We start from the raw sequence: 144179 nt of genomic DNA on the forward strand, positions 1-144179 counted from the left end.
CTTCGTACACTGCCGATCGCCTGAACGTCTCCCTGACCTTGCCCCGGAGCCACTTCCCGTGCCGGACCCACATACTCTTTCATCTCTTTCACACGAGCAGCCCCTTTGATAACCCCTTCCCCTGCACCTGATTGTTCGATCCGATCCTAGGCCATCACCCAACCCTGCGGATACTGATAATAATAAACTTTATTGCGTGATTAATAAAAATCTTTGCAATGACTCTTTTTAAAAAACATTGGAGTAGATACATAATCAAAAGTTTTACCAAAAAAGTTAAAACAGTAAAAGAGGGTAAAAGATATGGACGAAAGGTCCGTGCAAACTGATGCAATACATTGTGTTTGTAAAAGAGAAAAGCATTTTGAGATTTACTGAGTCTTTGTTAATCAAAAGAGAGTTTCTTGAGATGCAGAAGCGAGTCTTATTGAGTCACGTTCAATCGCTGACCTCTGGGTTTTGGATTGTGTTAACTGTTTTCATGAAGCGCACTAGGCTGCAGGCTAATTGAGTATCTTCTCCCTTGAAGCTGATCAGCAAGGCTTGCCTGCGAGTTCGCACACCTTTTTGATTCCAGAGCTGTGTTAATTTGCCGCTTCGAGCACTGTCTAGAGCTTTGCAGCTACATAACAAGTGCAGAACGTCCTCCTTTGGATATTCGCAAAGCCTGCAATTGGAATTCAGTTCCAAGCGTTTCCATGGGGGAAGATGCACTTTTGACAGAATTACCCCCATCCTCAGCCGCAGGAAATCTTCCTTCACCTTCCTTGAGAAGCTGGTGTTGAGGTATGGCTGAGGTAGGGCGCTAGTGTAACCTTGGATCACAAACCACCCATGTGATCTCCTGGTTAGGGCGGCTTTGTCTTCTTCCATGGAAAGAATTTTTACTGACTTGTTGACAAGGCGCTTGAAGCACTTGTGTGAACAGCTCGAGTGCCACAGGTCTTCCAGTGCAAGGGATTTTATAGCTGCTTGAAGGTACACTGTTGCAGGGGATCCCTTGTTTGTCTCCTGCTCTTTCCAAAGGTGGGCGTTCAAGGAGTCTGGTTCAGCATTCTTTATTTTGTGCCAGCATTTAGCATATGCACCTTTACGTGCTATTCGCTGCTTCTGTAAACCAAACTCCAACCTTAACTGTGCTGGGGAGGTGTAGGGGGGGAGTGAGAAGAGTATTCGGAGTGTTTTATTGACCACATTGTCTAGAGTGACCTCATCTCTCCCTCTCATGCATTCACTGCCGTATGTTATTGATGGTAGTAGTTTTGCGCGAAGTATATCCAGCAAGGGGATTAAGCTTGGGCCCGCTATTTTGTTCTTAATGTTTTTTAAAGCGATGGCCAGTGAAGTCCCTCTGTTTTTTATTGTTGTTGCGTGTCGCTGGAATGAGCCGTTGGAATCAAAAGTTATCCCCAGATATTTGTATTCCTTAACTGTTTCCATTTTTAGGTCGTGCAGAGACCATTGAAATGTTTGCTTTTTTGATTTTTGATTGAAAACCATCACCTTCGATTTTTCCATGTTTATGGTCAGGCCGTTTTTATCCGAGAATGTACTTGTTGTATTAATAAGATGTTGCAGGCCTACTGGGGTGTGGCTGATTAGTATCAGGTCGTCTGCATATAATAAGTTCAACAGTGTAAGCCCCCCTGCGGATACAGTTTATTGCCCCATACTGTAGGATCTCGCCTCTCATCAAAGGAGCCGGGATTAATCAGTGTCATCACCCCATGAGATCTAACCGATTGCACACATTCCGGTTCCTGACGGAATGCCCAGCTGCGCGATAGTCATCACCTGCTGAGATTGGGGCGGGGGACCTCCACTGTGAATACGTGTGGGAACGAGCCAGAAGCGGGAATTCCAGAAATGTTTTACTGTACTTCAAAGTAATGTCAGGAATGTGCTATCTTGTAATAAAGTAATAAACCACTGTATAAAAGGCCAGGCCACAGAGATGCAGTTAGAGAGCACCTCGATACGATACCCTGTTTGTCCGATCTGATGTGCTTTGCTCCGGAGAAATTAAAAACCTGTTTCCTGCTTTCCAGTTTCCAGCGCTCGCCTCTTTATTTGATAATTATTCAGTGGTTAAGAGGCGACTTACGCCAAGCAGTGCTTGAGGATATCTAGAGAAAAACTGCTTTTCCACAATGTGGCTGCGGCGGGGGACGTTGACGATCAGTCAGGCGGAGGTGTTTGGATGCTTTATAATCATCGTAGGTGTTAGGCTGGAATTCCTGCGTAGAGTGTGTTACCGTAGTCGAGTCTGCTGCTGACGAGGGCCTGTGTCACCGTTTTTCTTGTTTCGGTCGGGATCCACTTGTAGATCCTGTGGAGCATGCAGAGGGTGTTGTAGCAGGAGGAGGAGATGGAGTTGACCTGTTTAGACATGGAGATTGAGGAGTCGAGGATGAATCCTAGGTTGCATGCATGGTCGGTGGGTGTCGGTGCTGCTCCCAGTGTGGTCGGTCACCAGGAGTTGTCTCAGGCTGAGGGGGTGGGTTCGAGGATGAGTACCTCCGTCTTGTCCGAGATCAGCTTCTGACGGCTGTTCCTCATCCAGTCAGCGACAGCCTTCATTCCCTCGTGGAGGTTGGTTTTGGCGGTGTGCGGGTCCTTTATGAGGGAGAGGATGAGCTGGGTGTCATCAGCGTAGGAGATGATATTGAGGTCGTGTTGGCGGGCCACTTGTGTGAGGGTGGCCATGTAGACGTTGAACAGCATCAGGCTGAGGGATGAGCCCTGGGGGACGCCGCAGATGATGTTGGTTGCTTCGGATCGGAAGGGCGGGAGGCGGATGCTCTGGGTTTTGCCGGAGAGGAAGGACCTTGTCCAGTCAAGGGCCTTCTCTTGGACTCCGGCTTCTAGGAGGCATGTCTTTAGAGTGCGAGGCAGACCGTGTCGAAGGCATCTGACAGGTCCAAGAGGATGAGGGCTGATGTTTTGTCAATGTCTAGTTGGCGCCTGATGTCATCTGTGGCGGTGAAGAGGACTGTCTCGGTGCTGTGGTTTCATCTGAACCCGGACTGGGACGGGTCCAAGATGTTGTTGTTTTCCAGGTGGTGGGCCAGTTGCATGTTGACAATTTTCTTGATGACCTTCGCCGGGAACGGGAGCAGGGAGATGAGCCGGAAGTTCTTAAGGTCCTTGGGGTCCGCCTTGGGCTTCTTGAGGAGGGCATTGATTTTGGCGTGTTTCCAGCTTTCCGGGAATGTCGCTGTTTCAAAGGAGATGTTGATGACCTTCCGTAGTTGGGGTGCGATGGCAGCGTCTGCTTTGTTGAATACGTGGTGTGGGCACGGGTCTGACGGAGATCCTGAATGGATGGAGTTCATGACCTTGCGTGTCTCGTCGGCGTTAACATTGGACCAGTAGGTCAGGCAGTTGGCGCTGGTGGTGTTCACAGAGGAGGTGGGGTCTGGCGTAGTTGGGCGGTCATGATGTTGAAGCTGTCATGGATGTCAGTGATCTTGCGGTGGAACAGATGGTCAGTGAGTTGCACAGTTCTTGTGAGGGCGGTATGTTGTTGGCGTTGGCGCTCGGGTTGGAGAGTTCCTTTACGATGCTGAAAAGCTCTTTGCTGTTGTGTGCGTTGTTATCCAGGTGGTCTTTGAAGGAAGATCTCTTGGCTAATCTGATGAGGTGGTGATGTCTGCGGGTGGCTTCCTTGTGGACTGTGTGGTTGTCCGGAGTGCGTTCGTGGAACCATATCTTCTCCAGTTTCCGGCATGCACGTTTGGAGGTCTGCAGCTCGTCGGTGAACCAGGTGGCTCTCTTGCTGGTGTGGTTGTTGGAGGGTTTCTTGAGTGGGGCAAGGGTGTTGGCGCATTCGTCGATCCACTGTCTGAGGTTGCGGGCTGGGGTGTCTGGGTTGGGGGGGTTGGTGGGTGAGTTTTGGGCGAAGTTCGTGATCAGCTGGTCTTCGGTGACTTTGCTCCAGCAGCGGCGAGGTAGCTGTTGGGTGCGGTGGTGCGTGGTTGGTTTATTGAAGGTGAAATGGGTGCAGCGGTGGTCGGTCCATTGGAATTCGGTGGTGTGTTCGAAGGTGACGTGGGTGCCTGTGGAGAAGACGGGATTCAGCACGTAGCCAGCGGCGTGGGTGGGTGCGGTGACAAGTTGTCTGAGGCCGAGGTTGGCGAGGTTAATCACAGGAGCAAACCTAAATACTTTTGTAAGGGACTATACTCGGATAATGAAGGTCTGGGCACATCTCCCTTTAACAATCTTTGGGAGGGGGACCTGGTAAAATGTAAATTTTGCTAAAAATCACTTATTTGCACTTTGAAAAGTCTCTGATTGATAGATTCCAGCAGGCCATTAATGCATTCATCTGGGCCTTTAAAGGCATAAGAATTTCATGGAAGAAATTACGTCGGAAAAGGGAGAAGTGGTGTTATCCCTCCCAGACATTCAATACTATGGGCCTTCCAGCTGACACACTCAAGAATGTTAAATTAAATCAGTGAAAACTACAGCAAAAAATTCAATAGAAGCAGAGACCACTTTAATTTTAAGACACTGGGTTAGGGTTCCAAGCACTTGTAAGAGCTGTTTTGTTTGTAGAACATGCCACCCTCACCTCAAAACAGTAAGGCGCCCATATCTAGCTCACTCTCTGAGCTGTGTGGTATTTCATTAAAACTCAGAGGGTGACTTCAAACGTGTTTTCGGCTGACTATGCTTTCACATTTGAGGGGTGCTAGTTGTTGTGCCATACACCATCCTTTTGAGTCATAGGACCAGGAAGGGGAGGACAAGGGAATTGGCGCAGGGAGGAGCGACAGAGAACTACTTTAGTGTCTACACCGTGGCCAGCACGGAGTGGATCCTGAGCCGGTTAAAAAGTGAAAACATCACTTCCACTTCAGTATGCTGGCCCTTGGTGCACTTGCGACTCTTCTCAGTGCGTGAAGCCATATCACGGAAGAAGTTGACAGAAGGGAGGGCGGTTGGCATTGGCAACAGTGGTCATTGAGTTCCAACGGGCACCAAGTTTGTCACTACTTTCAGAGGCCGGGTGAAAAGCCGGCATGAGTTGCAGCTGGAGGGGGAGGGACAGAGCTGAGGCGCAAGCCAAAAGGGGATGGTGTGAGCTCCACGGATATACCAGCGTGGTGAGAGCAAGGAAGAGGGTCAGAGCGCTGGAGCAAACTGAGTGAAAGCCCTGCCAACCTGACGTGCAGGATTTGTCCATCCTCCTCATTACCGGAGTAGCCCCGGAGCAGCCCCGAGGCCCGTGGATTCTGCCCAAGCTGGACGCCAAGATCCATGCATGGAAAGCGGAGTCACAGCTGCAAGTGGAGTCAATGTGGGGCAGAATATGCTGAATTGAGAGGTAACTATTGATAGTGTTTAGCTAAGAAACACATTTGGCAGTAAACTGGAACCACCAGATGAGCCCTCCTTGCTCCATAACATATCTGTGAACATGGAGCTGGTAACTCCGCCTGCAGAGAGAAACTATGTGACCTCCACACAGGCCTGGTTAATTCACCTACTTCTAACTGAAAGTCAAGGGTCTAACATCCAATAAGGGCAGCACTCTAAATGAATACACCTGCTACGGAAACTGAAAAGCTTGGCTTAAAAAATCTCAGGATGATAACTAATGCTGCCTGGGTGTATGTAACCGTCTGGTCACAAGTTTAAAATAATTTACTAATAATTATAATACCAATAAATACTAGTAATATGTACACTCCTGGATGACTGAAAGTTTCCTTTGTATCTATGGAAATTGAAAGAAAAATGTTTTGCATCTTTGAGAGTAGGCCTAACACTAATTCCTCCTAACCTTCCATATAGCCTGTTGAGCTGGGACAAGCACCATCGGCAGGAATCAAGGTGAAGAAAAAACATGGAATAGTCTTAGAGAGTGAAAAGTCCTGTGTTTCGTAGGCAAATGTCATTGCCAAAAACAACCACCCTCCAACTGTCCATGCTGATGGTCAGCCTTCTACATATGACCATCTTGTCCTGTTAAGATTGGGTTACTGCAATATAGACGAAAGTGGTCTCCCAACAGTGCAAATTCAGAAATAACAAATAATACAGAATCGGAAACCTCAGAAAGGAGGAGCCCATTTCACCTGCCCTGAATTGACTGTATTGGCTTCCTCTACAGTGAAGGATCATATTCAAGATTTTATGGCTCATGCACAAGGCACTCCTTGGAAAAGGCCCACTTTAGAATCTGGCTACACAATTTTACCCCGCTAGTAACTTGAGATCTTCTCCTGCATCCAATCACTCCCTCCTAGGAACTGTGCGACAACCTCACAGACTTCTTCCACAACAAGATATTGGCCATCTATTAAACCTTCGAACACCAACCCTCCAAAGAAGACAGCATCAACCAGCTCACACTCACAAACACAAGCCCCAAACACCTTCTCACCCACTGGAAACTCCTCACAGCGCAAGACACTATCTCCATCATGAACTCTGTGCACTCAGGAGCCCCCACCACATCTTCGGCCTCGGAAGCAAGACAATCAGCAACAAGCTCACGAAGGCCCTGAACACCTCCATCACAGCAGCCCCCATCCCTGAGGACTAGAAGCATGCTGAAGTGAGGCCCCTCATGAAAAAAACATCTGCCTTCCAAGCCAAAATGAAGAACTACTGACCCATCTCTCCACACCCCTATCCAGCAAAAGTCCTTATGAAAGTGACTGACCAGCAACTCACCCAACAACTAGAAGACCACAACCTCCTGGACCCCTCCTAATCCAGATTTTGAGCTAACCACAGCACCAAGACAGCCCTGATGACAGCCACAGACAACATCAGGGCCCTCCTGGACAGCGAGGAAACAGCAGCCCTCATCCTCCTGGATCTGTCTGCCGCATTTGATACCATCTCCCACCATATCCTGATCAACAGACGCCACCACATCGGGATTCAAGAACACCCTAAAAATTGATTGCTTCGTGCCTCACTGGCAGAACCCAAAGGATCTGCTTCACAACATTCACTTCAAAGCCCAAACAGATTGTCTGTGGACTGCCCCAAGTATTGTCCCTGAGCCCGACCCTCTTCAACACCTACATGACTCCCCGGCCACCACTGTCAGCTTACACAGATTCAACATCATCTCCTATGCTAACGACACGCAGCTTATGCTTTCATTGTTCAAAGATCCTTCCACCACTAAAGCTAACTCCCAGAGAAGCATGATGAAGGCTGCAGACTGGATGGAGGACAAATGTCTCAAACTCAACACCAAAAAAGCGTTAGCCCTCATCTGTGGGAACACACCTGGCCATGGACCAACGCATGGTGGGCCACAGAACATCGCACCCCTGCCCCAACAGACCATGCCCATATTCTCTGCATCGTCCTGGATAGCAAGCTATCCATGGAGAAGCAAGTCAACGCAGTCTCATCCGCTTGTTTCCTCACCCTTCGGATGCTCTGCAAGATCTTCAGGTGGCTACCAGCAGACCCCAAAAGAACCGTCAAGTTGGCCCTCATCACCAGCAGACTGGACTACAGAAACACGCTCTACATAGGAATCACTTCATGCCTCCTGAGGAGACTCCAGACAATACAAAACTCAGCTGCAAAACGCATACTCGACCTTCCTAGAAGGACCAACATCACACCACATCTCAAGAAACTACAATGGATCCCAGTTCAGAAGAGATGCCAGTTCAAGATACTGAAAACGCCTAAAAGGCCCTGCACAATGAAGGACCAGAATACATCCACAAATGCCTGACCCTCTACCAACCGACCAGACATCTTTGATCAGCTTCCTTCCCCTCGCAGGCACCCCACGGATGTCAAGCCAACTGCGGAGGACGCTCCTTTTCGCACCTGGCAGCCAAGGTTTTGAACAACCACCCCCTGCACCTCAGGACCACACCTTCCCTCCAGCAATTCAGAAGAGAACGGAAGATTCGGATGTTTGAATGATCGAACCTCCAAGCAGCAGCAAACTGCTCTAGCGCCTTGAGACCCTTACGGGAGATTTGCTCTATACATGTTTGATTTATTGATCCATTGATCATTAGAATTACAGCGGAAAATCTGAACTAAACCAAGGTAAGTAGTTCATAAATTTGGCCTGAGATTCTTCAAATGCTCTTAAGCCAGCTAAGACAGTCTTTGCACTGACTTAAGTGAGGACAAAGACATCATGAAAGGAGAGGGATGTAATATGAGCTTTGGAGCCACTGCTTTGGAATACCCAACCACTAGGCTTGTCCAATATTGTACTTTCCAAATGACCCTAGAAAGGTTTTGTCAGTGGTCCTAGTTTTCTGGTCTGGGTGTGTTTCTTCAGTTCTTTTTATAGTTCCTAGTGCTAAGTCACCATTGGTCTGCGCCTGTACCTTCGCAAAGAAAGTGCAAAACTTTAATTATGGCAACATGCTTATGGGCCTTGGTTGACCTTGGTTGGGCTTGCCCGCCAGGTTATAAAATCCACCACCAACCCAGGTCAAATGGGAGAGGGGCGGGGTTAGAGTTATTTATAGGGACACCTGGAAGATTGGGACCATTGACATTGATGTGGTTACTGGTCTGGAATTATTCGGCATGACAATAAAAAATGACTCGGTCTCATCTGTACAGGGATTATCTGCTATAGACCTCCTGGGACTTTTAGCGCTCAGCAGCAATAATCACTGTTAGATACCCTCACTAATATGGCAGCTTCTCACCATAAATCGGTAATTTTGGGGGACTTTAATTTGTGGTTAAACGGTTCTCTCGACTCGGGCTTCCACAACCTACTCCACTCTTGTGAAGGTCTTGGCCTTTTTCAGCAGGTCTCCAAGGCCACTCACAAGGCTGGCCACCTCCTTGACCTAATTTTTTCCGAATTCCATATTCTGCATATTGGTGACATTTTAGCTATAAAATGGACGGATCACTTTTTGATAAAATTTTGTGTTAAATTTAAGACCCCTCAGATCCAGGTCCCGCGTCCTACGACCGAATACATTAGCAGAGATTGGAAGGCTCTCACATGCTTAAGGAGCTATGGCTCTGTGTTTAAAGTTGTTGACTGTTTCTCCTCAGACAAGCAAGTTGAGGAGAACTATGCCTTATTGTGTCTAAGGATCTCCTTGATATTGGACTCCTGTGCCCCTTTTAAAAAACACAGATGCAAGGGTAGAATTTCTGCCCCTTGGTTTAATGCTACACTAAAGGACCTGAAACTCGTGAGTAAACAGGCTGAGAGGAGATGGAGGCGTGGTTACAAGGAGGCAGACAGGTTGCTGTGGAAACTAAAAATTGCAGAGTATAAGAATGAGATTAGAAGGTCTAAAGCCGACTATTTCTCCTCTGTAATCTGTAATGCCTCTAATAGTTCTAGAAGCATTTTTAATATTCTGAATAGTCTCACCAGCCCTGACTGCTCTAGGAATGTAATAGCTCCCTCAAAAGAACTCTGTGAGAACCAGGCTAGGTTCTCCAGGAAAAGATCCAGCTGATTATCGATGATCTCGAGGGTGGCCAGCTAGCAGCTGGGAACATGGTCTCTGAAGCTAGGAGCAATGTTGCTCCTGCGATGGATGAGTCGGAGTGTGTGGATAACGACCTGGTTTGTCAGGTTCCTGAACATCTATCTGAGTTTATGCCTTTAACGGCGGAGGACTTCAACAAATTGGCACAGGGTATCTCCTCCGGCTCACCCTTGGACCCAGTACCACATAAGCTCTGGAAGGAGTATGAGGATGAACTGCTCCCCACTCTTCGACTGATCTGTAATCAGTCACTAGTAAGTGGTGTAGTTCCCTCACAGTGGAAACAAGCCTTAGTGTCCCCTTTAATGAAGAAACCATCTCTTGACCCGGATTGTTCAAAAAATTACAGGCCCATTTCCTTGTTGCTGTTCCCAGCTAAAATTGTGGAACCTGCTGTTAGTATCACACTCTCTAAGCACCTGGAACAACACATTCTGTTGGAGGAGGCTCAGTTTGGATTTTGGCTGGCTCATGGGACTGAGACGGCCCTGGTGACCGTTATGGATGAGCTTCAGAGGCGGGCAGACAGGGGTCAGGCAGATAGCATTGATCCTGCTCGACCTGTCTGCCGCCTTTGATACGGTCAACCATGAAATCCTGCTGAGAAGATTGAGTGAGGTCGGGGTGAGAGGCTGTGCCTTACGATGGTTTCGGTCTTTCTTGCCGGATAGACAGCAGGCGGTATCCCTCCCCCCTTTTCAATCTGCCTTCTCTTGCGTGCTGCATGGTGTACCCCAGGGATCGGCAATTAGCCCCATTTTATTTAACATTTACTTAAAGCCTTTGATTGCGGTCATCAAGACTCACAACATCGATCTTATAAACTATGCAGATGACACACAGCTGATCCTCTCCTTTGAGGGAGCGGACTCAACACCTGTGGAGGTGTTTCACAACTGCCTGCAGGACACGGCCCGCTGGCTCCAGGCTAACTCTTTACAATTTAACGCAGGCAAGACTGAGGTGATCGTTTGTGCTGTGAATAGAATCCCTCATCTCCTTCCTGGAAACTTCTGGCACCCTGGAACTTCGACCACAGTTCGGCCGGTAAAAACTGTCCATAACCTGGGCATTATGTTTGACAACAAGCTTACCTTGGAAGCTCAGGTTACAAAAACGACAGTCTCCTGTTTCGAGATCATTAGGTCCCTTCACAAGATTTTCCTGTTATTACCTTCTCAGGCACGTGCCCAAGTGGCAAGGTGTACGATTCTCAAAAGGCTTGACTACTGTAATGCCCTTTTGCTTGATTCCCCAAACTTCCTATTGGACAGACTACAAAGGATCCAGTCAGCAGCTGCCAGGTTAGTTTTAGGGCTGCCTAGAAGATCTTCCGCAACTGCAGCTTTGGCAAAACTTCACTGGCTCCCATTGAGACAGAGAGTGCAATTTAAATCTCTCTGCCTTGTCTTTAAAGCCCTTCATGGGATAGGGCCTGTGCTTTTGCGTAAGAAATTTGACTGGTACACCCCTACAAGACTGCTCCGCTCGTCATCGGCAAACTTGTGAAGGTACCAAGATTTAGGAAAGTCAGGTCAGGGGATAGATCTTTTGGGGTGGCAGCGGCGAGACTGTGGAATAGACTCCCTTAGGAGATCAGGCAAATCAGGGATTTCCTTCCCTTCAGGAAAAGTGTAAAAACCTGGCTGTTCCCTAAGAATTAGTTGGCCTGACCCTGTCTATGAGCCACCTCTGCCTTTGAGTTGCTTAGCGCCAGGATGCCTGTAAGGTGATAGTGCGCTCTATAAATTGAATAAATAAATAAATAATACATAAATGAATAAAAAAATGCAAAAGAAACTTAAACAGACATAACAGTATAAGATTATTCCATGTCCGAAATAGCTCACATGGTGCACTATGGGACTCAGAGTCATAGACAAAAACAGTGTAGTCAGTGTCAGACAGTTGTAGAATACATTTGTACAATCAATGAGAATGTGTTCCACACATAACTTTTTTAATGGTATCTCCATTATCCATTTAGATGCACCTCGGGAAGACACTTAAGGTCCAATAGATGAGGGTGAAGCGAAGGCACAGATGGTGGAAAATGAAGCATAAGTGCTGGAGAGTCTGACCACCGCACCTCTTGGCTAATCCAGCAGGGTGTCTTTCTATCCACAGCCACCGTCAGTAGAGGGTGAGGATGCCATACAGCTGCCCACTCCATCCCTGCAGCCCGTCGACAGGTCCCCACAGTAGCGCTCCATTGTGCATGCCCGTAAGTGTCATCACACGTCGCAGACTTCTGGATCTCAGGCGACTGCCGATCAACACGCGGTGTATGGTGGGCTGGGGGCGTCGATGCTGCAGGTTCAGCACCTTAAGCAAAAACAGATGAGAATGGTCAACAGAAAATTACAGTCAATGCAACAGTCCAATACAGTGTGAGCACAAGGGCCAATCAGTTGGCAGACAATCAGGTCCGTATGGACACAAAAATAGGCAATCTTACAAGTGCCCTTGAAAAACTCTGCACTGAATTGTCATAGGACAGGAGCACTGAAAGGCCCGTGGAGAGGAGCAGTGCTGTGCACATGGATGCCATGACCAGGACCATTGGAAGACTCGCACAGACCACCACTAAAATATTGAAGCTTACTTTGATGCTACAGGTGGAGATGGGCCACTTCAGCTGGGATGTCTTGAGGTGCCTCTGCCAGATAACTGCTGTAGTGGATGCCATGCAAACTGCACATATTGCAAGGTGTGTGAGTGCAGAGGCTCCTGACAGCGAGTTGTCCAGTGTCAGCAGCATCTCTGCTACAGATACATGTGGGCTGCGACGCCTTAGCAGCCGCACTCCTGCCCCTCAACATGGTGGCACTTCACATACCGTGCGCACTCCAAAGAAATAATTGAGGGCGTCAATCAGGGAGTGGCTACATTTGTTTTCTCTTTTGTTGCTGGTGCTGTAACTGACCTACATGTTGATTTCATGGTGTCAGAATTATTGGGAATGACAGCTTCTCAGTCAACTGTTTGGTAACACCTGCCACTGAAGGTAGCTTTTCTTTGAGCAATCATTCCAGTGTGGTGGCATTTTGTTACAGTATTGTGGCTATGAGAATGTCTTACCATGTGAAGTAATGTGTAGCAATGTGGTCCCTGCACCTTCTCTTGTCTTCTTCACTGCTCTGCTCTCCTCTCCTCTGTTGGCTGCTGAACAGGTAGACCAGGATCCTCCTCCTCTGATTCAGATTTGGACACCGCAATGTGTAGGCCTCTTCTGCAGGTAATATTGTGTAGGATGGCACACATTTCAACAATCATACAAGTGGTTTCTGGTATATATTGCAAGCGCCCCACCACTCTTATGGAGGCCGCAAAAACGAGTTTGAGTAACCCAAATTTCCATTCAATCACAGTTTTGGTGCAATGATGTGCAGTGTTGTGTCACCTTTCATTTTTGATGGAAGAAAGGTAGGTTGTGAGGATCCAGGGATATAGGGCATACGCACTGCCACCTGAAAGACATTTATAAATTAAGGGTTGCAGTAAACTCTGCTCCGCCGGCTGAGTTTACAGAGTTCTTGTCACTCCACCCTCAGCAAAACTCTGCCACCTGCCACAAAACAGAGTTTACCGGCACATGGGAGTCACCTGTGCAATTCACAAATGTATTTATGTCCCTTGTTGCACACTCCTGGGTCGTATAACAACAACAACCAATCCTGAAGCAGAACATATTCAGTCTGACCTATCTGAAGGCCGGCTGAGCATGTAAGGTGATTGGAGCATTGGGGCATCTCAGGCTATCGTAGTGTGCCACCCAATTTCTGACGTGTTGCTGAATGACAATAATGATGATACAGGCATACTGGGAGCATTACTAGGAGAACAGTGACGTGAGCGAGGTAAACACACAATACATGACTCTAAAAAAGTGGCAGCTGCAGGGGGAGGAGAGCATAAAGGAAGGTGCTGCGGATTGTTATACATGGTGTTTTTGGTCTGCCCGGTGCCTGCCTCTTCGAGGTCTATGAGCTCAACGGCAGCCTCTAATCCAGTGACCTTGCCTCTGCTCCACCCTATCTGGCTAGTGGGGACTGAAGGCACAGATTATCAAGCTGGTCCTGCTGCCACTAGTTGTCTGGACTGTGAAGCCAGGCTGGTCGGTGGGGGCAGAGAGTACAACACAGCAGCCCGGACTGAGACCCTACAGAATGAAGTGCAGAGCAGCCACTGGAGGGGGCACAGTAAGGTGGATCCTGATTCAGGGGAAAGCTGTTGAACAGTTGTTTGTTCCTATTGTTGTGCATCACTTTTAAGTGTAGTAATACTTTATGTTTTCTGTGTTGTCAAACTTTGAGAAGGAATCACAAATTTGCTAGCATTCGCGACAAGAATTTGCAATTCTATTAAGGACACGGAGGCGAGGATTATGCTTCTCAATCTTTACTAGAAGCTCACAGCTGCCAATGAAAGTGCTTGCTTTTCATTCAAAAATAACGTTAAACTACATATCCCATCATGTCTCACACATAGACACGCCCCCCTAGTCCATAAGAGGCCTCAGCCTGCCGCCATCTTCCTCTTTCTTTCGGCGAACAGCTCCAACGAAAACTTGGAAAACTTCAAACTCTTCCAACGGGAAGAAACCACAACTTCAGGCGAAATATCCTGGCATTCTTTGAGTCTCAGTCGCTCTTTTTATCAGAACCTGATAGAAAGGATATGAGACCGTAACCACCGTAATCATCTGGGTGGGCAAGCATTTATAAATACATATACAATGCCGGGTGGGATAATCCTCGCCTCCGTGTCCTTAATAGAATTGTAAATTCTTGTCGCGAATGCTAGCAAATTTGTGATTCTATGTCAGGACCGGAGGCTTCTGATTATGCTAGTTTAACGCTTATTGAAAACAACAGAGGTAATATCCCCCACCGGCTTATAATAAAACATTTTGAAGGTCGATTCTGACGACCAATCTGCACAATGCATGATATCATGAATGCTGGAACCCAACATGAACGACTTTGATGCCATGGCACCCATGACAGAATGCGCACCAAACATGGTGATGTCAATGCCTGCTTCTTTCATAACATAGTAAAGCCATCTGGCAATGGTGGCAGCAGCCACCGCTTTGAAAGGCTTTTGTAGGGCTATCAAGAGCTGCGAACAGCCCTGAGGCCTAACAGCCGCAGTACATTCCTCATAAGTCTTTAGACATTGTACAACACATAATTTTTCATTTTCCTGAAATGCATTATAAGAAACATGTGTAGATAATGTTTTAGTGCGTCTAACAATCTGAAAAGAAACTCCTTCCGGAGTAAATACTCTACCTGTTATGTCCAACGCTCGTACATCCGAAGACCTCCTACAAGCCGACAGGCAAAGTAACATGGCCAGCTTGGCCGACAATTGCTTTCTGGATAGAAGCGGGTTCGCTGGCCATTTGTCAAATAGGTCCAAAACCCGAGTAACGTCCCACAAACCGGAATATTTCGGTTTAGGGGGATTTTCCACTCTAATGCCCTTCAACAATTTGCACACTACAGGGTGCATACCAATGGGCCTACCATCCAGCTGAACATGGCCTGCTGAGATAGCAGATCTGAAGTTGTTGACCGACCGATAGGCTAAACCCTGTGAAGCCTTATCTGTCAGGAAATTCAGCACATGGGGTAAGTCGGCCCCCACGGGATCCAGATGTCGTTCCACGCACCAATCCACCCAACCTTTCCAGGCCGAGGAATAGCGTTTCCTCGTGGAAGGAGCCCAGGCCTGCTTGATGAAATCTGCAGCCCTGCTCGAAATGCCTGGCACTTGCCACTGTTGCCTGAAAGCCTCCAGGCCAGCAGCCGTAGTCTGCCCTCCATTATCATCGGATGCCTCTCTTGATGAGGGCCCAGCAACAGCATCGTCGATTCCGGGAGGAATCTGGGTAGGTCGTAGCTCTACTGCATCAGTTTGGGGAACCAAGATTGCGACGTCCACCAAGGCGTCACCATGACCGCTTCCGCTTTCTGCCTGATCACCTGCGACATCGCTCTGGGGATCAGCAAGAAGGGGGGGAACGCATATTGCACCCCCTGTGACCAGTCTTGGAGAAAAGCGTCCGTCGCTTGAGCCAACGGATCCGGCCTCCAACTAAAGAAGCAAGGGATTTGGAAGGTCAGTCTCGACGCAAAAAGATCCGTCTCGAACGGACCCCAAATCTCCTCCAACCACTCGAACATCCTCGGGAGCAACTTAAAGTCGCTGAAGTCCCTGAGGTACCTTGAGTTCCAGTCCGCTACCTGATTGGACTGACCCGGGAGATATTCCGCAATGATCGATATCTGGTTGTGAAGGTAGTAATGCCAAAAGTCCTTGGCGATCTGCACAAGCATGGACGACCTCGTGCCTCCCAACTTGTTGATGTACCTCACTGCCGAAATATTGTCTAGTCGCAGGAGGATACAACAGGATGTCTGCTTCGGGGACAACGTTCTCACAGCGAACGACCCCGCAAGCAGCTCCAGACAGTTGATATGAAGTGAAAGCTCTTCCGGGGACCATCTTCCTCCTGTGGAGATGTTTCCACAACGCGCGCCCCAGCCCCAACAGCTGGCGTCGGATTCTATTGTGATCTCTGGAAGGCAACCGAAGATCGCTCGACCGTTCCAAGCGTCGACGTGTCCCAACCACCATTGCAATTCTGTCCTCACATCTTGCGTGAGGGGAATGCTGTCCGAATACGAAAGACCTTTCTGAAGATGCCTGATCTTCAATTGCTGCAGGGCCCTGTAATGCAATGGGCCTGGGAAAATCGCCTGAACGCTAGAATCCCTACCATTCTTGCCAGAGCCCTGAGAGAGACAGTCTGACTGTTAAGTAACTTCCTGATCTCCCTTTTCAGATCCTTCAGTTTCTCTTTCGGAAGAGACAACTGAGCTAACACCGAGTCCACCGTGAACCCTAGGAAATCTATGACCTGAGAGGGGGACATGACCGACTTCTTGGAGTTTATCACAAAACCAGATCCTGCAAAATAGTCATGGTCAGCTGGAGGTGCAGCAAAAGAGTTTGCTGGCACTGGTCCACTATCAGAATATCGTCTAGGTAAATGATGAGCCGAATACCCCTCTCTCTGAGGTACGCCACTACCGGCTTCATCACCTTGGTGAAGCACCAAGGAGCTGAGGAGAGCCCGAAAGGCAGAACCAAATATTCGTACCAACGGTCTCTCCACCTGAACCGCAGAAACCTGCGATGCGGGGGAAAAATCGGTATAGAGAGGTACGCATCCTTCAGGTCCAGCCGGACCATCCAGTCCCCTACCTGCAGGAGATCCGTTAAGAGATGGATGCCCTCCATCTTGAAATGGTTGTACGTCAGAAACTGATTGAAGTCCCTGAGATTCAAAACTAGTCTGTTTCCTCCCCCTTTTTTCTGAATAACAAAGATATTGCTGCAGAAACCGTGAGGGCTTTGAACACTTGGCGCTATCGCGTGTTTCTGCAGCAAGGCCGCAATCTCTTCGTCTATAAAACTGGCCTCTAGTTGGGAAAAACGGAGAGTCGACGGTATGTTCGACTGAACAGGACGTGAGTAAAACTCCAAATGAAAACCCTGAACCGTCTGCAAGACCCAGGCGTCTTGTGTAAGTTCTCTCCACCTCCCCAGACAATGCTGAGTTCGACCCCCCAACGGAAGCAGGGAAATATTCGAAAGTCTCACCTGAGCTTTGCTGGTGCTTGAAGTTCCCCCTTCCATTGCCAGATTGGTATTTGTTCTTGCTGAACCTTCTGCGGGAGGGGTAGAAGGTCCCCCCACGGGTGGAGTCGAAGTCATTTCTGCCCCTTCCGAAGTCGCCTCGATGGGGGCCTGGAGGACCTCAGCGGCCTGACGAGCGACCCCCGCCTCGTCCGGCCCTGTGAAAAACACCTTGATTCAGTGCGCGTTTGATGCCCGATTGGGCTTTGTCCAACGCCGTAAAGGTACCCACGTACTTGGACACATCCTTGACGAACTTGTCGCCAAACAAAAGGCCCTCCGCAAGAGGCCCTGGTTCCGCATCCGCGAGTTCCGTGAGATTGGAGTCCATTTTCATGAGCAACGACTTCCTCCTTTCCGCCGAAACGGCACAATTAGCGTTGCCCAAGAAACAGATGGCCCGCTGGGCCCATCCGGCCAGAACGTCGGGATCGACGGGGACAGAAGTCTCCTTGGCCGTCCAGGCCATCTCTAAGATCTTAGCCAAGGGGCCGATGGCGTCCAGCATCTTATCCTGACACCCCTTCCAAGCCCTGTCTAGTCCTCTCTTGAGATCCTTCGAGAATTTCTTTAGAAATGTTAGAAGGTTGGGGTCAATCTCTGGAGTTTCCGCCACCTGGTCCGGAATGTCGGGTCTAGGGCATTCTGACCGCAACCGATTCCTCACATCCCTGGGGAAACCCTTACGCAAATTCTCATGAATGTAGGCAGTGACCGCCAGAGGAGGCATCCAGTCTTGTGATCTGGGGTGGACAATGTCCGTCGGATCAAAGGTGAAAGGGGTCTGAGCAGGCGCAAGGCTCTTGGGTTGCGCCGATTTCGCCTTCTTCGGAGGGTTGTGCTCTTCAGAGATGTCCGTATTCGTATCCGTGTCGGTACCTGTGTTTGTGTCTGTATCGGTGTCATGGACCCTACGCTTGGCCGAGGCCTTGCCTCCCGCGTGAGAATGGCCCGCCATATCCGGAAGGGTAGCTAAGGCCTGAGAGTGAGGCCACGTGGCAGAGTCGGCAGAAGGCTGACTCGAGGCCGCAGCCCCGGATTTCTTTTTCTGAGGTTTAGTGAAACCATGTCGCTTGGCGAAACCTTCAATTTGACGTTGTATGGGACGAAGGGCTTCCGCAAGGACTTGTTGCACCGTCTGCGGGACCGTAGTCTCCATCGCCCTATTGACGGAGGACTGGACCGAAGCGTCCAAGGCGCTAACCAGGTTGTCCTCCAAGGCAGCCGTCTGCCTGGTCTCAAAGCTCTCCTCCTCATTGTACTCTTCGGTATACTGATCTTCCGCCATCTCGAATGGTCTCACAAGAGTATTAGTCGCAAGGAGGGTCAAGGGGGGGGGTCAGCCCTCACAGCACACTCGAGCACTATCACCTTCAACCCCCTCAGCAAAGCTGTAGTCAGTAGGGGTCAGAGACCCAGGCCAGCACCAATTCCCTGAGCGTGTGCACACTCCAACAGGCCTACTAAGTATTGTACAGCCTCACCAGGCGATCAAGAGGTAGAGGGACGCCTTCCTAACCACTCCGATGAGAAAATGCAAGTGAAACTACTTCGAGGGTCGTGCCGCGACGTGCAGCCCAAACGCGACTGAATTCTACCAAAAGGGAGCCCAAATTCAGCGCAGTTGGGCGCCGGCCGCGGCCAAGAGCCACCCGGCTTGAGAATTTGCGCCAGCAGCTACTAGGGATGCTCGCTGCGCATGCGCAAGGCGCGCATTCGAGGAAGGGAAATCACCGGGAAAAACCCACGGGCTCAAATCAAACCAGGTGTCCGTCTACCTCCGGTCAACGACCGAAGTTACCCCCGCGCAACCAGCGCGTTCACTGCCACAATGAGGAAGAAAAAAATACGGCGGGCGCCGAAGCACACCGCCAAAGCACCACTACTCCCACAACACTAGAATCCTGTAAGGCATACAACCCTGTAACAGTGATCTACAACAAAACAGCAAAAGCTTGCGCTAACAACAGTCATAACCAGTATAACACATCAGAGGGAGTAAACGAAGGTGCACTTAGCTCTGTGAGCAGAAAAGAAAGAGGAAGATGGCGGCAGGCTGAGGCCTCTTATGGACTAGGGGGGCGTGTCTATTTGTGAGACATGATGGGATATGTAGTTTAACGTTATTTTTGAATGAAAAGCAAGCATTTTCATTGGCTGCTGTGAGCTTCTAGTAAAGATTGAGAAGCATAATCAGAAGCCTCCGGTCCTGACATAGAATTGTTTGGAGACCCATTACGGTAAGCTTTTCTTGAATATCTGTGGTACAGAAGCTTAAACTAGTTTATATTCTGGTACATTAACTTGGTTAGATACCATGCAGTTGATCAGTATTGGGGCCAATTGATATCTTCAGCAGCTCCTTCCCCACTGAAGGTCTAAACAGGATCCCAGGTCATGAAATCAGGAACACCTAAATCAAGTAAAATCATCAACAACAAAATTCCCTCCCGAGCTCCGGAAAACAGTTCGACAAAGTTGCCTTTGATAAGCCAGCCGCCCGGGCGCAGCAAAGGAGGCTGAGCCGAACACTTGCAGGTGCTGCAGTTTAATCAGTTTAATCAGGACCGAATGGTGGAACCGGCATTGAGCCGTGTGCGGAACTAAGTGGAATTTCACAGAGTTTTTAGATAACTAAGCGGAATTCCACGAAGTGATACCAGTGAACTCCTTCCCGTCCTGATATAAATGTGGGATAACATACAGCTTGTGAGGAATGGGCAATATCATATCAGCATTTACTTTAATTGTCAGTACCTAATAAGTATCCATCATCAAACCCCCCACGTTCCATTGATCCTAACATGAAGAAGTAATGGGTGCTCCCTGGATATTGTGATACGATGTCAGTTATGTTGTGGGCATTACTATCCACTTGCATAATAAGGCAATGCGTGCGTTTCCAGTTCCTAAAAAATTATTCAAAATGGGATGGGGTACTTATGGGCACATGTGTCCCCTCAATACACCCTATGACCTGGGGACATTTTCCGATCTTGTAAAATTGCAATTTGGTAACACACATTTCCTCATCATTCCTGGGCATGTATATGTGGTGGTGGATGCTGAGAAGCATGACATCGAGGATTGAGAGGAAAAACGAGAAAGCAGTCTCTGAGACACCCAACTTGCAACAGCAACAACATCCTCATAACTGCTCGTGGCTAATAGGTGTAATGAGCACAACACCTGGACATGGGTGGGAATTGAATTGCTGTGCAGAGTACTGATTTCAGGGTGTGCATTTAAGAGGCCAATTAACTCCAAAATGACTGTGCTACTTAGCCTGCATTTGTCATATATCTCTTACTCCAATGGGTCAAAAATGGTCAGCCTGACCCTAAATATCCCTTCTTGTCTCCGCCTCCTCCTCTGCTGAGCAGTCAGTATGTGCATTCTCCTTGCTATCATGAATAGGGCAGCCATTAAGGGCAGCTGTGGTGCACTCTGGGCCAGCTTTTATACTTTGCATGCAGTTACCATCTGGTTTGAATTGGTGGTAAATTGCAAGTAAATATAGGCCAAATTGAGACTAATCATTACATGCGACTACCACGAACATCTTGTTTGGCAGTTGCTATTAGCAATTTCTTATTTCTGATTTGCCATCTCCGTTCGCAAAAAATCACAACCAGTCGCATCGCTATTTTTGGTTTGAGAATGGCCTTTGTACATGGCGAACAGCCGTTTTTCCATTCGCAAACCACTGTGCTACCGTTTTGTGAGCCGCTATTCTTTTGTACATCTGGCCCTAAATTTCTAAAAGTGATTTACTTCATTAAAATGGCCATCAGCTGAATAGATATGTTCAAACAACCTCCTGTGAAACCGGGGAACTACGCAAACCATGAACTTGTTTATCCAGATCTAATGACAGAAACAACAGCACCTCAGACCAAAGCAGCCTACCTCAATATGTCCCTGTGCCCTTGGGACCACATCCCTGACGGCCACCAGGAGCTACTTAGCTCAATGCCTCTGTACACGCATACCAGCCAGTGCACACTTTCAGATCTCAAGACAGCATCCCGCCTCTCTGCAATGGCTCAGAGCCAGAAAATGTGAAATAAAACAATGCTCATGCATCATTTTATTTTACATTTGCCTGCTCTGAGCCAGTGATGTTTGGAGGGGCGGGGCTTATGCATGGGAGGGGAAAGAAGAGGAGGAGTGCTACTTGCACTCCACTCCCTAAGTGGGCATACAGGTTTTGGCCGGCAGTCTCAGGCCAACCAAAACACACATAGGATTTCTCCACCCCAGCTGCAATGAGCAGCCGGGCTGGAGTGGAGAAACCCCACTGACTCCCTGGTCTGAGCAAGGCGTCATTCCTGCCTGCTCAGACCAAACCCCGTGCTGCTATGCAGCATGGTGATTGGACAGGGAGTCTGTCCTAGGGACTACTGAAATTAGCAGGACGGAAAAGGAGAGGTGATGGGAGGAGACGTGACCATAGAGGCGGACAGCGACAAAAGGTACTTTTTAAAAAATATTGTTCTCCACTGGACGACCCCACCTGCCCCACCACCCTTTGTTTATGGCGGCCACAGGGTTTCTAATCGCAAAGGCTCCTTTTTAACCGCATCGCGGCGGCGGTTATTTTTCCCCTAAGCGGCTTTTTTCTAAAAGCTGCGTAAGATGACGAGCTGAGCTCGTCATCAGCATCGAAGGGGTTAAAATGCTTTCAGTCCAGACCTATACACTACGGTGGTGTGTGTATGTATGTATAGGCATTTATATAGCGCACTACTTACCCGGAGGGTCCCAAGGCGCTTCGACCGCTGCGAAACCCTTCCTGGCTTCCCTAAGAGATGGTCCCTTAATGGGTATCTCCAGGGTGAGACCAGGCATCCCCGGCGGTCTGGTGGGGTCGTTAGTGAAGATGAGGCAAGCTGATGCCCAGAGTTGTCGAGTGTGATCGCTGATCAGAGTGGGCACCGAGGCGAGAGAATTATCGAGTGGTCATGGCACCATTGATTGGAACCTGTTGTAAACATGAATGTGTTATACCTGTGGCAGGGACACAAATTGATGATGTGTTTTTGATTTTTTTTTCTGACAAGTGAGATCGCGAAACATGTGTTGACTGAAGTGTTGGGTGAACTGTTTGAATTACACTAAAAATAAGTTAAACTATTTGAAACGTTCGGACAACTAAATTTAATATTGGAATATGAATTAAATTATTTGAACATTAAATGCGGTGCCTCAACATCCTGTTTAGACTTAGGCAATTATTAACTTTGTCGACTATAAAATAGCATAGAAAAGCATACCAGATGTTACAAAACAGCATAGCTGGGTGCCCCTCTAGCACCTTTATTCCTTCTTGTTAGCACAGTGATTTAGAGCCTCAGCTGAAAAAAGCGCTATATGGTTATAGAAAGAGAACTTTCCTCAAATGCCAACTTGGGAAAGAACAAAAAATACAATTAAAAAGCAAAATTGACTACTCACCTGCTGTTATCCCTTAAGAATCCTGTATCTATAATATCTCCTGCGAGCAGTTTTAGAGGAAAAGGCAGGCAGGGTATTAACAATAATGAATGAGAATAATAGCATGGCAGCCAGTTTACATGTAGGGGCCACATGGGAGTGTCAGAAGCAAACACAAAGCGTTCTTTGGCCCCATGTCTTTTTCACTGAAAGCAGATGGTGAACACTATGGTAGATATTGCGCCAAACTAACATATTAGTATATTAGTATAGTTGCAAATCTGTTTCCTGGCCTTCCTTGGGGGCAGTGCTTGTCCTACATCTGTCATGAATCTGACTCGAATGATCAGAGATCCCCATAGGAGCAGAGATGCAACTTACATTAGTTTATGAAAAGCCTCAAAGAATGGCACAGAGTTCTCTCCTTGGAGATCCTATAGGCTACCTTATTCTTTAGGTGGTGGTGGCATGCAATACCAAGACTGCACAGACAACCAAACAGTGGAGCTAATACATTGGGGAATAACCTCAGGTAGAGTTTAGCAAAAATAGGAGCACACCAACCCAGATGTGATAACCACAGGAATCTCTGGTGATCCTTCCCGATGGAAACTGTGAGGACTGTGGGTAGGAAGCTTGCACTACAGAACAAAAAACAGTCATTGCCATGCTTGCTTTCTCCATTCAAACACAGATGAACGAAAAAGAGGTGAATAACTCGTTGAACTGGGATTCGAAGGCTTGGAGTCCTGCAGAGGGCGAAAGATAGAGGGGGCACACAAAAGAGAATAATCAGTTCTCTCAGCTGCCACCCACCCCCCAAGCTTGTAGTTCATCTGCTTCATTTAGACGTGGGGGAGAGTACAGATTAACCATCGGTGTGACATCTGATGGCCTTCAATCGAAGGTGGCAGCCCGTCAGACAGCTTTCATACATCAGGAGGCCTGACCACCACATGCTTGCCCGTTAGATCACAAGCTGAAGTTGGATACATCGTGGGGAAAAAGCTATGGAAAATAGGATTCTACAGATACTACCATTCCTGCATAATCAAGCCCTTTAGCGGCTTGTACGTGGAGAAGGACAATGGGAAAGTCCCATGATCAAAGACGCTTCCTCCATAGAGGCCAAAGGTGCCACTGGAATCAAATTTTGGAAGTTTATCATCATAACAGTCATAAGTAGGGGGGTATGGCTTTGCCAACAATGGAGGCAGATGTACCGGGGTAGAGCTTCGCCAAGGGCTCTCCGCCCTGACCCCCTTTCTCCGTCAATACACATCCAGAACATATGGAGGCTGGAGACGAAGCGGCTAAACACCCTAAGCGCCTTCGAGATGAGCCTTGCCAGAATTGGAGATGGAGCGGTGAGCTGAAGCCCTCGGCCATATGGCAAGCTGAGTGGAGTAACTGCGGGCCGGGAAAGTGCCTCAGGAAAGACCGAGGCTGAGTTCTGGCTACAGGGCCCGACCAGTGTGGCACAGTAAGCTCGCGAGGAGGACGCTGCTCACAATCGGGCCCCTCTGCGATGCGGTAAGCGTGCGGGGCGCCGACCCTGTGCACAGTCCTGCCTGGTTGCCGCGACACTGAAATCCGTTTTTTGCACGGCCGATGACGCTTGAGACCACACTAAGCTGCAGTGGCTCTGAGACCGCTTGACATAAAAGACGTGCCCTAGAAGCTGCCGCAGCACGCTAGCGGACCGCATTCGCAGATTTACATGCGGAGGGCACTGGCGGAGTATTCTGCACCACTGGAGTGAGTTCTTGCCTGATGCCCTCCCACGTCTGACCCGGACCCCTGCCACAAGGGTCGGTAGTGGAAGTGTGGAGATGCAAATGCGGGAGCTGGAGGCCTTGTTGGGGGTGGCAGCTGCAGGACTGGGATACCGAGGGAGACGCGATTCACATGCCCTGATGCTGACTGAATAGTGGAGTTAATTCCCTGGCCTGTGATCTCCCCTGTTGTGTTGGAACTTCGACTGAGCACCGGCGGCCATATTGTCAGGATTCCACCTCCTGTGTACGACCCAGCCACCCCCTGGTTGTATAGCAACGGCACCAACAGTGGATTTCAGTGACTTCTAATTGAGCCAAGAACAGGGAGACAACTGAAGACTGGCACTGCAGTTGGTCAGAGATATGAGATTAGGCTGAGACCGCTGTAATTGTAAGACCCTATGAGCTATTGGGATCCCTTGGCAGCCCTGTATTAAACTTGTAGAAGGATATGCCCTGAGATGATTGCGAAGTGGGTACTTGTGTGTGCGGCAGGACTTTGGGATGATTGCGCGCCTGGAGCAGCCCGCACAGCCTATAAGACAGCTGTAGTAGAGAAACCCTCATGTACCTGCCTGCCTGACGTGCCTGAACCTATGCTGCTATTGGAGGGGCGCCCGTGATCTGGCTCAGCTAAATGGCCTTGTTTGGAGGAGAGCCATCCCTGCGGTTTGGTCTTGTCAGTGCACTGGCTTTTCTGTTCTGTCTCGCTTCCTAGGAGTGCTGTGAGCGTGGGGACCCTGAAGAAACAGTGACTCATGTCTCGTAGAGAAGTGATCTCTGTGTAGTGGTGAGAGGACCACTCTATGGACCATAAACCAAGCTGGATATCGGACGGTGAGATATCAGCTCCAGAGTAACATCACCTCTAGATCGATGTCGCAGGGCAGGCGGCCCACCACAAACGTGCCCGACGCATCGGCTCCACCACCGCAAACACGAGCCAAGACGGGACAGATGGCAGGTGTGGAATCGCAAGCCAATATGGCTGGCAAACTAGATGCAGTTTTGGCCGCAGTGGAGAAACTGGGGGAAACCCTGAATCACACTTGCGCCGCCCTGGAAAGCAAAATTGACAAAGCAGTCATAGATCTGACGCTACTGCACGCGCCCCACTGCAAACTGGCGGACAATACGGATGCGCTCGAGGTCACAATGGCGGAGGCGACACCTCGTGTGATGGAAGCAGAAAAACACATTCAACAACTCCTCAATAGAGTGGATTTTTGTGAAGACAGGGCGGAAGACGTAGAAGGGCGGGCCCGACGCAATAATGTGTGAGTGGAGGGCCTGCCAGAAGGAAAAGAAGGGAGGAACCCTGATGAATAAGTGGAGTCCTTGCTGCACAACCTCCTGCTGGAGGGTACACTATCCCAGCATTTCATAGTGGAGAGGGCACACCTGGTGCCAGTTCATCCTCTGTCGACAGGATCTAACCCCAGACCTCTACTGATCCAGCTTTTGAACTATAGGGACAGAAACACAATTTTGCAGGAGACTAGGAAGCTACAGGACGTCCAAGTAGACAACCATAAATTGATGTTTTTCCCTGACTATACCTTTCAAGTGCAAAATCAGATGTTTTCATACATGGTAGTGAAGTGACGCCTCAGGCAAAATTATTTGAAGTACTCCTTATTATTTCCAGCGCGTCTCAGAAAAGTGGCGAATGGGAAAACACACTTCTTCTCCACTCCCACAAGAGGCTGAGGATTGGCTTGTCAGAAACTTTTCATCTGAAACAATGTCAGTAACCAACCAGTAACGCGATAAGCCAACCAGTGAACTGCCACGTCGCCACCGCCCCAAGGTAAGGAGACAGAGGAACCCAGCGCCTTCTCTGAAGATCAGCCCGGATTTGGAGCAGGTACTTCAGGAACAGCAGGGCGCACTACAGGCGATAGCAAGCATCAGCGGAACGCAGTTAGAAGACAATGTGTCCGTCACCAGCCTACAAGAGCAAGCCAGCGAAGCAGATCCTGATGAGTTGTCAGATGATACTCTCACCGCGCAGGACGCATACGAGCTTCCGGATGTCACTCCTCAGATGCCTAACAATATTGTCTGATGAACACTATTGCCTCCAGCTGATTAGACTCATAAATGTCTCATATCTATACACGCAAGTACATATTTGTCTGCTTTATATGGTCATGCATTATTAGATGTGAAAAGTTTATATTATTTGCTGCCCTCAGTAGCTGTTAATTATTAACTCCTTAAGTGCGCCCGTCGGCCAACGGTTGTCGCGAGCACTACCTCGGTAGTGCTGCGCACGTCCAATGGCCGACGCGGCCCCGCCCATGCAATAGAACGCCCGCACCGCAGCGGAATTGCTGCTGCGGTAAACGGGTTAAGCTGATGTTCTCGTGATTTCAGGTAAAAGCGACCCACACATGCTATACAGTGCTTCTAAGATTCTTCATTCAATTGTTTGTAGAAAGTCTTAGCTGAGATTTCTTTTTGGGTATGGCTGGGAACCCCCCCATTGGGAGTTGCTCCCTTAGCTGATGGATTTAGGGCAGCATACTCCATGATTGGTCAGTGACAGAGGAGCCCCGGGGAGCCTCTCTTCTTCCTTTGCTATATTCAGATAAAAAGGCACAGCACACCCCCATCGACTTAGGCAGTATGCAGCTTTCACATAGGGTTTGGGCAATTGCCTGTTGCACACTCGCCCTTTTGGTATTTTTTTTCTATTTGTGTACATGTCAGTTATTTGCTGCCTTGGATGGAATGTTCATTTTTTTATTCATTGTTGTTGGTTTTTATGTGTTCATTTTGGCTTGTCATGGCATATTTTGCGGGTTGGGTCGCGATAGATGTGCTGCTATTAAGTACGGAGGGACACTCCTTAGGGCTGACAAGTTGTCCACACCACTTCCCCCCTCCATGGTTGGGACTGCCACGCATGCATACACGACTACCCCACCAGCGATATGGCACACATCACAATTATGAACTGGAATGTTAGGAGAATTCATAATCTGTCACCCGATACCTCATCTATTCATATTTAAAGTGTCACCATGTCCAGATAGCATTACTACAGAAAACACATTTACATGAGTCAGAACCGCAAATGCTGCGTAGGCGCTGGACGGGTCGACTGTATGCAACGAAATACTCTGCATTTGCACGAGGAGTGTTGGTGTGGGTAAGGGCAGGTACCCCTTTTCGGGCGTTGGACTCTCGCATTTGATACAGAGGGAAGATAAGTTATAGATAAGGGAGGTTTAGATAAGAGGCAAATAATATTGGCCTCCGTATATGGCCCAACACAGAACAAGCCGCCTTCCTCGACCGGATCTCCCTTAAATTAGCAGGATGGCATGACACTCCCTTGATACTAGGTGGCGACAACAATAGTGTACTAGACGTATCATTAGATAGATCTTTCCCCCCTCTGCCAGGCACATCCACACACACTGCTGCAAGGGCATTAAATCACTGGGCCACAAATTGGCGACTGACTGATGCGTGGCGACACCATAACCCACACAACAGGGTATACTCTTATTATTTGGGGGCACACAGACGTCATGTCCGTCTCGACCGCTTTATGGTATCCACTGATCTTCTACCAGTTACCTTAAGAACATCTTATATGGGGCAGACACACTCTGATCATAATCCGCATATAGCTGAGATAGGTTGGGAGAACGAGACACCGCCAATCCCTATGTGGAGGTGACAGCCAGATGTCCTACTAGATGGGCTTTTCTGAGATTCCTTGGCCACTAATGTGGCTCAATATTTTGATGACAAAGCGAGCACCGCTTCGTCACTGCTGGTGGAGTGGGACGCCTTCAAGGTAGTGGTCAGGGGTCATTGTTGGGCGCGCAGGCGACCATCAGAGTGCAGTTGGAAAAAGATCTTACTGTATTAGAAAAGCAACTGGCAAAGCGCGAAAAAGAGGCGATTGTTGGGACCCAGGGACAGTTGGACACTTGGAGAGAGAAGCATGCACAATTACTAGAGAGGCTGCGGTGCCTCAATTATGCGGCACACTCCGCGCGGATACATCATATGGGGGACAAAGCGGGTAAACTGTTAACATGGCTCGTCCGCCAAGAAGACTCGCTATCCCCTATAACATCTGTGCAAACGGCGGTGGGAAACACAGTATATACGCAGCGCAATATCCATGCTGCATTTGTGGCGCAATCGCGGGCTCGAGTCACGCCCCTGGAGCTGCAGTCTTATCTAGAGCATATAGTGTTGCCACATCCCACTCCTAAGCAGATAGAAGATCTGAATGCTGCACTCCCTGGGGAAGAAACACAAGAAAGTATATTCTCATTGTCTAATGGGAAGTCACCGGGCCAGGACGGCTTACCAACTGAATTTTATACAGCATATAAGCATATCTTGGTGCCACAGCTGCTGAAGATGTATGAGACTGCCCTCGATATGTCTACTCTCACAACTACGCAGAATGAGGCATTATTGGCCTCTCTCCTGAAACCTGACAAAAACCCTGAGTCCCTAGGATCCTATCGGCCACTGGCGCTACTTAACACCGATTATAAAATCTTTGCGTCATTAATAGCTAGACGGCTCTAACCGTTGGTGAAAATGTTGGCGCATCCAGATCAGAGCTGTTTTGTTCCAACTAGGAACACCTCACTGAACCTCCGTCGATTTTTTCGGGTGCAGCAGTATGCGCTTCATAGATGGCCACGTTTCGGCTGCCGAGTGCTTGATTTGGGAAAGGCTTTTGACTCTCTGGAGTGGCCCTACCTGGCGGCGGTGGTCGATAAGTATAAACTCGGAGACCTTTATCTCAGTATGATCCAGTTGTTGTATCAACGCCCTACTGTCCAGATACGTACTGGCAAGCTCCTATCAGACCCTGTTAGAGTGAGGAGAGGTACGCCAGGGTTGCCCGATGTCCCCGCTGCTCTTTGCCCTAGCCATGGAACCGCTGACGGTGCTGCTTCATAGCAGTGGTGAAAACTGGGGCATATCGCTGGGGGATGGGACGCATGTTGAGTCCCTGTACGCCAATGATTTATTGTTGTATGTCCGCGATATTGCTGCCCCCCCTGAGTCCATAGAGGATGTGTAGAGGACCCTTTGAGGTAATGTCGGGACTCCGGGTTAACTGGGCTAAATCTGGAGTGTATCCCTTTGATGCGAGTATGGAGGAGATGGATGGGAGCAACAATGGATCACGCCTTCCGAGGTACCACACCACTTTCCGGTATTTAGGTTTATTAATTTATCGTTCACCTGTGGATTTGCTGGAAGGAAACTTAATGAGAGAGATCTGAGCAGTACGAGCCCAAGTGCAGTTTTGGAAAACACTCCTGCTGAATGTCATGAGCCGTATCACACTATTGAAGATGATAGTCCTCCCCAAGCTGTTATACTATTTCTTGAATCTCCCGGTTTACGTCCCAGCCAGAATTTTGCGAGACCTGGAGAGCATGTCCAGGGACTTTATATGGACTAAGGGCAGGCCTCGTGTAGCGCTATGGAAACTATACGCACCCACTTGTCAGGGAGGGTTAGCAGTTCCTAACATGAAGCTATACTATATAGCTGCCCAGTTGCAATTGGTAAAGAAATGGCTAAGTGCCAATGGTCTGGAAGACACAGCAACCTTGCAGCACCCGTGGACTCAAACGCAAATATGTCATCTGTTTCACCCTGCGGCAAAGGCCTCAAGACCGTCTCAGCTGCATTTAGGGGTAGCATACAGATGCTACAGAAGAAGCCTATATCTCACCCGTGCTACCATTCCATATGCCCCTATTATACCACTCCTAGGGACACCAAGAGGGAGGACGGGTACTTTGGAGGAGGAACTCACACACTGGCGCACGGCAGGGGTAGATACTTTAGGAGAGCTCCATAGGGATGGTGTATTATTGACGTTCGAGACTCTATCGGATGATGCAGATTTTGCTGTAGGACAATTTTTATTACACACCTCTTTAGTGAGAGCCCTGTTGACTCTTTGGGGAGATATAACATCAGAGCCCCCAATGCATTTATTAATACAGTATCTGTATGTTATGGGGGTAGGATCACACAGAGCACATTGGCTGGTGACGGCTCTACTTGTGCACACATTGAAGCCAATGACATCCCTCCGTGCTCGCTGGGAGACGGACCGTGGTCGACCCTGTCCGACAAGGAATGGGACAATATCTCGGCCTACCCCAGATATATACAGAGAAACTCTAAATTCAAGTTAATACAAACCTACATCTTACATAGGGCGTATTTATCCCCTAATAAAATTAACAGATATTTCAATATCACTACATCTATGTGCCCGCGTTGTAGGCAGTCAGACGCGGACCTATTGCAAATGCTGTGGTTCTGCGGCCTCATCCGCGATTATTGGCGCGAGGTCACCGCATGCCTACCACTTTGCACAGATACAGCATTGCCACTGTCCTGGGAGGTCTGCATACTGGGGGGTTTACTCGAGAATCAAGAATAATAAAGTTATGTCACGGTTTAAGGATTTGGGTTTGATAGTTGCGAAGCGGCTGCTTACGAAGCGATGGAAGCATTCAGACCCTCCTGCGCTGATCAGCTGGAAATGATCTCTCACAAACTGAGCCCAAGCAGAGAGCACATCACTACATAGGGAAGAAACAGCAGGACTGTGCAAATTTCCCACTGCGCAACATTGGGATATCATACTTTCCACACTTAACGGTGATAGAACTGATGACGTGGTTGACACATACCTAGTAACCACATAGCATGCATGCCAGCGGCCACAGATCGTGGGAGCTGCGATATTAGTGGGAGCGACTTACCACCAGCCGAGAGCTGTGGTGTGGTCGTCCTCTGTTGCGGTGGATCACATGCCCTCCTTACCTGTCAGAGCACACACCAGTACTCTACTGTCCCTCAGATATCTCCACAAGCTTGAATCTAGCTCTGGGGAACTCCCCCACGGCAGAGACAGTAGCGTGCAGTCCTATACGCAGCACAGCGAAGAATATCACAATTCTAATTCAATGACAGCCCTTTTCTTTCTTTATTTTAAGTAAGTTGTTAGGAGATGTTTAATGGAAAACAAATGTCATATTGGTTTAACCCCACAATCTTTCCTTCCTTATTATTGTGGAGTATTATTGGAGAGGGCCTAACCGACTATACAAGAATTTCCACTATATCTCCTGACGGCGTGAAGGATGTATATATAGATTCACTGTATATGATCAACAATGCTGATACACGATGCTAGCGACCACTACTGCTTGTTAGTCATAATATTGTAGCATATTGAACAGGAGAACATGACATAACATAATTTGTATTTAGGACGTGAGTGTAGCGACATGCAATACCTAAGCCTTTACAATGCGAAGTAATACTTTACATAAGGAGACCACATGTTTGTAATATGTAGAATTTCTTGCTGTTTATTATGATAATTATTGTGACTTATCATGCATATTGTAAAGTGAAGGAGAGCAATTATTGTAAGGAACAATAAAAAACCAAAAAAACAATAAAGATATATAAAAAAACAAAAAATAACAGTCATATGGAGACTTAGCAGCTAACGCATCTGACACTGCGACTGGAGAAGCTGCTCCAGGTTTGAAAGCATGGCCATCACCCTTTTCTTTTAGGGCCTATACCAGTTTTCACATTATTTTTCCTAGCATTTATTCAGAGAAATCCTGCAGAGGCAGGTGGGGATTGGCTGGGTTGTGCTTTTCCCATTCCTTTGATGTCCCTAAACAGGAAGTGCCTCCCTTTGCTCCCTCCAGTGACAAAGAATGGGCCCACCAAGAGCTGAGTTTATGCAACACCACAAAAACACTTCCGCCTTCTGACACACAGCCGTTAGAGTGCACACAACCCTGATAATATTTACAATCAAACATGGCCCCTACAGAAAATATAAGGTGCAAACATCCCTCCTAATTGAAGATACAGCCATACTTTTCCACAGTAAGGCACCAGCTCCAGGAAATGCCTCATAGGCACAGCCCTCATGATGGATGCTCTGCAATAAAATAATGGTCTCAAGCCAAAATTGCTGACTGCAACCACTATAGAGTCATACAAACATGATATATGTTCCCTGCTCTTCCATGCGTTGTCCAGAAATCTCCACTTGGGATTAGGGCTCTACCTGCTTGTGCCCAATGCCCTGTGCCCCTAGCACTTCTCACCATCCAACTTCACCAAGTCTTGGGGGACTCCTCCTCCTTGACGAGCTGCAGAGGTGCTCATGGGGGAAATAAATACCTAAACCTTCTCTTGTCTCATAATAGTACTGAGAACTCTCAAAGCTTGACTGCGGCTTGATGATATGGGGATTAAAGAAAATAAAACAACATCAGATCTCCTGTCTTGGGAGCTGTGCTCCCCTCAATAATGTTAGAAAAGGAATGAGGAAGAAGATGACAAACTAATGTGCCTGGTTCAATCATTCGCAGGTTAATGTTCTTGCTGAAGCTTAGTTATTATGTGAATAGAATGGTAACTAGATGATCTATGATGGCTTTGTGTTCTCTGCATCTTTGGGATTCCTAAGTTCTGTGTTTTGAATCTTGCAAGTTAAGAGCTGATTGGGGAGCTGCCAAGAAGGGTTAGTGGTCTGTTTCAGTGCACCTGAATATATCCTCTTGGAATTACACATTAAAGTGTCTTCATTTATTTGGATCTTAACGTTGGGGTTGAGAGCCTGCTGAGGATGGTTTTAGAAAGACCATCAACCTCCTCAGGAAATCCATGCATTATACTTTATTGGGAAGTGCTTCTAGTAGTGACTCCGGCTTACCTCACTACTTTATGGATGCAATACTGTAAATCTTGCTGGTGGCTGTGCTTGCGGGGCAGCGTTCTGATGTGTTCAAGGAAGGACTAACGCACCGGTATAGGGAGCGGTGGAGCTGTATTCAATGGGAGCCCCACTTTCCGAATAATCACATCAAGGTCACCAGTGAATCTTGCGGTACACAGTTGCACTGAAGAAGAACGGTCACACAGAAGCATACAGAGTTGACATCCGCAGTGATGTTGTGTCACGATGCCCTGCGACGATCAGACGATGCGCCATAGCCATTTTGAGTTGGGAGGCGCATTATGGTCATTTTCCGTGGGAATTAGAGCCAAGAATGGAATGGCCACTGATGCGTCAGATGGAGCTGATGGTATTGGAGGTCAAGCGAGGCTGCTTGCCAAGACAACACCCTTTCTTCCATGCCTTCTACTATGGTTACTGTATCCTTCAAGTCAGGATTCTTTGTGAGAAGTTTCTCTTACATTTTGATGTTATTAGTGCATCTAACAATCTGGGCTCAGACCAACGAGTTTGTTACAAAAACACATATGCACACTAATGTCGTCAAGGATGCAACATAACTGCCAATTTTTTCTGTTTGCCCTGCACTCATGTAACTTGTGCTTTTCAAAAACCACGTTGATTTGTGAGCAAAAATGTTTCTCCAACATCATCACTGACATTCCATAAACATTATTAGGCTCTCCTTTCCCTGGTCCCAAAAACATTTCATCCAGATCTCATATACATTTCTGCCTTCAATTCCAGGATTATGTAACAAAGTGGTGTGTTTGTGTACTGCCAAAAACGCTCTCCCCCCCCCCCAATAGCAAGCAAATAGGAAAAAAATATCTGTCTCCATCGCTTCCAAGGTAAGATAGGCTCACCCTTATCAGAAAAGAACTGCGTAGACTGGGACATACTTTTTAAAAAAAAATTCTTCTCCTTTAATCAAAACAAGCTTCAGAAATAGGCATTTCAAGGATATACATACAAAGCATTGGCCAGACATTGCCATACCACGCCTTATAGAACACAGTGTACAAGAATATTGTAGGAAATGCCACACGCAACCCACTGGAATACGTCTCTAAGCCCTCCCGTGAAACCCGTTCAGAACCCCTCAGACTGGGACATACTTAGACAAGGCTCTTTTTATTTGGCCGATACCAAAGGATTTACCTCTTAGAAGCTGGAAGTGAGGGGGGCATGGCCTGACACCCAAAGAAGAAGGCAGCTTATGCGCAGCTCTCCAGAGGGCGGCATGGCCTTTAATCTCACATCTGTGGCTACTCCTTTTGCCGCTCGCCACATCCTCTCTGGATGGCGATGTGAACCATTGGAGTATGGTTCTACATCGTTTTACAGTAAAGCGGAGCCCACGTTATACCTTTACACACGCTGTGCATTTCCTCTTCACAGCAGTCGCCATCTTTCTCTGCAGCAACGTTGGAGCGCTGAGGCAGATGGAGCGGGCCATTTAGAAAGTTCCCATTGGCAGCTTATCTTTGTACCAGTTTACCCAGCATGTGAGTTTCACGCCAAGCACCGTTTCCTAAGCATTTGTAGTACTATGGGGGCGGAGTAGTCTTTCTGCACATTCAGCTTGCTTATTTCTGTCACACATCAAGAAGATATAGTCTCTTCTTTAGTCTTCTCCAAAAAACGTCATCACATGCAGCTTTGTGTGCATTTTCTTCCAGATAATACCAGTGCAATTATTTTTGTTGTATGGGCAGATTGACGAATCTATCTAAAGCACATTTCAAGTATACCTCTGGCTCTACGCATAAGTCTGTTTTCTGTATTCTTTGCCATTCACTGATATTGGAGAAGCCCTGTTCTTCTGGGTCTCGCAGTTCACATTCCTCCTCTGCGGCCATCATCCCAGCATCTAGCTGGAAAGCCCTCCACTAAGAGACTGTGACTGTGCCATCCTTTGTTTACACATGTTCTCCAAGTCTCCTCTCCGTGGAGCCCGACAATGTTATCTTTTCCAATGTGCCCTCACCATCCCCATTCTCCTTTGATATTATCTTTAGGTATGTTTCCTTCCCTATGCTTTTTACATTATGTCTTTATTTCTCACTGTCTCTGATATCCTTTTCCTTTATTTCCTTTTTCTGCTATTGTTCTTTTATCATTGAGTCTTTTCTATCTTCCTTTCTCTCCTTTTCCCCAATCATCTCTCCATACTTGGTCTACGTTACTTGTTTATTTCATGTCATTGGATATTTTTCCCAGTATTGCCTCCCTATGTCTCTAAGAGTTGTATCTTGGAAGTTAAGGGTTTAGGTTCACCAATTAAACATCAACATGTTTTAACTCATCTTTCACAACCTAATACTGATGTTGCTCATCTACAAGAACCTCATCTTACTGAATCAGAATCCTTGAAACTGAAAAAGAGAGTGGGTTTTAGTAAAAGGAATGGTGTTGTAATTTATGCGAGAAGTCTCTCAATGTTCATTTCATTTCTCAGGAAACAGATACTGAAGGGCGTTGGTTGCTCACCAATTTTTTGATAGATAATAATATTTTTAACTTATATGGCCGACTAATACTAATTCTCAATCTTGGTCAGCTGTTTCCCAAAAAGTATCACAATGTTCAGAAGATCATTTCTTTCTTGCAGGGGATTGTAGTCAGATTGTTGACCCATTTATTGACAGAAATTCTGCTTATGTGCCTAATAAGTCTCGAAAATTGTTTGTTCTTGCTCTCAAACAAAGCGTACTGATTGATGCATGGAAAATTTCTAACATGAACATACTTATTTTTATGTGAATATACTTATTTTTCCCCAGTCCATCATACTCAATCACAAATTGACTATATTTTATTTTGCATACATTATTGCAAACCCTACATTCTGCTAACTTAGGTTATATTTTAATATTTGACCATGCTCCTGTTATAATTCAATTGGACATTTTGCCTAATACTTTTAAACCTACTAGAGATTTAATAATTCACTCTTATTAGATACTTCACTCATATCTGCCTTTACTTCTTTCTTCCATTAATTTTTCCAGCTTAATCACACTGACAAACTTACGTTTCACACCATATGGGACACCTAGAGCGCATCAATTTATGATTTTGTTATAAGGTCTGTCTCCAATAAAAAAGAAAGCTTCTGCCATTAAAACCAAATACATTTTTGCACAAATCAAAAACTGGAGCACACATAATACACCTCCAAATCTAAGGACTGTCTACAACAACTTCTCAATGCCAAACCTCAGTTAAAGAAATTGTTCACAAATAGTGCATCATTGTTCCTTTTCAAATCCAGTGTCAAATACTATGGTGGCCAAAACAAATCAGGAAAAATGTTAGTGTATTATCTTAAAATTAATAAGAACAGAAATAAAATAAAATCTATCACAGATATTCACTCAAATTTATTACACAAAGAAGCGGATATATTAGAAGAATTTACCCGATTTTATAAAACATTGTATACCCCTGAACACGCCCCTTATGACTCTACAATCTTGAACTACCTTTCATCAACACAAAAATCCTTTAACACTCACTTAAACGTTCAAGATTTAGAGACGGGTATTCATTTAGAAGTACTTTAGAATGCTTTGTTCTGTCTTAAATTAAGCTCCTGGCCCTGATGGCTTTAGTACCAAATTTGTATGCACCTTTTCAAATTGCTCCTTTCCAAACTATCTCTTCTCCTTGCTCATTTTTCCAACACAGGTAATTTAGCTGGATATTTAATAGAGGCACATATGTCTTATTCTCGTATATGTTTTATTCGAAAAGATGGGATAAATCCACAACTTTGCAAAAATATAGACCTACTTTTCTTGGCAACGTTGACTATAAGATTGTTTTGAAAGCTCTAGCCCTCCATTTAGAACCCTTTTTACCAAAGCTTCTTGGAAAGGAGCAATCTGGTTTTGTTAAATGGAAGGTATATATATATCTGACAGCACTCATCTAATGTTCGATGTTATCTCTAAATCCATGCATTTGCCTGACCCTTTACTAGCAACTACGTTAGACGTTGAGAAGGCTTTCGGACGGAAAGATTGGTCCTTTATTTTCCATACTCTTCACTGGTTTGTTTTTGCACCAAAAATCATTAAACTAATCTCCCTTCTATGTGCTGCTCCTCAGGCAGCTATTTTTGCCAATGGACTTACTTACCCCTATTTCACTTTGGGCAGAGGAGTTTGTCAAGGTTGTCCTCTTTCCCCCTTTCTCTTTTTTATCTAGCTTTACAGCCCTTCATTTTCAGAATAAGAAAATATCAAGATATTCAAGGCATCTCATGGAAAACTCATCAGATTAAAACGTCAGTTTACACCAACGACATTCTTTCATTTATATCACGCCCCCAAGTTTTGATCCCAGTCTTTCTCCACAAAGTAGCTTCTTGCTCTTGTTCCTGGCTATAAATTAAACAATGATAAAAGTGAAATCTTACTATTCAACAAATTTACTTTTGAAAGACAGATTTTTCAATTACCAAGTTTTCCTGGAACAAACCAAAATCAAATAACTAGGGTTATGGTTCTCGCTCGTAATCAAAACTTCTATTTCATTAAACCTAGATAATGGCATGAACAAATTAACATCCTTTACACCTCTCCTGGTGCGGTCGCATCAATACTATAAAGATGATGTTGGCGCCTATTGTTTTATTCACTATTTACAACATTTTATTATCTATCCCCTCTGAAATTTTTCAACAAATCAACTCCATACTTTCTTAATTTTTGTGGAATGAAAAAAGAATCCTTTATATCTTTTACTGAAACTGAAACTTCAAAAATCAGACGGTGGTGTTAATTTTCCTGACTTTCTTAAATACCACTCAGCTTTCCTTTTAGAAACATACATTCATTGACTTTCAGCATCCTCAGAATTTTCTCCTTTATGGACAGATTTGGAGAAATGTTTTCTCTTTCCTTTCACTTTTTGTGAATACTTGGCTTTTTCTAGAAAACCTTGGATACTCTCCAAAACTCTCCACACTTTTTAAACTTTTCTGTAAATTACTAGAACCTTCATTGTCATGTAGACCCAAAGATACTGTTTCTTTCCTCAATTCTACGATTGAATAACACTTATTTAGTACACAATAGCAAACCTCTTTATTGGAAATTTTATCAGTAACTCCTTTCTTACTTTCCCACAAGCTCAAAATCTTTTTTAATTTTCCATTCTTGTTTTATAGTAAATTTAAATTACTAAAGAACATTATAATTCCTGCTTACAATTGTTTATAATCGTGAATCAGCCAACTCACATCATCCTCTTCCACGTTAGGTACTCTTCCTCTCACAAATCCAAAAGCCTCAACTATTTACAGATTCTTATAACAGTCCTCCTTGGACAGACCTAAAACTAACACCAAATTAACCTGGGAACATGATTTAGAAGTAACTTGGCGTGTTTCAACATGGAGACATATTTGAACAAAAATACAGAAAACCTTCCAAGCTGCTAACACTACACAAACTTTATTTTACATTTATAACAGACTCTTCTATTCTGCTACACTTCATCGCACATACCCAGATATACCTGACAGTTGTTGGCCCTGCCATTTACACCATACAGACATCAACCATTTCATATTCACTTGCCCCTTAGTACATATGTTTTGGATGCAAGTCTGGAGGCAAATTAACTCAATGTTTAACTCCACAATATCCTTTTCCATAATTAATGTTTTCTTGGGAAGTCTGGCTGACTGTTGGACTGCTGCTTATTGCTAGGAGTGGTATTCTAACAAATAACGAAGAATTGGAAAGATTTCTCTAAATTATCCTTTCAAGCTTGTTGGTATGTAGTTTGTCATAACCTTAGACTTGAGACATCATACTGTCATCCCCTCTCGCTGGTTCTTAAATATTCTGTTTTGTGGTCTCCAATCACAACTTTTTGGACAAATAAGAGCAATCCTCATCTCAACGACTCCTTAACCCTTTCGATGCTGATGACGAGCTCAGCTCGTCATGATGCACAGTTGAGCTGTGCTGATGACGAGCTGAGCTCGTCATGAATGCAGCCTAAGTGCAGTTTCCAGCACAGGGGGGGAAAACACCTAGCAGCCAAGGTGTTAATACGGAGGGAGTTCAAAAACCTCCTTGATGTTCCTTTCTGTTCTAATATTATTGCATAGTAATATTCTATTTTATCCTAAAATTGTTGTTAAATTGACCATGAATGTTTATCTTGCTATATTATCCCCCTTTTCTCCCTCCCTTTTTTCCCTATCTTTTGTTATTGGTTTGAATGCCTTATTATGCTGTACTTTGCTAACTTCTACTAAACCAACTTTTTAAACCAAACTAGTTGGAAGTGAGTTCAACTTTGTCTGAGAGGCTGATGGATGTGTTGTTTTAAAGACATTATGTAGAAGAGGGGGAACGGAGGCAAGCATGCGTTGACCAATGACTATGCTTCTTCTGACTAGATTTAGTTCTGACATTTCTGCAGATACTTCTTTACACTTTCTTTGGGACTAGAGTTAGCATAGCCTCGGTGTGAGTAATTATGATGCTCTTACTTAAGATGACCGCCCATCTCTGGTGTACCAATCAGGCATGCCAACAGGAGGCGTAATATGCGTGAGGATCGTAAATCTGAAAATGAGCAAAAGACCCTCCCAAGATGGAGCAGATCAACAACTTGAGTTCGAGGTAACTTGCGTGCTTTCTTGTACACCACAGGGGAACTTTGTAATATCTGTGAGGAACGCAATACCAAAAATGAGTGAAAGTCCCTCCCAAACTGGCACAGCTCAACAACTAGAGCGAGAGGTAAGTAGGTGCTTAATGATGCACCACGGGAGAACTTCACTCGGACCAAATTACCAGCACCTCTATAAAAAATATAGAGTAAGGCACCAAATGACTTCCATACTCAATGTGCTGGCAACTCATGCAGAGGTGACCACTCAGATGTTTCATCCAAACGGGAAACTGATGACAAGTTTTGAACCTGAGCAGCACACTTTCACTAGAAACCTGACCGCTGTCACCAGCAAGCTGTAGATCTCACGAACCAGGAAACTGAGCTGTAGAGCCCTGGATACTCAAGAGACAGGATACCAAACTGCAGAGACATGAGCAGCAGGACAACTGCATGCGATGAAGGGTCCCACCGTGTAGCACAGATCGTCGCTGTCAATTTTGTAGTAATCAAGCAGGAGACATGAGGTATGATAAGGTAAATGTAATAGTACAGATGAGCTACCCGGTAACGGAGGGTGAACATGCAGGAACCCCTCCGCTGTCACCAACAGTTTAACTGCCAATAGATCAACACCACATTCCATGAGCGCCATCATCATTACATTCCGTTTCAGAATACAGAGAACAAAGGGTTCACTAGGACTGAACTCTCAACACTAACAGAGAAGGTATTACATGTGCCAAAAAGATGAGCCTTCCCAAAGAGGCATTACGAAGGGAAATAATGTATTTTTTCCTCTTTACTTGCCCTTTCTATGTATGCTGCATTTTGCAGCACACATAGAAAGATCTGCAGCACACATAGAAAGAGGAATTTGCCTCTCAGGGTTTCTTTTGCGCAGGAAGGTGCATCATGGTACGAGGGTGCCTGCGTTGGCACTAGGCAGCCAAAAGGGCTCCAGCGCAGGGGAAATGGCAGGAATGCACTGTAGTGCCTTAAATATGGAGCATTCCTGCCCTTTCCCTGTCACCCAGTGCAGCGCAGCCAGGTGACTTTCTGCGCTGCGTGACATTTTCATAAATCTGCCCCTTAGTGTATCTATTTATCTGTCCTCCCACATGTCTCAGATGAACTGATCAATATTTTCTTGAATTCAGAAGCCGAATTTGGGAATGTTTCTGCTGTCTATGTGAGGCATCTGTTAATTATTTGTTTGCATAAAGCGCTTCATGCTGCACTGCTGTATTGCAGCATTTGAGATGAGGGCCTGCAGCCCTCCGTTTTCCATTCGTTCCTGGATACACTTCCAGAACTGTGTGTTTGGAAGTATGTCCTATGTGGGAGATGTCAGGGGAGATAGCACCGTTCAAAAACATGCTTCATACATGGTGAGAATGTGTTACAGCTCAAACATATGAACTGTTGCAGAGGGTGAGAGTAGGCGTATCTAAGCCGGCCTACTTCCCAGTTCGTACAGATCATCAAAGACCGCGCCTTGTGTTTCTTATGCCATTTCTAAGCCCTGGAAAGACCAAGCGTTACAATTACCCAATTTAATAGTGCTCACAAATTTCCTTCTGAACTGGCCAATTTCGCAGCCACAAGCAGACACGACACAGCCCATTAGACCCGTTGCTTCCTCCAATGCCAGTGTCACTGACATGACAAAAAGGCTCTCTCAGTTTTGCTTAGTTTACCTTAGCAGAGCCATTTATCACATCCCCGTTGTTTTCCAATTGCTTTCTGGGAGGCGAGCGTCCCAGGGCTGACTAAGACAAGCGGCTTCAGCTTCCTCCAGATCAGTGCGCCTGAATTGAGAGCCAAGCGCCGCTACTGCTGGGTCAGGCTGGCAGTGGCCTGCGACCAGCAGCTACTGGCCTCAGATGCCGGGGTGACGGCCCTATTCCAGGTCTCCAGCTGCATTGCTTCTTGAATGAGCCGCACTCCGGGCTGGACATGGCCTAACTGGTCATGGATGCTCAGGGGTGTACGGTTGAAGAAGAGAATGCTTTGCTTGCCTCTTATTTCCACACTAAGCATTTGGGACTAAAGTGTTCACCGTGAGCTGTTGATGTGCTGTATGCCTTGTGATTTTTATATAAAACCAAGTGCCAGACGGAATGGGCATAGAAACGTCAGTGCCGTTTAAAACATAAAGCATCCTGCACTACATGTATTTTTAATTCCGAATTTTTAGTAAGCGCCACTTGTGGCCATTGCAAGGTGTTAGGGCGTAGAATGGGGATCTGAGAGCATCTAGCAGAGGATAGGGTAGTTAAAGGGCCAATCGAATGCGAGAAACGTATCCCTAGTTGGTATTCATCATCCACCATCCTTTTACAAGCATTGTCAACAATCTGACAACTTGAAGAGTTCACTTTCTCGATATTTCCTGAAGGGGCGGATATTAGGTGCTTCTCTCAAGGTGGGGTTCAGAGCAGTCCAGGGTGTGGTATCTGAATGTTCAATGATCTGCTTGCATGTTTCTAACGTCTAAAGGTAATTGGCAAATTTGGTAGGAGCTTGTGGACCACACGTTTCTTTCTGAAGTGCAGTGAGGAGTCATCTCTTGAAGTACCACAGAGCTTTGCTCTAGTAGGAAAGTATGAACCGATACCTTGAAGAACTCATTTTGCCATCTATTATAATTGTGGTTGGAACTTAAATAAGTAGGTAAAACAGTAGTACTGAAGTAAATACATGCCAGTGAGTGCGGATAAAGGTACAAGTTGATTACTGAGAACAAACCATGGCCATACGAGAGAAGGGCTGAATCTAGAAAGTGTGATAAATAAGACCAAAGGGGGATCTAATAGGGCTTAAGCGTGAGAGGAAACAAGACTGAAAGAAATAAAGAAAAGGGAGAAACTAAAATAAAGAATCATGAAAATCGGAAGAAAGGGCAGTGATCAGAAACACATTTAGATGGATCCACTTTGGCAATGTGTTTTCAACCTAAGACGTTTAAGAGGTTCTTCACCATTAGAAGGGGAGTGGTTGCATAACACAGCAGTAGCTTTCTCTTTTTGTATGTCGGAGGTCCCGACAGAAAATATTTAGCCCTGTGTAAAGACCACTGGCCCACCTCATATTCCAGCTTGTTTGTGAGGTAGAGTGCCTGAATGTCATGCTTTATGAGTGATGCAAGCCATCTTTAGCTTCAGTAGGAGAGTTGATATAATGAAGTCGAGGCAGAACAAAGAATTGAACTACAGACTTGAAGGTTTGTTCAGAAATGAAATGTGTGAAGCCATAGCAATCTCAATTGGAAATGTGTACTCTTTGTGTGTGACTGGACAGTCAGACTTCTGTTAAGAGTGAAGCCTCACAACTTTTGAGATACTGATGACAATAGCAGCAGAGCTTTATAATCACAATTTAAAGGTATGGTTGGAACACAAAGTAAAAATTGGTAGAAACTCAGGGCCTCTTTTATGAAATTGAAGCATCGCTGCGTGGAAACAGCGATGTGTCACTTTTCCCTGCACCCTCCTTGCGACACCAATGATGCGTCATATTTACAGTATGACGTATCATGTCGCAAGGAGTTACAGATACGTCAGTATTTCGGACGTCTCTGTAGGCGCAAAAATGAAACATTGCTGGAGTGTGTCACAAAAGTGACACAACTCCAGCAATGGGTCATTACACATGGGCAAGTCCCATGTGAAATGTGCCTGCGTCAGTCTTATGCCTGCTGTGAAGAAGGCGTAAGATATTGACGCGTTTGTATACTAGGAGTGGTGCAGTGAAATCTTATAGTTTTCACTGCATCCCTTCTATGACCCTTTCTTGCGTCGGAATGCTCCCCATGCATACATTATTCCTTGCGCAAGTATAATGTGGCGCAGGGGTTTACAAAGTGACACATCTACCTACATGCGTCACTTTGCAAATATGGTGCAACAATGCAAATTTTTTACGCCGCTGGTGCGTCACAAAAAGTGACGCAAGGGCTCATAAATAAGCCCCTCCGTTTTTAATGGACAAAGTTTTCAAGTAGTAGATGGTCGTCCAACATTGCGCCTTCTGCAGGATTTGGCCAAGGTATTAAATAACATTAGATAAGGTGACCTTGAGATGGAGCAGTGTAACATAAGTGTATCAGTACTTTGTTGTTGTTGAATAATACACGTATAGCACACAATATGCCATTAATGATGCCTGTTGAAGGTTCACAAGGGTTTGACCTGCTGATAGTATCCACAAAACCAAGGCTCCAACAATGGTGTTGCTTGGGTCACTAAAGGTGCAGTTTGGGCTAAGGATTCTTTTAATTGGAGCTAAAAAAAAAGAATGCAGAGGAATCTCACAAAAAAGAAAGAATGTGAAGTATGCGAGGGCTTTATATTCACGCACTAGATAACAAATAAAAAAGGTCTGACGTGTACTGTGTGCGTTTGCTGCTGACGTGGAAGTGGGAGTGCAAGAAGGCAGTCTGCTCATCTCCACCCCCTTCTTCGCTCCATGAGCCTGGGAAGAGACAACCTCTGCCCAACACCCCAGAGCAGCGATGGTTGAGGGCAGTTCCTAGTTTTTAAGGTTGACACATTTTTTTCTGTTTGTTTTGAACTCTGATACTGAGTGGTTAAAAACTTAAACTAGACTAATACATGTAAGATATTCTTTATTATTTCGGGGGTATGTTTAACAATTTGTGACGCCCCCACTCTTTCTTTTCTTCTGTAAGTCTGTTTTATATTTCGACAGGCTAAGGACATTTACCAAGAGCAGGGCTTAATACTTCCTGCCAAATCTGCTGTCTAATCTGACACTGGAGCATTTAAGCTCATTTATGACCAATGAGAGTGCTTTCTGTGAGAATAGTGTTTAAACCTATTGCATATTAGTTTACATCCCAGTTGGTACACCATTCTTCCAAATGTTCAACCAATGAAAATATATACAAATCTTGAAACGCTAGATGGCTAAGTAGCTTTCCAGCTCTGTGAACTTATGTCCACATTTGTTCATGTCAAATGCGGCTGGAAATGGGTGCCCAGGGATGTGGCACTGCCAAAGTAAGAACACTAAGCAGCTCCTCTGGGTATTTTACACCACAATTGACAGGACTGACATTTCCATAAGGTGAGGTAAAGCTGCTCTCGGTGTTAATGATGCGTGACACTGAGTTTACATGAAAAGGCCCAAAAGATCCCTTTGACAAGCTTAATGTGATAGCGCTTGCACTATTCTTGGCGAATACACTGTGGGCATATTATCAAGAAAGGCAAAAAAATTATTGCAGCTTTAGCAGCAGAAAACTGCAGCTAAAACGGTGATAATGGGCTTGATAATATGCCCTATGGAATTCCAATTGGAGCCCATGTTAGATGTGAAGGACATCTAACATGGGCTTCAATTGGAATTCCATAGAGCATATTATCAAGCCCATTATCGCCGTTTTAGCGGCAGTTTTCTGCCACGATAATTTTATCACCTGTCTTGATAATATGCCCCTGTATTCCATATATGCTCTATGGCGCTTTGGTCAGTGAAGTAACAAACGTAGAGGGGGCTCCCCTGCAAGGTACCTAGAGGGCCCCTCACTCTGGATTTAATCAGTAGCTCTCAGGCCATAGTACTGTGCTGAGGGGGCCCCCTGCAGCTCAGGGGTCCCCCGCACCGTGGGGGCCTGTGTTACGCTATTGGCTTTGGTTCAGCCTCCTTTGCCTATTGGCTTCTTTGGCTAAGTAACTTTGTGTCAATCACAGCTTGGTTCAGCCCACAGGAGTAGTTTAGTCTTGTTTTCTTTTAATTAGCTCTTGGGCGTTTTCCACATGAACTAAAAAGATACAATAATAATTTCCAATTGCTCTGTGGCCCTAGCCCTACGCTTGAGGACAGTTTCTAGTGGAATTGTTTGGACTCTCAGGCACTGGCCTGCTTTGCCTGATCGTTTTGTGAATTTCAAAAATGAGTACTTGCCCACAGATCATAAGCATACCCTTACATCACCACAGACTTTGTCCTTCTGTGAAATAAGTGACAACGTGAATATTGTTTTTTCGCCCCATAATGTAGTCATCAAGCAATGGAGCATAGATGTTTCCTTCAGGTACTGGAGAAGAACGATTTATTGCGAATATATATTTTGCCTATTTATAGATTAGCTGGACTCTTCAGAGAGTCACACATTTTTGGTTTGCTAATGTGTATCTGAGCTCACAATTCTCAGAGGCCATTTTCTCTAAACTTCAACTGTCGGTGCAGTAACTCTGGGCATATAGTCTAAGAAATTGGCATGCGTTGCCATCTTACCTCTCCTACCACACCTAGAAAGGTTTAACTAGCATGAAAGTGTCCCACTCAATACAATGTCAGTGTAGAAAATAGCTAATTACTGAAATGTGAATTTCCTTCCATTGGATGAGAATGAGCAATGGATATCCATTTACCTTTGGTGAGGAACTGCTTGCGTGAGCAGGGGTGACAGGGTCTCTCCTTTGATGACAGCACTGGATCTCAAGGCACGGCAAGGTAATGGACCACTGGATTGAAGCCATAAAGCAACAACCATATAAAAATAAGCAAATCTTGCCTCAAGATGCAAGAGTGGTGGTGGCTCTCTTCAGTAAGTTGGCCAAGGGTCTACCATGCTGATTATTCAATTATCAGGTTTGACTTTGGAGGCCTGTAGGACATGATGTTATGGTCACCATTTTAGACAAAGAAGGTCCATGTTCACTGAGATTTGGTGACATAACATCACAACACTTACAACATGTTAGCAACGTCATTGCTTCACAGCTGGGCCTGGCAGCTAGAGGAGTGGGCACTAGTCTATGGTGTTCGTCTGAGGCTTCCTGAATTCATCCTTAGCACGTTTCTGCCCTACCCAATATAGCGCTTCATACCCCTGATAAGAACATGAAGCTCTCGGATTTCCATTGGGTTCTTGCATTCAGAAATGTAAGTGGTGTACATTTCTGCAAGCAGAATTGTGGAGCAGAAGTTTATCTTCACTAGTAAACCTCATTTTTGTGGTTTTTCATTAAGAAAATATTTTTGTCTTCCGAAGAAACCTTTGCCCCTATACTGCCTATCGTTTTTATAAGAATACTTTATTATTCTCACCACAATGTTTGCAAACTTTACAGATGGCCCCACCCAATAATGCTGCAAAACCACCCAGAGTATTAGGGGGCATATTTACAAAGAAATGATGGTGCGTGGCACTGCAAGCAATTTAGCAGTGCAGCGCTGCATCATTTACAAAATGCCAGGATGCGTCATAGTCACAAGAATGTGGTGCACACCTTTGTTTGCCCATGAGCTAGCACTACAAAAGCTGTCTAGTGCCAACGCAGACACCCTTGAGCTATGGTGCAAGGGTACCTGCAATGCAGGGATGATTGTTTATGTGCAGGAAGAGACACTTTCCTGCACATAAACAATAATTAAAGATAATGTGCTCCTTCTATGTGTGTTGCAGAATGCATCACACGTAGAAAGAGCAAAAAATGAGGAGAAATAACAGTATTTCTCCTCGTTGCACCACTCTAATGCCTGCTTTTCAATGGCATTAGTTTTTGGCGCTGTCTCAGATTTACAGATCCTTGTATATCTGGTGCACTGGGTGTTACGGTGGAATGGCCACAGCAACACCCATTCCATGTCCCTTTCATGCAAAGTGATGTGTGCCAAGGGGCAGTATTTAACCCCTTTACTGCGGCGGCTATTCCGACGCAGTGCTAAGGGGGCGGGGGCCGCGCGGCGCACCCATGCTGGTGACGGAACCGCTCCGTCACCAGCCGTGATTGTGCTGTGCTCATGACGGAACAGTTCCGTCATGGCCCCGCCCGCTCAATAGAACACTCGGCGCAGGCGCGGAATCCGCACCGCGCAGGCGTGCCGAGCGGGCCGTGACGGAACCGCTCCATCATCAGCACAGCGCGACCGCTGCTGATGACGGAGTGGTTCCGTCACCAGCAGGGGAAGGGTTAAAAGCCCATGAAAATCGACTCAGGGTAACTTTGAGTGGCCTTGTAAATATGGACCACACACAGCACCGCCAGAGCGTCAAAAAATGTGAAGCTCCGGTGGCGCTAGGGGCTTCTAAATTTGCCCCTAGATTTCCTAACGTGGAAATCTGCCGCATTCCAACATACAGCCAGAATGTATTTGTGCGCATAATCCATTTGCAAAGATTCTGGGGATAATGAAATGGATTTTGATCTTGTGGCGCAAAAACTTTAAGAATGCGGATTGTACAGATTATCCAGGAAGATTGTAACAACAATAATTGTGAGCAGCAAATGAGAAACAATAGGAGTGGCTGCATTCGAGAAGTGAGCAGCAGCAGATCAGGCTGGGGTGTTGGTGTTCACAGTACTGGGTCATGAGAGATGCACAGATGGGTCAACTGATGTGAAGCAATCTCTTCCACAGAAGACACAGCACCCCTAAACCTGTCAGTTACATACACTAATATTTGAGGTTAAAGCAAGAAAGAGAGAGGGCGAATAAGTACTGGGTGGTAGAGAAAGAGTAGGGGGGTAAGAGACAAAGAAGAATATGGAAGATTGGGGAGACACGAAATAAAGAGAAGGATGGAGAAAGAGAGAGACCGAGAGAGAGAGAAGGAAACGTGGCACTGGCAAAGACACAGCAGGATCTTTAGAAGAGTGTTTTAAGTCTTTTATCTGATTCCATTTATAGCCGACTCCATTGAAGTTCGAGCTGTATTCCCGCATGCCTTACTGAATAGCTTTAGGAGTGAACCAAATATTATCTTTATTTTTCATGGATGACAAAATCAGAGTTTACCCAGTGTCAGTCTGATCTAAACGAACCCTTTTATCCATTAGTTTGAATGAAGTTAACTGCAGGGTCTTCAGAAATCCCCATGGGATTAGCTAGGTGACAACAATGCCAGGTCTGCCAAAAAGAGAGTTCAGGTCACCTCCCCGGGTCCCCGCCCTTTTGAGAAGGCAGGGAGAAGAGGACTTCCCATTGACAATCCTCCACCTGCACCGGCATCAGGAATGTTCCGTGGGTGGTGTAGATGCCACAGGGTGGGCAAAGTGTGAGGGATCTATAGGAAGGACCCTCCCAATCTTTCCTAATCTTAAAAAAACATTATTTATACTTTTTTGTTAGAAAGAGCCAATCTACAAGTATGTAATGCTGACCTTGAGGTGTCTTTCTCTGAAAGGAAGGGGGGTGTTCTCCTGTACTGTGAAGCCAAGGGAGAAGCAGGCAGTGAAAGAAGAAACAAGCCTTCTCTCCAGGGTGCTTGAAAGAAATGTAAATGTGTGCAAGTGGTTAATAGCAAACGTAAAGGCTGCTTGGGAGGCAGATTACAGCGTTAATTGATGAAGTCATTTGAAGCTTCATGGTGACAAATATCTATTCTTTTAGAGATGTAACGCAAGGGTGTTACCATAGTTTCATTTTAATGGAAACAAGATTTCACTATATACAATCTGATTGTGTATTATTAAAGTTATATATATTTTAAAGCACTTGTTTTATATTAAGCAGGTAGGCCCTGATTCTGAGTTTAAAATCAAGGTGCTTTTCATCACATCAGTTAATATCAATACCTTGGGAGAATCTATTTATCAGGTGCAATAAATAACCCTGCTATGAGCTTCTGAAGAGTTATATGGATGTTGGTGCTTAATGCAAAATCAGCATGGTACAGTAAACACCATACACATGTTATTGTTCAATTCTGGCAGGTTTGACCTGTCAAAATATAATGGAAGGTGATGGTGATTTAATATAACACACCCGATAATTACTAGGTGCTGTAAATGCCACCCAACTCATAATTCCAAACCCTGTGCAAACAGGGGTTTACGCAGGGGTTGAAAACATCGACCCACTCGCAATCAGGGCCCAAATCTTTTGCAGAATTTACACTGTGTGTAATACACTTTTGAAACAATGACTTACACATTCAAAAAAGCCTTCATTTCAGGATGGGACTTCGTAGCATTTTACATACACATACTATTCCTGACTGTGCCAACCAGGATTCAATTCTGTGACTGTATGGTTAAACACACAGACGTCTGGAGTGATCACATTAACCAGTTGAGCTGACAAAATGTAAAAGAGTGCATTTCCCACCAATTGCTTTAATATGCATTTATTTTCCATTTACAATGTGTGCACTATATTTTGCATGCATTTGTCTGAAGATGAAAGGCCAACAAAACTGCATAATATTCTTGTTTTTTAGCCATATGTGACCATGCCCCACACTCTCCGACCATGCCCCATTGCATTCAGGATCACAGTTCCCGTACTTTTTTTATGCACTTCAACCGCTGACACTAAAGACATAGATATTGAACCTAGTCACCCTGTTTTTGTTGGTTGGTCCGGCACCATTTTAGGTAGCACTAACCCTGTGCAAGACCACCAAGAAAACCACAGCAGTTTTGCACAGTATGCAAGAGTTTCTGACATGCAGAGCGAAGGCTATCTGATTTTCAGGGATCCATGTAGAGTGACTACTAATGTTCCCTTAATTAACCTAAATTAATTTCATGGGAAAATATCCAGTACTGACAATTGTTGCCGGCATAGGCACACTACAATTGTCATCCCTGAAGTTCCCCCGAAAACAGTTCCCACCATGCTGGAAGAAGCTGTCTCGGACATGTGAGGCAAGTCCTCCCTGCCTGTCCTTCTAAGAAGGGGGAGATATGCATCTGATCCTGAAGTGGACTGTTTGAGTTCTAAGTAACTCTCTCTCTCCTCTCCCACACTTCAAACCATTTGTTTTACAATCCTAGCATCGAACAGACCTTTTTATCTCGTTCAGTAGGAGTGTGGCGTCTACTGGCCCCGCCCATGTACATTTCTGCGGTGCACAGTCAAAATATTGAATCTTTAATTTCGACTTACACTTATATCGAGTTGCTAATATCGAAGGGACAGAATATCGATGTCCAGAATATCGATGGCTAGAATATCGACCCTAAGGTAAGTAATATCGAAATTACTTATATCGATAGCATATATATCGATGTAAGTAATATCGACATTACTTATATCGATAGCATATATATCGATGTAAGTAATTTCGATTTACTAATATGTGTTAGAAATTTTAGTGAAGTATTTAAATTAATTGTTATAATATGTGTTTAATATGTTTTTATAAATAAAAAATATATAAAAGTAAATAATATGTTTTACTACCAGAGCTAGTTGTGGGTATTTAGGGGAATAGGGTGGGAAGTAATTTATTTGTAATTAAATAATTATTTTTTAATGATTAATTTATTTTGCAATTAAATATTAATTGGCAATGAATTATTTTAATTGATTAATTGATTAATTAATTGATAATTTATGTATATTTTTAAGTAAATTATATGTTTTACTACTGGAGCGGGTTGTGGGTTTATAGGGGAATAGGGTGGGAAGTAATTTATTTGTAATTAAATAATTATTTTTTAATGATTAATTTATTTTGCAATTAAATATTAATTGGCAATGAATTATTTTAATTGATTAATTGATTAATTAATTGATCATTTATGTATATTTTTAAGTAAATTATATGTTTTACTACTGGAGCGGGTTGTGGGTTTATAGGGGAATAGGGTGGGAAGTAATTTAATTGTAATATTAATTAATTTTGGGTAAAGGAGTATTTTTAGGGTTCAGGGTCAGTTTTGGTTTTTTGGGTAAAGGGGTATTTTTAGGGTTCAGGGTCAGTTTTCAGTTTTTGGGTAAAGGGGTATTTTTAGGGTTCAGGGTCAGTTTTCAGTTTTTGGGTAAAGGGGTATTTTTAGGGTTCAGGGTCAGTTTTCAGTTTTTGGGTAAAGGGGTATTTTTAGGGTTCAGGGTCAGTTTTCAGTTTTTGAGTAAAGGGGTATTTTTAGAGTTCAGGGTCAGTTTTCAGTTCTTGGGTAAAGGGGTATTTTTTGGGTTCAGGGTCAGTTTTCAGTTTTTGGGTAAAGGGGTATTTTTAGGGTTCAGGGTCAGTTTTCAGTTTTTGGGTAAAAGGGTATTTTTAGGGTTCAGGGTCAGTTTTCAGTTTTTGGGTAAAGGGGTATTTTTAGGGTTCAGGGTCAGTTTTCAGTTCTTGGGTAAAGGGGTATTTTTTGGGTTCAGGGTCAGTTTTCAGTTTTTGGGTAAAGGGGTATTTTTAGGGTTCAGGGTCAGTTTTGGGTTTTTGGGTAAAGGGGTATTTTTAGGGTTCAGGGTCAGTTTTCAGTTCTTGGGTAAAGGGATATTTTTTAGGTTCAGGGTCAGTTTTCCCTACTGTTGCACCCACTGGAGTGGGAATAGTAATTATTGTTAAGTAAGTATATATTATATATGATTTGTAATTTTTTTTTATTAAATATGTATTATTATTTTTTTACCATTATTAAATATATTTAAATATGTTTAAGTAATTTATAAGTATTATTTACAGTATTTTTTATGTTATTTTAAACCCCCAAAAAAACGATATATTTGACAACGATATTTTTAACATCGATATTATTTTTCCGATATTTTGGTACTTACCATGTTGTACATAGGGTGTCGATATTTTTGCAATCGATATAATTACGCCGATATTTGTGTAGGTCGAAATTCTGTCTGTCGAAATTCTGTCATAGATCCCATTTCTGCTTATGAGACACTCGGACTCTTGACCTGACATCCTGTTTGTATTTCGAATGTTTGTTGAATAAAGCATGCATTTGATTGCCTCTGGTTTTATATGCCACTAGATACAGTTGTGTTGTGCAGCCTCCCCAGACAGTGGCAATCCATTGCCTATATTTCTGAGCTGGAGGGTGTTACCCTAGACACTGAGGTGTGGGAGGAAAGAGACAGAGCTGTCTTTACAAACTACACAGCAGCCTTTTAGCAGGAGATTCCCAATTAGTCCTACCTGGACACTGACTTTTGGGTAAATGGGGAATGAGGGTAGGTTATGTTGTTAGAGGGATGAAGGCTTCTAGACAGGGCCTGTCCCTTTACCTCTCCTTGACTGTTACTTCCAGGAGCAGAGATTTCACATGTCTTTTCATTCATGTTGTAGGCAAGTGGACCTCACCTGAAGGCTGTGCATCTTGCTGGAGAGCTTCTGATCTGCCTCTGACCTGGGTGCCTACTTGTCCTTCTGACAAAGGGGGAGATATGTGTCTGATCCCTCAGGATTTAATAGTTCGAGTTCTGAGTCTCTCTCTCTCCTTTCCCACACTTCCTTCCTGAGAAGCATGTAGCTGATTACCATTCCTACCCTGAGACACCTCACAAAGGCTTTATTCTGTCCAATTTGCACAGCCACAGTAGGACAGAGCTCAGGACAACAGAGACAGAAGACTTCCTTGCCCTGTGACCCCCAGCACAGAGCCTGGCAGGCACTATTAGAAGTATAAATATAGAAGTTCAAAGAGACATACACAAGCACCAACATAGCCCTATCAAGACACTTGCTGAATAACTAAATTGTAAAAAGAAATGTTAAAATCGAAAACTACGACTAAAATAGAATATAATATATTTTAGGAGTAGTTGTTGCAGAAAACATAGAGCCTAGAGGAGTTAGAAAATGCTTATCTATTCCAAAAGAATATTCACATAAATTTACAATGACATTTTCAAAGATACGCAACTCATCACAAAGTGACTGAAAATTGGGCAAATGTGAACACTGTTTCTTAGAGGCCTCTCTAATCACAGCCAGAGCTGGGAAATCAGTTCCGGCGATACACTTTAAGATTATGTGTGTACAACTACGGAAAATGGTATTTGATCCTATGCACACATAAAAAGACTTTTAAAAATACCAGTAACATTTCCCTATCGTTTCCCTAAGTGCTCCTGAAATAGTGCTTTGAAGCCAGAGGGCAGAAAGGTTGTAAGAATTATGAACTGACTTGAGGAAATACCTTTCTGCCACAACTAATAATCGTAGTTGCCAGTGGCGGCTGGCACAGGTAAGAGCAGTGCAGCCGGGGTGGAGTAGGGGGATTGAAAGTCAGCAGACGACGGGATTGGTAATATAAATAAAAATAAAGAAAACCACTTAGGCTAGCGCAAGGTAAGTGTTTTTTTTTATTTTTATTTAATATTACCTATTCCGTTGTCTGTCGACTTCCACCCCCTTCCACCCCCCACTTGACCCCACTGCTCTTACCTGTGTCCGCACCCACTGGTAGTTGCTCTTTCTGTCTGAAATATCTAGTCTTTTCAACTGCTGACCAAACATTTAATTTACTCAATACTGCTGAGAACGTTTTGGTACTTGTGGTAAGTGTAAAATCAGCTAATAATTTCCGCATATATTATCAAGGACGAGTTCAAATGGTCATTGGACTGAATGGGTATCCTTCAAGATTGTGGGCAGGCAGTTGGGTTGTGCCATGCTACTGGAAAGAGATAGGCTGCTTAATAGTGATAGGGGTGCACTATGGTTTTAGGGTGAGGAAGCATCATGTTGCTGTGAAAGGGCACCATGACACCAAGGCCATGTGGGCATCTTGTTACCAGAAGGGTATGCTTGAAATGACCGGAGGATCCCTCACCCTCTCTGGGAATACCCCCTCTCTCCATATGAGTTCAAATGCAGGAAAGCAAAAAGCAAAAATTAGAGCCCATCACTATTAGCGCCTCACCTCTACTGGATTAAATCAAACTGTGTAGACATGTCTTTCATGCATTCTTTGTAGGCCCACCTATTCAAAGCTCTCCAATGCGAATTTACTGCCTATACTTATGGCCAGCTTCAGTTAGAAACATGTTCACTTTATCAGGTCTTTGAAGAGCGCCTATTATTCTGGTACCTAGTTTAGCTCTACACAAATAAAGAAATACTTGGAAGTAAGGGGAACCATTGTGCTAGAATACTCAATTTATGAAAGCATCTCCACTTGGGTGGCATCCCTACTGCTATCGGCACCCATTTTCGAGGATCCTCATGCTGGTGAGAGCTGCACATGTTGCTGGGGAGCCTCCTCCTAGGAGGGCTGGTTCAAGGTTACCGCTGGATAGCAGGAAATGAACCACCGAAGGCACCCTGTTGTTGGGGATGAAGGAATCATGCCATGGAGTGGTGGTGGGGGAGTTAACATGCAGGGAGTTGCATCCCATTCTTAGTGATGGAGCTGAACCTCTTCAGAATGGGTGATACACAGCTGCTCCTTTTCTAGGAGTGTTGCCTGCTGCTGGCGTGTCCCTATGCTTTTAGGAGGATACTCATAGAAGATGAGGGTATTTTTCTTCATTGCACGAGGACCGGTGCAAATCCTGCTAGGCTGCCGATCCAATGGCTTTAAAAGGCAGAAACTTCCCATCTGATAAGGGGAAAGCATGAAAACTGGTCCAAAAACCCAGCTGGTATCCCAATGCAACAAACAGGCGTGAGGAGCTTCAGACCAAGAATACAAAAGAAAGATTTTCTAAGCTTGATAGGATTTGCTAAAAATAAAGTCTTGAAATATGATCAGTTCTGAGGAAATAAACAGATTAAAATTACATGTATAACCTTCTTGTGTGATTATACCGTACACAGCTTCCTTTCGCTGTAAAATATTAACATGGTTCCCTTGCAAATCCTTTTGTTTGGGTAGTATTGAGCTTCTTAGATATCGTATTTTGGTTTTGTAACAGTCACACTATTGGCATTGCTTTGAAAATGGCCCCTGTCACCACAAACTGATACTTTGGTTTAAAGTCAACGGGGTGGACTGCTCTGCGTGCACTGCCAGGGGCTCCCGCAGGCCGCTGCCCGCGGCGCGCCTCCACGCGCCATTCCGAAGACGCGCAACCCACTCTGTGGTCTTCACAGGGATCTCCCTGTCCTTTACCATGCCTGGCTTTAATTGAATTATAATAATAGATTGTTGTCTCTTGGAGCAGGACCCATGGGGTGTAATTTCCTATGTGCCGTGCTGGGCTCATTGTCAGCCCTCCATGAATAACACATAGGATCCTTATTATAAAGTCTTCGTGAGCACCGCTGCCACCTAGCATCAGGGCCCAGCCACCTCCCTCCCTTGTGAGCTCACGCTGGTCTGGCGCACTCTCTCCTGTAATATTAAAGCACCGTCTGATTTGTTTACTTCTCAGCTTCTTGAAGCAACAAAGACAATCAAATCAAGCAACAGCCTATGTCCAAGGCAGGCTACAAAGTCTGGCCAAGCCCGCCTTACCTGCTCTGTTAAATCTGCTCGTCTTTCTTCTCTGTCTATTGCGTTGACACCAATTATGCCGCCTCGTTACTGACCGTCAGGAAGATGCCAGTCCACCTTGTAGTCTCTGTATTTCTACCCTCGGGCTGTGGGGAGGCTGCACCCGGAGCCATTATCCCTGGCGTGCGCCCTGCGCGAGGCTTCAAGTCACCTGTCAATCCATCACTCTGCGTGAATATATTCTGAGGGATGGGCGGTCTGTGCAGTTCCTTACACTCTGAGAGGAATGAAATGCAAACTTATATACTGAAACGGTTATTGACGTTATCGTAACGTTTTGAGAATATTTCACATATTTCACAATGAGGAGGAAACATAAAGCTTTGGACTTCTCGCAGTTCAATGGAACAAGCTCTGGGAGCGTTAAGAATATAAGGTTTCATGGAGATGGTCCTCGTGGTCACAGAAGCTTGACGAACCCCCTTTTTTTAACGAGTTTGAACGGGACCACTTAATTTACTTTCCTTACTTGGATTACTTTTCTTCACAGATTAATTCATGAATAAATTGGCCACCTTATTCACGTGATTGCTTTCTCCACTTTTTAATCTTCGCCTGGTCCTCCTGTATGGTGTACTCCATATGCGCAGCCGTTCATCTACCCACATCACATCACCCACCTTAAAGTTCCAGAAACTGAATTCCTGTGGAACTAAATGGGACTGTGTGTTCTATTAATGCCCCGGTTACTTACGGGTAATCGCCACATGCTAAACAAAGTGAGCTTCAGCTCCACACCAGAACCCTCCAGGCCTGAAGATGTAGCCAATGCAACACCCCCACTGGGAGCCGGGGGACCCGTAAGGGATAAGGAAGATCCGGAATCGCCCAGCACTCATGAACAGCCAGCTCGTTCAGAAGAGGAAACCAAGGACGGCAAACCCATTCGGGAACCACCAATAGGACAAACGCCTTCTCCTGGTGAATCTTGAATAGGACGCGCGCGGGATCAAGGGAAATGGGGGAAATGCGTACAGAAGGGAGGACGGCCATCGGAACGACAATGCAGCCAACCGCCATGCCTCTGGGCATGGGGGGCGAGCACAGAAGTGAGGCAGGAGAGCACTGCACTAATCCGTGAACAAGTCGACCAGTGGATAGCCAAACCGGGCCAGAAGCTGCTGACTCTGCCCAGGAGAGAAGCTCCCGGGTCAGCAGTCAAAGGGAGCGAACCCTGCAACCCCCCTGATGATTTATGTACCCCATCACTACCTGATTGTCCGTCCGGATCAGAACATGCTGACCTCAGAGAGCTGGAGCAAACTCCAGGCATGCCAGGTGAACGGCCTTCAACTCCCAGAAGTTGGAGGAGCAACTCGCATGAAGCTGATCCCACTGACCCTGAACAGACTAGGAACCTAGGGTCGCCCCTCAGCCCAGGAGACTGGCATCAGTCCTCACATTACGTCACCCACCTTAAAGTTCCAGAACTGAATTCCTGTGGAACTACATGGGTCTATGTGTTCTGTTAATGTGTGCCCTCCCCCACCGGGGGTGTGTAGAACACGACCAGCCTCTATGCTCAAGAGTTTCAGAATAGTGGAAATCCCACGAAACTCATTTTTAAGGTATTAAAAGATCTGATGGCCAAGAGGACAACAACGGTGGAAATATGCTCAGATTCCCATTGTGAGGCTTTGGCCTCCTTCTTTCTCGAGAAAGTGCACGCTATCTACCGCACATTCTCGATGGGCTCCTTTCCTCCTGATCGGACCAGTTGTGTGTTAAGTGACAACGAGTGCCTCACTATCTTGCCCTCTCTATCAATGGAGGCTTTTGATTAGTTAAGCCTAAGAATTAAGTCAGGATCTCCGGCAGATCTGTTGAAACCGGCCCAGCTTAAGAATATGGTGCCACTATGCCGAACTCCGGTGCTCTCTTTGATCAATCTGTCACTTTCATCTGGGATTGTTCCAATTAGGTGGAAGCAGGCCGTAGTCACGCCTATTCTGAAGAAGGCCACCCTTGACCCCCTTAAACCCGAGAATTACCGCCCCATTTCCTTGCTTCCGTGGGCTACGAAAATCGCTGAGGCCCATGTGAACGGCATCCTTACAGACCATCTCACTAGGGCTAACATTCTTGACCGTACTCAGAATGGATTCCGTGCGGGTCATAGTACGGAGACGGCCCTACTTTCCATGGTCGAACATCTGCGGTCTGTGCTTGATGCGGGTCGGACGGCGGCACTACTGCTATTAGATCTTAGTGCCGCGTTCGACACGGTCTCGCACGGGATCCTGCTCCAACGAATTGAGGAAGTGGGTGTTATGGGGTCTGCTTTATGCTGGTTTAGATCTTTCCTGACGGAAAAGTCTTTCCAGGTGGCGATTTCACCTGGTAAGTCTAAATCTTACCCGTTGACCCCGGGGGTCCCACAGGGTTCATCGCTGAGTCCCACCCCTTTCAATCTCTTCGTGAGGCCGCTGGCTGCTGTCGTCAAGCAGTGGGGCTTGACGATGGTCTCCTATGCTGATGACACGCAGCTGGCTAAGACTTTTTTTATTTGTTTAGTTTTCTGATGTTCTTCTTGCCTCTACTGTGTCTTCTGGTGTTGTGTTGTGTTTACCTTGTCAAAGCGCCAGGACGCCCCTTCGCTGGGCCAGCTGTGCGCGGTGCAAATATAAATAACATAACATAACCAAAGTTGAATAACCTCCATCAGTATTATCTTACGTGGCAACTGATGCCGGTTTGCTTTTTTGTATCTTAAATTGGGCACAGTGGTGCCAAGATGTAAATGTGTAAATGTATTGGCATTTATATAGCACACTACTTACCCGTAGGGTCCCAAGGCGCTTCGACCGCTGCGAAACCCTTCCTGGCTTCCCTGAGAGATGGTCCCTTAATGGGTATCTCCAGGGTGAGACCAGGCATCCCCGGCGGTCTGGTGGGGCCGTTAGTGAAGATGAGGCAAGCTAATGCCCAGAGTTGCCGAGTGTGATCGCTGATCAGAGTGGGCACCGAGGCGAGAGAATTATCGAGTCCGCTGACCCTGGTCCAGAAACCTGCCGCGCCGGGAATCGAACCCTGGTCCCGGGCCCGGGCCGTCCTCTGCTAGGCTATGCTCTGGGTGTGCCTGCATTAAAAAGCAGTGGTCAGCTGGACAACCTGGAGGGCCCAGTGAAAGGTTCATCACTCCCTTGACAGACGGCTTCCTGGTAACCTATGGATCACTTCTCTAAAATCTCTCTGCTTTGCTCCATACTTAGTTTGCAGCAGCATGAATAGAGCCCCTTCTGAACGTGTGGTGAATCAAACTCTTCCCACTCTAGGTTAGTCCATAAACCCAAATATACGCAAATGGATCCGCCTGTTACGCGACCACTTAGAATAGTTTTGGCCCTTGTTAGTGGTATGAGGTGCTGTAAAATGCTACAGCACAATACTTCTCATCTTGATCCAGGTATAGTGGAGGACTTTGTGGTATAAGTGCAGTGCTTTACATGTGGGGAATAAACGTGAACTGAAGGGTATGTGTTTGTCTTGGGGCCCATTATGAGACGTGTAAATATATCCTTTCTGTTAGCAGCAGGCAGAAAATGTCTGCAGAAAAAGCCCCAAATTCACGAAACGCGTTTGGTGTTGGATTCAGTGAACCGGTGTCTAGAATTTTCCCCATTCTAGGGTCAAAAGCATAAGTAGGTGTGGTAGAGACCCTAGTGAGGACTCTGATGGAGAGCATTCGCTGGTAGGCATGGCAGGAGAAAGCAGAGTTTTATGCTACATATCTTTCAAATAGCCCACCTCCACAAGTGAAGGGCTTCTTCTGCTCCTTTCATGCCGGATACCATCCCATACTGCAGCCCTCTTAAGACTGGTACTAACACGGTCGGAGGCTCCGCAGATCCTAGGGCCATACCAGGACCACTCGTGAAATTATTGCTTTTCCTCAGTGGACCACTAGGCTTAAGTGAGGACTTCTGAGTCCCAGTCTGCTGAGATCATCAAAGTATCACAGTATACTTGATTCTTCAAAGCTGTGCTACATAAGCCTAGGTGTGATGCTTCACGCAACCTTTTCCGTGAATACAAACCAATATCATACATGTTTGCTATTGTGTGACCTCACCCCACTGAAATTTGATGCAAACTCCAGCTCTGCTGGGCGGGTGTCTGAGCCAGATATATGAACCTGAGCACTGTTAGATACTTAATTTCAGGAACTAAGGCAGCAATTCATGCTCCCCACACATAAACTACTCCCTTCAGTTGATGTATGAGGCATACAAAGTCTATGTATTCAAAGGACATTCTGCACTAGGTGTGCTTGAACGTTCCGGCAAAAACTATGAGTACTGCACTTAAATGGACTGCTTTTCACTACAAGTTCCAAGATGCACTTGAGAGGACTGGGGCAGGTTTAATAGTTGGTGTGCAAACCAGCCCCACTTAGATCCTACCTGTACTGTTCTTTACTTACTTTTGACTTGTATTTTCTGTAACCCTACAACAGTGTATCTGCATATGACCAGATCTAGTTGTACACTCGCGGAGAGGAATCGTCACCATGAACCTCAAAGAGGCCTCTTAGACAACACCATTGCCCTATTCATTCCAAAAGGGCGGACATTCCCATACCATTTAAACCCGAGAAGCACACCTTTGTGCATCCTCTTTTAGGAGCAGTGGGTGAAGCCCTCGCAGCACAGGAACCATAGAACTCTGCCCATTTAAATTATCAGTCACACACTCAATCATGCTTTTTAATCAGTTGTCTGTCTAGTTCCTAATAACGTTGCTAACATCAGGAACATCAGGAAATCAACTGAACCAGCACTGTTGTGGTGAGTGCCTCTGCCTCAATCTCACCAATTTGATGCTGTGCCACTCTGTTATGGAATGAAACTGTGTGCTTCTTTCACAGGACTGAAATCTGGATAGCGGCTTGATCCATGTACTGTTCTGCCTCAGCCACTATTTACGCTAACGACTATTTTGCTCATTCTGCTCCATCTTTGGGATAGCACTTGCCTAATTTTAGCAGCCTTTACAGAAGCCTAATATCCAGCCACAGTTCGACTTTTCACAGTTTTGCTAGTGGCCACCTAGATTCTGAAATCCTTCTGATGGTTCAAGGAAGAAAGTATTTAGGTGATTAGTCAGAGTAGGATTTCCAATTTGGACTGCTGGCTTGATGTTATTGGACTCACTGACATAGTCCGACTGAATTTGTCAGGAATTTGTCACTAATTGTGTCAGCTAGTATATGTACTCAAGGGAAACCCAAAGACCCTGAGGAACCAAGGGTACTTGAGTAATTCTAGAGACAACGGCCCCTTAACAAAAAAATGAAATACAGTTGTTCTGGAAAACTGAAACTGAACTTTTGTTTTGGGTGCAGTAGTGTTTTGCTTTTATTAAGAAGTGACCTAAAGGTGTTATATTGATGTTGATCACTGTTTGCTTGCCTGTATACGACTATATGTCTTTTATTTGTCAGTTTTTAACTCCTGGTTTTCTGTGCATTATTGTCTTTTTGCTCATTGTGTGTTTCAGTTCATTGTTTGTTTGCTCTCTTGATCTTTGGTTTTTGAAATGATTCCGGCTGGGGTAATTTAAATCTGATCAAATTGTGGTAATAAAATTGAAAACTCTGATCATTGAATATGTTTATGGAACAGATTTTTGTATCAAGAACAACTGTATTTCATTTTTTGTTAAGGGGCCGTTGTCTCTAGAATTACTAATTGTGTCAGCAGCACTGACCACTCTATCTTACAGAGCCATATTCAGCCTAGAGAATTAATTGGACCAATGCTCATTTTCTTGTGGGCTGGAATCATATAATGCCATCCCACCCTACACCTCAAATATTAAATACCTAAGTTGGTGAGTGATGTAAGGGGTCATTCCTGTCCCCAAGCCTGTTTGATGTCTGGTCACCTGGCCTACTTCTCCATAAGCTGCTAACAGCTTTAGTCATTGCATGCTGGAGATTGAGGTTTGGATGGGCCATTTAAATCCACAGGAAGGAGAACTGGTTTGGGTGGGTTCTGCTTCAATTGCATTTTGTGTTCTGTAGGCAAAGCCTTTGTGTGAGGAGATGATTCTTGAAGTAGGGTTGTTTCCAGCCAGGAGCACCCACAACAGAGGCACAGAGAGATGTGAACTACCTGCACCGAGCTGTGAACAGTCACAAAGACAGTGACCAGAAAGGAGAGAAAATGGTGGTTTTACCAAAAAGACTTCTCAGGCTAAACACCAGAGGACAACCCCCCCTAAACCTCCACCATCCAGCAAGTGGTAGTGCTACAAGAAGACTAATCAGGAGAAACGCTTAGCAAAAAGACCAAATTGAATTCCTACAGGAGCATTGTCTCCTTTGCCCTAACTCCACTGTCTAGGTCTCCTCCCTCTTGCACCACTCTAAATGCTCTTCCACTGTCTGGGAAAATAACATCACTGCCATCTTGTGCACAGGAACAGGCAAGGGGCTTTCATAATGGAACCCAGGGGGCTCCATCACTCCGCTTTGCTTATAAGACAATCCATACTATAATGGCCACAAACGCACACAGTATACTCTTGGATGGGATTAGATGTCAGGATATAAATCGGGCTGAGTATTGGCAAGATGCTCTCAGCCAGTGCCAAAGGACACATTTTTGTAAGCAAGTGGAAAAACCCTTTAATTACAGAATAGAGAGGGAAGATCTTTAAATGAGACCTTTTTTGTGGCGCTAACTACCCTTGTTCGGCATACAGACCCAGAACCAAGATTAGAATAATCCAGACCAGGTTCAAAAGGGCTGCCCTAGGCTCGGCATGCAGCAGACTTGAGCTCTTTATGTTTAAATGTGTACTCTTGGAATTGCATGTTTAAGCTGTCGTACCCATATATGGTACACATAGGGCCTGATTCTGATGCAGTTAGGAAGGCCTCCTAATGGCATTTGTTCCGTCCAAATCGGATCGGGGACATGTCTTTCCAACCGACTCGGAAAGGTTTCCAACCGACCGAGTATGATGCGAGTTAGGTGTTAGGAGTATCCCAATCCAAACCCGATGGCATTTGGAATGACTGAGCCGTACCGCGCAGAATCGCACGTCGCTACGGGCTGTGTGTTTTTTCAAACGACCGAGTACAATGCTGGGTTTGGACAGCATCTTTGTGAAACGTGTTGTCGGACTCAAATTGGCAGTTGGAATCAGACTTTGGTGGCCCGTAGTGGACCCCCCCTGCACCTGGAGCCTTCCCGACCAGGCCTGTGGGGGTACCCATGGGTCCTCCCTTTCCAGCTATGCACAGTGTGGCAGCACCAGGGGGTGCCCGCCACAGGTTGCCAGATTTTCCCCAGCAACCCCTTTCTTCAATGGAGCCTATACATTCGGTCGGAACAAAGGCTCCGATTGAAGTAAATGGGAGTCCAACCAAATCGTATCTGCAAGCGTCCGAATGCATTGTACTCGGTCGATTGGACTCTCCCGATCCAATTCGGTTGGAATTCGGGAAGCTTTCCAAACCGCATCAGAATCGATCCCTAAGTATTATATTGTTTCTTTATACGGCTTACATTCCCCATTGCTTGCTATCTCAGAAAGATCTGACGCATTACAATTACATGAAAAATTGACCTTGGCTCACTTCCACTTGATTACTCTCCTTTCTTTTTTGAGAGTGGCCATCTTACTTTTCACCCTCTGCATGCCTTTTATTTCTGTGAATAGCCTCCTCTCATCCTTGCCTGCCTTAATCTCTCTTATTGTAACTGTGCAATTGGCTGATGCCACATTTTGTAGATCACATCTTCTCCTCTTTACAAACTCTATCCCCTAATATTACCTTATCTCCACCAGACTCTTTATCTCACAATCATTCCCTTGAAACCACATAGCCCGAACTAATGAGCACACCTAACTAGTATTAATATGAGCTATCACAATGTAAGTGGAGTAAATGCATGCAATATTTTCTTGAGTAAACATTACTAATCATCTTAACCACTGGATTAACTGCTAACCTTGGATTCCGGAGTAGGATGCTACTCGCAGTAAAACACTTCATTGCTTCGTCAGGGGTAGAAAGCGCTATATAAATACAATACAATACTGTGTATGACCTGTGTTGGCTGCATTCACTCCATCCCATGCTGGGAACCAGCAGTATATAGACTTCATTAGGGATTTGCAAAGGCAAGTGAGAGGTCTCTCACAAGTGAAGACAGTATCAGTTACAACAATGCAGGGCAGAGGCTGTTGGACCTGCTTTTAAATTGAGCCAAATCTCTAGTATCAACAATCAAACTATTAATGAGATTATGGGGAATTGTCAAGTTCAGTTGTGGGGTGCTAGGGGAATTTTGTATCATAACTATTTATCTACAATTGCTCCACTAAAAAATATATATATAACACAAGTAAATTAGCTGAAAGTACAGCAACATTTGAAAGTCTGAGTTTATTAAATGCAACGTAAATCTTGATATATTACCGTCCTTGTACACATTTACCTTCAATGTACATATGTATCTATATATTTATTACTTTATTCCTACTGTTAAAAAATGTAAAAAGAAAAACAAATCAGCCTCTCCAATGCATTACTTTATATCAAACTCCATATATGCTCTACCTCCACTCTCTGACTCATCCCAAGCCTCGTTCTACTGATATGCTCCCCAAAATAACCCTTTCTAGACTCTTCCCTCCTATATCCCTCCTTGCATCATCTCAAATCTCTTTTACTATCAAACCTCCCAAACGCCCTTTCTAAACCCTTCCCCCATGTATCCCTCCTATACTCATCCGAAACTTCATTTTTATCTCTAATTCACTTGTAGAGACTCTCCCCCATTTCTCCTTTACTCATCCCAAACCTTCTCCTACTGCTGTGATCCCCAAATAAACACTTTCTCGACCCTTCCCCTCTTTATCCCTCCGTTATTCTTTTGAATCCAGCTAATAGAATAACATGTCCACCTCTCAAATGAATTCATTTTTCCCTACACTAAGTTACCACTAATCCTTTTTGGGTTCCGGAGTATCGTGCTACTCGCCAAAAAATGCTTCGATGCCTCATCAGGGGTAGAAGTTCTATATAAATGCAATTACAATTTTTTCCAATGGAATTCAGACAAATCAAATGTGATTATTATCAGGGGCAGTGACAGCCTGCTGTGCTCTTTATTTTGAAGACCTGGTCTTAGCAACTTACATAATCCTGGCAGGGTTGCACAGCACATTGGGCCCGATGTAGGTAATTCCGATTTACCGACTCTTAAATACCGAATCATACCGATTTGGTATTTAAGAGTAGGTAAATTGGAAGTAGGCAGATGTAGGTAATTTTCATTTTCCAATTACCGATTCTGTAAGATTCGGTATTTACCGAATCGGTAAATACCGAATCGGTATTTCCCATTGATTCCTATGGGCCTTGAATCCTGGCAGGGGGAACGGGGTGTCACTTTGACACCCTGTAGCACCCCAATTGCAGGCTTTTATGCCATGTGGCACACAGACATGCCCCAAGGGCATGTTTGTGTGCCACATGGCATAGGTGAACATGCACAGATGTGCATGTACACTGGAATTCGGTATTTTACCACCCAATAGGATTGGGTGGTAAAATAAGAATTCCTAAGGGCCTGTGGCACTGTAAACTGTGCCACCTACATCTGGAATTACCGATTTGGTAAATATACTGAGTCTGTGTTTTACCAATTCTGTAAATTTACCGATTCGGTAAATTTACAGAATCAGTAAAATTCGGGCCCCCTACATCTGAAAAACCAATTAGCGGTCGGTAACGGCCGAAATCGGCCGTTACCGACCGGTAATTGGAGACCTACATCTGGCCCCAAGTCTTGAAGGTGAATTCTAGACATTCATGGGCCCCCAAATTTCGACACCATAGTCATATAGTCTATTTTCAGCTTACAATATTTAAAAACTCTGTATGAAAATCTGCTGTGTGTCATTGTGCAAAATATATAAATGTGAGCAACAAAAGGATTTACAATGGCTCACGCCAAATGATGTCATCAACAGTTCATGCACAAAACATTATGTTTTGCACAGAGCTCGGACGGGGGCTGTGCTGCAAGGATGAGCCAGTGTGGTTGACCATATGATTAGTGCTTTCTGTGCATCCTCCAAAATGTATTCCAACGGCGATGTGATGCACCTGCCGAAAGGTAAGCTATGTAAGACATGTGTGGCTGGTTTCATTTGTTGTACGTATTTGACACTAAGCCAATCCAGGATATTTTATGGGAAGTAGAATTGCATTAAATCCAGAGAATATTTGAACCAGCCCTCCTCAGGCTGTCCCCTTTACTTAAATTGATAGGAGGTTGGCACTCTGTGGCGCACACCAATATTCATGCTGAGCGAGGGTCATCTTTTGCCACTAAAGAACTTTAGTAAAGAAAAGTTGATCAACACAAGGAGCTTTTGCGCTACTTTGTGAGCCTGGCGCAAGTTTCATTGCTGTGCTTCTAGTTGTCTCAGTGGTATCCCCCTTGATTTAATAAGTCAGCATTTTAGGATTCAGGGCCTCATGTCCTGGGAAGACTTGTTGTGCCTTTAGGTATATGCTGCACTGATTTTATTGCTCAAAATTGGAGGTGTAGAACATTATATGTCTGTTTCCCAATCTGCTTTATGGTGCTGGCATGAGATGATTGTTTTTTCACAAACAGAGGAGAAGTCACGCCGTGGCATTCTGCATGAGCTGAAGTATTGACAGATCCCTTAAAGATGAGCCAAGATAAATACTATTACCATAGTCTAGCTTTGTTTAAATTAAGGCATTTGCTAAAGTGACACGGTCGACTGAGGAAACAAAAAGAATATGCTTCATCAGCTGTAATTGGGAGAAACAGCTACGAAAGACTGCAAAAATCTGAGAGTCTACAAGAGTTCACATTTTCTCATGGTACGGAGATTTATCACCTCCTGGGGTTGTATGACTTTATAGCGGATTCCGTTGTAAAGCATTCCTTTACCACGCATGCGTTACAACGCGAATGCAATCACCACGCATATCCAGGGCACAAGTCTTGAAAAAAGAAGTGGGGGGACGCTGCCACCGGAAATGACGTCACGACAGGAAGTGACGTCACGAAAGGTGCCGAGCTCCTCGTCCCAGAGGGGCCAAAGAGTGAAGTCCAGCTGTTTGGCAGGTGGGATGGCTTCCCCCCGGTAAAATAAGTGGGGGGACGCCGTCCACCCGCGTGGTACCCCGACTCGTGCCCTGCACATATCCTTTACCACTAAAATTCCTTTTACATGCATTTTACATTTTACATGCATTTTTGCAATTTTTGTTGTAAAAGTATGTATGTAAATGGTATTTACATGTTAAAGGATTTTCACCCTAAAAAAGTGCCTTTTTGATTAACCTCTCCGCAACACCACCCGCTCAATTCTTCCTTTCCTCTCCTCTCCTTGATTTTCTGTGGTGACGTTGTACGTCATTAAGAGGAAGCAAAAGTGTTTTTCCGTTTCCTCTTATGACGCCGATTGCCTTCACATCTTTTTCTTTTTTTTCCAAAAACAGGTGCGTTGTTTTCTTTTTAAACCCACGCTTTTTTTTGTGGGGGAAGCCCCGCAAACTCCCCCTTTTTTTTTTAACTTTAGCGCACATGCCTTTACTAAGTATTTCGTAGTAAAGGTATGCGTGGTAAAGGCTTCTCGTAACCACGCATGCGTTCTAATGCATGCGTGGTTATGGTGTGCGTGGAAACGGCCGTGATGTAGTGGCCGTTTCCCCCTCTTGGGCAGATGTGGGAGCCCAGAGGGATGAACTTGAGCTACTTATTAGCCCCTCAAATCTTACTCAGATTCAGAATGAAAAAGCTTACAGGCCCTCAGTGTCTACTAATATAGCAGGGGCGTAACAAAACGTGTGGGGCCCCCCCTGCAAGATTTTCTGAAGGAGGCCCTCACACTAACATCAGTAAGGGACCCCTCCAACATGGGTAAGCCTGGGGGCCCCCCACACCGCGGAGGCTGCGGGGTCGTTTGTTACACCCCTGGAGTCCTACCATACTAGGGAAAGCCTAGGGGAGTCTTACGATACTAGGGTAAGCATGGTGGGAGTGTTACAATACTAGGGAAAGAGACCATTCTCCTACCACGGGGATACCAATCGAATAGGAAACTTAATTCCTATCACTGTAGAGCCATCTAGAGAAGCAAGAGCCTCTACTTGCCATTATAAGAGAGTTGCTTAGATGGGAAAGAAGTTCAGGATTCATGTCATCGGTGAAATACACCCACAGGGGAGTAGCCCAGTATCCGTAGCACAAGGGCCTCACACAAAGCAGGAAGGGTGCCTTCTATTAAGCAGACACTCCTCAAAGGTGACGAATGACAGCATTTCTATTAGTAATAAAGTACACCAATGGGAAAGAAAAGCTTTTAATTATGACGATTGCAAAGCAAGACCTGTAGAATGGGAGCCCTAATTTCCTATCAGTACTTAATTACACCAATGTGAAAGGTGAAGAGTCCTCCTTCCAATCTGCAGTGAGTTACACCAGTGGAAAAGAGCCCAACATTTCTACCGTTAGTGAGTTACATCAACATTTAAGGAGCCCAACATGTTTTCGATTAGAGGGTTACATCAATGTGGAAAGAGCTTAACAACCCTGCCATGAGTGAGTTAGTGCGGAAGGCGCTCAAAACTCCTACTATTAGTGAGTTGCATCAGCTCATAAAGAGCCCAACATGTTTACCGTTAGTGATTTGCCTTAGTGTGGAAGGAGACAAACATTCCTACCACTGGTGAGGTACATCAACTTAGAACATGTTTACCATTAGTGTGTTACAACAATGTGGAAAGAGCTCAACGTTACTACTATTAGTGAGTAATATTTTGTTTGGAAGCATCTCAACATTCTTACATTATTAGTGAGTTGCATAAACGTATATGGAGCCCCACCAAAATGTGTATCATTATTACAACAGTTTGGTAAGAGCTCACTACCCCTGCCATTAGTGTGTCACATCAGTGTGAAAGGACCCCAAAGCTTCGGCCATTTTAGTGACATCTCTGTTGAAGGAGCTCAACTTACCATTATAATTTATTTCAACGCATGAGGAGCCCACTTGTTTAACATAGTGAGTTACATTCATGTAGAATGGAGCCCACATTACTGCTGTTAGTGAGTAACACCTAAATGAAAGAACAAGCACTGCTTTTATTAATGAGTTACAGTGAGATGGAAGAAATTAGACTTTACCAACACTGCTGAGTGACGCCAATGAGAAAGGAGACCCTCGCTCCCATCATTAGTGAATTCCACAAATTGGTTGTGGAGTGCACCATTGCTACTCAGAGTGAATTAAAACAATGGAAGAGAAGTTCAGCCTTCCATCATTAGTTAGTTACATCAATGTGGAAGGAGACCAACATTCCTAACACTAGTGAGTTACACCAATTGAAAATTAGCCCTTTACTCCTTCACTGGGTGTTACACTCCTTTGGAAGGAACCTTACATTCTTATCGTTGCTAAGTCACACCATTGGATAAAGAGTCCCTCCCACCTTTATATTCTCTCTATATGGGTGGTTAATGTGTTATTGCTGTGTATAGTGGGTTTCACCAATTTAGAGGCAGCTTCTTACACCACTGCAGAACTGTATCTGTGGGGTATCCAAAAATGATGGACCGCATGATTATCTGTACCAAATAATTTACAAAGGAGAACAATGAAATAAAGAATAGGGGCTGAACACCCATACATATCCAAATACTCTATTAAGAGAAAAGGAGACATTGTTCCCAACACCCGCTGACAGACTACAATGGGATTTGAACACAGTCCTATAACTGCAGCCACAGACTTGGCTCACCTGGCTCGGACATGCTCGGACATGCTAACTGGATCGACTTGCTTCTCCTCCGGACCTCCTCTCCAGTCTCGATCCAAGGCTCCAAACGGATTAGTCCAAGCCTTCAATGAAATGTGGCCCTCTGTCCTATCTGGTTCTGACTCACTTGAAAAAGGGTCTCTCATCCAAGATGGCCTAGGATCTCTGGATGCCTGAGCGCTTGTTCGTGGTAGCCTCCTGTCTGCCTCAGCTACTGTCTGTCCAGACTCTGGACCGCTGGGGGCCTGGGTTGCTGCCCCACCAGGTTCTGGTGGGGAGTGAGGTTTGGCCTCCAAAGCTCTGGAAGGGATCCCTTTATTGGTTCCATCCAGCTGTGGAGGTGTCCTTGAAGAAATATAAAATCGATACTATATAATATTGTCATAATGTATCCAATATATATCTGCTACTTCGATAAAAGCCTCTTGTAAATACACTCGACCCATGTACATCTTAAGAATCGGGCCCGAATTGAACAAACGCCATCTTGGTTTCGTTTCCCGAGGCCTCTTTCATTAGTAAGGAAAACACGTGACATACTGCTAAGAGGAGAAGTCCGAAAGGTCGGCCTAGGCTATGAACAGGGCACAGATTCTAACTTAGGAAACTCAAGGTCACATCTGCTCTTTCTTGTAGGATGAGCACATTCCAGCAGACACCATGCCTGTACTCCCATGCACCAGAACGAAAGGGAGGCACCTTTACTGACTTATCCCCGGAATAACTTTAGCAGGGTTTCCAACCAATCTATTGTGCCTTATATGGATGTTCCTGTTGGTCTCTCTTGAACTGGTACTTTTCCATGTACGGAGTTTCTATGAGGTATGTCGAAAGTATATATGCACTGTTTTGAACGTGATCCAACAGTCTCCTCTGCACACCTTTGAGAGCTGTGACCAGAGGGAGGCTCCCCTGTACAGGGTGCTTTGCAAAATAAACAATTGAACCTTTTCCATTGCCGACTGATTTATGTATGGTAAATGAGGTATATGGGCTATTGGTAAGTATAGCTCTATGGTATATTTTTCTAGTACTTCAGCTGGCGACTCCGCCGGGACACCGTGATAGGGTTGTGCCCTCCCGTAAACGGAGAAGAGGGACGGGGAGGGGTTCTGTTCGAGGGGGTAGATTGAAAAAGGAACCTAATTGAGAAACCAGTTTGTGGTAGAAGCGCAAAATTCCACTCTTCGACCCTGAACCTTCCCAGCTGCTAAAAAACCCTTCGCCGGAGTCCTTCGGGCTTAACCCGGGAACAGCTGACAGTGTTGGTCTATAAAGGAAGTTGGTGGTGGAGAACATTCAATCAGACCTGCGTGCACCAGGTGAGTGAATTGAATGGTATGAAATAAGCACTTTTGAGAAGTGGCTCAGAAGAACAGTTAACTGCGTATGGTATGGTGGTTAGTGAACCACAAGGGAATCTGGTGGTCTTACGTGGCAGAGGTGTGACTGCACGGGCAGATGCTCCACAGACTTGTTTGGTGAATATTTGGGAGAACGTCGGACGCCTTTGTGTTGCACGGTGGGTGCTTACTCGGCCGGATCCTCTGCGGAAAGGCCCCCAGGAGCAACTGGGTAAGCGCAGGGTCTGGGGTGGTGCCCATAACGCCTGACCCAACCAGGACAGGACTGGGGAATAGTCTGTAAGAGGGTCCGTGGTTCGCCTGTCTGATGATCCCAGGGCAGTCTCCGGACTGTCTCTTTTGTGAAATCTTTTGGTGGTCTGAAATCCAGGGTGATCAATTCCCACAACAGGAGTCGACGGGCTCTGTTCGCCTATGGGACATGTCGTATGAAATCGTAAAGTCATGACCGGAGTATTTTCTCTCGATCGAAAATTATGCACTTTAAGTATATTATGTATATTGACTTGTCGTAAGTAGAAAAAGTGAAAGAGTGTATGGTGAGTAGACGCGTCTATGAGTGTGACTGCAGTTGGAATGATATGATCTGTTGAATATCTACCAAAATGTCTTGTTTTAGTAAATTATGTTTTGGGTGCTGCCGACGGAAAAGTGGGCGGCTGGAAGAAAGACGCCCGCTCCTCCGGAAGGCAGTCCTAGTTTTGATATGTATGTTAAACATAGTCTTACTCCTATTTTGTTTAATACATTGTGGAACAAATATACTAAAGACAATGCAGAATTACAGTGGCCTTTAACAGGGTCTTTTGATGAAAGGAAAATAAATTACTTACAAAACAAATTATTTTTAAGAAGGAGCCATCAGAGTATGTTTGACTCCTTGACCTTATGGTTCAAGGAGGCGAAGCGATGGCGAATACGAGGAAAGAAATTAGAAAAAATTAAAGTAGGACAGACTATCACCCAAAGGGCAGTGGCGTACGAAAAAGAAAAAGTAGAGAAGAATATCGAACAATTAGATAGACAGTTTAAATTACAGACTGATAAAAGTTATATGTGACCCGAACTGAAGCGGAAGATGAAATAGAGGAACTGTTGGAGACTCGCCCTCCGCCACCATATGCGCCCCAGGGTTTGTACCCAGCAGTTCCAGTGGACCGAAAGGGAGGGATGGGAGCAGCGGTTGCGACTGCTCCAGTAGCTGTGCACCCTCTTGCTCCGTTGTCTGTCCCTCCTACCCTCCGTCCCACTACTTCAGAATTAATCACCTTGTTACCCGGGACGGTGGCCGCTTCCCACGCCTCTCCAGTATTTTTGAATGTCTGACATATTATCGACAGACAGAATATCTACATACAAAAATATTGACACAAAAATATTGACAGCAAAAATATCGGAGTTATATCTCCATAAAGGTAAGTACAAAAATATCGGAAAAAAAATCGTAGTACAAAAATATCGAAATTAAATATATTGTTTTTTTAATGTATTAATAATAATGTAAAAATAATTAAAAAATACATATAATTTTACTATTATTACATTAAAACATTAAAACATATTTAAAAATTAATAACTAATACATATACATTTAAAATAAATTAAAAAGTGTACTTCTACATTTATATATATAGTTACTACACATATTGCAACAGTAGTAAAAGCGTTGGATAGCGTAGGGGTTTACATTACTATTCCCACTCCAGAGGGTGCAACAGTAGGGAAGAGGTTGGATAGCGTAGGGGTAAACATTACTATTCCCACTCCAGAGGGTGTAACAGTAGGGAAAGCGTTGGACAGCGTAGGGGTAAAAATTACTATTCCCACACCAGAGGGTGCAACAGTAGGGAAAGAGTTGGATAGCGTAGGGGTAAAAATTACTATTCCTACTCCAGAGGGTGCAACAGTAGGGAAAAGGTTGGATAGGTTAGGGGTAAAAATTACTATTCCTACTCCAGAGGGTGCAACAGTAGGGAAAAGGTTGGATAGCGTAGGGGTAAAAATTACTATTCCCACTCCAGAGGGTGGAACAGTAGAGAAAGCGTTGGATAGCGTAGGGGTAAAAATTACTATTCCCACACCAGAGGGTGCAACAGTAGGGAAAAGGTTGGATAGCGTAGGGGTAAGAATTACTATTCCCACTCCAGAGGGTGCAACAGTAGGGAAAGCGTTGGAGAGCGTAGGGGTAAAAATTACTATTCCCACACCAGAGGGTGCAACAGTAGGGAAACAGTAGGGAAAGCGTTGGATAGCGTAGGAATAAAAATTACTAATTAATTTAATTTACTAATTAATATTAATTAATTACCAATTAATTATTAATTACCAATAACAAATAATTCCATTTATTTGCACATTAACTCTAATTAATAGTTACCAATTAATTATTAATTAACTATAACAAAAATAAATTATATTAGCACATTAACTCTAATTAATTTAATTAACTAATTATTATTAATTAATTACCAATTATTTATTATTTAAAAATATTAATTAATTAATTAATTATTATTAAATTACTTCCCACCCTATTCTTCTATAAACCCACAACCTGCTCTGATACTAAAACGCAAAATGTAAACAAAATTACTAATTTTCAATCATACATTTAATAACATATTTAACAAACATATAAACAACATAATAAAATACAAAACACTAAACATAATTTCGATATTATTAAATTTCGATATTAGTTACATACATACCATAAAAACGATATTCTGTCTGTCGATATTCTGGACATCGATATTCTATACCATCGATATTTAAACATCGATCTTATTGTATATCGATATTTAAATTTCGATATTTTGTCTCCCTACCCTATTTTTAACACCCACATCTAGAGGAATGGCGGTTACCCCTTAAGGAATGACCGATGCATCTTCAGATGACACCGCACGACGCCCTATGGGAGGGATGGAAGGTCATCGAGTTTTTAGTCGATCATCCTTAGGTAATGAAGAAAGGCGGGCTGTAGTGATTTAGGCGTCCCAATGGATGCGGAATCCAATTTATACTCTAGAGGACATTTGGAGTACTATGAAAGATTTTGAACCAGTTACTCAACAACTAGCATTAGAACACTTGGCAATAAGACTGATTTCTTTATGGGAACAATGCTTTCACGAAGGTCTGGCCCCTCAGATATTGTGTGACATCAGAGATCGAGCATTTAGGTTCGAATTACAGGCCAACGAGGTGTTCCATAATGTTGAAACTCTGATAAATTATCTGTGTATCTGGGATCAAATTAAGGCATGGGACAAAGATCGAAAGCCTGGCAATAAACCTAAAGACGAGATTCTAGCTGTACTGGCTCGAATTATTACATTTATGCAAACCCTTATTCCCCCGCGGAAGGTAGACTGGGATAAGTTAACAGCCTGCATCCAAAAGAAGGATGAGAATGTGTCAGATTTCTTTATCCGGTTTGAGAAAGTATTTATTGACTTCAGTGGACAGGATTTGTCCACCGAAGGTGTCATACGGCTATTTGACAATAGATTTGTCACTAATTTGTTACCAGAAATAAAGACACGTTTACAGGCTGCTGAAAGTACTTGGACTACATCAACCCCTTCAGGTATCCTTAGCATGGCTCAGTATTATGAGCATCGAGAAAATGAGAGTAAGGATAAGTCGGATTAAAAGGTTAAGGACTTGAAAACTGGTGTGCTGCTGCAGCAAGTTAGCAGAGGGCAAAATGGAAGAAGAGCAAGCAGGGGCCCTTTCCCTAGGGGCGCAATGATGAGAGGAGGTGGAGGTCAGGGACCCCCTGTAAGGTATGATCAGTGCTCCAATTGCAGACAGGAGGGACACTGGCGAGCCCAGTGTCCATTATTGTATAAACGGGGTGGTTTCAATAGGGGACGAGGAAGAGGAGGTACTGATCGGAGTAGTATGAGACGTGGTGACCGGTCCGGCGATGAGTCAGGTAAAAATTATTTTGATGATTTTCAAGGAAGGCAGTACTACAATGAGGATTATCAAGAAGACAGCTACTGTGGAAACAATTATGCATGAGACAGCCACGGACAGAGCAGGGGCCATATATCAGTACCAGTTGACCAGCAGGGGCCTCATGTCCAGGGAAATTGATGGGGGCATCTGAGAAGTTTTTAGCGGATACTGGAGCTATGAATAGTTCTGTGGCTTATACATTGGTCCCAGGGGCTGCTCTGTCTGGGCAAAATAACGTATCGGTGGGATTTTCAGGAATCCCCGTGGTCAGCCCCGTTTCAAAACCACTTCCCTTTACCATTGGACCCGTTACTGTAGAATCACCGTTTTTGCTTACCTCTAGTTGCGGCGAAAATTTGCTACGCTTGGACATATTGAAAAAGTTGCATGCTCGTATTTGTTGTTCTCCTGATGGTGTGTACCTAACATTGCAGCCTCCCATTGAACGTGTATCTCAATGTTTAGTCAAAAATGCACCCCTCCCTCCTGAGTTCTCAGATATACCGCCAACTCTATGGGCAAAAGGGGACACGGATGTCGGATTATTGAAAATACCACCTGTATCCATAACCCTAAAACCAAATGCGCATTTACCACGTATTCCCCAATATCGAATTTCGCCTGAAGGTGAACAGGCTTTATTGCACGTTATTCGTGATTTGATTAAGAAAGGAGTTGTAGAGGAAACAGCATCAAATATTTGTAATAGTCCCATTTTACCGATTTTGAAAAAGGACCCGTTAGATGGTGACCCTGATTATAAAGATACTTATCGTTTTATAATTGACCTTAGAGAGGTTAATAAAATAGTGATTCCTCAATATATTGTGGTCCCTGATATCACTGCCATCTTGACTATGATTCCCCCTACCGCGCAGTTTTTTTCGGTGATCGATCTAAAGAACGCTTTCCTTAGTATCCCCATACATCCAGACAGCCGTCATATTTTTGGATACTCATTATCTGGTCGCAGTTTTAGATTTTGTCGCGCACCCCAAGGCTATACTGAAAGTCCTAGCATTTATAGCCAGGCTTTAAAAGCGGTACTGGATGAGTTAGTCCTCCCTTCTGGTAATGTCCTCATCCAATATGTGGATGATATTTTGGTGGCATCTGATATGGCGGATGGTTGTAAGGAGGCCACTGTTAAATTATTGCATCATCTGGCTACTAATGGTAATAAAGTATCCCTGTCCAAATTTCAGTATTATGAACCGGAAGTGACCTACCTTGGTCACTTACTGTCGAAAGCGGGGAGATGATTAACTCCTGAACGAATAACTGTTATTACTAACATGTATGTGCCTCATACTCAACGTGATGTTCGTGCTTTTCTAGGCATAACCTCTTACTGTCGCCAATGAATTCCTAATTTGTCTCTTCTGACTAAACCTCTGTGGCACTTGGTTACAAAAGATGTGCATGAACCCTTACCCTGGACGGATGAATGTCAAGATGCTTTTAATTCTTTGAAATCTGCTCTTTGCTCTGCACCTGTTCTGGGTACTCCTGACTACCGAAAACCTTTTGTACTTTATGTGCATGAAGTGGACGGTTGTTCTCTTTCAGTGTTAACCCAGGATTTTGGCGAAAAGCAACAACCCTGTGCATATTTCTCGGCAGTATTGGATAATGTTGCCCAAGCCCTTCTTAGCTGTCTAAGGGATACTGCTGCTGTGGCGGTGGCCATTCGACAGTCGGAGGGGATTGTTTTGAATACTGACCTCACAGTGATGGTACCCCACGCTGTGGACATATTATTGAACAGAACTAAAACTCAGCACCTCACAAGTGCACGATTGACTGGTTATGAATTAACTTTATTCGCACCCCACATTAAAATTAAACGATGTGCCACTCTGAACCCAGCCACGTTACTACCCCTCCCTTCGAGTGATCAAAAGGACGATGTCCATGATTGTATATTCACTGATTGACCCACAAGGGGAATTGTATGTGGATGGCTCTTGTTTCAAGTTACCAGATGGCACAACCGCAGCTGCTTATGCTATAACTACTCTTAGAACAGTAGTAGAGACCGCTCTGGTTTCTCAGCACTCAGCGCAAGCAGCTGAACTAATAGCATTATTGAGGGCCTGTGAGCTGAGTGAAGGGTTAAGAGTAAATATCTTTACTGACAGCCAATATACCTTTGGTGTGGCCCATAGTTTTGGGCGGCTGTGGAGGGAACGAGGATTTCTTACTTCTTCACCGTCAAAGAATACAACATGGCCAGTTGATTGAAAGACTGTTACATGCTTTAACTTTGACCGGAAAAGGTAGCTATCATCAAGTGTAGTGCCCATAAGAAAATCATTGACACTACAGAAGAAGGAAATGCTTTTGCTGATCAAGTAGCGAAAGAAACAGCACAAACTAAAACGTCCACGATGTTCCCCAGTGTAGCAACTCGATGGGTGGCGAAGACTACAGTATTTGATAACACTATTGAAAGTGTTAAGGAATTGCAGAAAGAGGCCACGTCAGATGAACTGTTAAGATGGGAACAGGAAATAGGGCGGTTAGACAAAAATGATTGTTGGATTGATTTGACGGACGGACAGAGATGGCTATTGCCTAATGCCCTGGTGTATGCAGTAGTAGCGATGGCCCATGGCACTGCTCACATTGGAGCAAAAGGTATTTGTTTATTATTGGACCCAGTGTGGAATAACCCGAATATTCCTAAAACTGCTGCCCATGTAGTTAAATATTGCATGGTTTGTTTGCAGCATAATCCTGGAGGAAGAGAGACAATCCTTAGTGGAAATTTTGCCCCCCCCTTCTTTGCCATTTGAGGTATTACAGATGGATTATATTCAATTTGACAGAGTGAATAATCTCAAGTATGTACTGGTGGTGGTTTGTGCATTTAGTAAATGGGTTGAAGACTACCCCACCAAGGAAAACACTGCCCTAGCTACTGCAAAATCCTTAATTAAAGAATTTTTGCCCCGATTCGGTTTACCCCGAATTATATGGACAGATAATAGGGTACATTTTAATCCTAAAATAATTAAGCATGTTTGTGCAGGGTTGCAAATAAAACACAAATTTCATGTAGCACGACACCCACAATCTGCAGGATTGGTCGAGAAATATAATGGCATATTGAAATTGAAAATGGCAAAGATACAGGAGATTATGGGTTAAGTTGGCCTGATGCGCTGCCCCTAGCATTAATGTCAATACGAGTAACCCCCCATTCTCGGGCTGGGCTGTCACCTTATGAGGTTGTTTTTGGACGACCAGCCAACGTGTGGGGTGTCCCAAGACCCAAATCCTTCCGTGATCTTGATTACCCTATGATGACAGACTGCCTGTACGCTTTAACTAAAGATCTGCGTTCTATTCATCAACAGGTCTCAGCAGTACTGCAGCCGCTGCCGAGGGTCCCGGACATCGCCTGGAACCAGGACAGTGGGTCCTTGTATGGAATTACCAACGAAAATCGAGTCTGGAACCGAGGTGGAGCCGCCCCTACCAGATTCTCTTGGCCACTCGGACAGCAGTGAAAGTGGATGGGAAGAAGAATTGGATCCATGCATCACATGTGAAGAAGCTACCCTTACCGCTTCCCTCTGATCAACAGAACTGAGGCGGGGTTCTAACACAAGAGGGAGAACAAAGGGTACGGTTTGTGCCTTTCTCGGATGCAGTTGAAATTGGGCAAGAGTAAGGATTGTCGATACCGCAAGGAGGTGAATCAGCCTTGGTGTCTGAAACTTGTGAAAAAGCTTATCCCCCTGAGGCTTCTGAAAATTGTGTTGCACCAAATGTCCCTGCTGCTATGTTGTTCCATGATCAGGAGCAACCTGGCCATCTGCGATACAATTTACGGCCCCGAAAATCACGCAATACCCCAGTTTAGGATTGTAGGAGAAAGGGAAAGACTTGAGTTGTAGGGTGAAAGATAAGCTTTTCTGGGGTATTGAGCGAGACACTGGACTGAACCCGTTGAGAGCTTAGAACTGACACATTGCTCTGTTCAGAAAGAAAGACGGTGTAATCCAAAGGGCCTAAATTGCAACAGTGAAATTACTGGAAAGATCATTTTGTGGATGGATAGCAAGAACATGCCTGTGAGGCTCTAAACGGACACAGGGAGAAGAAACCCTCTGGCAGTTGGCTTGCATCTTTTTCCCGAGTTTAGTTTGGACTTTTAGTTAGGATGTATCCCTTTGACCTTTCGCTCCTAGACCTTTTATTGAAAAGGTCCCCATGTTCTCCGGTTGGGCTACCAGAGTGAAGATAGCCTTTGTAATAACTATTGCAGTAATTATGATAATCTTAATGAGCGTGTTTATATATTTAGAATTTCAATATCCAATGCACCATGTTTTAGGTATGACTGCAACCGCACCTGAGCATTTCTTTTATACTTTGCCTCCCCATAAAGAGCGACATCGAGAAACCTATGTTAAAAATGCATTTATAGAAATGTTGCATGAGAATGAGGAAATATGAATTTTTATGGTCAATTATGTCCCCTATCGTAGACCCCAACGGCTCCATGTACGTGCTTCAAGTACATGTATGTTCCCTCCACTTTTAGCTATGAAGACGCAAATACATTTGCGTCCAACGTTAACATGTCCTCTTTCAGATCCACCATGAATGGGTCGGATATTCCATTCCTAAGTGTGCCTTGCCAACGTCTTTACATGGTGCACTCTTCACGTTTTCCCTGGCTCAGGCGAGTTAGGCCCTGATTTCTGTCATTGAGTCTTTTCCTGCCTCCTGTCTCTGGATACTGCAGCCTGGACTCGCATCTGTATCCCTGACCTTTGTCTTACTCCCTGCGCGGCTAGCGGTGCCAGGCTCGGCCTGCTTGCCTGCCAAGACTGTATTTTGCCTTCAAGTTATCTGCTCCGCTCCTCGAAAATACATTCCTGTCTAGTAGTTTAGGTAAACATCCTTCCCAGCTGCAGAGTAAAGGGCCTGGCCTTTCTGTCTCCATGCAAGTAATTCATTGCTCCCGTTACCATGGTAGGCCCATGGCCCCCACACTACATATAGACACGTAGACGCATATACACGCACTAATAGTCAGTATAGAATAGCCTCTGCCCAAGAGACCTTTTCCTCCAGATAATACAGTTCTCCAAACACCCGATATTAGATATGATTTGGGATTAGGTTGTTCTGACACCCCAGACTTCTGTCTCCTCATGTAAGGCTAAATGTCAAGTCCCCTTCACCCTCCAGTTCCACGTCAATTGCACGTCATGCTGCTGCGCGCGCATCTCTGCCATGTATTTCTGCTGACACTGCAGGATTCTCTTATGGATCCACCCAATTGTGACACCTTTATGTGACGTTTCTAGTACACACCCTTGTGCACACCTTCTGTTCCGCCTTTTTTCATTACGTATATGTTTTCTTATCTCTCCTCTCAGCTGCTACGCCTTCTGCATTCATCACCACTGTAATACATTGACTATATATATGATATTCTGTCAATAAAGTATTGTCTATCCCTTCCTGAACCTTCGTGGTGATGGAATGCGATTTGCCTGGTTCGAACCAATTCCTTTCTAAGGAATAAAACCCCTTTTAAAACCTCAGATGCCACGGATTCTGCCTCTTATTTTTTCTGAGTTATTCTTATTGAACTTTACCGCATAAATTAAGTATAGGTAATTTAAATTTACCACATAATTGGCGCCCGAACAGGGACCCCTCCCCCACCTTACGCGCCGGCGGTGCGTTGCAGGCCCGGTCCCCTGCCACAGCCGGACGGACAACTACGCGTACCCGCAGGATTTCCTGTATCTCCCTCAGGCCAACGGAGGTGACTGAGGCTGCGATCGACACCCAGACGAGGCGGTGAGGAGTGCGGAGGATCCCGACCAGAGCCTAGCTGAGAGAGCAAGATCCGAGGTATTCAGAGGCCCAACCTACGTCACGAGTCGAGTCCAGTCCGGTCCAGTCCAGTATCGAGTTTCCGAGGCCTTCCGTTCCGTGCTTCCCGGTGAGTACCGTTGCTGGGGACGCATCTAGACGAGCGCATTAATTTGTGCCGGTCAAGACGGGTTTGGGTACACAGACCCGGTATGCACTGTTTTAGCGGTGTATCTGTACTGTTTAGCAGTATATCCAGTATGCAGTTAGCTAGATTTATTCTAATCATTATGGTTCGTTTTAAAAAATGTTTCAGTGTGTTTTAAATGTCGTGGTATGAGTGATTGTTCGACCTTCATTACTGTGATTATCGTATTTACTGTGTTCAAGTTCGAGTAAGTATCAAGGTATCAAGTAGCAGGGTTCAAGATGCCTTTATTCTCCAAACTAAGACAAATAAAAACTAGAAAAGGGATACTCGAGGAAGCTGTTCCCATTCCACCCAGGGACACTCCCGGATATTTTATGTACCATAAGCACGGCCTAGATGCCGTATTATATCTTGACTTATGGGTGGACTATACCAAAGATTTAGAAGAGAACCAGAAATGGCCCGCTACGGGGACATGGGATGCCGACTGCATCATGAGAGTAGAAGAAGCATTATGGAAAAAGAAAGCCAGACAGTCACAAAAGGATGCCATTGAATTATGGCGTAAAGAATCGCATAGACGCACAGAGAAAGCACTCAGAAAGGCAGAAAAGAGTAGAGAAGATTCAGATAAAACCCGAGAAAACGTATTAGTGGAGGAAGGTATACGAGTTAAAGCAGAACAAGTAGACAGACAACGAAATACTCTTATGAATGGTATGTATCCACTTCTGACCGAGGGTTTACCTAAGGCCACCCAGGAAGTACCAAAAGACCTGCCACCTCCATTACTCCCGACTAAATTACACCACAAGACCGCAAAGGACATATTCCTTTCTTCCTATTTAGACGATGTAGCCCCCGAATATGTTAATATTCCGCCACCACACACACCACCTGCTGACGGCACCCCACCCCGAGATAATCTGCACCCACTTCCACAACAACGAACTCCTCCTCCCGGTCTACATCCTGCGCCCGTTCCTCCAGCCCCAGTCCTTCCTGCACCTGTTCTCCCTGGCATGAATCCACTAAATCCTTTTTTACCTGGCACCTCAGGAGGTGCGGCAGGAGGTTTCCAGACACCGCCACCAACACATCGAACGACTTATAGGGATTTAGCACAACAACGTACACCTCAAACAGCGAGTTACGACATATTTAAAGAGCCTCTTACAGACTGTAGATATGATCCAGTACCCGGTAAAGACGACAGAATGATGCTATCATCAGTACGTCTACGACGAGTTGCAAACTATTTAATGTTACTACCAGGAATGATTGAACATCTAGACAGAATATATCTCTTTGTCCAAACGGGGCAAGGCCCGGAAAGTATTGGCGAGGCTATGGCACACCAGAAAGTTGACACTCAAAAAATGATATTACGTTTCTTCATAAACTGCTTGATAAGAGACCGAGATAGGCCTGGTGTAGACCCGGAAGAAATGAAAGCACTTAACAAATGGGGCCAGAATATAGCAGATGGGAAGCATGATAAACAAAGTTGTATAGAAAATATGTATCGACGGATCCGAAAAGCAGTAGAGCAAATACACGAAAGAAGACAGCCTGAAAGGGAAATAGATACAGACAAGAATGATTCCTCGGAGGAGGAACAACCAGAAACAGCAACAGGAACAGTGCAGTTACCAGCTAGAGAAATGATAGCATATGTAGGTAAGGGAAGATACTTTAATAATAGTATGCGTCCAGTACGTCCAGAAAGTAAGAGAGTTTTTCAAGCAGCCATGTCAAATCCAAAGACCCCTGAACACCTATTTCAGGCTACCGATAAAATACTTCAAGAACGAATGGGGTACCATGTACTCGATTCCATGGATGAACAAGAATTGGCCAGGTCAGCAGTGCAATGGGCTGACAGTCCTGATAAATATGGGGATGACGCGTTAGCACAAACGTTTTTGAATCTTTCCCCAGGTGAACAGCGTCTAGCTGGTATGTATATGATACAACACCTCCTTATATTGTATAAAAGCCAACACTCTGATCCTGGTCCCCTACCTGATATATTAATAGAACTACTCATGAATAAATGGAGAGGCCTAGGTACCGATTTAATTAAAGTAATTCTAGAACATCGGCACAGATATAGTGCCTTCCTGTGTCCACAGTTTGATCCAGCTACACCCATAGAAAGAAAAGCATATTACATAGACAGACAGAATCCCTTACGAGAAGTGCACCCAGTCAGGAATGATGATAATACTTTTAGACGCATGTTTGTATACACACCCATAACTAAAATAGAACTATTGGAAATGAAGAAATTAGTGCCCAGTCATGACAAAGATCCAGCAGGTTTTCACCGTGAAATAAAAGACATGTTACTCATGGGTGATTATACCTATCCCGATATCATGAAAATATTGAAAGTATTATTGCCTGCCGGTATTTACGAGAAACTCAAAGAAAAAGAATGGGAGGTGGGAGAGCAAAAGATTGAGTGGGCTGCATTAGAAAACGAAGAAAACACTCGAACTCCAGGCCTAGGGCTTGGGGACAAAACTAAAGCATTACCAGGATTGTTAGTACAAGTATTGCCACGTTTATTGGCAACGAAAAAGGAAGACTGGGATGCAATCTCAGCCTGCAAACAGAAACCCGATGAAGACACTAGTGATTTTTATTCCCGATTTGAGAAATGTTTTATTATTAATAGTGGCCTGAAAGCAAGTAGCGAGTCATATCCACATCTTTTTGTATCCAAATTAGTCGAGAATCCCCTGCCGCAGGTTAAGAACCGAGTATTGAAAGTCGAGAGCACCTGGCAAGCTAATACCCCTTCACAAATGTTACAAATGTTACAGTACCACCAGAATAGAATTAGAGAAGAACATGAACACGAACAAAGACGTATGAAAGACACGAAAATGAAAATGCTAGTTGCTCAGTCAGTTCCAGCTGACGGTCAGAAAAAGGGTACGACACAGTCCAATAATTCAGCAGGTCCTGTTAAAGGGACATGTAACTACTGTAAACAGCCAGGTCACTATATAAACGATTGTGCAGTTTTGAAACATAATATCTCTACGGGTAAAACCAAAGAGAGACCACGTCCACCTAGACAAGATCAGGTCCAACAACAAGTACCCCAGAACGTACAGCCTATGCATGCTTCACAACAGACAGTACAGACCGTAGCAGTACCACAGTCACAGCCCATCACCGCAACACAAAACACGACACAACAGATGTACCAGTATGCACAAAATGATTATCCTGATTATCAGCGATACACATGAAACAGCCTAGAGAGGGAGGTTGGCTTGCCTCTTATTGAGGTTCCTGTAGATCAAGAGGGTCCTTATGTACATAGTCAAGTATTAGGGAAAGACAGAAAGTTTTTAATTGATACAGGGGCAAGAAGGACAACTATAAGTCACGACGAGGTTCCAGGGGCACCCCTCTCAGGCTCACAGAATGTTTCCCTTGGATTTTCAGGAAAGCCTATTGTTAATGAAGTATCGCAACCACTTCCCCTCGCAGTTGGTCCATTGACACGTACTACAGATTTACTACTTACAAGATCATGTCCAGAAAACTTGTTAGGTATAAAGACATTGAAAGCTCTAGGAGCTGTGATTTGCTGTTCTCCGGAAGGAGTAAGATTGTTCCTACGTGACTTTAAGGGTCACTATGTGTTGAGAGATATTGATCCCAGACTACAGAATGTTCCTGCACATTTATGGGCACAAGGCCCCACTGATGTAGGTTGTATGCACATTACACCATACCGAGTCACGCTCAAGCCAGGAGTGGTATTACCACGAATGCGACAATACAAGTTACCCCCAGATGCTGTAGTGGCTTTACTGAAAATCATTGACGAGCTCATTGCACAAGGAGTGGTTGTGGAAACCGACTCCAATCTCTGTAATTCCCCCATCATCCCGATTCTTAAACGTACTGATCCAAATGCACCCCCAGTTTATCGATTAGTTATCGATTTACGCGAATTGAATAAATGCATTGTGCCACAGTATCCTGTGGTCCCAGATATCTCTTCATTATTGACTGCTATTGATTCAGAAGCAACGTTCTTTACTGTAATTGACCTCAAGAACGCCTTCTTTAGTGTCCCAATTGATCCGGAAAGCCAATATCTTTTCGGATTCTGTTTAAATGGACGAAGCTTCAAATTTGCACGCGCACCTCAAGGATTCACAGAAAGCCCCAGCATCTATAGCCAAGCACTGAAAAGACAACTTGACAGTATTCACATGCCCGAAAACACTGCCCTGCTTCAGTATGTTGATGATCTATTGATCACTGCCCGAAGCGAACCCGAATGTGAACGAGCATCACTGACGGTTTTACATTTTCTGGCCGACAAGGGGCACAAGGTGTCCCCTTCAAAGCTTCAATTCTGTGTTCAGCAAGTTGTGTACCTTGGGCACTTGCTGTCCAAAGGGGGGAGACAGCTCACACCTGATCGCATCCAGTTAATTGTAAATATGTCACCACCGAAGACACAAAAGGAGGTGCGGGCCTTCATAGGCTTCACTTCTTACTGCAGACAATGGATTCCCCAGTATGCATTTCTAGCAAAGCCACTCATACAGTTGACAACTCAGGAGGCAGCGTCTTCGACTGTCCTCCCTTGGACTCAGGAACATACACAAGCTTTTGAAGACTTAAAGAAAGCTTTATGCCAAGCACCTGTTTTAGCAACACCATGTTACAGCAAGCCTTTTACACTTTTTGTTACAGAACGTGAAGGTACTGCATTGTCAGTACTCACTCAAGAACAAGCAGGTTCACATAAACCGTGTGCTTACTTTTCTAGCACATTGGATCCAGTAGCCCAGGCTCTGCCTGCGTGCTTGAAATCAGTAGCAGCGACAGCTTTAGCAATCAGACAAAGTGATTCCATAGTGTTAGGACACCAATTGACAGTGCAAGTTCTACATTCCGTGGAAGTTCTTTTAAACCGAACACAGACGCAGCACTTGACTATAGCACGACTGACAGGTTATGAATTGACATTGTTTCAGCCACACATAGAAATCAGACGCTGTAATACATTGAATCCCGCTACACTTTTGCCATTAAGTGTAACCGACCCATTGGCACATGATTGTATTGAAATTATTACTATTACGACGAAACCCAGACAAGACTTGACAGACACTCCATTACCAGATCCAGACCTGACACTTTATGTGGATGGTTCATGCATGAGAACAAGTACAGGAGAGTTAGTGGCCGCCTACGCAGTCACGACAGAAACTGAAGTCATAGAAACAAGTTGCATTGACACCCTGTCAGCTCAAGCGGCAGAGCTCATCGCTCTGACACAAGCCTGTATTCAAGCCAGAAATAAGAGAGTTAACATATATACAGATTCACGTTATGCATTCGGAGTCGTACACGACTTCGGTGTCCTCTGGCGAGAGAGAGGTTATTTGACCTCTCACGGTGCCAAAATTCAACACGGTCCCCTCATTCAAGCACTGTTAGATGCAATACATCTGCCTACAGCCATATCCATCATGAAGTGCAAGGCACATACGAAAGTCACTGATATCATTTCCCAGGGTAACGACCTGGCAGACCGAACAGCCAAGCAGACAGCTCAGAATCAGACTTACGCAACTGACTTGACAAAGACAATAGTCTCGACACCGACACACTGCATGACAGTTAGGGATCCCGCCCTTCATGTAATTGACATACAGACACATGCTACACCAGATGAAATAAAGAAATGGACTGAACTAGGAGGGATCCAAACAGATCAGGGATGGATGACGAAGGGAAAATCTACATGGTTTCTCCCCGACTCTATGGTTCAAGTTATCATTAACACAGTACATAGTCCTGCACATCTAGGAGAAAAAGCCATGTTAGACAGTATTCAAAACATCTGGTTCAATAAACATTTACGAACAGCAGCCAAACAGAAAGTCCGTATGTTATATCCTGCTCTTCCTCTCTCTTTGTGCTCTTCCTCTCTCTTTGTCCCTCCTTTGTGTTAGTGTCTGCTTGTCTATGTCATGTCTCTGTGATGTCATCCAGGATTCTACCTGTTGCTGTTCAAGGGATTTATCAGTTACCTGGAGCCTGAGCAGGAAGTTATCTGCTCCCAGTGGGGTTTCTTACCATATTACATTCCTACCTGAATGCTGTACCTTCTATCTAATCTCAAGAATAAATATACTACATGAACATTACAACAAGGACCATTCATCTTTATTTTACTGAATTTAACACTGGCGACGAGGTAAAAAAGGACCCATTTAAAAGAAAAAGGACTTCATTGAATTTAAAAAGGACATCATTGCAACCAAAGACAAGAAGAGAAACGTTTAAAATTACTTTCCTGCGTCTGGGTGCCCCACCGGTGTCTGGTTCCAACGGACAGTCTCAACCCAGAGCATTGGAATAACCTTTGCTGAAGTAATACTACTACTAAATCATCTGGCACTAGAGCAAACTTAAAGGCCTCCCTGTTTTCATCTAGTGAGTCAGCATTTTACGTGAGTATCGTGGCTGCTGCTGTCTGTCCTAGGTGTGCCTGTGCTACTTCTGCAAACTCCTGTTTAAATGAAAGTGTGCCTGTGCTATTTCTGAAATCTGCTGTTTAAAAGATTGTCAGCTCACTTTGTGACTTCGGTTTATTGCCTGCGCAACTTGTGCCAACCTGCTGTTTAAAGGTCTCCTGTTTAAAAAAGCGCTACTAACTGGGACCGTTACAACCTGCAATTAAAATTAAAGGCTGCCAGCATCAATCTGTGTGAACTCCATGTTTCGGTACCTTGGAGGTTGTGCACTAGCAGTTTGAGTGAAGAGACGGCTATTCTACTTTGTTATTTGGCTTGCTGTGTGGCCTACGCTGAGACCTGATGCCTATTTCTGCCAACCACGTCCTGAGCATACTCTGCAAACTGTGCTGGAATTCACATGCCAGCGCTTGGCTCTACACCATTTGGGAGTCTGTCTACATTCCTGACTTCGAGAAATGGAACTTGATCTGCACACCATTAATTTCTGACATTACACTACGTTTGGATCTGTAACCCGGGTGAGAGATCGCTCACCGGTGTTTGCTGTTTCATGATTTATTTATTTATTTATTTCCCTTGAAAAAAAAATAGTGTTCTCCACCAAGGTACTGTTTGATTTTCTTTACATTTTCCCATGGACATTTCTACAGAGCTGTTTGTGTCTCCCTTCATTCAAATGACAACGGTGACTACTTTTATTATTTTGATTTGTTATGTTTAAGATGTTGTGAACAATTTTGCATATTTCCTAATTTATGCAATGTGTAGTTTGCGCTGTAATTTACCCTTGAGTGCATTTCTTCTAAGTACTGTGGTGTGCTAAATATCTATTTATATGCTCAATGCTTAGAACTCTGTTTCTAGGTTATGTATGTATGCTGTTACATGTTCTTTTCTGTGTGGATTTGCAAGTGATACATTTTGAAATAATTTATTCTATTATTGCCTACTTTACTGGAGCCACGTTTGTGCTCAACCTTTGTTGAGGTGCTCATTTGCTTTCATTTTGGTGATGATTTGTAGGCGTTATGCTTATTGGAGTCATTTATGTGCTCAACTATGTTGAGGTGCTCCAATTTGTTTTCATTCCTAGTGATGATGAGCTAAAGTGATGCTCAATTTTGATGTTTATTTCTGTTATGAACCACTTTATAGTGCTCTATTGTTAGAGGTGTTCATGTGCTTGCTATTAGAAGCCATAGGGGCTCAATTTTATTGTCATTTCAGATGAACCACTTATAGTGCTCTATGGTTAGAGGAGTTCATCTATTTACTGTCAGGAGCCACAGGGCTCAGTTTTATTGGTGATTTTCTGTTACTTACTGTGAGGAGCTGCATGGGCTCAGTTTTATTCTATTGATAGAGAAGTTGTGCATTTTCTGTGAAGAGCCGTTTTGTCATGGACCACTTTTACTGTGCTCTATGTTTAGAGGAGTTCATGTGTTTACTTTGAGGAGTTGGGCTCATTTTTATTGTGCTTTATTTTAGAGGAATCGAAAATATTCGAATTTGAGGAGTTGATATTTCATTTTCTATCCACGGTACTGAGCCATACTGTACCTTTGCTCATTTGTATTGAGATGTTCAGTTTTCATTTCATTTAAGCTTACATTCTTTTGTTAGCTTATGGTGCTTGTACAAACTTTGTACCTGTGCCCCTTTGATATTACCTCTTCTTTCCATCTTGTTGAAGAGGGTGTTTATTTCCGGTGCATATATGTTCTTTCTTCTGCCTTTCTGCTTCTGCCATCTGTTTCATCTTATCCATTTTTTTTAATTGAAGGGGGGAGGTGTGTTATATCCTGCTCTTCCTCTCTCTTTGTGCTCTTCCTCTCTCTTTGTCCCTCCTTTGTGTTAGTGTCTGCTTGTCTATGTCATGTCTCTGTGATGTCATCCAGGATTCTACCTGTTGCTGTTCAAGGGATTTATCAGTTACCTGGAGCCTGAGCAGGAAGTTATCTGCTCCCAGTGGGGTTTCTTACCATATTACATTCCTACCTGAATGCTGTACCTTCTATCTAATCTCAAGAATAAATATACTACATGAACATTACAACAAGGACCATTCATCTTTATTTTACTGAATTTAACAGCGTACTTGCATGATTTGTTGTCAGTTCAACCCAGGTAAAAGCATTCCTGTAGAGCAAGGTGGATTTCATCCTCCCGACCACCCTTTTGAAGTCCTCCAGATGGATTATATCCAGATGGAACGTTGTCGAGGATTCAAATATGTCCTCGTAGTTGTATGTGCACTTTCCCGTTGGACAGAAGCATATCCAGTCCCAGATTACACTGCTCCGACCACTGCCAAGCAGCTGGTACGTGAATTTTTCCCCAGGTATGGTTTGCCCCGTATTGTATACTCAGATAACGGTCAGCCATTCTCGTCCGAGCTTGTGAAACAGGTTACACTCCTGCTCGGCTATCAGTGGAAGTTCCATTGTGTCCGACATCCCGAGGCAGCAGGTCTCGTGGAGCGTCATAATGAGGAAATATAAATTTTATGGTCAAGTTGTGTTCCCTAGCGTGTACCCCACCGTCTCCATGTACGAGTTAAAGTGCATGTAACTTCCCTCCTGTACCAGCTATGAAGACGCAAATACATTTGCATCCAACGTTAACATGTCCTCTTTCAGATCCACCCTGAATGGATTAAGTGGTCCATTCCTAAGTATGCCATGCCAACGTCTTTTTGTGGTGTACTTCTCCGTTTTTCAGCTCTATCTGAGTAGGCCCTGAATTTCTGCCACCGAGCCTCTTTTCTGGCTTCTGACTCCAAAGGCCTCTGCCCAGGCTGCCTCTGTACCCGTGAACTCTGACTTACTTTCAGCGCGGCCTCTCGCGCTCAGCTCAGCCTGCTGCCTGCCAAGATTGACTATAACCTTCGAGTTATCTGTTCCGCTCCTCAAAAATACATTCCTGCCTGCTAGCTTCAGTAAACATCCCCCTCAGCTACAGGGCCAAAGGGCCGACCTGTCTCCGTGCAAGTAATTCATAGCCTCTGTTACCATGCTCCCATGGAAGGCCCATGCCCCCACGCTCCTCATACAGACACTTAGGCGCTTATACATGCACTCACAGTTAGTATAGAATAGCTTCTGCCCTAGAGACCTTTCCGTCCAGATAGCTCAGTTCCTAAACATCAGATATCAGATATGATAGAAGTACAAGTTGATCTGACATGCCAGACTTCTGTCTCTTTCCGTCAGTGTAAATGTCAAGTCCCCTGCACCCTCCGGTTTCACGTCAATCACACGTCATTCAGCTGCGCGCGCATCCAAGCTTCCAATTTCTGCTGACATTGCAACATCTCTGTTAGTGCCACCCCTTTTGTGACACCTATCTGTGACGTTTCTAGTTCACGCCTAGTCCACGCCTTCTGATTACGTACTAGCAACACTTGGCTACTGTTATATTGTCTTCTCTCAGCTGTTACGCCTACTATAACTGTTTCCTATGACATGAATTAAGTATATAAGCTATGTAATGTAATAAAATGTAGCGCTCTATCCCTTCTGACACCCCTGTGGTGGTCAGAACATGATATCCTGGTCTTGACCATTCCTTTTTGAGGAATAAAACCCCTAAGAACTCTAACACCACGGACTCTGTTTTCTTTCTTTCCGATTGAGTTATTATTGATTAAGTACTTACCTGTATAGAAATTAAGAGAGTAAATTAATTATTTACGTCAATAATCAGACTCTGAAAATTCGTCTTGCCAAAATCTGTAGAGAGAAAGGAGTCGACTGGATAGTAGCTCTACCAGTCGCGCTCTTTTACATGAGGATGAACGCACACTCCAGAACAGGGCTATCCCCGTACGAGGTGGTCTTTGGTAGGCCACCAAATATGTGGGGGACGCCTCTTCCTCGAAAAATTACCGATGTTGACTGTAATATGCTGACAGATTACCTTGCCTCCTTGATGTCTGCACTACAATCATGTCGTTCACAGGTCGCTGCAGCTTTTCCCGACAACACCGAGGTGAAGCCCCATGAAGTTGTTCCAGGCGATTTTGTCTTCATAAGAAATTTCGATAGGAGGAGTCCGCTGGAGCCCCGTTGGCAGACGCCGAAGCTAGTACTTTTGACCACCAGGACCGCGATAAAAGTGGAGGGCCGCAAGGGCTGGCTGCATTCGAGTCACGTCAAAAAGTTTCATGGACTGCGGCCAGATTTGAACTCTCAGCCTTGCCCTCCTCCACAGACTGATACAAAACTCCCTCTGGTCGAGAAAACTTCTTCTCAGGAGTATAAATCTAAGTTGAGGTCTAGCAAGTCAGACAGTTTAATTGTTTAAGTCCTCCCCTAGGTGAATCGGTTAGATGAGTCTCTGACATGTATCCCCTAGACCCCGATAGAGAGAGAGATAGACAGAAACAGCTCAAGAAACGTGAATATTGTAAATCACTTCGCAGCCACTGTATCGTGACACTATTAATTATGTTTTTTCTGAGTCTTTTGATTATTGCTGCAAGTATACTGTTGCATATATACTACCCTATTTTCAAACGTGCACATTCTCTCTTCAATGTTACTGCAGAACATTCTTTCAGTGAATTACCCCCGCATGAATTGTCTTACCGACTTGCGCTGCGCAACAACACATTCATTAGTATGTTACATCATTCCCATCAGACCAGCAACGCTACAAATTGTTGGATATGTGGCCGACTCCCTCCCTATCAGAAATACAAGGGAGTTCTGCCTCTCTTCCCGTACCCGTTCACACACAATGGTTCCTGTGGTGCATGGTTTAGTTTGATTAATTCCTTAGATTCCAATTCCGTAGTTTACCAGGGCAACTGGGTATGGGGAAATCTGAACACCGTTTTGCATAAAGTATGTTTCCCTGACAAGGAGGGTCTCCCCAAAAGGACAGGGACTGATCTAGAAAATGAAGTATATGGATTAGGTAACTTTACACTTAACCTCATGATTCTGAATGTTGAATCTGAAACCGCACCAGTCTTGCCTGCTATGCCAGTATTACCAGTCAAAGGTGAATTATGTGTTAGAAAGAATGGTTCGGTACACCTGGGTCATAGTAAATGTACTACTGTGATCGAATTCAGTGATAAAGGCAAGTCTACGTTTAAAGCTTCCCGTCATTCCTATTTCATTTGTGGTCATACCGCATATATACGCTTACCTCCAGATTGGGATGGCACCTGTTACATTGCATTCCTTCTGCCACCTGTTTTCCTAGCCCCTCCTGATTATCATAGGAATACTCATCTTGTACACAATAGACCCCAGAGAGATCTCCCGATTGTCGACTACACTGAAACGGCATGGGAGCAATATACAGACTTCAATAAAGGTTTCTTTCCCTACTTAGGTGCTGTCTTTAATAGTAAACTGATACGTAGATTAACCAGAACCCTCGAAGCAGTAGTGAATGAGACTACTTCCGCCCTAGGCAACTTAACTGAGGAGCAGTCTGCTATGCGGATTGTTGTTCTTCAAAATCGTCTTGTCCTTGACGTCATCCTGGCAGATAGGGGCGGAGCCTGTAGGGTCATCGGATCGAGCTGCTGTGTTTTCATTCCAGAAAATGCGCCATCAGTATATAGAGCCATAACCCGTCTTCACAAGATTGCCAGTCAGATACACCAGAATCCAGGCACCTGGACTTGGTCCGGTTGGTTCTGGAGTGTGTTGTCAGCCTGGGGATGGAAGATCCTATCCTTCCTAGGTATTGCCCTTCTCATAGTATTCAGTTGTTGCCTATGTTTACAATGTGGGCCAGCGATTTGCGGCTTGTGCGCCACATCATGTATTCCTCATTCAAGTCCACGTTCAAAACACCGTAAGAAGAAAGAAGAGCAAATGATGTTACATGAACAGATTGATAGATTGATGAGGATTGATATATCATGAAGGGTCCGTAGGGGACAAGGAGGGAATGAGGAAATATGAATTTTTATGGTCAATTATGTCCCCTATCGTAGACCCCAACGGCTCCATGTACGTGCTTCAAGTACATGTATGTTCCCTCCACTTTTAGCTATGAAGACGCAAATACATTTGCGTCCAACGTTAACATGTCCTCTTTCAGATCCACCATGAATGGGTCGGATATTCCATTCCTAAGTGTGCCTTGCCAACGTCTTTACATGGTGCACTCTTCACGTTTTCCCTGGCTCAGGCGAGTTAGGCCCTGATTTCTGTCATCGAGTCTTTTCCTGCCTCCTGTCTCTGGATACTGCAGCCTGGACTCGCATCTGTATCCCTGACCTTTGTCTTACTCCCTGCGCGGCTAGCGGTGCCAGGCTCGGCCTGCTTGCCTGCCAAGACTGTATTTTGCCTTCAAGTTATCTGCTCCGCTCCTCGAAAATACATTCCTGTCTAGTAGTTTAGGTAAACATCCTTCCCAGCTGCAGAGTAAAGGGCCCGGCCTTTCTGTCTCCATGCAAGTAATTCATTGCTCCCGTTACCATGGTAGGCCCATGGCCCCCACACTACATATAGACACGTAGACGCATATACACGCACTAATAGTCAGTATAGAATAGCCTCTGCCCAAGAGACCTTTTCCTCCAGATAATACAGTTCTCCAAACACCCGATATTAGATATGATTTGGGATTAGGTTGTTCTGACACCCCAGACTTCTGTCTCCTCATGTAAGGCTAAATGTCAAGTCCCCTTCACCCTCCAGTTCCACGCCAATTGCACGTCATGCTGCTGCGCGCGCATCTCTGCCATGTATTTCTGCTGACACTGCAGGATTCTCTTATGGATCCACCCAATTGTGACACCTTTATGTGACGTTTCTAGTACACACCCTTGTGCACACCTTCTGTTCCGCCTTTTTTCATTACGTATATGTTTTCTTATCTCTCCTCTCAGCTGCTACGCCTTCTGCATTCATCACCACTGTAATACATTGACTATATATATGATATTCTGTCAATAAAGTATTGTCTATCCCTTCCTGAACCTTCGTGGTGATGGAATGCGATTTGCCTGGTTCGAACAAATTCCTTTCTAAGGAATAAAACCCCTTTTAAAACCTCAGATGCCACGGATTCTGCCTCTTATTTTTTCTGAGTTATTCTTATTGAACTTTACCGCATAAATTAAGTATAGGTAATTTAAATTTACCACAAGACTCATAGCACGACGAATAAGACAAACTGCTGGGTATGTAGTCTCTTACCATCTGTAATGCATCGCCATGATTTGTTCATTTCCTTACCGTTATCATACTTGGCAAGTTGTGAAGCCTGGTTTCAGTTACTATTACTCATGTATTTGCATTATGTAGCTGACCCCAAAAGATATACTAAAAAGGATTATGAAGCTTTTCTAAAATATATAGAACAACACCAGGGATTTGATGCTCAGGGGAATCAGGGTGAGGGATCTTTAGATCCGGATGCGTATATGAATATGTACACCACTTATGAAAACGCTACTTGGTTACAGGAGGAAATGTTGGACTTTGAACAATTCAATTCTACCCAATATTTTCAGCATTTCCAGGATCGAAATGTCACCGATGATAAGGCAATGCCAGTTCCTATTCTGAATAGTACTGCTTCCTTTTGTATACAAGGAAAAGGTCATGTTAATGTGGGGAATAGTAGATGTAATTATACTTACATTTTGCATATTACCAGTACACCACCTATAATTACTCCTCCTAATGTATATTTTGTATGTGGAGAAAACGCCTATACTTGGCTTCTGAGAGGGTGGGCTGGAAAATGTTACCTGTCCTTCTTGTATCCTACAGTGTATATAGCTCCTTCTAACTATCACAAAACACACCAGCTGACTAAACGGAGTTTAGATCCTTATCGAGTATGCAGAAGTGTTAGTACTGAAGGCACTGATCAGACTGATACTGCTGCTCAGCAGTTTATGGACATAGCGAAGGGTCTCTTTCCAATATGGGGTCCCATTATCACTAGTAGAGATGTTAGGCGCCTCTCTAAAGTAGTCGAAAATGTAGTTCAAACTACTGCTGGGATTTTAACTAACCTTACTGTAGAGCTTCAGGCTACGAGGCTTGTCTCGCTGCAAAATTGGATGGTGCCTGACGTCATCCTAGCAGATCGAGGAGGAGCATGTCATGTGATCGGCAGCTCCTGCTGTGTATATATTCCAGATACTGCTCCCACTATACATTTTGCTATTCAAAAAATGCATCGCTTAGCTGCGGAAGTCCATGCTAACACTTGAACTTGGTCTTTTACCTGGTGGTTTTGGGATCTCCTCTCTACTTGGGGCTGGAAGATTTTCATGATTCTGGCTGGAGCACTGGGAGTGGTATTTGTTTGCTGCCTGTGCCTTCATTGTGGCATGGTATGTTGCTCCTATTATGCAGCCAAACTTACTTCCTCCTTGACAATTTCCTGACATACTAAAATTGAAAAACAGTTAGTGCAGAAGGAGGTGGCCAGCCTCATGCAGATAGATGAGGGTGTGTTCTTAGATTAGAAGAGCAGCCTTTATATATATATTGGCTACATCACGCCAAAAGGGCGGTCTGAAGAAATATAAAATATATACTATATAATTTTGTCATAATGTATCCAATATATATCTGGTACTTCGATAAAAGCCTCTTGACCCATGTACATCTTAAGAATCGGACCCGAATTGAACAAACGCCATCTTGGTTTCGTTTCCCGAGGGCTCTTTAGTTAGTAAGGAAAACACGTGACATACTGCTAAGAGGAGAAGTACGAAAGGTCGGCCTAGGCTATGAACAGGGCATAGATTCTAACTTAGGAAACTCAAGGTCACATCTGCTCTTTCTTGTAGGATGAGCACATTCCAGCAGGTGCCATGCCTGTACTCCCATGCACCAGAGCGAAAGGGAGGCACCTTTACTGACCTATCCCCGGAATAACTTTAGCAGAGTTTCGAACCAATTTATTGTGCCTTATATGGGTGTTCCTGTTGGTCTTGAACTGGTACTTTTTCATGTACGGGGCTTCTATGAGGTATGTCGAAAGTATATATGCACTGTTTTGAACGTGATCCAGCAGTCTCCTCTGCACACCTTTGCAAGCTGTGACCAGAGGGAGGCTCCCCTGTATAGGGCGCTTTGCAAAATAAACAATTGAACCTTTTCCATTGCAGACTGATTTATGTATGGTAAATGAGGTATATGGGCTATTGGTAAGTATAGCTCTATGGTATATTTTTCTAGTACTTAATCCTGGTTCTTGCATCCCTTGGCTCCAGCAGGGTTACAAGTGTCCTCATATCTGGTTCTGAGGAGGCTTTGTGTAACAACAAAAGGGAGAGTAAGGGATTGTATTCACAAAAAGTGAATGGGGATTACTCCTGTTCCCCTGGGTAAGGTATAATAATTAACAATAGGAGGAGTATCACCAGAGAGAATCGTGGATTCTTAATGGGATGTGTTCTGGGAAAAGGAAACAGCGCTTAAACCCAACTCTTTTCTCTCACTACCCACAGAATATGTTTTAGCTGAGGAATACCCATCCCCTGCCCTCCGAAGCCAAAAGACACCTAGTAGGAGTAAGAATAGCCAATTAACCAGTAATGTTTGTTCGTTTGTTGGTCTTGTTCGTATGTTGGTCTAAGTTTGTCCGTTTGAAGTACTGGTAAAAATGGCATGTTTTTAATCCCGTCCTCACACATAATATTGAGAGGATGCATTAGCACGCCACTACAGATTGGACGCGCGTGTGACTAAATTAAAGCCACCTTTCACAAACGTATTGATCAGTGTGAATGTTGATGGCTCCTTACCCCTCAGGGGTTACCTAGCAGCGACACTATAGCACTGCATAGTCGATATACCTACAAGCAAGCCCCCTGAATAAGCATGGGCGAATTTTGCGGATCTCGCGTTCGCGAATTTTGCAGATTTGCGAACTCGCAATCCGCAAAATCCGCGAATTCCCGCGAATTTGCGGATTTTTTTTTTTTGTGTTCGCCCGTGTTTCTGCCAGTTCGCGAGGGTTTTTACAATTTCGCAATTTGCGAACTTACCTGTCGGGTCGCAAGTTTTGCGAACTTGTTGTTTCTACGTGTCCAGCCTGTTTGGGACACTCTTCTTCATCACTGCCACTCTCTGTCACCACTGCCACTCTCTGACTACTCATGCCACCCTCTGGCCCACCCATGCCACCCTCTGTTTCATCACCACACCCTCTGGTTGTCCAGTGTACATTATTTTCGGCAAAGCAAAGCACACCTTCCCTGCCTCAAGTGACCTGAATTAATTTGGGGCTGATTAATGTGTCACAGAATATTTTTTTAGCTGGCACCTGCTTCCTTAGTGCGCCCTGATTAGTGATCTTTTGCACTTGCTAAGTGCTTTCATTGTTGCAAAATTAGTTACAACACCTGCCCTGCCCCAACTGACAATAATGAATTAGGGGCTGATTAATGGATTTTAACTTCCAGCCTGGCTCCTGCTTGTCTCCCTTAGCTGTAATTCAGGACCTTTGTGGCATATGTGTAACTATTCTGAGGTTCAGAGCAGGGTCACATAACTGGCAACTGAACTCTGGAGGGGCCCCTCAGGAAGCACTACAGGAAATGGCTACTAATGATGAGCCTGAACTTTTGAACCTGGTAAGTAGTTACTTTCAGTTTTGCTAAGATCGTATTTCTGCAATTTTGCACTTATTCGGGGCGCGAACTCACGCAAACAGTGCGAGCAGTGCGAGCAAAATCCGCTGCTCGCGGATTTGCGGATTTTGCGGGAGATTCGCGAATCTCGCGGATTGCGAATTTCCCGAAAATCCGCAAAATCCGCGAGCGGAACGGATTTTCCGCCTATGCTTACCCCTGAACCTCCGGCAGGCTGCACACTGAAACTTAATGGGAATGGCATGATGCATGTTGACACGTGCGAATCATCACAACGTTACAGGCACGTAATTACATTTATTTATGATTGCTTTTCCTTTCCTCCAACAGGTCTTTTTTATTACAAGCCCGCCAATTTTGGCAGGAGCTTACACTGATAGCAGACTTTTTTGCTTATCTGGTCACAAGAATTTAGGACTGGGTATACCTTTTAGGGGGTGTATACCGTCCACTTTCTATCCCTTTGGTCCTGATGAAAACCTGGTAACTTCCACACATAGGTTGAAACATGTAGACCAGACCACCTCCAGAGATACTCTTGGTCATAATTACCCTCAAAGTATCTCCACACTTCTTTTTAACATTGTCCAGTTACTTACAAATAAAAAAAAATGTTATTAAGTTAAATCAGGACAATTTTTAACACACCCTTTTTTTGCACTTATCACTCACAATCCAGCTCCACTGTAGTTCAGGTGTCGTAGCACACCCGGATGGCACTCGGTCATCAGGGTGGACCCCGATGATGAAGCATGTCACCACTAGGTTGGTGAGTGAGGGTTTTTTTACAAAAGGAAGAATTCTTTCTGAGGAGGCTTCACCTGTTGTGTCTGGTGGTTCTGATCGGTCTGGGTCTCTTGGCTCTTCTGACAGTCTCAGCAGGCCTTGCTGTTCCTTGTCTCAGTACATCTAAACCCAGAGAGCTTCTCGTTGCACCTGATGCACTTGTCACTATCACCATCCTTTTGAATCGGTTCAGAGCTCGAACTCCTTTCCATTCTGATGGGGATTGTGTTCTTCCCGGTTCAGACGGGGTCTCAGTGCCTTGGGTCTGAACGGAAGAAGCATCTTGTACTTGGAAAGTGTGATAGCCAGCAATTGTGTTACGAGGTGACCTACCATGTATTAATCGGCCTCGAGATCCACCACCATCTCTGCCAGGTTCTGGTAGCTTCTGGGGCTCTGCCATAGCCAGTTCTGAGGGGATATGTGTTTCTGTCTGCCCAGCTTCTGGGTTGCAAGGATGTCAGACCTTCAGATCTCCTCGATTCTGAAGAGACCAGCACCTTGACTATCTCTGATCCTGGTGGGATGCGAGTTTCCGCACTCATTGGTTCTAATAGGTTGTGAGTTTTTGGCACTGCTCTCTCTAGTTCTGATGGGATATGAGCCTGAGTAGATGCTCTTTTAACTTCTGAAGGGATGCTGGCCAGTTCTTTTTGTCTTCCTGATGCTATGTGAGTGTAAGTTTCTTGTCTACCTGATTCATATGAAATATACGTGTGTTCTTCGGCCCTCTCTGGTTCTGACGGGATGTGAATATGTGCATCACGTCCCCTTGGTTGAGATGGGATGTGAGTTTGTGCTTCAACCATCCCTGGTCCAGCTAGCATGCGTGTCTGTGCTTCTAGCTTCACTGATTGAGATGAGATGTGAGTTTGTGCTTCTGTCGTCTCTGTTACTAATGGGATGTGAGTTTGTGCTTCTCTTCTTCCTGGTTGAGATGGGGTGTGAGTTTGGGCTTCCTGTCTGTCTGGCTCAGATAGACTGTTACTTTGTACCTCTCGTCTCCTTGCTTCTATTGAGACAAGAGGGTATGCTTTCCTCGTCCCTGGTGTCACGTTGGCCTGCATGCTCTCCTGCGTGGATGGGTCCATTATTTGTAAGAGGTGGTGACCTGACCCCTGCGCTGGATTCCAATCGGTCACAAATGTTGTCCTTTCTATTTCCGACTGGGTGTACTGAGTTACCACCCCTCCAGGGTGAGCGTAGTCCCTTCGCCTCACTGCTGCAGAGATCAGCCCCTCTGTTTTCCCTCTCTCTCTCCGGGCCATCGGCTCTGCCACCCCGGACTGTGAAGCATCCTCTCTCCGGCTCTCCAGGATGCTCCTGTCGTTCGCTGTCTGCCCGGGCATTTCCCAGGCTCGGATGTGAGGTTCCAACGAGGCTGCGAGTTGACTACCCACCCGACATGATGCACCTGGGTTTGCGGGAGAATAGGAGGGGGCGGGATATGATAAAGGGGTGCTTCCCGCTGTTTGTTCAGCCTTTGGATCGCTGGTTTGGGTCTGTCCAAGGAGGGTCCGGTGGAAGTTGAATCAGAGGGAGGTAGAAGAAATAGCATCAGCAGGGCAGGGGTCTGCCCCGCAGTACAGGGGACCATGGTGCTGAGCAGTGAGCTCAGACCTGGGGCACTGCACAAAAACACAATACTTTCACCAAGGGGAGGTAAAACATGAGCAGAGGGAGAGCCCAGCCAAGGGCACGGGGGCATCCGCATGAGCAGCCGGGCTTTGCAAGTTCTCTTGCGGACAGGGGCTGACAGTTGCGGGGGCTGCTCGCATCTGCTGACTCCGAGCAGTGGCTGGAGCGGAGGTAAGCTGCCAGTGACTGGTTGGCTGCTTCACTAAATCCTACGGAGCCTGAGCTGGGCCTGGCAGGGCAACTGGGCAAGGCTAGCCAGGCAGGGCCCTGTAATGAGTAAATTATGGCCAGTCGTGACGGACGTAGTCGGACCTCGGACAGTCCTTCTCAGCATGGCATCTGCCTGGGTCTGACCTGATATCGGATCTCCGATTGCGGCTAACGCGCATGCCGCACTTTTAATTGCTCGCTCTGCAAAGTGCAAGGCCGCAAGCATGTTAGCATGACCTGTGCCGCACCAGTATTCAATTCAGTGCATTGGTCACGAGTCACGACACCACCAGCCACTGCCCCACCCCTGAAACCCACGCAGGTGCTTCACGGAGACAACTGAGCCACGTGCACCCACTTACCATTTTAGCCTCAGAGGGCAGAGGCCTGGCAGGGCCCGCGGCGCGCACCATTAACTCGAGAAGCTCAGACTGAGGCCTGCCCGGGGACCACACGTACGCACTGCACAGCAGTTGCTCACCATTAAATTAATCAAAGTCAAAGAGTGAGCTTCTGAGGCCCGGGGTGGGCTTGGGTGCACACCACCTTTTAATTAGAAGAGCGTGCATGCATGGCGTGTGCTGATAAAATCATGATAATGTCAGTGAGGGGGCCCCGGGAGCGCACCCCCCCACAACTGTGTTATGCCCCTGCCATGTGCACCCTTTGATTTATTGAGGTCGGCCTGGCCGGGTGTGCCGTGCACACTGCACACCATTAAAATCATGTCATAATAAATAAAGGAAGGGGGCCCCTGGAGCGTGGGGCCCCCGGCAACGCGGGGCCTGCGGGCCCTGTGTTACGCCCCTGTAATACAGAGTAACAAACTGAAGAAAGTGGTAGATTTTTAAGAATCTCACTTAGACTGAACAAGGTTTACAAGCCATCCGCATACATATAATATTGTTATGGGAGGGTGTAAATAAATTACATTTAAAAAAAGTAGCAGATAGGGCCCATCACATAATATGGAAAAATCCAGGGAAGTCCCTTCATATATCTTGAGCATTTTAGTCCAAAGAGTTCATGAGTCCATAGCACTCAATATATTTACAAAGGTATCCTTTTTTACATTTCTCAGTCAAATGAGGAATACAGCCAACGAGTTTCATAATGAAAAAAACAAAAGGAACTTCCTCAGGACTGTCTTAAAACAAAGAACAACATATTTGCAAATATAATTAGAAAAAATAAAAGTGCCATAAGATGCAATTCTAAGAACTCATCATCCGATGATAAATCATCAATAGGAGGAGTTACTGCACTCCAATACACAAACCAAGTAGTATTATTCTTTTTGTCAACAATAAATACTTGGAGCACTTGCACACAAATATCTCATTCAATCTCATATAGATGAATATAGATAATGGGTTTACATTCACATAGCAATAAAGTAGGAAAATTGGCTTATTAATTTTTATTAAAACTAGAGAACAACATTGCAAAAAAGACTTGGCATATTATTGACGTTTGTGTAACATGTACTTTCTTATGTTCCAAAGTCCAGGTTATTATTCATATATATTTATATAAGATATACTGTTTCAAAGCTGTTGATGTATTCATTAATTAAACATTCTTAAAAAGAGAATTAAACTCTCAAACCCAGGAAAAACGTATTATTGGAACATTCCAGTTGTTTTAATGAAAAAAACTCAGTTTGGTATAATGTCCTAAATATACATACAATAGAAACCCAATAACCCATCTGAAAGGAAGGCACTGTGTAAATAGTTCACTGTAATAAACCTTATACTATAATCTCCTACATTGTTAATGCAAAATTCTAAGAGGCAGCAGAATTAGAACACGTTAAATAACATTGGGATTTACTTTTGACTGTCCCTGGATTATGGAATGTGCTTTCCAATAATCCCTTGATTACATACAGGAGGGGTCGCACTTCAAAGAAATAGTGGGTCCCAGTTTTGTTCCTTCAGTATTAAGTACTAATAGGATGTGAATACCATATCAACTGTTGAGTTTTTCACTTGTTCTATGTGCTCTCCATGTAAATTTGGAATTGATAAGATATCGAAGTTCCAATACATTCTGGCCAGACTTACAAAATTCGGCATTTTAGTAACTATCATACTAAATATGTGGTATAAGTGATTGTTTGTGGATGTAACAAAACATCCGTGGGCAGTACCACCAGAGAGTAAAGTTCTCAGATTATGGAGCATGTGAGAGAGTGTCGAAATAAGGACAAGACTTATATTTTGGTGTCTCACAACTGTATTGCAAAAGAGGTGTTTTGATTCCATGGAATTGATTTTGTTTCCAGTGATTTGAGAGGTGGAGACAGGGAACGATATTTACGACAATTTTGCAAAAATTGACCTGTCGTCTGAGGTCAATGAAGTTTGGTTAAATAAGGACAATAAGCACTATAATTTGATATAGTTGATAATATAGCTAGGAAGATTTTGGAGGTTGCGAAGACATGTAATAGATTGTGAATTTTGGAAACATATATAGTTGTTTTGGTGTAAACCTTTTACAAGACTCCTTTGATAAACATATGTATATGGGGCTTCCTTGTAATTAAAACTAAAATAGTTTCTGTTGGGAGATGTAAAGTTTAGAGCACTGACAATGGCTTACTTTAAAAAAAAATTCTGGGATCAAATAATAGGAGTTTCTCCTGTCTTTTTTGCCTCTACCTCATAAGCTGGACTGATCAGTGCTAAAGTGCAAGTGCTCCCGTGCAAAATGTAATTATGATTGGTTTTCCATGATTGGCATATTTGATTTTCTGGTAAGTCCCTAGTGAAATGCCCTGTTCGTGCCCATGCCCTGTGCGTGCCCAGGGCCAGTAAATCAAATGCTACTGGTGGGCCTGCTGCACTGGATGTGCCACCCACCTGAGTTCCCCTATAAACTTGTTTTTGACCTGCGATTGCAGTGTGAGTGAGTGCAGTTTTAAACTGCCATGTTGGCCTACCAATTGCACCCACTTGCCAGACCCAACTCTTCCCTTTTCTTAAATGTAAGGCACCTCTAAGGTAGGCCCAAGGTAGCCCTATGGGCAGGTGCTGGATATCTGAAAGGTAGGACATGTACCGGTGTGTTTAACATGTCCTGATAGTGAAATACTGCAAATCTCATTTTTCACTTTTGTAAAGACTACTCTCCCGTAAGTTATCATTGGAGTTGCCTTGTAACATTTTACAAGTGTAACTTCCAATTGGGAAGAGCTAGAGATTTGAAGTTTGGGCCCTCTGAGTTCAGGATTTAAAAACACTTCTTTTAGGGAAGGTGGTTTTTAAATTGTGTGTTTAAAAATGCCAGTTTTAGAAAGTAAACAGTGAAACCTGGATGAGTATCCAAGGGCTCAAGTGCAATACTATTAGGTCACTTAATCCTAAGTGTACATACAATTACATGTATCCAATTTGATATATAATCACAAATGAAACAATTGTAAACTTGATCAGCTTCAGTTAAAACATGTGAATCCAATCCCTCAAAAAGGATCAGATGTCGAGAATGACGATTATTGGATTGCAAATATTCTTCAAAAATGAACACGATGATGCTTTATCTCAGAAATACAAATCGTCGAGAAAATCTTTCCCAATGAATTTCGGGTGGTGTTACACCCTTCGTCAGGGGAATCTAGGACATTAATAATCAAATAAATGCCCCAATAATGCTGAATTAAAGCAGATTCCACTACTCGTCATTCTCCACGCCTGATCATTTTTGAGGGATTGGATTCATATGTTTGAACTGAAGCTGATCAAGTTTGCAATTTTTCATTTGTGATTATATATTAATTTGAATACATGTACTTTATTGTACACTTAGGATTGAGTAACCTGATAGTAGTGCACTTGGATCCCTTGGACACTCATCCAGGTTTCACTGTTTACAGTTGAATTAGGAGGAGGACAGAGCCCCCTACCAGGTGCACACTTTTATTTGATGAAATTTAGAGGAATTTGTTATCTTGTTTGAATTAGTTTACCCACTGAGTGCATTCTAGCTGTAGTTTTGAGCCTTACCCTCATGTGTCTCTGCCTGGCTGTGGAATTAACGTCTGGCTTAGACTGACAGTTGGGTTATTTTTGCATTCACTCTAGACAGTCACAGAAATGGAGCTGAGGTGTGCCCTGCATATCCTGATTGCCCATCACCAGGCTCATGGGCCTTCCTGAGCAGGAATGGCGTGAGGAGTTGTCATTGACACCTGAATAGGGCTGTGTCTGGCCTCTCACAATGCTGTCTCTGCCCCCCTGTAGTGTGTCTGGAGCCAAGGCAGGATCTTGTGGACAACAAAGGCTTTCATTTTAAGTATGCCTACTTCAAAGGCCAAAAGGGATATAAGAATTGGGCTTTTAGAAGACTTCTGCCTTGAGCTGTCAGGGGGACTACTGCCCCCTTGCTGTGTGTTGCTCTGCTGGGTTGGCCTGCAGTTGCTGCTTTTGTCTGTGGGCAGTAAAGGGACTGGACTTTGCATTTGAATCCTGATTTTACACGGTTCTCCAAGGGATTGTGTGTGTTGGCCTCCTGTTGGAAGTCTCTGGGCCATCAAAGACTTCACCTGCGGTATCCCTGAACTCCACTGCTGGGAGTTATGAACTGCCAAGTGGTGACAATTTCAGTTCTGGGCCCTTGGAGGTTGTTCCTTCTGAATGAATGAATATAAAACTTGTAAAGCACTAACTTTGCCCAAGGGCGTCAAGGCGCTAACAGCGGAAGATAAATGCGGACAGCCAAGGCACCCCCAAACCAACGTCAGAGGAAACAGTCAGGTTTTTAACATTTTACGAAACACAGTGTGTGAACATTGTCCAGCAATTTTGTCGGGAAGAGAATTCCACAACTTAGCAGCAGTCGCTGAGAAGGATCTCCCACCCCATCTCAGCCGCTTAAATCTAGGCACCATAAGAAGATGCTTACTGGCCGACCTGAGGTTCCTAGTAGGGGCATAATGATGAAATAAAGCTTTGATACCGTCCGGACCCCTGCCATAGTAGGCTTTATGAGTAAGGCAAAGAGCTTTAAACGTGACCCTATGATCGATTGGAAGCCAATGCAGAGACCGAAGGGAGGATGAGACTGAATGATGTTTAGGCACTTCAGTCACCAGCCTAACCGCAGCATTTTGCACCAACTGCAGACGCTGCAGCTGTCCCTTATTAATACCCAAATAAAGGGCATTACAATGATCTAGTCTGGAGAGTATTAATGCAACAAAAACTTGTTTGCGGGCAGCGAATGAGAGGCACTGTGCGACCTTCTTTATGATCCTATAAGCCCGAAGCAAGTAGCCACCGTCCTACTGATCTGTAGATTGAAGGACAAAGGCTTGTCCAACAGGACTCCCAGGTTCTGCAAAAAAGACGCATCGCCCTTCCAGCGTCTGTTTGTCGAACAAAGCTCTTCGGTCCAGGAGAAGTTTCCACGCACCGTTGCAGTGCAGCCAAAGAAATTGACGCAGCGCCTGTTCACGGCCCGACAAACCACAGCGCACCGTGTCTCCGACGTCTGAGGTACTGCTGTATGGATAAAAGAGTCAAAACATCACTGGCCGCGTTTGAAAGAGTCCGGATTTCCACACATCCCACCTGTGCCCCAAGTTTTCTACCACATCACCCGCAGACCAGCAACGTCTTCGGGGTTTGAACCATTGCTTACAGTCTGGAACTGACACAAGGCTTCTCCTGTGTGCAGCAGAATTGACATGTCGCTTCCACAGGGACTCAAGAACCAATGCATTACTGTGTTTTCCAACGCTTCCCTCCTCAGCGGCTGTTTTTCCCTGTGGATTTTGATGCAGCAACGGTACTTTGTGCTAAAATCACAGCATTTATAGAATTCTATAGACAGAATTGCTTAAACCTTTAAAAAGTGACATTTTAAGTCTGTATGCTGGATTTTTGTTGTTTTGGTTTTGTTTCGTTTAGATAAAGATTGTTTATTTTTCTAAACTGGTGTTGTGTCCAGTTCTAGTGTTTTCACTGTGTTACTGGGTGCGTTATTTACAAATACTTTACACATTGCCTCTGAGATAGGCCTGACTACTTGTGCCAAGCTACCAAGGGAGTGAGCAGGGGTTAACTTGGGTGTGTAACTCTCCTACCCAGACTAGAAAGAAGGGTCCCTACTTGGACAGGGTACATATCACTGCCAACTAGAGACCCCCATTTTTAACAATGATGTTATTGGTATAAGATACACTGGTATTTAATGGTTGTTTGGTGACCATGTGACATGGTTTATTTTGCAGGGACTCGTGCTACTTGCTAATAGATATCAAAAGATGATGATGTGTCAATCACTGATGTACTATGTTTTATTTTTGGTCCAAATATGAGATAGGTATGTATAGTTGGAGATATAATGTTTTATGTTTTCTTTGGAATAACAGTTTTTGGAGATTATAGAATAACGTTTATTACAATGAACTATTTACACAGTGCCTTCCTTTAAAATGGCTTGTGGGTTTCTAAGGTATGTATGTTTAGGACATTATACTAAACTGAGATAGTTTAATTAAAACAACTGGAAGTTTCCAATAATATGATTTTCCTGGGTTTGAGAGTTTAATACTCTTTTTAGGAAAGTTTAATAATGAAGAAATAAACAGTTTTGATACAGTATATCTTATATAAATTGATATGAATTGGTGCATGGCCTTTGGGACATGACAAAGTACATTTTGGACCAATGTCAATAATGATGTTGATAATATATAATGTCTTTTTTGTAATGTGCTCCTCGAGTTTTAATAAAATCAGTAAGTTTAGTTTAGTTTAGTGTTTAAATTTATAGTGCGCAACAGATACCCAAAAGGGGTTTCCCGACGCATAGGACGGATCAAGTTGGAGAGAGCAGGTGGACAGGATGATCATTTATCAAAAAGCCAGGTTTTTAGTGACTTGCGGAACTGTGTGTAATTGGTTTCCTTGCGGATTGTTGTGGGTAGAGAGTTCCAGATTGCAGGGCCAAAATAGGAAGAGGCCTTGCCACCCATCCGGGCTAGTTTAAATTTAGGTACAGTGAACCTCCCTTCGGTGGCAGAGCGAAGACTACGTGAGGGAAGGTAGGGACTGGCCAAGGACTGGAGATAATGAGGAGCACTGCAGGATTTAATTTTATGCATGTAACTCAGTGCCATACATTTTATTCTGTTCTCAATTTTAAGCCAGTGCAGGTTGCGTCTGGAGGACGAGATGAAAGTAGCTTTAGGGACTCTGCATAAAAGTCTGACAGCAGCATTTTGTACCATCTGCAGCCTATGGATTACTGATTTGTTTGATCCTAGGTAGAGGATGTTTCCATAATCAAGTCTGGATGTTATCAGAGCATTGACTACGGGTTTTCTGGTGGATTCAGGTAGCATCTAACAGATTTTCCTTAACCATTTGAGAATGGTGAAGCAGGTTGCTGCAACTTTGATGGATTGAGAATGCATGCTGAATGAGTCATCAATAATGATGCCCAGATTTTTTACTTGGGCGGATGGAGATGGAAGATTGCCCATTTCGTTTGGCCAATGTTCGGGGTTCCATAGCTCTTTTTTCTTTCCCAATACCAGAATCTCCGTTTTCTCTCCGTTTAGTTTGAGAAAATGTTGCTGCCTCCAGAGAGCTATTTTGTTTAAACCAGTTTTGAGCGTCGATGGATCATTAGTTTTGTGAGAAGACAGTGAGAAAATTATTAGAAAATGGTCGGCGTAGGAAAAGAGAGATAATCCTGATGTTTCTGCTACCTCAGCCAGTGGTCTAACATAGAGATTAAATAACTTGGGGCTGAGGATAGAGCCCTGAGGAACCCCATGGGAAAAAGAGTGGGTTTCAGAGCAGGCTGAGTGTGAGAAAACCTGGAAGGTACGTTTTGCAAGAAAGGCAGTGAGCTAGTTTAGGGCTAGCCCCCTTATGCCTTGTGACTGGAGCGTGTTAATGAGCACACTATGAGACACTGTATCGAAAGCAGTGCTCAGATCTAGTAAAAGGAGCACTACGGTGTCTCCGTTGTCCAGGTGTAGACGTATGTTTTCCGTGACCCCTAGTAGGGTGGTTTCAGTTGAAAAGCCCGCTCTGAAGCCTGACAGGGAAGGATGGAGAAGACCGTGTGTTGTTACGAAGCAGTTGAGGTGTTGGTGAATGTGTCTTTCTAAGATCTTAGAGAAGATGGGAAGTAATGATATAGGGCGGTAATTACTGGGCTCATCAGGATCAGCGCTTGCCTTTTTCAAGAGTGTGTGAATCATAGCGTGTTTCCAGGATGATGGACTATTAGCTTCCTGTAGTGAGGTGTTCAGGAGATTGACTATCACCAACAATGAGGAAGTGCTTAGCTGCTTTAATATTGAGGCTGGTAATGGGTCATTCGGCGATCCAGATTTGATGTTATTTAGGTGTGTTGTTAAGTCTTCTATGGTGAATAGGGGCCCGGTCGCGGTTCGTGGAGATTAGGTTTTTCTGTTAGGTTTAGGAGTAGGTCAATGTCAAATGGAATAGAGGGGAGCGGTGGGGGAAGCGGAAGTTATTTTTGCCTGATTGAGCACAATGTCGTGATAGGTTTTGTCCACTTTTTTGAACAAAGAATGCGGCCAGGATCTCGCACTTGGGTTTAGTAAGTGCGGGCGCTTGAGCTTGAGTTTTGGAGCCCGCCAGTTTTTTAACTGTGTAAAAAAGAGTCTTAGAGCAATTGGCAGCATTTGCAATAGTAGTTGAAACATATTTCCCTCTAGCTTGTTTGCAGAGTTTATGATAGTGTTTTAAGGCACTTCTATAAATGGATTTCGATATGGAAGTGTGATTTTTTCTCCACTTTCTTTCTAAGCTTTTGCAGTTTGATTTTTCGATTTTTAGTGTCTCATTAAACCAAGGGGCCGGAGGCCGATGGTTGTTTATTTTTTTGTTCGTTACAGGTAGACATGTATCAATGGCCTCTAAAAGCCAGTTAAGTGCTGAAGACGATAGCTAGTTTACTTGGGATACTGGACAGGGTTTGTGGGAATCCAAAAAGGTGTTAAGGGCATCCAAGTCTAACTTTTTCCAATTTCTACTCCTTTAGATTGGTGTACTTGGATGGAAGATAGATGTGCTGGAAGAGTTAAGTCGAATTTAATCAAATAATGATCCGACCAAGTTGTTGGCAGCGCCGAGGAGCAAGAGATTCCAGTGCGACTTGAAAAGACTGGCTCAAGGAGGTGTTCTGCTACATATGTAGGGCCGGAATTTCTTAGATGAAGGTTCAGAGAGGCTAGATCAGAAATCAGGTTTATGCTAGTTTTATTTGAAGTGTTTTCTAAATGGAGATTGAGGTCTCCTAAGAGGGAGAAATTTGCTGCTTTCATAGTTAAAGGGGTTATAAGTTCCACAAAGGTCGTGGTCCAAGATAGGGAGGAAGTGGGGGCGATAGACTAGTACACCAGAGAGGATGAATTTAGGGGATAGTAGTAGTTTGAAAAGAGCGGCCTCAAAGTGTGGGAAAGGCAGGTGTTCAAAATCACATTTGAAAACTTTCTTAAAGATAACCGCTTTCCCAACTTCTGTTTTACTGTTTCAATCTTTTCTTACTGTGGCATAGTTGTCAGGTAGTGCAGCAGCTATATCAGGGCCAGAGCTATCCTGAAGCCAGGTCTCTGTGAGAAAGATTACATCAGGTTTGTCATTTACTAACAAATGGGAAAAAACGATTTGTGTTTTGGTAAGGAGCGGCAGGTAATACTAAAAAAAGAGAAAGGTTTATTTTCAGAGGCAGATGAGTTTTGGCTTCTAGGTTGGGAGTAAAATGAAAGCTACAGTTAGTACACGATTTGTCTTTGTCTAGTGGGTGTTTTCTGGTACAGTTAGGGTGTGGTGGTATGTTAAGGGCCTTTAATTGTTCTGCAGAGTATATGAGTCCTTTAGTGTGTATCAGCATTCGGTTTAAAATTCAAAGAAGGTCCGGGGTGTTTTGGCAATGGTCCAGAATTTCTGGCCCTAGGCCCGGGCCAGGCGCGGACGGGAGCAATCGGGCTTCCCTTGGGCGCGCCCGCTGCGCGTCGGGGCCATGTAGCTAATTTATACCCTTTCAGCAGCTAGACTGCTGAACCCAGTCTGTTCAGTGAAGGCACTTCCGGTAGGCTTTTTCTTTCCCTCCACTCAAATAGAAGAATCCATGGTGGACCGGGGAAATACGCTGCAGCCGGGATTAAGTGTGATGTGCAGGTTGGGTGAGTGAAAAGTACTTTATGTTAAAAACATCAATGAAGGTGATAGTGCATTAAAACAATTACATGCAGTTTCACTAGGTTGTCGGATATTACACAGATTCTACATAAAATAGTGCTGTCAAGAAGGAGGAGAAGCCCTTTGCCAGGTGCTTCAGTTTACCAGCTAGTGTTCATGATCTGCTTCAAACACGTCCGCTGTGCGTCAGGCCTTGTAGCTAATTTATACCCTTTCAGCGGCTAGATTGCTGACCCCAGTCTGCGCAGTGAAGGCACTTCCGGTAGGCGTTTACTTTCCCTCCACTCAAACGGAAGAATCCAATATCTCTATTTTATTACTATGTTAATGTAAACCCATTATCTTTATTTATCTGTATGGGATATTCATGTGCAAGTCCGTGCTGTGGTGCTTTGGAACTCCCTTCCCCCTGCAATTTTTTGCCCTTAGGGATTTGCTTTCCTTTCGTCGTGCGGTGAAAACTTTTTTATTCATTTAGTATTCTGATCCCCGGGTCTCTGTGTTCAGTTGTGTTGTGCTGCTGCCTTGTCGGGCGCCAGGACGCTCCTTCGCTGGAGCATCTGTGCGCCTAATAAAAACGCATAACATAACATAACATAACATAATAGCTTCAATCATTTCTTGTTGACAAAAATAATAAGGCAACTTGATTTGTCTTAGAGTGTGGTAACTCACCTTATTGGCGATTTATCTTCAAATAATTCGTTTTTGTAATTGTGTCTTTTGGTAATTTTAATTTTTGTAATTGTATTTGTAGATGTGTTGTTCTTTATTTTATGACAGCCCTGAGGATGTCCCTCTTGTTTCTTCGGGACGAAACGCATCCACTGTATTCTTCATTTGTTTGGGAAATGTAATAAAGGATACCTTTGAAAATATAGTGAGTGCTCTGGGCTCATCAACTCTTTGGACTAACTTTGCTCAAGATATATGAATGGACTTCACTGGATTTTTACTAATGATATGACGTGCTCTTTGGGTTTTCTTTTGTACGGTTAACCTTGGAAAGTAGCGCACCCACCTTTGTGGAGTGACATAGGGGCCGATTACGATGTTGAGCGGTAACTTTCCACCCAACACTGACTCGGAATTGAGAACGACCGACTCACATTTGGCGGTTCCACCTGCCTGATTACGATGCGTCCGAACACTGTTCGGTCGGATTCGCATTGTATCCTATGGGAAAATGGTGTTGTTGTGGATAACCCTGCACCCTATCACGGGCACCCCAGGGTGCCTGCCACATAGTACAGGGTTTTACTGAGGGGTCCCTTAGGTACCCCCTCAGCCCCCAAACGGAGGATGCAGGATGAAGGGGGCCCTGCCAGGGGCCTCTAAAGTCACTTTCCGACAGCCTTTTTGTGTTGGACAGGCCGACGCAGAAAGGCTGTTGGACATCAACATTGTAATCCCGAGGTCGGAAACGCTGTGCATTGGGGTGTACAATGCAGTTTCGACTGACAAGAACCCTACGAGTCAAAAAATGTATATAGGGAGCTACCCTTTCTGGCAGGAAAAGGATTGGGTCAACAATCTTATAAGAAACAGAGTTCCTTCTCCTGGATTCAATAAATCATCGGTGGTGTTAAGATCCCAAAAGGGGACGTATATAACAATTGGAGGGATTACAATGTTGCACCGGTTACCAAATTTACAACTAAGTGTATGTGGGGCCTAAAGGTACCATGAAAAACATGAAACAATTCTTTTTTATAAAAACATTTTTCATTCATTTATTTGAGAAGATTAATAATATGATAATAACATATTTGTTGCATTTAAAAGTCATATACACAATCGTTTTTCATAAGATACAGAAATTAAAAAGCATACAATATTCTTTAATCCCATCCCAGAGCAAGGCACGTTGCAAGCTCTTGATCTCCCTAAAATAACTAGCTGGGACCGGATCTTGGGTATTTTGTAGAGCATAAAGGAACCTGGGCAAGGACATCATTTTAAATAATGCCGCACGCCTAAGAAGGGAGAGCGGGAGTCTACGCCAACCCTCTACGTCACGTCGGAGACGGACGAGGGGGGGAAGCAAATTGTTCATGTAGCGTGTCTTGGGGTCTGTTGAGATGTAAATCCCCAGGTATTTAAATCCTTGTCTTGCAACCTGTATGCCACAGTCCCTCGGAAGTCGAGGCGTCCCCCCTCTCAGAACGTACAGGTGCGACTTCGACCAATTAATGACCAAGCCAGAATGCCGGCCAAAGAGGCGAAGCACGTCACACACCACAATAAGTGACTTACAAGGAGAGGTGAGATACAGCAAGATGTCATCAAGATATAGCGACACTCGGTCCTCGAATCCAGGGGACCAACGGATTCCGTGTATATCAGGGTGGTGCCGTAGCCACGCGGCCAGGCAGCCTCATTATTTGAGACTGCTTTATTCTTGGAGAAACTGGTAAGCAGACATTTGTTTAGGGTTTATTGATTACAATTTACCAAATATAGCCATCATAGTCATTTGTGGTCTTACTTGCTTTTGAGAGATTTTGCATAACAACAATCCTTCTCACTTCCTAGGCCTGCATGTTACTTTAGGTATAACTACATGGTTCTGCATATAGCATCCTCTCCAGGTCTCTGATCATACCTTTCCCCCATTCTTCTCCTTCAGATACTACTTGGGCAATCCTTCGAAGTCTGTCAGAGGTTTCCATGTGGAAGTCTAGGATTCTCATTAGAGTTCATCGATGTATCTTTTTGTATAACTGACAGGAGTTTTCTCCCTTTACATTAAGAACTGTTAGACCTGGCACCATTTGCGTGGGTCTCCCTTCCATTTTTGCTGTTGCCTCATGTGTTTTTGCTGGTGTTAGATGCTTTGGGCACCGTGCCACTGCTGTCCAGTGCCACAGTGCAATTGCTCCCTACCACAAATTGATATATTAATCAGTGATTCCATGTTTGGCTATTTGGTTTACTTGCCAGACCCTAGTACAGTGCAGTGAGTGTGCCCAGGCGTTTAAATCCAAAGGCTGCTGGTGGGCCTGCAGCACTGGTTGTGCCACCCACAAAGGCAGCCTGGTAAAATGTGTCTAAGGTCTGCCATTGCAGAGCCTGCCTGCAATCTGGTACTGTCATGCTGACTGGGCAAGTGCACCCACTTGCCAGTCCCTAAACCTTCCCTTTTCTTCATATCAGACTCCCCTATGGTAGGCCCAAGGGCAGGGTGCATTGTAAGTATAAGGTAGGACAAGCCCTGATGTGGGTGTGGCATGTCCTAATAGTGAAGTACAGCCATTTTTGTTTTTCACTATTGCAAGGCTACTTGTTCTCCATAGGCTAGAATTGGGTGTTAGAATTATTACATATTATAATCCTAACTGACTCAGAGAACATGGTAGAAATTCGAGTTTAGTATGCCTGGACTCAAAATGATAAAATGCATCTTTTAGTGAAGTTAGTTTTAACATTCTGTGTTTGCAAATACCACTTTTAGAAAGTAGGTATTTGCTTGCCTAACCTTTCAAGCCTACCTCTGCTAGGTTGTGTATTCCTTGTCTGGAGTTTGTGAGTGACAGGGCTGGGGGATTCCAAGGGACAGGATGAGTCAGCCCAGTGGTGAATAGAGAGATCTGCATCCAGATGGGAGGGAGGAGTTGCACCTGAACCTTGAATGGGGCTGTGCCTGCCTTCCACAAAGCTGGCTCCACCTCCTGGGGTGCGGATGATGTCTCTGCCCTGCACACTGAAAGAAGAGAAGGAGTCCTGTCAACAAAGTGCTCCAGGACTGTACTTGCCTTTCACAATGCTGCCTCCACCTCCTGTGGGGCGTCTGATGTGTCTGCCCTGCAATGTGAAAGGAAAGGAGAAGTCTGGTAAACAGAGTGCTTCAGAATTGGTTTGGACTGGGCACAGGCCCCTCTCCCCTCAGAGATCAAAGGATTTGGGGGTTTAAGTATTGGAACCCTGATCCCATGAAATTAGATCACTTTGGACTTCAAGAAGAAACCTTTACTGAGGAGAGGAACATGAAGAAACTGAGGAGAGACTATTCCCAAGCTGAAGTGCTGCTTGGGGGATTGGCCTGCAGTGGTTGCCTTATTGCCAAAGGTACTTTGCTTTCAACTTGTGAAGGATCTCCAAGTGCTTGGAAAAGAGCTTGCCTCCTGCTGAAGTCTCAGGGACAACAGACTTCAAACCCCAGCTCCCCAGAGTTCTTTGGAAGCGCCTGCTGCTGTTTTGGGCCTTCTGAGGGACTGCGTGTCGTAAGGAGCTGTAAGCGCGACTCAACGAGAACGAAGTTTGTCGCCGTCGCTGCTGCAATCGCACTTCTGAACAAGGGTGTCACCGCTGGAGTTCTTGTACTGCACTGCATCGAGAGAAGCATGCCACAACGAAGAGGAAGCGTGTCGCAGTCGCTGCTGCCTGACGTCGCACTTCTGAACAAGAGTGTCGCCGCTGGAGTTGTCGCACTGCACCGCATCGCGAGAAGAGTCTCGCAATGAGGTCGAAGCGTGTCGCCGTCGGGTGTCGCTGCTGGAAGTGTCGTATTCCACCGCATCAAAGAAAGCGCCTCGCATCCCCGAGAAGCGCGCCGCCGTCGGAGCTGCTGTCGGTGCATTTCTGAACAAGGATGTCACCGCTGTAGTTGTCGCATTGTGCGTAAGCTTCACGCATCGCTGGAGAAGAGTGTCGCAGCTGAAGCTGTTGCCGTCGCACTTCTGAACAAGGGTGTCGCCACTGCAGTCCACTTATCGGACCGAGAACTTCTTGCATCCCCGGAGAAGCATGCTGCATCTGGAAGATCTTCACATCTTTATTTCTTTGCACCTGAACTTTGCCGCATTTCCCTGGCTGCAACATTGCTTGTCGTGGAAGCGCAACGCATCGTAAGGTATATTGACGCAAAGTGTTGCATCTTTAGAACTGACCTGAACTAAGCTAAAACTACCATCTTAAAGTATCAGTATTGTGTATTTTTGTTGTTTATGGTCTTGTGGTAAATATATATAAAGTATACTTATTTTTTATATAAAACCTTGTGTGGTGTCCATCTGTAGTGTTGTCACTGGGTTACTGTATGTGGTCACAAATGCTTTACACACTGCCTCTGAGATAAGCCTGTTTGCTCGTGCCAAGCTACCAAGGGGGTGAGCAGGGGTTATTTAATTAGTGTAATCCCCTTATCCTGACTAGAGGCGAGGGTCCCTATTTGTCACAAGTACCTATCTGTGCCAACTATAGACTCCCAAATCTAACAGGGACATTTCCCTTCCCAGGCCAGCCATGTCAGGCAGAGAAGTTAAATCATTGAGGTTGGGGCTACTTTTATTGTGACTTGGCAGCTCAGTGATGGTTGGGCTGCCAAGTCAAGGGCTCCCAATCGTGGAGCAGGCTGTGACCCTACTGACAGAAATGTTGCAGTTCCTTCACTTCACCTCTTAATGGGACAGAAGTGTGAAGTTTAATATAACCTACCTAACAGCACATACCCCACTTAGTAACCCCTCCAGAATGGCTCCAAATATGTTCACCACGTTGTTTCTCCAGAGGCAAACTCCTTCACAATTCAGGAAAGCAGGACAAAGTTTACTACTGCTGCTAATAAATGCTTTTTCAACTCTTGCCTCTGTCATACTTTTTGATTCTAAAAAGTTGTATCTAATCGCTTAGCTGGTTTTTTTAAATTTGTATTAGCATTTTTGTAATTAACATTAATTGGTACAGTTAAGCAATAGTCCGTGGTGCAGATATGGTGTGACATCTTATTATACATACAGTACATATTTGACATTTCTCACTATAAATGTGTTTCGTATTTTATACACATCAATGACAGAGATTTGCATTACATATCACAGTTTCTTCTTTTTGGTCCATTATTCACTGACATCTGATAATGATTCCTCTTGCTTTTGTATTTTTTAAATCTCAAAGTTTCGAAAATGGTACTGACATACCGTGACCCCAAGTAGACTCTTTGTTACTATAATTCTGGGAGAAAAACCTTGAGGGAGAAGGCCAAAATGTAAAATATACAATATAATATATATGAAATGAATTATTAATATACATAAAATGTAAGGTATTTTATACTCCTTTAACCTACCGATATAATGTTGGAAACTGCAACACATATAACTTCACAAAAAGGAAACATCCTTTTATTAAAAAATATCTCTTTATTCAGTTTTGCAAACTGATAAAATAACATAACCCCCCAACTTTTGAAGGCAGGTGAGCAAGCCTACAGCAGTTATTGTATAAAGCTTTCCAAAATTTGGACTGGAGCATTTCATATGGCAACAGCCAGAGCATTTCACATCACCACAAAAGCCCAACAGTTCGTCTTGTGACACGAGCCTTCCCTGCCTCTTCACACTCCCTCTTCCCTCGCTACCCCCAAGGGCCCCAGACCCTCTCAAATTAGCGAGGGCATCATCTCGCAAGGTACATCAATGTCTCTGCCCCAGTACACCAATCCATGCCTTCCATGCCTTATTTCCACTGCCACATGGTAGGCAAAGCCTGTGCCCCCAGTATTTCAGTAAATCCCTACGTGATAGCATCAGGGCTAGATTACTTAAAAGTAAGGCATATCAGTCCAGAGATTGTTCACCCAAGATGCCCTATGAGATCACTTGATACTAAGTTGCACCACATAGCCCCGGAACTCCGATATTCTTTTATCCACCCGCTTCCAGAAGACCCCAATCCTCGGGGATCCTAATTCCCACAGTGTATGCAAAAGGGTTCCATTCATCTCAAAGCCCTGCAAGCAGTACCTCTCAGCCATTCTTCCCATATGTATAGTATTTCATCCAAGGAATTTTTAACTAGATCAACCAGAATCCTGTCATAATGGGGACCATGACAGGGTACCCACATGCTTGCTTCAGTCATCATCCTCAAGTCTCCCTAGGTCTCTTTCCCATTTCCCTCCAAGAGGTTCAAGTGATGAAAGACTATTATTCAATAGCATGGAGTAGAGTTGGGACACTGAGTGACCTGTCGGCGGGGCACCCAAAACCCTTTATTCCAGTGGAAAGTCCTCCGCTATTTACCCCCAGAGAGCCTTGCACTTGCCCAATACATATCGCATCTGCTGTTACCTCAAAATCTGAGTTCCTGATAGCTCATATTCAACATGCCAGTTGGACAATCTGGAGATCCCCAAGAGATCCCACTTCACACAGACCACTCAAAAGGTCCGAGTCCCAGAGTTGGGTTTCCAGTGTCAATATGCCTCGCCATCCCAATGTATGTGTCACCCTCTTCTATATATTGTCCACCGTTACCCTGGGGGAGGGGAGGCAGCCCCATCCCTCCATAGAGTTGGCAGAGGTATCCCTTCAGGGCCTTTGCAGTCCGATCCACTCTCAGGGATGGTTCCTGCTGGGAAGAAAATGCCCAGTCATGGACAGCCAACAACTGCGAGGCCCAAAAATAGAGCTGGGGAATCGGGAAGGCAATACCCCCTCCATCAGGCATCTAGGCAGTAGTGAGAGGACAATTCTTGGGACCCCACTGTCCCACAAAAGCACCCTCTGAAATTGTCTGGAACCGGCAAGGAGGTGTTGCGCAAAATATGCTAAAGTTTAGGTTAGTAGATAATTTTGTAGAGGGCCGCATGGCCTTAGATAGTTAGCAGGAGTTTCTTCCACCTCTCCACAACACAGAAGCAGGCCTCCATGACTTTTGGCAGGTTTTCCCAGTGAAATTGATCCTGATCCGGGCTTACAAAGACACCCAAATAGCAGAACCCCTGGGTACCCCACCGAAAGGGACAGTCCCAAGCCCAGTCCAGATCCCCCATTCCCAGTGCCGAAAATTTCTGGGATTCGTAATATTCGTGGCACAGAATTCAGGGGGTCTGCAAGAAACAGGCGGATGTCATCAGCGTATAACGAGATGACATTCTCCCATCCCAGGTCCCATCTGAGGCCCCAAATTTCATTGTCCACTCAGATCCATGACACCAGCGGTTCAAGTGCCACTGCGAGTAATAGGTGCAAGAGTGGGCAGCCCCAAGGATCCAGTTAACCCAAACTCTTTTCACAGGGTCTTTATACAACAGACCTACCCAAGTAAAAAGTACAGCCCAAATCCCATCTTGCCGAGCATGGCCATCATATATGGCCATTCCAGGGAGTCAAAGGCCTTTTCGGTGTCCAAGGCCAGAAGTACCCCCATCTGACAAAACACCTTACTGCTTGCCAAGCAACACATCAGCCTGCTCAGATTATGCCTTGTGACCCTAGAAGGCATAATCCAGGATTGGTCAGGGTCAACAAGAGAATCAATCACCTGTATTAGGCGATTTGCCAAAATCTTAGCTAGAACTTCGGTTTCAGTATTAATCAATGAGATTGGGCTGTAGGAAGCACACTTTTCCGTAGGTTTCCCATTCTTGTGGATCAGAATGACCGTGGCTTCTCTAAGGTCATGTGGCAGAGTACCCATCTCCCTGGCCTTGATAAACATAGATAGAATCTGCTTTACCACTTTAGATGTGACACAGTCAAACAATTCTACGGAAACACCATTGGGCTCTTGCCACTGTTGAGTTGGGAGATGGTTTCTGCCACCTCACCCTCAGTGATCTCCCCCATCCAGCAACTCAACCTGAATGGGTCGAGCCAGAAGTTCCCTAATAAAAGTTTGTAGATATCCCTGATTTGGAGTACTTTAGGCCCGATATAGCTGCCCAAAATATGCTGCAAACACCCAAGCCATGTCCTGGGGGCTTTCCCTCAACCCTGGGTCCTTCTCTCTTCTGACCCCTCGACGCCACCTCTGTTCTTTTTTTTTCTTGGCCAATCATGCAAGGGGTTTGCCAGCCTTATTGCCCACCTCATAACTCGGCCCTGAGTGGCTCGGAACTGGGCTCTCCTGAGAAACATCTTTTAAGCTACACGCGACACCCCAACAATAAAGTAGGCACTTTAATGAAAGGACCAATTGGAAATGCACTAATTATTATTCCAATACATGCTTCAATAGAATCACCACCAAAGAAAGTGAGGGAGTATAATCACCCCCAAATGTCACAGACGTACAAGTTAAAAATGTCCTACAGGACATACGAAAAGCCAACACTGGTTCCCAAGCACCCACAGGAACTATTCTTAAGGACATAAGCTCTGAAGTTCCTGAGTAGTCCCAGGAAGCTCCCAGCCAAACTCAGAGAGCACCCAGCTCACACAAAGAAATATAAATTCCTGGAAATGTAAAAGTAACACACAGAAGCGAGTTCTTAGTGCTTGACAATGAAAATATCAAAAGGGAATTCTTGTCTACACTACAAATACTAACCTACTAGCCCTAACAAAGTGCCAAATTGGATGATGGGGGAAAAGCATTATCTTAGATTGTATTGCCTTGGAAAAGGGGGCTGAGATTCCCTGGTTATACTATATCAGGAATACTTGTTTATCCCTGGAACTACCTGAAGTATATAACAATCTGGAGTTGTTAGTCCCAGCCATGAAAGAACAGATTAAGTCACTTTTTTATGACCATCACCAGGGCTTTTGTTTAGCTGCCACTCAAAGGATGCCCTCATTAGCAAGAGTTGTTGTATTAGATCCTGCGTTCAAGCTTGAGTTTTATTTATTGTTTGTAGAAAACAGCCAATTTAGATTTTACCATACTAGGCTTTGTTTGAACATATTACATTTTTCTTTTGAGTTTTCACAACAAGGTATATTGTCTCTGGCAATCTCCCCCACCCGCCCTTGTGACAATGATTCTGTTGAATCCACTATTCATTTAATGCTGGTTTGTTCATTGTATAAGTCTGTTTGAATTTGTTTTCTCTCTGTAATTCTGCAACATAAGTATTTTCTGTCTTACAGGTTGAGTTTTCAATATCTGCAGCAGTTGGACTCTATTGAAAAATGTAGCGCGGATATTGATTTTATTAGAAGTGCTCTTATTATTAGGAGGCTGTAGTCATCTTAATTGCTTTTACATATTTAGGTATTATAATTTCTGCCATAGAATATGTTGTTCAGAGTTGGCAGTTTTTAACAAATAGATATCTTTTTAAAGAGTTTTAAAATAGTTTGCTGCTTTTAGCATGTGATGAAATGTATTTATTGTGATTTTATCATCTACTTTTATGGCATTATATTCAGAATAAAGTTTACTTGATTTGGATAATGGGTGAGCCATTGAAGTACTGTCCCCACACCCCACATTTCACAGTGGCCAGAAAAAGCCATATTATCTACAGGTTTAAAGGTTTACCAACACATAGTTATACAAGGGTGCTATTACTATTTCACAAACCATTTGAGGGCACCTACAAAAATCAACACTTAACATAGAATGTGCCACGAACCCTCAATTTGCATATTAAACTAAAAAAGTTAATAGCTTCAGCCAATGTCTCTGTGATAAAGGTTACAAAAGAGTATGACATACTAACACAATCCCTCTTCTACCAACAAAACTGACACAAGCGGTCTCCACTATTCGACTATTATGAAGTTACTTTGAGTGGTTGCCATCACTGATCACCAAGTTTCACATTCCATGGTGGAAGGTATATGTTAGTACAATCTCAGAAGAGTCAAACATCAATAGTGCAGTGGAAGGGTGGCACCCTACACTCATCTAATTCCTAGCAATATCAAACAAAAAAGAACAGAGCTACCAAAAGCTATGAACAGAACACATCCTAACACAAATTAAACCAAAAGTAGCAAAACAGACTAAACAAATGCACAAAATACTACCAAGAAAAGGGCTTTTATTTCATAACATACGATACCTACACTATCTTGAACCAATGCACTATTTAGCGCTGGGACGCTCACGGGCAGCCATGCGCTCTACAAATCGGTAAAATAAAATAAAAATAAACAATAGCGAGAACACTACCCCAAAAAACTTCATAGACAATAAACATTAAAATACAATTAAAATTAATGACTAAGACCTAGCCCCTAAAATATTTTTATAAATTGTAAAAATATTAATTCCTTTTTAGCGCTCTGAAAAAAAATTACCTTTAAAATTTGCAAATTCAGAATGCAAAAAGTAATTTAACAGTATTTTTAGTTTACATTTTTAATTAAAATATATAATGAACAAATGAAAACTAACACACACCACACAAGCAATCAATATAAAAACACAACAATGTAATGATCACACCCAACCATTTAAAAATAAAAAGTCCTCAATCCACAGCAGTATGTCCAAATTTAAAGAAATATGTCCATCCAATTCAACCATATCCAATCAATTAAAAAGACTGTGAAATCAAACAAATATTTAAAAATACGCTGAACACTCAAGGAAACCAACAGAAAAGAAAGAAAAATAAAATAAATTGTTTGTAAAAAAAGAACAGAAAAGTGTTGGACTTCTTTGAGGGAAGATAGGTTTACTATTCCCACTCTATACTTAGGTACGCTGGGAAATGTTTTGGACTCTGGGGGCGGGGCAGAACAAGTATGTTATATTTACTATCCCAACTTCAAATCTAGCCAGATTGGGGAAAGTGTTGGAATTTACGTTGGCGTATAGATTTACTTTTCCCATTCCTAACTAAAGGCCGTATTATGAGTCTGGCGGTCCACGGACCACCAGACTTGCGGTGGCGGTCTCACGACCGCCTAATTACAACTAGTGGGGTTGAACAGCCCTGGGACCACAATAACTGCTAGGGAACCACCTTTTCCTGGCAGTTGCGTGGTGGTTCTGAGGCTGCAATATGCTTGGTGGGGCCGCTGTGGCCCGCAAAGCATTTAAGGAGTTTACTCACCACCACACTTTTCGTTGCAGTGCAACCGCCATGAAAAGTGTGGTGTGAGGAAACAAAGGGGGCCCTACAGGTCCCCATTGTGGCTCACGCCATGTGGATGCACATAGGGGAGCACAAAATATGTCCCCCTGTGTGCATGTACACCGGAATCTGCACGCCATGGACAAAAGCAGTCCATGCCGTGCAAGTACTGATTTTGATGTTCCCACGGCGGTGCCTATTTCAATGGCACTGCCTTTGCAACGCCAAAAACAGTCCGTCAGACAGGAGAAATCTACTAATTTGTTGGGCGGTTCAGACATGGGTTTGGTGGTGTGGGAGCGGGGTGGTCCCACTCCTGTACCGCAAAACTCATAATAAGGCCCTTAGCCACTTTGAAAAAAAAGTTGGGCTTTGGCAGGTTAGATTCGCTATTGCCTCTCCAAACTTAGTCACATTTGAGAACATGTGGGGCTCTGGGGGTATCACAATTACCAATTCCACTCCATATCTAACAGCATAAGTTAAAGTGTTGGACTATAGGGATGTGAGATTTAGTATTTCTCCTTGCCATGTGGCGTAAGAGGTCCAAGCTGATTAAGGATAATCTAACATAGATTGAATTTCCTGCCACTGTCTTATTGTTTTTACGGCTTCCGTTGCTAACGTCCTTACCATTATGTCAATTTTACTCCCATGTAATGAATTGAGCTGTTCCCCTTTTTTTATGTATTTTATCTATTCGATTTTAAAGACGGATAAGAATGTCTCGTTATTTGTATTTTTGTACATTCCAATGATGTTTTTATACTGTTGTATGTATCTGTATGCTTCTTTTATGGCCTAAAAGGCCGAAATAAAGATTTTTGGATTGGATTGGATATTCCCCCTGCAAACCTAGCTACATTCAAGAGAGTGTTTGACTCTGGGTGGGTCAGATTTTCTATTGCTACTCCTCAGTTAGATAGATACATTGTGTTGGACTTTTACAGGGTTGTTTTATTTTAGAATTCCAAGATCCAAGCATAGTCACAGTGGGGATGATTTTTTATTTAGGGGGGAGGAGAAGGGGGGTAGCTATACTATTCCCACTGCAACCTGCAGCCACATTGGAGAAAGTTTTGGACTCTGGGCAGGCCTATTTACTATACCCACTGTGAACATAGCCACATTGGGGTAAGTGTTAGACTTTGGGGGATGGAAGGTCACACTTATTATACCCACTCCAAACTTGGCCACATTGGTGAAACTGTTAGATTTGTTGCGGGGAGGAGGGTAGGTTTATGTTCTTGCTCTAAACTTTCTGAGGGACTGACTTGAATTAAATAAACCCATTCAAAACTAACCCTCATTAAGAGACAATTTGACTGTAAAAACAACATGAAAATGAAATTAATCTGTCTGTACACAATGAACATAATACCTAACATTACGCAAAAAATAAAAATATGGTATGAACATATTAAGCTATACATTATTATAAAATAAATCTATACTACTATTATAAAGAGAGAACACGCACCTTTGAGCCAGGTAAACTCGGGAACCACAGCGCCAATCCACACACCCGATACATTGTAGAAATTGTCGGGGTGTGCAGATGGACATAGGCTATAAAAAAAAAAAGTACATTTAAAAATATAACTTTTTAAAAAAAAGTAGTGCCCTGGAAGTAGCGCCGGCCGCGACGCTGCTCTGGCAGCGACGTAGCGCTGGCCGCGACGTGCGTGATGAGGATGTGCATGATGATGAGGAGGAGAGACATGGAGCTGCGGTGAATTGAGGAGCACGGGCGCGTCATGGCGGAGAGGAGCGGCGGTGAAGTGAAGATCGCGGGAAGGAGCGGCAGTAAAGTAAATGGTCATTGAAATCGAGGCGGGAGGCGGGCGGCGGGCGGGAGCGGGTGTGCACAGAGGGACAGGCGGGAGGGAGTCGGGGCGGGAGGGAATCGGGACGGGAGGGGGTCGGGCGGGAGCGGGTGTACTGCCCCCAGCCCCTTTCTGCCCCAGGCAACGCTGGGGCGGGCTGCTAGTTTAAAATAAAAAGAAACAACACAAATATACAAAATTCAACATAATACCAAAAACTACTAAATTGAAATTTTCTAAACAATAATTAAAATTTGTATTTTACTATTCCAAGATACAAGTATAGTCACAGTGGGGTGGATTTTTTTATTTACGGGTGAGGAGAGGGGGGGTAGCTATACTATTCCCACTCCAACCTGTAGCCACATCGGAGAAAGTGTTGGACTCTGGGCAGGCCTATTTACTATACCCACTCTGAACATAGCCACATTGGGGTAAATGTTGGACTTTGGGGGTGGAGGGTCACACTTATTATACCCACTCCAAACTTGGCCACATTGGTGAAACTGTTAGATTTGTTGCGGGGAGGAGGGGAGGTTTATGTTCTTGCACCAAACTTTCTGAGGGACTAACTTCAATTAAATAAACCCATTCAAAACGAACCCTCATTAAGACACAATTTGACTGTAAAAACAACATTAAAATGAAATTAATCTGTACACATTGAACATAACTAACATTACGCAAAACAATAAAAATATGGTATGAACATGTTAAGCTATACATTATTATAAAATAAATATAAAATAAAAAGAAATAACACAAATATACAAAATTCAACATAATACCAAAAACTACTAAATTAAAATTTTCAAAACAATAATTAACAATTAATATAACGCTAATCAAATTACAAGTCCACCTAACACAAAAAATAAACAAATCCTAAAGATAACTGAGGGCCTGATTTAGATTTCGGAAGATGGGTTACTCTGTCACAGCGGTGACAGATATCCTGTCCACTGAAATATAAATCCTATTGGATATTATGGGATTTATAATTCGCCGGAAGGGATATCCACCATTTTTGCGACAGAGTAACCGGCCCATCAAAATCTAAATAAGGCCCAAAGTAACTGTACATTCAAACAATTATTATAAAGTAATACATAATTGTCAAAAAAATATTTCATTTTTTTTAAAGGTGTTTAAATTGTGCAACTAACAATAGAATTTTTGTGGAATGATCTTAAAATCAATTTGTTATTTGATTGAAATCTTAAATAAAATAAACACATACAGAAACGACCCCAAAAATCACATTTAAAATCTTTTTAAAAATGAATGTAAAAAAACAAAATACAAATACATTAATATATCAAAACCACAAATATATTTAAAGAATGTATTACTTAAGCAATTAACCTATAATCTACTTACAACTTTAAATAAACAATAACACTAACACATCTCCCAATTGAATAAACCTACTAAAAATATTTAATATTAGTATGTTTCAAATTGTAATAAAAAACTAAATATTCAATAAATAAATCAAACATGATTACATAAAAACTACCTTAGAAAAATGTACTTTTTAAAAAATAAATGTAAATGCAATTTAAATGATTTCACTAATTAGAATATAACAGAAATAAACTCACAGTTTGAATATACTTCTCATCCTATTACACCACAAACCCTATAATCTGCTGCTAGAATAGGATCAGAAAAAGAACCTAATAATGTGACAACATATTAAAACAAAGTAGAAAACACAGAAAACAGAATTCATGTTATACACAAAACAATATACTATACAAAGATATTTTACAAATCGATACTACAATCAATGAAAGTAAAAAAATGATATTCTAACCTTCGATATAATATCCCAGGATAGTCGTAATCTCACAATATTTTAGCTATCATATAAAATACCATTGATATTTCTGCAATGTTATTAAAGTCAAACATTGCCCTCTAAACCTTGGAACGGGAAGAGTTACCCCTGTGAAGCCGGGCTGGGGTAAGATCCCAGTATGTCACCACCTCACTGGCCGTCTCCACACTTAAGGTATTGTGCGCTGTGCTCTGCAATATATGTCTTCCCACTCTTTGTGTGAGAGGGAATATCCCAGTTCTTGCTCCCATCGGCTCTGCCCCTGTGTTTTCTCCTCTGCCTGGGAAGGTGCCAGGAGAACATACAATTCAGTTATGATGCGTTTATCAGAGCACTTGTTCAGCAGCCATTTTTGTACGGTGAGGGGCCATTGTGCTACTCAGATTAGTAGGGTACATTACCCAGTGCCTGATCTGGAGGTAGCGAAGGCATTCCACTTTGAGAAGGCCCTACTCATTTTTCAGCTGTTTGAATGGGATCAAAAAAGTGTCCCGTAGACCTACAGCCAAAGCGCTGCCAAGGAGACAACAAAGATGACCTGGAGACCCGGGTAAAGTCTGGATTTCACAGTATGGGTTTCAGAGGTGAGGAGAAGGACATCGGGCTCCTTCCAGGGAGCTACTCTATCCCATACTACTTGTATAGCTCGGGTGACTGGTAAGGGGTACAGTCTCCATGCCCTTTGTTTCCAATGGAGCCAAAACACATTCTATGGGGGGTCACCAGCTATTGGATGATCAATGAGGCACCAGTGCTGTTTGGTTTCCGGGTGCCTCCACTCAACCAGATAGAACAGCTGTCCTGCCTGACAGTAATGAGTGAGGTTAGGGACTCCCAGCCCTTCCTTGACTGTCGGGCAGTACATCTAGTTGTGTATGTTGCATACAGAGGCGTTTCCCCTCCCAGGTGAAGCAATTGAAATCTGCCTGAAGTGATTTTAGGACTCCCATGGGCAGAGTCAGGGCCAGAGCCTGCATCAGGATAAGGGCCCTAGGGAGAACAATATTTTAGGGCTACTATTCTTCCAAGCCAGGAGAGACAATAGTGTCTCCATTGGGAGAAGTCAGCCTTGATCTGGCACTGCAGGGCTCGGTAGTTGATGGCGACCGGTGTCTGCGATTGTTAGGTCAATCAGTGTTCCCAAATAAGAAATGGAAAAGTTAGACCAAGACAGGGGGTATTGGGCAGCTAGCAGCTCCTAAATGTGCGTTGTTGCAGACATATTAAGACCATGGGACTTCTGGAGGTTGATGTGAAAGTCCGAAGCTGCTCTGTGCTCCCTCAGTGATCTTCCAATCTGTAGATCACCCCAAATTCGTGGTGGGCTGAGGAGGTGAGCCCTGGAGGGTGGGGGAAGAAGATTAGGTTCCCTAGGTGTACTCTGTCAGCAGCTGCTTGGATCTTCCGTCTTCCTCCTACGTGCGGTCTTCGACACCCTGTTTAGCTGTCTGAGACCCCACTCAGTGTAGGCCAGAGCTCCTGTCCGTCAGGCCTATCAGGGAGCGAGTGTAGGTAGAAGCAGTGTCTCCCTCTCACTGGTCATTACCCTGTGAAGGGCCAGCGCTCCCCTTCGTAATTCCTTGTAGGCCCTGTAGACCTGCTGCAGGTCTCTCCATGCAGCTATCAGTTCTCCGTGGGGTGGGGCCCACCTTGGTGCACCACGTGAACCTTCAACCCTAGGGATCCTCTGGTACAAATTCTCACTGTGATCTCTGCCATTTGGGGCTGCACGGCTCCCACAATGTCAGTCGTGTTGACGTTTCCGGGGGTCAGACGGCTGTCTTTGGGCCCCTGCTCCCCTGATCCGCTAACAGAGGGATCCTATGATACATCAAAGCTGTGCAAAACCCGAAGCCAGCAGTAGTCACTGAAGAGTATGGAGGGCAGCCGAAGGAGCCTAGACAGGAGTCCTACAAGGATGCCATCTTAGACACACTCCTCTTTCTTGTGGATTTAGATGTGTGGATGTAACAACCTTTAAATAAACAAGATTAAACAAATTTTATAAATCATATGCTCTTAATTCTCTACACATACAAACGAGCACAATAAGTAAAGGTTTATTTACATGCCAGAGTCTTATTAGTATAGAAGTTCTGTTTTGGATTATCTATAACTGTTTGAGATGTGCAAATTAGAAAAGGATTGGGCAATAGCACGACAACATATAATTACATGCCTTAGCAAGCAACAATGCTCAGTATTATCAGCATACTGTTGAGTTCCATTTATCCAAAAGCAATATAAATGAATTTTTTTTCTGAGAACACTCACTCTAAAAACAATGAGAGCGACTCTTGTTGAACATTGAACGGTCACACATGCACTGTCTGAGAGAAGGTAAGTTCCAAATCAAAAGCAACTTGCAACCAATGTTACATGAAAAAATATTGTGCCAGTACTGCTTGTTATATATTTCTTTCTCTTTTAGAGTTCCCGGGTGCAGCGGAGAGGCGATCGAAGTATGGATCCTTGTCAGTTGACTTCCAGGACAGCAACCAAGTTCTGGAAGGTCGGCGTAGCTTTATATAGTGGCTGTACCCAACATGGATGTCTCTTCTCTTGAGACTTACTAATATCACAAGAGTTCGGGCAGATCCAAAGGTAACTTTTTTCTCTCTGCTGTTTTCCTTGACTCAAACAGAGTCACTGGGCATCTCCGGTAACTCAAATTCTTGTGTGTGTGTGGTGCGCTCAATGTGGCTGGGATCTTCAGTTTCATATGAGGGGAGCAATGATGGGCAGCATGGGATTTCAAGGGTCAAGGCGATAGCAGACCCAACAGGCGAGGTCAAAAAACAAGAGAGAGCCAGGAAGTGGGCTATGGCAATACTCACCGCTGAGAGGTCAAGTACCAAAACTGCAGTGCTGACTGCACCTGAAGAAAAGAAACTGAAGTCTACAAGACTATTGGATTGCATTCATCCTCCTAAATCTCCCTGAGCATAAGGCAGAAAGAAGTACACAGAGGGAAAACTTCTGATAGGAAAAAATTGAGTTTCTCACCTTCTAAGAATTGCACCACTAGTGAGGGGCCCATGACAGGAGGCAAGATGCAGCACTGTACTGTGCCTACTGAAAGTATGGCTTATCTTACAGTGAGACCTAAGAACTTCAAATGTAACTTTTTAATATATGCATACATCAATGCCGCATAGGAGGACTACAGGGTTACTCTCAATTGTTCACCATTGTCCATAAAATGACAAATAGCTATGAGGAGAAGCTCTATGAGGCTTTCAAATAAATTATTAAAGTGCTGAATAAAAATCGCTAAACAAGTGGATGTGATTCTCCCTTGACTGGAGTTTAATTGCATCAGAGATTTCCAGAATGGAGGTACGGCTTCAGTCTTCAGGATTTTTGGATATGAAATTAGAGGTCCTTTATATTTGGTGAGACCTGGCAAGACAACCACATAAGCCCCCATAAAAAAAGAATGTACTGTCTGTTGGGTCTCTTAAGACGATAGCTGGCTGGCTAAATGGAGAAATCATACCAAAGTCTACAAGTTATTCATTGACTCAAGCTGTTAAAGATTAGACTGCAAACGTCAACATTATCGGCGCCATCTTGCCCCTTTCAAGCTCATTCGTGCACGTAGGCGGCAGCCATTTTAGGCACCATGGCCCCTCTGCCCCTCGCTGATAGCCAGCGCGTCTCTCACTCTCTTTCTTAGCCTCGCAGGCATCCCCCGCACGCTGACAACCCCCTCGCTCTCCTTGGGTCATAAACCCCTCTTCAGCGCAGATCTGCCTCAGAATCCCATCCTGTTCCCAGCGCGACACCTCCCTTCATTCCTTTCATGGTCTCAGGCCCTTTGATGCAAACCCCCCCTCTTTCCTGTGTGCCCGTCTGTCTTCCTTGTTCCCAAGCCACCACCTGGCCCTGCGGATACTGTTTATTACCCCATACAGTAGGAAGCCTCCCCTTATCAAAGGACCCTCAAGTCGATCGAACACCCCTCACCCCATGAGATCCGATCAACTCCACACATTCCGTGAATCGGCGGAATGTCCAGCTGTGCGATAATCACCACCTGTGGTGACCGGGGTAGGGACTTCTACTGTAAATGTGTGGGAACGGGCTTGAAGCGGGGATTCCTAGGATGCTTTTCCAAACATCAAAGTATTGACGAATATGTGTTTCATGTAATAAAGCAATAAACCTGCGTATAAGAGGCCAGGCCTCAGAGATGTGGGGAGAGCACCTCGTGACGATACTTGCTGTCTGAATTGATGTGTTCTCCTCCGGAGAGAATAAACCCTCGTTTCCTGCCTTCCAGTCTCCAGCGCCTGCTTCTTCATTTAATTAATATTGGTGGGTCATTGAGGCGACATCGCCGGGCAACACTAAAGGGTCTTTGGTCACTGGTTGTCTGCAACCCCTTTTACAATTGGCGTCCCAAGCGTGGGGCCCATCAGCGACTCGTGGATCCAGTGGGAGAGGTCCTGACGACAGAGTGAACGACTGCAACGATCGGAAGGTACCCTGTCTGATAGACCCTCGTCTGACAGCCTATCATCCGAACTTCACTGGTTCCGAACGGACCTCTCTCGAGTGATCTACGGTCCTGACTGGGAACCATCAGGAGTGCCACGAGGAGAACGAAGAGAAGAGGACGATCGGGCGCTGGATTCGGAAGACAAGAAACTGTCCATGCGGTCCGGGTAAGGTCGTGTAAACACGACAAATCGCGAAATAATTGATAATTGATGAAAAATACTAGTATTTATTCTTTGTTAATTTATTTGGAGATTCGCTGTCTGCAAACGGAGAAACAACAGGCTCTCCCTTTACAAACAGTGAAGGATAGGTACGCGTCCGTTGGACCTATCTTTCTCCCCCACTGATCAATTGCCCCTCCCCATTGATTAACTGTTACGGATTGTTTTCTGGAGATTCTCTGTCTGCAAACAGGAAAGAATAGGTCCCCCTCTTTGCAGATAGTGAAAGGGTAGGTGACGCAGACCTTTGCGGGCCTACTTATTCTCCCCATTGACCATTTTTTATTTTTATTTATTGACCAAACACTGATTGCCCGATATTGGTTCTTGAGGTATTCACTGCCTGCAAACAACGTAGAATAGAAATATTCTATCTAGTCTTTGCACGCAGTGATAAGATAGGTAGTGCTGACTATTATCCCCATTGCGATCCGTCATGCCTGTCTTCTGCCCACTGGTTAGTAGCCTGTTTAGCCCGGACCGCTTATTAGAGATGAACCATCCGGCTCCGCTGGAAGGCACCCCTAATAAGGACATGTTCATGAAGCATGGATTGATCGCTATAGCCTATAGAAAGCTGTGGCATAAATATACGAAAAAGGATCGAGAAAGTCAGTGGCCACTGATAGGATCCTTCGATGATGATAAAATAAACGCACTAGAAACAGCCCTTGGTAAAAATAAGACGACGCCCACTATGCTTGATAGTTTCGGCATGTGGCGCAAAGAAACTGAACAACGTAAAAAGAGAACTGAGAGTAGGTTGGGAAAGGAGCTGCGGAAAGCAGCCCACCTAGCGGCTCAGAAATTAGAAGAAGAGATAAAAGAAAGAGAGGAAGCCAAACTGAAACTAGAAATAGAAACGTCAAGCCAGTGTCCGGTTAGAACATCCTCCACGCTCTACCCTGAATTACCCTCGAAACAACGAGCCAACGATGATCTGCTGCTAGGTCCTCCGATCATCTACATGCCCCCTCCATATGCCCCTTCCCAACCCTTAGCACAGCACCCACCACCCCCAGGTACAAGCGAGAGTAGCGCCACAGCTTCGGCCCCCAGGGCCTCTGTGCCGGCCGGACCCCTTGCATTAGGTACTACGCAAACAACAACGTTAGGCGACCCCGAGGCCCGAAGGGTTGGTTCTGCAAGAACAAACAGACTAAGCAAAGATGAGCGAGCAGGGGTTGATAAGATAGCAAGGACACTGGTGGAAAGGAGGGAAGATGAAGAATACATCACGGATGTGTTTAACTCGTATACAGGGAGTCACAGACGACACTTTACTGTACAACTGTGTTACCATGTCTTGAACGCATACGAGGACCGATATCGAGACAAAGGTCCCCAGAGCCTAACGACTCTGTACCGGAAGGTCGATATCGGGGATGAGGGTGAGTGTGATGTGACGGACCTCCTTACGCGTACGCTTGAGGTTTTCCGCCACCTCACTGAACGAAAACCGACGACTGAACCTACGGCATCTGTGGTGACCGAACCTCAGACTGAACAATCTAACGCCATGATGCCGATACGAGAGGCTGCCCCTTACTGGGTCCCTCCACGAGGTGAAGGGACTCACGATGATGCAAACAACAAAGATGCAAAAGGGAGGGTAGTGTACAACTGGGTCTACCAGCCATGGGACCGGCAAGAGATTCTGACATTCCGGAAATCTCTGCCGGACCTACGTAAAAACCCCACTGCCTTCTATACTGAGTTGGGTACAGCCCTAGGATCGACGATTATGACCCTGGCTGACATCGACTTGTTTTTCGGGTTATGCCTACCAGCTGATGTGTGGAAGCAAATCCGGAAAGTCGACCACGTTGAGCTGTTTGGACATAACTGGTCACAACTCGATGGCATAGATAAACAACGAGAACCCGGACAAAAGCCTTTGAAAGCCATTTTAGACCTCCCAGATAAAATCGTAGAGAAATTAAAAACCCTGATCCCAGAAAAGAAAGTGGACTGGTCGATAGTAACGGCCTGTCGCCAGAAACCTCAGGAGGATGTATCGGACTACTTCTCCCGGTTTGAAACGGTGTTCTCCGATTACAGCGGCCAGGACTTGACCACTGCAACCGGACACCATCTGTTTGTCCAGAATTACGTTAAAGGTCTATCACCAGAGGTCTCCCAGAAACTGCAGGCCAGCGAGAGTAGCTGGGCAGCCTCCAAACCTACGGCTATCCTCCAGATGGCCCAATATTATGAACATCAGAAAAACGAAAACGATAGAGCAACAGAGAGAAAGAAGAAGGACTTAAAAGAGAGGGTGATGATTGCTCAACTGCAAGGGGTGACTATAGGACGAGACCAATACCGGGGAAACCATCAGATGAACGTCCCTAAAACTGCACCTCCCAGGGACCGCACTTCGACTCCCCACATTGGACGTACAGACATTAGAGAGGACCAGTGTGCTTTCTGTAAAGGAACGGGCCATTGGAAATCTCAGTGCCCAGTTCTTTTGGAAATCATCAGAAATAAAGATCCTAGGGACATAGCAAGTGGGCCGAGAAATAGGGGACCGCAGCGAGGGCCCCCAAATGACGCAACTAACGATAGATCAGGCAGGCCAAACACATTTGACCGACCCAGACAGAACCAATGCCAGCAATCTGACTACGATGACGTTCACGACTTTGCATAGGACTGCCTAGGGCAAGGGAGGGATCCAGTCGAGCTCCATGTTGACCAGCAAGGCCCTTACGTCACTGCTAAGGTCTTGGGTACAAAGTCTCTATTCCTGGTAGACACTGGCGCAACACGTAGTGCGTTATCTAAACGACTGATTCCAAGGGCACCCTTGTCTGGCTCACTAATAACATCGACAGGTTTTGATGGAACGCCCTCCACTAACCCTTTGTCCGCCCCGATCCTCTTCGACTTAGAAAACAACACCACTGACACCACGTTTTTGCTTTCCTCCAATAGCCCTGACGCAATTATGGGACTTGACTTATTGAAACACTTCCGAGCGACAATTAGATGTTCTCAAGACGGAGTTCGAGTTTTTCTTTACGACAACCCCGTTCTGCTTAGACATTGCCCTCCCAGACGCATGTTTTCCATCACCGACGCTGACACATCCCTGCTTGACACTCTGCCTCCGTATCTGTGGGCCAAAACGGATTCGGATGTAGGGCGCATGATGATTGACCCAGTGCACATTACTGTCCGACCAGATGCAACACTCCCAAAACTTCCACAATATCGGATATCGCCCGAGGGCGAGAAGGCATTGGTAAAGATCATTCAGTCACTGATAGACGCAGGAGTGGTAGAGGAAGTGGTTAGCAACGTTTGCAACAGCCCAATCTTGCCCATCATCAAAAAGCAAGGAGAGGGAGATGAGAAAGCATACCGCTTTATCATTGACCTTCGAGAGATCAACAAGGTGGTGGTACCCCAGTACCCCGTGGTCTCAGACATCACCACCATCCTGACTTTGATTCCCTCTACTGCCACCACCTTCACTGTCATTGACCTTAAAAACGCATTCTTTTCCATCCCCATCCACCCAGACAGCCGATATCTCTTCGGCTTCACCCTCAAAGCCCGCTCATATAGGTTCTGCCGAGCACCCAAGGGCTAAACAGAAAGCCCTAGCATCTACAGCCAAGCCCTCAAGAGACAACTGGATCAAGTCCAGTTACCCGATGGAGTGGTGTTAGTGCAATATGTCGATGACATCCTTTTGGCAGCCGATACCACTCCATTAGCTGTCACAGCCACCATTCAACTCCTACACTTCCTTGCAGAAAATGGCCACAAGGTCTCCAAGAAGAAGTTGCAATTCTGCCAACCCCAGGTCACCTACCTAGGCCATCTTTTGTCCAAAGACGGAAGGAAACTCACTCCCGACCGGATCCAAACCATTCTCGAAACTCCTATCCCTAAGACTCAGAAACAGGTTCGCTCCCTACTTGGCCTCACCTCCTTCTGCCGACAGTGGTTACCCAACTTTAGCCTCACAGTAAAACCACTGCTTGCACTGCTAGCTAAAGACGTCCCTTTCCCACTCCCTTGGACCTCTGAGTGTCAGACCTCCTTCACGCGACTACGAGACGCCCTTTGTTCGGCCCCTGTGTTAGGTACTCCCGATTACACGAAGCCCTTCTCCCTTTACACTCACGAAAGGGAAGGGTGCGCTTTATCTGTCCTGACCCAGTCCATTGGCCCAAAGCAACGACCGTGCGCTTACTTCTCTGCCACTCTTGACCCTGTAGCCAGAGCCTTGCCTGCCTGCCTTCGAGCTGTAGCTGCTGCTGCGATCTCTATTCGACAGAGTGAGGGGATCGTGCTCTCGAATTCCCTCACAGTACTGGTACCCCATGCAGTTGACACCCTCCTAAACCAAACCAAGACGCAACACCTGACGAGTGCCCGACTGACTGGATACGAACTGACTCTGCTCGCACCCCACATCACTCTGAAGAGATGCACCACACTGAACCCGGCGACTCTGCTACCCTTACCAGAAAACGATCCCAATGTGCACCCTGTGCATGACTGCGTGACCCTTACGGACGAACAGACTAGAAGCAGGGTTGACCTCAGAGACACGGCTTTTCCTGACCCTGACGGAGAGCTGTGGGTGGACGGTTCCTGCATCAAACTCCCCGATGGCACCACTTCAGCTGCCTATGCAGTCACCACGGCTCGAACTGTAGTCGAGACAGCCCGCATCACGCAACGATCTGCCCAGGCAGCAGAATTGATCGCCCTAACACGAGCCTGCATTCTAGCAGCAGGAACCACAACGAACATTTACACCGACAGCCAGTATGCCTTTGGGGTGGTTCACCCTTTTGGGCTCCTCTGGAGGGAGAGGGGATTCTTGACCTCACACGGCACCCCCATTCTACACGGGGACCTAGTCTCCGCCTTGATCGAAGCCGTCCTTCTCCCCAAAAAGCTTGCAGTCATCAAATGCCAGGCACACAAGAAGGTGACGGACATTATAGGACAAGGAAATGCACTAGCTGACATCACTGCCCGAACGACAGCCGAAAGTAGGACGACAACACATATGTACGTGACCAGGTCACAAGCAGAAAAATGGACTGATGCTAGGGACACTATTAGGGACATTCAAATGGCTAGCACACAACACGAACTCACAGAATGGACACGGGTGGGATTAAAAGATGACGAAGGCTGCTGGCGGACAAAAGACACAAACAAATGGTTGCTACCTGACTCGTACCTGATTCCCATACTGACTATGGCACACTCCCCTGCCCACATAGGATCAGCCCCCATGATTGAACTTGTCTCCAGGGTTTGGCACAACGATAAAATCACGGACTCCGCCAAACGTCTGGTTCAACAATGCTTGATATGCCTGCAACACAACCCCGGGAAAGGAACTATAGTACCCCGGGGAGGGTTTGGGGTCCCAAATCACCCGTTTGAAGTCCTGCAGATGGACTACATCCAACTAGACAGATGTCAAGGCCTGAAATATGTACTTGTTGTGGTATGCGCATTTAGCAAATGGGTGGAAGCATACCCAACCCGTGACAACACTGCTATGGCCACAGCAAAAGTTCTGTTGAAGGAGTTTTTCCCCCGTTACGGCCTTTGTCGAATTTTGTGGAGCGACAATGGCCCCCACTTCGTAGCCGAAGTTATCCAACTTATTTTGAAAGGGTTGGGTGTAAAACAAAAGTTCCACGCAGTCTTCCACCCCCAATCTGCTGGTCTAGTTGAACGACATAATGCCACACTGAAACTAAAATTGGCCAAAATAGTGGCTACCACAGGACTGAAATGGCCGGACGCACTCCCACTGGCATTGCTCTCAATGCGTTCCACCCCTACCAAACACCACTTGACACCATACGAGGTCGTATTCGGCCGACCTATGAATGTCTGGTCTGCACCGAAACCAACTTCCATTCATGACGTCCCGGACGTCCTAATGTCTGATTACTTATGCCAGCTGACTAAAACACTGTCTGTTATCCATCAACAGGTGCTGCATGCCATCCCTGACACTTCCAGGGGTCCCGGACACACCATCCAACCTTTAGAGTTCGTCCTGATCCGGAATTTCCAGCGTGCCAAGAGTCTGGCACCCAGGTGGACGGACCCCTGGCAAGTCCTCATCACCACCCGAACAGCACTTCGAGTGGAGGGAAAACGCAACTGGGTGCATGCGCACCACTGTAAGAAGATCTCCTCGACCCTGGCCACGACAGAAAACACCGACAACCAAGAAGAGCTCCTGAACAAGGACCGACCGTCACTGACCTGCTATCCTGATACCGAAGCACTTGAACTCTCAAAATTCTCTGATCCTACTGTACCATCCAGAGAAGGGTATTTCCTGCGCCGAAGTGAGGGAGCTCCGGTTAAGCAGACCACGGACTAAGTTGAATCTCAGAACGGTGACCTAAACACAACCAAGGGTTACCGGGAGAGAAGCTAAACGAAGTCTGAGGTTCTGCCCACCACCGAGCACCTTGAAGATGATGGAAGCGCCAGATAAGAAGATGATGGAAGCGCCAAATGGGAAGATGATGGAAGCAACAGGAAATACCCACTACAGAAACCCAAGAGCAGACAGACTCCTCAGCTCAAAGACAATTGCACTCTTCATCGCAATCCTTTTCTGCTTTCTCCTCATGACCACACTCTGGATTGTGGAAGAAAATACACCTGCTCACGAAACATTCCTGACTACCGCTCAGCCTACCACCATGAAGGAGCATTATTTGATTTCGCTCTCTCCCCAACTCAGAGAGAGGCGAAAGGAATTTTGGAATAACTCTTTCATACAACTACTTCACCAGCACAACCTTGCCACCAATGCCACCAACTGTTGGATCTGTGGGTTGCTACCCCACGCCACTGGACACTCGATACCATTCATCCCTTCACCTTTCTCAGTTCACGGCTCTTGTCTTGCTTGGCTGATCCTTCTGCAAGAAAGCTATAAGGACAATGCCACCTCCAGCAAAACCGTAACGCATTTCTACCACGGGGCCTGGCGGAACAGAACAAAGACACATTTCTGCCCGCAGACCACCAACAACACAATCCACTTGGACATTCCTGCTAAAGAGCAAATTGAAATGCAGGTGTTCAATAATCCAACCAGAACCACCTTCTCCTACCTGCGAAAACGAACAGCTGCCACTCTGACTGTGGCCCTTTCAGTTATCAACGTCACCGGCCACATGTGCATAGTAGGGCTTGGGACTCAGCTGGTAGGCCACAGTGTTTGCCGGTTTTCCAGAACTCTGGACTCCACCGATCCACCTTCCTTTGTGGCATCCCCAAACATGTATTTCGTCTGCGGCACGAAGGCTTACACCTGGCTCCCCAAAGGCTGGGGGGGCACTTGTTTCATTTCCTTCATCCTTCCTCCGACATATGTGGCACCAGCAAATCATCACAGACAAAAACGAGCCAAGGACATTGAACAAGCCGACTCAACAGGAGCACAGTTCCTCGATGCTATGAAGGGACTTGTCCCCCTCTGGGGCCCGATGGCAAACAGCCGTGCCATCCGACATCTGACCCAAGCAGTCGAGACAACAATGAACATCACAGCTGGGATCCTTGCTAATAACACCGCCGAGCTTCAAGCGGTCCGCTTGGTGGCCCTCCAGAACCGCCTTGTCCTAGATGTGGTTCTTGCGGACCGTGGTGGAGCATGCCGCATTATCGGGTCCAGCTGCTGTACGTACATACCGGACAACTCACCCTCAGTGTACAAAGCCATCGAACATCTTCATAGACTCTCTTCAGAAGTCCACCAAGAACAAGAAGAATGGTCGCTTGGTGGTTGGTTCTGGAACACCGTTAAGAACTGGGGCTGGAGACTATTCACCATTATCCTGATTCCTGTAGTTGTGATATGCGGTTTATGCTTAGGAATTCAATGTCTGCCACCTCTGTGTACATTATGCGTAAATTGTATTTGCCCTAAGACTGTGGACTCTGGAAACGAACGTATGAGAGCACTATATGATGCCGAGGTTAGGAATTTGATGAAGATTGACATTGAGTAAGCAAGATTGGCTAAGATATGTTGAAAAGGGAGGACTGTTAAAGATTAGACTGCAAACGTCAACATTATCGGCGCCATCTTGTCCCTTTCAAGCTCATTCGTGCACGTAGGCGGCAGCCATTTTAGGCACCATGGCCCCTCTGCCCCTCGCTGATAGCCAGCGCGTCTCTCACTCTCTTTCTTAGCCTCGCAGGCATCCCCCGCACGCTGACAACCCCCTCGCTCTCCTTGGGTCATAAACCCCTCTTCAGCGCAGATCTGCCTCAGAATCCCATCCTGTTCCCAGCGCGACACCTCCCTTCATTCCTTTCATGGTCTCAGGCCCTTTGATGCAAACCCCCCTCTTTCCTGTGTGCCCGTCTGTCTTCCTTGTTCCCAAGCCACCACCTGGCCCTGCGGATACTGTTTATTACCCCATACAGTAGGAAGCCTCCCCTTATCAAAGGACCCTCAAGTCGATCGAACACCCCTCACCCCATGAGATCCGATCAACTCCACACATTCCGTGAATCGGCGGAATGTCCAGCTGCGCGATAATCACCACCTGTTGTGACCGGGGTAGGGACTTCTACTGTAAATGTGTGGGAACGGGCTTGAAGCGGGGATTCCTAGGATGCTTTTCCAAACATCAAAGTATTGACGAATATGTGTTTCATGTAATAAAGCAATAAACCTGCGTATAAGAGGCCAGGCCTCAGAGATGTGGGGAGAGCACCTCGTGACGATACTTGCTGTCTGAATTGATGTGTTCTCCTCCGGAGAGAATAAACCCTCGTTTCCTGCCTTCCAGTCTCCAGCGCCTGCTTCTTCATTTAATTAATATTGGTGGGTCATTGAGGCGACATCGCCGGGCAACACTAAAGGGTCTTTGGTCACTGGTTGTCTGCAACCCCTTTTACAAAGCTGCAATTCATGGATGCAACGTAACAGGCCAAAAAATGTTTTGAGATTGCTTTAGCTGTTATTCAGAGGGGGCGTGGCCTTGCAGTTTGGGCAGGGCTGTTCTAACTGGGTTTGGACATCAAACACCCAAAAGGTGATGGGAGGAGTGATTGCAAGTAAGCTAACCAATGCTAATCGCTCTGGTTAGCATTGCAAACCAGTGTTACAACGCAAGACATTACATCGTAAGTCGTTTCTACGACTTGCTATAGGGGGCGCGCTGGACTTAGGAATAGTATAATTTAATAGTCCAACTCCAGCTTGTGCAACAGAAGTGATGGTGTTGGAATAGTAAATTATACTATTCCTTAGTTTAGCGCGCCCCCTACATAAGTCGTAGAAACAACTTATGATGTAATGGCTTGCGTTGTAACAATATAGTCATAATAACCACGTTGTAATCGCATGCGTTGTAGCGCATGCACTATAAACGCTGTTTCCCTTTTAGCCTACTGTGTCACTCTAGTTCAGGCTTTTCCAACAAGTTACTCGTGAGCCCCTGTTAGCTCTCTAGCTACCAGCAAGGAGTTCCTCTCTGTTTAGCCCAGCCAATTCAATTAGAACCTTTTACTTGCTTTTAACATATGTGTACAATATTTGAAAAATGTGTGAATTTTACAACTCCTAAACTGATGTTTAAAAAAAAATTGTTACATTTCTAAAACATTTTTGGAGCTGATATTTGAAAGATAAGTAACGCTGCATTGGAGAGACGTATTACTAATATTATTACCCTGGTGTCACCGGCATTGCATCTATGGCTGTTATTTAGTACCAATTCGAGATATTCCAAACTGATAAAGCATTTTTTTACATTAGAGCTAATGTACCAAAGTCATCACTAATGACAATCTTGCACAGGATGATCACTGATATTAGCTTGTCTAATGTGGTCACTATTAATTACAACATTGCTAATATTTGTCAGTAGCTCAGGATGGTTTTTATTGAATATGAGTAGCTCTCATTATAGAAAAAAGAGGACACCACTGCTCTAGACAAAGGTCAGCTTATGAAAGTCTACTGACCCTGCACCTTTTTAGAAGAGTTATACTGGGACAGGACCAAGGCTAATTTGCATACATCAAATTTCTAACATGGCTCGAGAAGGGCTTGATTGCAGCCCAGAGTAATTACCTACGGCTGAGATTAATTCAAGCGTTCTACCCATCACTTTTTTTGTTTTTCTAACTTCAGTGAGCCAGCTGTGTATCATTTGGAAAGAAAAACGTGCATGCTTCCTGTTTGAATAAGACACTTAGACCAAACTCTAGCACCCGTTTTCTTTTCCTACAAATGTGATGAACCCTTTTAGGTGTCCCAGAGCAATATCATTATGGGTGAGGAAAGGATAATGCGGAAAAATGTGCAGTTTATTCATGCTGCTCAGAGTACCGAAATTGAATGTGTGAGATATTCCATCTTCTAACTCAATCCGTGCAAGAGAGGTTGTAGCATCCTTTATCCAAGCTTAAGTCTGAAGGGTTACAGCTGAAAGTAGAGAACTCCAGAAGTTCACTTCATCCCAATTGTAGCTGATTTCGCCTTTATACATTCCAAGTCGTGTGGGGTCGCATGATTACAATTTTTACCAGTTTGTCTCAGTGCCTGGTAAAAGTAAACATTTATCTGCATACATTTTCTGCCGGATGAAAGCAAGCAAAGGACATGCGTGTGGAAAAGGGCCTGGAACTGGTAATCACATACAGTAATGGAAACAGTATTGGTGTTAGATGAAGAATTAACGTTGTAGTTATTCGTGTTTGGATGAAAAATCAATGTGTAAAAGTGCATCTCTAACTAATGGGCATTTTCAATAGGAATGTGTTCATGTAATGTGTCAAATGTAATGATTTATATATGTGTGTGCTTTTCCAAGCGGATGTACTATTCTTATGTTGACCGAATTTGGTAGGCCTAACGTGTATTTCTCCCTGTTCGCTCTCATGTTAAAGTTTCCTATTAGAATTTGTGTGCATGTGGAATTTGTCTTTCTCACGTTTCTGTTGCAGGTGGAGAAATTCATCCTTGTTAGTTGGGATAACACTTTTGTTTTAGGAGCTAGGCCTAGGGAGGAGAGGATACATTTGAACAAGCGATACTGATAGTGTGAGACCGTGTTCTTTCTCACCGGAGAAGGCCTTGGAATCAAGGTCATCGAGCAAGAACCTGGGAGTACCGTTGCTCCATGGATAGTTACCTACGAGTGGTGTCTAGCTGGATGGGGTGATCTTGTGATGTGATGAGGGGTGTGACCTACGATTTTTGTGTTGGGGTTAGGAACAGAGTCAGGGGACTTCTGCCATTCCTTGAGAGGAGGGAGCATCTTAGAACAAGCTCTGTACCTTTTTGCTACTTGACCCAAAGAATCTTAGAACAAGCCCTGTACCTTTATGCTACTTGACCCAATCAACTTGAGTGCACTTCTTAGGAAGCCTTCATGTGCTGAAATCTTTTCTGTTACTTGCCTGGAAAATGCTAAGTAGGGATGTCATGATAGTGGTAGTGTAGGAACAGACTAATGCTTTTGCTAACAAACCGCTCATGAAAGGGGCTATTTATGTCGGTGCAGTTATATTCTGCATTCTATTTTGGAATTGGTCCTCCTGTGCATGATGCGCCGCCTAAATTTCACTCATAGATTTGGTTTTGTATTAGTGTCCATGGGTATGCAACCTTTACAACGCAACTTTTACCAGGCAGTGCTGTTACAATGCATGTAATACAACGAAAACCTTTACAACGCATTACACTGGGGGGCGCTCTAGGATAAGGAATAGTTTTAATTTACTATCCAACACCTGCCCTAGTGTCCACGGGACTGGAGTTGGAATAGTAAATTAAACTATTCACTATCCAGCACCCCCAAGTGTAATGCGTTGTAAAGGTTTTCGTTGTAATACTTTCGTTGTAACAGCATGCGTGGTAAAAGCATGCGTTGTAACGTCATACATCCGTGTCCATGTACTTTTACACTCTTGTTTTGAGGTGTTTGTATGTTCAACTTTTCCTGGCTTTGTAATAACAAAGAGCCATCGACCAGTGATTCCAGAGTAATTCTAGAACGTGGAACCCGGCTTCTTCAAAGGTCTGGTAACCTTACAGACTGAACCAAAGTAGGGTAGCGTTGGATGGGCAAGGGATGTCCCCGAAGTTGGTTGGTGACGGAGACCAATTCAGGAGAACAGTGGCTGACTGCCTCAACCGTTCTGTCTAGAGAGTATCTGGGGCAAAATACAGAGGGTATATTAGTAAAAAGAGGATCCCTGATCAAAGGAGGTGAGGTATAGCATTGGCTTGGTCTACCACTAGGATATCGATGGCTCTCTAAATATTGATCTTCCCCTTTAGAAGGCTCCTAATAGCTTACTAAAATAACCTCATTTTTTGTACAGTGTTTTGTTCTATTCAAAAAACACTTCACACGTGCTGGGTATATTGTGAGATTGTATTATTATATATACTGGAAGAGAGAAATGGACAGTAGGTAAAGCTCTGTTAGAGCATCAAACTGACTCAAATTTCAAACATCCACATTTTAATTCAAATTCAACAATGTCTACAATCCACATTCTGCATTAAACCCTCCACGTAATACACATACCACACATCTCCATGAGACCCACTCCAATACTAAATACACCTTCCCCTTCAATGTACAGAGGTGCCACACCTCATCCAATTAAACTTTCAACAACCCACAACACACAAACATATACACTGGCATACATTCACACATTCAAGAAAAACACAATCGACAACCTACTGTAGTACAAATATTCCATGGCACCCTACATACTCTGGACATATGTTCACATGCCTGTGAACCGACAGTGTTAGGTGTAGCATCCTAATGTTTTGAAGCCCCATCCTCCTGAATCTTAACGTCTAAAAACACATTTGTATCCTCAAAATACCTCTCACTCACTATCTTGTCAAGATTCGTCCCAT

At 44.7% G+C, this 144179-nt stretch overlaps 1 pseudogene; it reads right to left on the reverse strand.

Moving 5' to 3' along the window:
• Positions 1-25852: 25852 nt before the first annotated feature.
• Positions 25853-100659, reverse strand: LOC147712082 (uncharacterized; annotated as a pseudogene).
• Positions 100660-144179: the final 43520 nt, after the last annotated feature.

This window comes from Lissotriton vulgaris, chromosome 5, assembly GCF_964263255.1.
Source record: "Lissotriton vulgaris chromosome 5, aLisVul1.2, whole genome shotgun sequence".
Classification (NCBI taxonomy): domain Eukaryota; kingdom Metazoa; phylum Chordata; class Amphibia; order Caudata; family Salamandridae; genus Lissotriton; species Lissotriton vulgaris.